The 137569-nt window shown below is 45.5% G+C and overlaps 12 protein-coding genes across 28 annotated transcripts; 4 read left to right on the top strand and 8 right to left on the bottom strand.

The window, feature by feature from the left end:
* The first annotated feature begins 7012 nt into the window (after window positions 1-7012).
* On the top strand, window positions 7013-20931 carry acanb (aggrecan b). Its single transcript, XM_086109374.1, has 18 exons — window positions 7013-7065; window positions 12003-12081; window positions 12819-13202; window positions 13861-14035; window positions 14243-14370; window positions 14484-14777; window positions 15130-15321; window positions 15441-15615; window positions 15699-15826; window positions 15930-16223; window positions 16319-16450; window positions 16582-16689; window positions 16833-18371; window positions 18466-18624; window positions 18716-18798; window positions 18908-19052; window positions 19955-20137; window positions 20381-20931. The coding sequence occupies exons 2-18, from the start codon at window positions 12009-12011 to the stop codon at window positions 20464-20466; spliced, it is 4278 nt and encodes a 1425-aa protein (XP_085965500.1). The 5' UTR covers window positions 7013-7065; window positions 12003-12008; the 3' UTR covers window positions 20467-20931.
* Window positions 20932-22886: 1955 nt separating this feature from the next.
* hapln3 (hyaluronan and proteoglycan link protein 3) lies at window positions 22887-27775 on the bottom strand. The gene is made up of 5 exons (XM_086109375.1): window positions 27617-27775; window positions 27203-27345; window positions 25793-26200; window positions 25218-25520; window positions 22887-24534 (listed from the first exon to the last, which is right to left on the bottom strand). The coding sequence occupies exons 1-5, from the start codon at window positions 27694-27696 to the stop codon at window positions 24257-24259; spliced, it is 1212 nt and encodes a 403-aa protein (XP_085965501.1). The 5' UTR covers window positions 27697-27775; the 3' UTR covers window positions 22887-24256.
* Window positions 27776-33972: 6197 nt separating this feature from the next.
* mfge8b (milk fat globule EGF and factor V/VIII domain containing b) lies at window positions 33973-52206 on the bottom strand. Of its 6 annotated transcripts, XR_015100704.1 has the most exons (12): window positions 51994-52206; window positions 43303-43425; window positions 43067-43198; window positions 42785-42817; window positions 38664-38777; window positions 37866-38047; window positions 37384-37539; window positions 37052-37196; window positions 36123-36325; window positions 35742-35897; window positions 34773-35396; window positions 33973-34643 (listed from the first exon to the last, which is right to left on the bottom strand). XR_015100704.1 is itself a non-coding variant. In XM_086109216.1 (11 exons), the coding sequence occupies exons 1-11, from the start codon at window positions 52061-52063 to the stop codon at window positions 35253-35255; spliced, it is 1458 nt and encodes a 485-aa protein (XP_085965342.1). In that variant the 5' UTR covers window positions 52064-52206; the 3' UTR covers window positions 33973-35252. The 6 variants fall into 6 exon arrangements, 5 of the variants coding, with proteins under 5 accessions (XP_085965342.1, XP_085965343.1, XP_085965346.1 ...); XM_086109216.1 differs by having other exon boundaries at window positions 33973-35396; XM_086109217.1 differs by having other exon boundaries at window positions 33973-35396; window positions 36123-36307.
* Window positions 52207-53982: 1776 nt separating this feature from the next.
* LOC147206912 (monoacylglycerol lipase ABHD2-like) lies at window positions 53983-62958 on the top strand. Its single transcript, XM_086108988.1, has 10 exons — window positions 53983-54323; window positions 55606-55834; window positions 57123-57298; window positions 57897-58064; window positions 58774-58957; window positions 59868-59960; window positions 60060-60158; window positions 60301-60370; window positions 60459-60543; window positions 62366-62958. The coding sequence occupies exons 2-10, from the start codon at window positions 55614-55616 to the stop codon at window positions 62611-62613; spliced, it is 1344 nt and encodes a 447-aa protein (XP_085965114.1). The 5' UTR covers window positions 53983-54323; window positions 55606-55613; the 3' UTR covers window positions 62614-62958.
* A 77-nt stretch (window positions 62959-63035) lies between these two features.
* Window positions 63036-68036, bottom strand: rlbp1b (retinaldehyde binding protein 1b). The gene is made up of 8 exons (XM_086108989.1): window positions 67996-68036; window positions 66453-66495; window positions 65558-65686; window positions 65249-65453; window positions 64791-64969; window positions 64551-64709; window positions 64206-64316; window positions 63036-64133 (listed from the first exon to the last, which is right to left on the bottom strand). Exons 2-8 carry the CDS (start codon window positions 66462-66464, stop codon window positions 64005-64007), a joined length of 924 nt encoding a protein of 307 aa, XP_085965115.1. The 5' UTR covers window positions 66465-66495; window positions 67996-68036; the 3' UTR covers window positions 63036-64004.
* Window positions 68037-69737: 1701 nt separating this feature from the next.
* Window positions 69738-72413, bottom strand: isg20 (interferon stimulated exonuclease gene). Its single transcript, XM_086108194.1, has 4 exons — window positions 72317-72413; window positions 71063-71628; window positions 70348-70548; window positions 69738-70279 (listed from the first exon to the last, which is right to left on the bottom strand). The coding sequence occupies exons 2-4, from the start codon at window positions 71510-71512 to the stop codon at window positions 70088-70090; spliced, it is 843 nt and encodes a 280-aa protein (XP_085964320.1). The 5' UTR covers window positions 71513-71628; window positions 72317-72413; the 3' UTR covers window positions 69738-70087.
* A 581-nt stretch (window positions 72414-72994) lies between these two features.
* adpgk (ADP-dependent glucokinase) lies at window positions 72995-80378 on the bottom strand. 2 transcript variants are annotated; one of them, XM_086109912.1, is made up of 8 exons: window positions 80161-80378; window positions 79254-79477; window positions 78072-78297; window positions 77928-77990; window positions 77557-77677; window positions 77024-77220; window positions 76653-76751; window positions 72995-76221 (listed from the first exon to the last, which is right to left on the bottom strand). In XM_086109912.1, the coding sequence occupies exons 2-8, from the start codon at window positions 79469-79471 to the stop codon at window positions 75658-75660; spliced, it is 1488 nt and encodes a 495-aa protein (XP_085966038.1). In that variant the 5' UTR covers window positions 79472-79477; window positions 80161-80378; the 3' UTR covers window positions 72995-75657. The 2 variants fall into 2 exon arrangements, with proteins under 2 accessions (XP_085966038.1, XP_085966039.1); XM_086109913.1 differs by having other exon boundaries at window positions 72995-76218.
* A 467-nt stretch (window positions 80379-80845) lies between these two features.
* snx22 (sorting nexin 22) lies at window positions 80846-84124 on the bottom strand. Its single transcript, XM_086109172.1, has 7 exons — window positions 83887-84124; window positions 83141-83224; window positions 82940-83044; window positions 82765-82859; window positions 82248-82280; window positions 81523-81590; window positions 80846-81316 (listed from the first exon to the last, which is right to left on the bottom strand). The coding sequence occupies exons 1-7, from the start codon at window positions 83953-83955 to the stop codon at window positions 81210-81212; spliced, it is 561 nt and encodes a 186-aa protein (XP_085965298.1). The 5' UTR covers window positions 83956-84124; the 3' UTR covers window positions 80846-81209.
* A 293-nt stretch (window positions 84125-84417) lies between these two features.
* dnai4 (dynein axonemal intermediate chain 4) lies at window positions 84418-91528 on the bottom strand. Of its 2 annotated transcripts, XM_086109272.1 has the most exons (17): window positions 91390-91528; window positions 91126-91285; window positions 90603-90760; window positions 90291-90391; window positions 90065-90218; window positions 89639-89778; window positions 89427-89576; window positions 88741-88920; window positions 88368-88663; window positions 87528-87608; window positions 87221-87375; window positions 86942-87102; window positions 86277-86398; window positions 86109-86207; window positions 85792-86018; window positions 85364-85517; window positions 84418-85226 (listed from the first exon to the last, which is right to left on the bottom strand). In XM_086109272.1, exons 1-17 carry the CDS (start codon window positions 91416-91418, stop codon window positions 85179-85181), a joined length of 2415 nt encoding a protein of 804 aa, XP_085965398.1. In that variant the 5' UTR covers window positions 91419-91528; the 3' UTR covers window positions 84418-85178. The 2 variants fall into 2 exon arrangements, with proteins under 2 accessions (XP_085965398.1, XP_085965397.1); XM_086109271.1 differs by having other exon boundaries at window positions 90065-90391.
* Window positions 91529-92212: 684 nt separating this feature from the next.
* Window positions 92213-115923, top strand: ap3b2 (adaptor related protein complex 3 subunit beta 2). Of its 9 annotated transcripts, none has more exons than XM_086108921.1 (28): window positions 92213-92489; window positions 99015-99090; window positions 99412-99486; window positions 99681-99776; window positions 100230-100390; window positions 100495-100561; window positions 100798-100980; window positions 101352-101546; window positions 102080-102177; window positions 102255-102309; window positions 102394-102465; window positions 102569-102631; window positions 102719-102851; window positions 102958-103244; window positions 104003-104189; window positions 104268-104386; window positions 107085-107132; window positions 108547-108661; window positions 108797-108968; window positions 109038-109188; window positions 109496-109574; window positions 109674-109783; window positions 110456-110684; window positions 111148-111232; window positions 111555-111652; window positions 111906-111926; window positions 112985-113123; window positions 114230-115923. In XM_086108921.1, the coding sequence occupies exons 1-28, from the start codon at window positions 92377-92379 to the stop codon at window positions 114378-114380; spliced, it is 3378 nt and encodes a 1125-aa protein (XP_085965047.1). In that variant the 5' UTR covers window positions 92213-92376; the 3' UTR covers window positions 114381-115923. The 9 variants fall into 9 exon arrangements, with proteins under 9 accessions (XP_085965047.1, XP_085965049.1, XP_085965048.1 ...); XM_086108917.1 differs by lacking the exon at window positions 92213-92489 and adding an exon at window positions 95225-95549; XM_086108923.1 differs by lacking the exon at window positions 107085-107132.
* Window positions 115919-123198, bottom strand: sv2 (synaptic vesicle glycoprotein 2). The gene is made up of 13 exons (XM_086108927.1): window positions 123002-123198; window positions 120666-120764; window positions 119460-119621; window positions 119194-119356; window positions 118896-119017; window positions 118649-118812; window positions 118429-118509; window positions 118055-118144; window positions 117854-117942; window positions 117506-117633; window positions 117136-117231; window positions 116906-117065; window positions 115919-116419 (listed from the first exon to the last, which is right to left on the bottom strand). The coding sequence occupies exons 1-13, from the start codon at window positions 123084-123086 to the stop codon at window positions 116236-116238; spliced, it is 1623 nt and encodes a 540-aa protein (XP_085965053.1). The 5' UTR covers window positions 123087-123198; the 3' UTR covers window positions 115919-116235.
* Window positions 123199-123451: 253 nt separating this feature from the next.
* On the top strand, window positions 123452-135850 carry snx1a (sorting nexin 1a). Of its 2 annotated transcripts, none has more exons than XM_086109086.1 (15): window positions 123452-123824; window positions 126621-127506; window positions 127665-127819; window positions 128866-128941; window positions 129026-129069; window positions 129154-129295; window positions 129361-129439; window positions 130034-130109; window positions 130271-130384; window positions 130504-130597; window positions 131526-131731; window positions 131918-132061; window positions 132145-132225; window positions 132312-132383; window positions 133232-135850. In XM_086109086.1, exons 1-15 carry the CDS (start codon window positions 123729-123731, stop codon window positions 133280-133282), a joined length of 2316 nt encoding a protein of 771 aa, XP_085965212.1. In that variant the 5' UTR covers window positions 123452-123728; the 3' UTR covers window positions 133283-135850. The 2 variants fall into 2 exon arrangements, with proteins under 2 accessions (XP_085965212.1, XP_085965211.1); XM_086109085.1 differs by having other exon boundaries at window positions 123453-123833.
* The last annotated feature ends 1719 nt before the right edge of the window (window positions 135851-137569 follow it).

Raw genomic sequence — 137569 nt, 5'->3', positions numbered from 1 at the left:
GAGTATCCGATACCACTTTTTACAAACCGATACCAGTGCGATGATTCACTCTCAACGATGCCTCAAAATTAAAAAAAATATTTAACACAGTGGCGAAAAAAAGGTGATTCACGGATGTGTCAAACTGCAGCAGTATAGCGCCAACTACAACTGAGGAAGATGTTTTTTCGCCTTAAGTATCATAAATAAACCAGTATCGGCCCGATACCCATACCTGGTATTGGTGCTCGCCGATCCTTACTCCGCAGCAGTCAATCACAGGGTATACATGGAGACAGACAACCATTCACGGTCACATTCGCACCATCACTGTGTGGGAACTGATGCCACGCTACCCAAAGAGTGAGGCAAATGTCTCATGACACCGTCGGTGATCTATTATTAATATTATTATCAATATTACATTTCTTAGTTTAAACCCTTTAGCCTTGCAGATACCGTAGCTAACTGTATGAAAGACATCACATTGACGTCCACAATTTCACTTTTTTGCTTCTCTCTGAGTGACATACCCGCACGCCAGCTAGGCGAGCTTGGTATGGCTGATCCCAGCCTGGCACGGCGTCTAGAAAGTGCGGTCCCATCATGCAACGGTACATGAGAAGCCAGTCTGTGCCGCCGCATAAGGAAGTGAGTGTTCTCAACAAGCCAGTAACGTAAATTCTCCCTCCTTCCTCTTGGTACTCTATCACCGCCTATGCTGCATCCAAATGTGTCCAGGGGAGAATTTTTTTTTTAAAATATTATGTAACACGTGTTAAAATAAAAAAAAGCAGTATTTCGAATGAAGGCCATAGTGTTTGCGGGCTCTCAATCATTGAAGGTCATCGCACCTTCAGACAATCAAATCTTTGTTGTGTTCCACTCGAGGAAACGAAGGGAAGTGGGCCCGTTTGAAATAACTTACTCAAATGAATGTGCGCCGACACGATGATCTTGATAGAAATTCCAATTGAGTCTTTGTCTGACGCCTCCAAAATGTTTACTCATACGCTTACTGTAAGTACAATGTGTCTGTCATCAAGCAGTCAAGGCCAAAATGTGTCTTATTTATTAGTTCATAAGCGACGGCACCGCAGAAGAGTGGTCAGCACATCCACCCCGATTTCAGATTTCATGGGTTCGAATTCCATCTGCGGCCTCCCTTTGCATGTTCTCTACACAGGACAAGTCGTCACTCAATCACAGTACGCAAGTACAATACAGTAGCGTTCAATATTTTAGAACGGCTTGTTTTGTCCGTTTACAAACACAACTTTTCACCCTCGAGTGGAATACATTTTAACCGAATCATAATCCATCCATCCATTTTCCGAACCGCTTGATCCTCACTAGGGTCGCGGGGGGTGCTGGAGCCTATCCCAGCCGTCTTCGGGCAGTAGGCGGGGGACACCCTGAATCAGTTGCCAGCCAATCGCAGGGCACACAGAGACGAACAACCATCCACGCCCACACTCACACCTAGGGACAATTTAGAGCGTCCAATCAGCCTGACATGCATGTTTTTGGAATGTGGGAGGAAACCGGAGCACCCGGAGAAAACCCACGCAGGCCCGGGGAGAACATGCAAACTCCACACAGGGAGGCCGGAGCTGGAATCGAACCCGGTACCTCTGCACTGTGAAGCCGACGTGCTAACCACTGGACTACCGGGCCGTCCGAATCATAATTTCAGTCCAATTTGGTTTCCTGCATTTAAGTGCAGGGTGAGAGGAAGTGGCCTCCTGTGCTGCTGTATTTTAGTCAAGATGGTGCGAACTGGATAGTCGAGCATTTTTTTTTTAGCTGGTAACCGCTTTAAAAAGTTCAAGATCCACAGCAGACGACCCTTCACACCCGAACCACGCCACCCGAAATTAATTATTCATTTAACGGCGCACAAAGAGTCTTATCAAATCGAGCATGGAGCGAGCATTCATAGATTTTTTTTTTCTTAGTCCTATAACGCCACTGCATATATTTGGTGGATCCAGACATTTTTTTGAGGGGTGGCAGCTCCTTCATTTAAATTCCTCAGCAGACACTGTCACCAGAGCTGCCAGCTTGTCTCGCACATCCACATGTACAGGTATGCATGCGGGTTTAAATTTAGGGAGCCGAGCGGCATCAGCCCACAGCCATAAAGCGGCCATTCACGTCCGCCGGAGGGGAAGGCTGCGGCCCTCCCACTCGACCGACTGCCGGAGGAGACTGTGTCAATACACGCACGGGCGCGACGACCAGATGCACAGTCAGCCAGCGTCGAGTGAAAGAAGTTCTTATGATTACCAGGGCCCCCGAGGGACATACAGTATGTCATGATTAGCTGGCGTACGTGCTACTGAAACGCAGATCTCGGTTTATTATATGAGCGCAGTTTAGAATGATATCAGAAAGGATTTCGGCAGTACGTATGATTTGGGGTTGATATAAGGCATTTTGAGTGGTGGCGGGTGTTTTTTTTGAAAATTATTTTCATTTGAGCTGTACACGTTGTAGGCCACAATAATAGTGGAGTTTTTTGTAGTTGTTTTTTTTTTTACTGCATATGCACAGTATTGTATAAAATACTGTATTCATTTGTGCATCCATCCATTTTCCGCTCCGGTTTATCCTCAGAAGGGTCGCGGGGGGTGCTGGAGCCTATCCCAGCCGTCTACGGGCAGTAGGCGGGGGACACCCTGAACCGGTTGCCAGCCAATCGCAGGGCACACACAGACAAACAACCATCCACGCTCACACTCGCACCTACGGACAATTTGGAGTGTTCAATCAGCCTACCATGCATGTTTTTGGAATGGGGGAGGAAACCGGAGTACCCGGAGAAAACCCATGCAGGCCTGGGAAGAACATGCAAACTCCACACAGGGAGGCCGGAGCTGAAATCGAACCCTGCAGCACTGCACTGCGAGTTCAACGTGCTAAGCACTGGACAACCAGGTCGCCCTATTCATTTGTTAATTGTAAAAATAAATTGAAAAATACCTGCACATTTAACAATACATTATTTCGTTTTTATCAGGTTGGCTTGTTAATTGTAGCTTGTCACAAACATTTAAAAACTGCAAATGAATTCCTTTTAATTAAAACACATTTTGCACACCCACTCACAATGAACCTTTTTTTTTTTTTAACTTCATCTCCGATTGACCCGGTCTATTGGTCCGTTTGAAAAGTCAAACGCACAAGTTTCCAGCAGAATATTTTCTGTACAAAAGTGTACGGGTGGGCTGTATCTTCCAAGTATGTGCCGGGTGTATACGGCACAGTTAGCATATTCAAGTCTATATCTGGGTGTGTAAATACGTACTGTGTGTCCTGCTAATATAAATTCTCTCATATTTATACAGCGTATATATAAGTCAGGGAAATCCTTATTGATGTGATCAATATTGCATCGGCGGCCCGGTAGTCCAGTGGTTAGCACATCGACTTCACAGTGCAGAGGTACCGGGTTCGATTCCAGCTCCGGCCTCCCTGTGTGGAGTTTGCATGTTCTCCCCGGGCCTGCGTGGGTTTTCTCCGGGTGCTCCGGTTTCCTCCCACATTCCAAAAACATGCATGGCATGGATTGAACACTCTAAATTGTCCCTAGGTGTGAGTGCGGGCGTGCATGGTTGTTTGTCTCTGTGTGCCCTGCGATTGGCTGGCAACCAATTCGGGGTGTCCCCCGCCTACTGCCCGAAGACAGCTGGGATAGGCTCCAGCACCCCCCGCGACCCTAATGTGGATGTAGCGGTTCGGAAGATGAATGAATGAATGAATATTGCATCATGTCGCCCCTGCGTCCCGAACAAGACCAGCGGCATACAAAACGGATGGATGGATGATGGATGAATGTGTCACGATGATGAGCTGTGATGGGGGGGGGGGGCATCAAACAGTCGCGGCTCATTCAGAACGTTCCTGCTCGAAAAGAAATGCTCACGGCGCAGGAGTTCGGTGGGGTTCGGGAGTCAGCAGACTGGTCAGTTTGTGGTGCTGAGATTTCAAAGCAAACATGGTGCATCAGCATTTGGATGTTGTGCTGCACGCGCATGGAAGAAGCTGCCAACAAAACTGAGGTGAACCCTAATTGCAAATGCTTTTCAATGTACGTTCTTTTAGCAATTTTGGTAAGCGACTTTCGTTTACTCTGCTTTGCTTCTGAACGTGGTCAGCCGAAAGGTACTTTTATTCCGGGGATGCAGCGGGCAGCTTCTGTGAGTCCCGGGCATCGACGGAAAGACGCAGAGTGCGGCAACCGAAAACGTCTGTCAGCTGAAAGGAGTCCGAAAGTGCAAGCACGTGCCCATGCGGACATGCTCACGTGCGCGCGTGCAGGTGTGTGAGTCCGCGGCCCAGTCCGCTTTGAGAAGAACTCTGTTCCGAGTGGCCGCGGCAGTTGCCGCTCGTGTTTGCGGATTGTAAAAGTGAACGTAAAAAAAAACATGACTCACGAGGGACGTCTGTTTGCGGAGAGTCACGTCAAAAGAAGAGTCATGGATAAAACGGCACATTTGGGCGTCTCGTGTCGATTTTGTGAGTCAGATCACCAACTTGGCGGCAGGCTTTTTTTAACAGGCCAACGGACAGGACTGCGTTCCGACCAAAACCTCGAGAGGGCATCAATATAAGGACAAACAAACACTCCGGCGAAGGAATACTCGCCATGTTGTCACTTCGCGTTTTAATGCGTGCAAGCATTTTCTTTTCACCAACTTCCTCACATGAATTGGCCGGCCTGCAAATAGTGACAATCGGCATATAATTGATGGCCATTATAAATGCAATGAGAAAAATCAATCAATCCGTCAATCGATAAAAACAAAGCGCTGACAAACCACCATAAGTGGTTGCCACGAAAAATTAGGGTTGACCCCCTGAAAAAAACAACAACAACCCTACAATAATTGGGTTGTCTCCCCTCTGCCCACCCACCCCCCCCCCCAAAAACAAATGACAAAAAAATTGAAAAAAAAAACGTGAATAGATGAAGCCACGGGTGCCAAAGAGCTAGCATGTGGCCTTCTCCTGCATTTATATTTGGGTCCATGACTTCAAACTCAATATGTTGCAAAAAATAAAAAATAAATCAAGTTTACACATTCTGTTCACATTCCAGCAAGGGGAAGTAAAAACAAACAAAAGAAAACTGGCATGATGTGGTTGCAAAAGTGTGCACACCCTCTTACCCGGACACGTGGCTGTGTTCACATTGAACCAACCGCATTGATACTCATATTAAGCGGGAGTTAGCATACATCTGCCATGCCGCTGATCAACCACAATTAAAGTTCAGATGTTCTCTGAAGCAATTTGGATAAGGCGTGTAAACTTTTCATGTCCGCTGTAATAATAAAATGCAAGTGCCTGTAATTAATGATGTGATGGCAAAGAAACATTTCTTCAAAGTCTGATTTTCAAAGTCATAATTGGCCACTGAGGGAAAATGATTTTGGCACCCTGTTCGAATCAAAGAGCAGGGTGTCAAAAGAGTTGAGCACGGACAAATGAAGCCGCATTTAGATTTAAAGACAGGAAAAGCAAACCGATTCCTCAAGGTTAAAAGAGTTTCAGGGCGTAATTGCATTTCCAAACGTCCCCGGTGTACAAACGCCAAGTGTGTCGCTCAAACGTGTCTGCAAACGAGGGTTTAAAAACGGCTCTTGAACATGTTTTGCTTTGAACGTTGCGGGTTACGTTGCGTACGCGTCGTCATGAGGGCGGCGAGCACAGGGCCCGCATTGATGCCCCTGAATGGAGTTTGGTGGGCTTTTTTTTTTTTTTAATGTTCGAGTACACTCAATGGCGCACGTGAAAGAGGTAAGCGCATGCTTGTACAAACACAAACAGCTGTTCCCCCCCCCCCCCAATCGTTTTTGAACATTCTAAGAATCTTGAGCAGTAGCTCGAAGGCTCCCAAAGGAAATCATTGAAATACATTCACAGTGGTTAGCCAATGGCTACACACCCGCTGCTCAAATGGTTTTTGCGATGGAGAAAAATGAGAAGATAAATTATTTCAAAACCTTGAAAGGGCAAGTATTAAAAACACACACACACACACACACACCAACTGAAACATTACAACTGGCAGAGGTTTGGAATAAAACCAATGAGATTCAAAATCATGTTCAATGGCAGTCAGCACAATTTAAAGTGCTTCTGATCAACCCCAAGTAATTTTCATTTGTTCTAGTCGGCTTTCTAGTAGAAAAAAAAGGCTTGGTGCAAATAATGACTGCTGTTTGGAAATCAATGTTAAAATCAATTTGCATTTATATACAGGAGTCAATATCTTTGAGACCTCTATATGTGTGTTCACACACACACTGTAGACAAGTACTAAATACGTGCACTTGCATAAAGGATGGACGTTTTGGCTTTTACGAGCACATGATGGACCTTCACTGTCCAGTACTGTTGAACAAATATAGTGTGAAAGGGTTTAATTTATATATATATATATATATATATATATATATATATATTATTTTTTTTTTAACATCAATCAATATTCCATGATGTCAATGTCGACATTTTAAGCTTGAAAACATCCAACCCCAATCATGGCTCAGCTTCAGAAAGCAGGTGAGCCGTGATTGGTTGTTCCCTGAGCAACCGTGATGTCATTTTCAGTGAACAGCAAGTGGCAAAATGGCCGCCCCCGAGATGGCAATTGGACCAAGTCGTGTAAAACAGTCGTGTTCTGCCTGTAATTCTTATCTTTGTCATTGTTCCTGTATTCATGATATATATCTTTTTTTAATTCATCAGTTACTGTAATTGCAATCGGCCAAATATCGGAACCAGCCTCAAGAAATCCAGATTGGTCATGTTGAGCAGTACGTGTTGATATCATTGATCTTTTCCAGGCTTGACCTCCCTCAGCCCCTAAGCAGGAAAGGAGCACATCTTCCACCTCACCCACCTTCCTCCTTTCCTTCCCCAAGCTCCCTCCCTTCTTCCCTCTCTCCCTCCTCCTCTTTTCCAACATCTAAATGTGCTCTCGCGTTTGAATAAAGCTTCTTTCTGCTCTCCTACTCAGGCAGGAGCCACAGGCCCCCGCAGTCACCGGCCAACCAGAGCTTCGGAGCATCAACGGTACGTACCCGGGAATACTGGCAAGACGGGCGCTTTGGATGTGAGGGAGGGTAGCGGGTGGGGGGGGGGGGGGAGTTTGGGCGAGTTGAACAGGTATTGATTGATGATTAACTTCAGAAAGCTTTAATGGTATTTCCTGGATGGACCCGGTGGAAGTCTTGTATGGTATCATTTGATTCTTGAGTCTGGGACCTTTTGCTCTTCAATTTCCTCTAAACGGGATTCCGAGTGACTGTAAAAGTAGTGAAATTGGAGAACTGCCCGAAAGTGATCAAGTGAATCTTTTCCCTACCTGGGGGCTTCGTTTCAGTCCACTACTTTGATGAGTGACACAATGATAAAATAACACCATGCATTTGTGAGCCTTGGTGCTTTTATTAGAGTTCCTCTGTGCTTTGAGTTTTTGCCCACCCTAAGGCGAGAAATTACTCAACCCACGTTCAATCGCGCTTTGTCACCATTACTCTTGTCCACGGAAAAAAATTCATTCCCAAACGTGTTTCTTGGGAGCCTGATGTGGTTACAACGGAAAATGACAGTGCCACCCAATTATACAAACTGGATTCAGACGGGCACTATTTTCTTGAAATGGAAAAAAAACAAAAACATTTTTATTACACATTTATTTACTTTTTTCTTAATTTGCCTGATGGGACAAAACAAAAGTCTCTATAATAACTCAGTGCCTTGATACAATTTGTAAATATTCTTTTGGGAAAAAAGAGAAAAAAAAGCCCTCCTTCAAGCTGTTTTATGCCTTTCTCACCCGAGATTACTCACAAACTAAGAGAATGACACATTGTGTATCTGAAACAACCAGATAACCTCCGCTAGCATACAATGGGAAACCCCAAAGGCACCCTGGCTAAAAATTAGCATCCATGCGGCGGTGTTGTTACCCTTTGAGCAACGGATTTCTGAAAACAAACAATCCAGCGGGTTACAGACAACGAAACAATTTTCTGAAGGCATTTATTCTTCATCCCCTGCAAAGAAGGTCTGATATTACCGCTGTATTGAGAAGGCAAGAGAGGAGCTAATTCTCTGAATTTCTATCTTATACTGCCCCCGTGTGGCCTATATGCGGCACTAGAATGAGTAGCACAATGTGCGCAAGTATAATATTCTAGGGTGGTCTTTTTCTGGTTCAACAAACAAACAAAAAACACGGCAAACATATTTTGTAATTTATTTAACGTATGCATTTTTATTTTTGCTTGGTCTGCTCGGAATGGTTGCTACCTCCTTATTATTGTGGCACGTGTTCATTGTTTACCTCCTAGCCAATAAATAAAACAAAGAACACCCCAAAAACTATTTTCGATCATGCTTTTTGACCATTGAAAAGAAATAGACGATTTTTTTTTTCAGATTGTGAGCGTCTCACTGCATCTCAAAGCCTGTTTTGTTTGGGGGGGGGGGGGGGGGGTTCAAAAATGTTTGGATCAGAGGCACCTTTAGCAGTCCAGTACCGAATTTTCCGTCGCCTTTCTCCTTGGAGGCGACGTCCCGTTACCATGGCGATGTGGGGCTCCCTGGGCTCCCATTGTGAATTCCAATTGACAGATGTTGCTTGAATGAGAGAAAGCGCCACATTTTGCACCACAAATCACCAACATGGGTGACGGACTGTCCTAAATTGTCAATTTTAAAACACGCCATCACAACAGTAGCCGAGTACTGTATATGAGGTGAGAATGTGGAATACGCTCTGTGCTACTAATTCACCTTGAACCACCTGTGATGTGTTTTTTCCCCCCTCACTGTACAAGAGTGTGTGTGTTCTCAAACATACGCCTTACAGTATACACACACACACGCACAAAAACTCATATTTCCTAGCAACAGACGCACGTTGCCACACGTTCCCTCTGAGTGTGTTGCACTGTGTGCGTTCATATCAATGTCCACTCTGTTCTGCCAATGTGTGACTCTGGAGGATTTGGGGGAGGGTGGGGGGGGGGGAGTTTGCCCGCCCCCCTTTATTTACCTTGGCAGGGCTGCACCCCTCCCAAAAAGCCCTGCCCCTGTCCAGAGCGGGAACAAACCAAGGCCTCATTGCCCATCACCTCGGCTGCAAGCGGAACATACCACAGTGACCCAAGTGGGGAGCGGCCTCACCACCAAGCCAGCCCCCCCCCCCCCGACATCCCCACCCCCATCGAATGAATGAACACACTGTGGAGAGTCACTTCATTTGGAGGCAATGATTCTTGATGAGCTTCAATGAGGAAAATCGTTTTTCATGGAGCCACCGACAACGAGTGGGGTCGCTTGTCATAATTGCAGGAGACTCGCTTTCAAGTGAAAAGAAATGTCGTGTCGTGTGTTTAAAAAAAAATACGTGTATCAAATGAGGCTTCAGAATAGGGAATATTCAAGCCGTTTTCTCCATTTGGAGATGATGTGGGCGTGTCTGCTGTTCAATTGTCAATCAAATACCGCTTCTCCAAATGGGTGTGAGCATCTTCAGTTTCAAAACGTATTTATATGTATTTTAGATATACAATATTCTTTTTGGGCTGGAAATAAGGAGGAAAAATCCCACAAAAATAAAATTGTAAATTTGAAAATATGTTGAAAAAAAATCTGCAAATATGTGAATCTGCGGTTGCGGATCTGGGAATATGCAGGGGTTGACGGTAGTCTTAAGTTGTACTATCACTGTTCACCACTAGATGGCAGACATGTCTTAGTTGCACTTACATTGGGTCTCATACTACAATGTGAGGTGGGCCAAATAATTTTTGGGTGGATTTGGAATAGTATGCAGTACAAAGATAGTACCTCAATATTGAACATTTTGTGTGAGATTTTTTTTGGGGGGGATAGCTCTTGCACTGTATGTTGATTTCTCGTTCTGAAGTTTTGTGCCATCCTCCCTTGTTATGCGAGAGCCTTTTGCATTGGACAAGAAAAGAGAGTATGTGATTATTTTGTTGTTTGATTCAAACCCTTTGTTGTTAGAATGCAGTCAGGTCTGGGGGATTTCTATGCTCGTGATGACTTTTTATTGATACTTGTTGAAGAGATAAATTGTGGTTTTCCTTAGATTATACAATTTGGATAAATATAATGATTTGAGTCTTGGCTATTCACCTTGGCTCATGCTTTAACTTTTCATCCACAACTAAAGGCGGTGTTCTGATTTTTAGTTTCGTAATTTGAACCCTGGTCAGCCTCACGGAGGTTACTTTAAAGCAGGGGTGTCCATTCTCTTCTTTTTGAAGGTCGCAGATTTATTCATGAGGTCGCACTTATATTTTCAACACTTTCAGTTCTCACTCTGCCCCCCCCCACGACCCCCCCAAAAAACGATTCTTGGCCAGGTCAAAAGTCATTTTAATATATGCCACGAGCCACTGAAAATTGTCTGACGGGCCACAAACGACCCCCCAGGTGGTAGTTTGAACACCACGGCCTTAAAGCAAGGAAACAAACTGAGATTTGAAAAACAGTTGAGGGCATCCAGATATCCGCCAAATGTATTGATATTTCACGAAGGATGATAAATGACTCACTTCTAGTAAGGTGCAGATGCACCTAAGCACTACTTACCTTCGGTGTCGTCTTTCAATGGCTGATCTTGACTTTGAGGGATGTTTTTGTTGCTGGAATTGAAATGTTTTCACGGGTGCGTCCATCTTGGAAATGGGAGTTGGCACACTGTGTTCCAACGACTGCCCCCTATATGTCAATGTAAGAACTACACCTTGATTTGACCAGTCTTCGTCTGCAAGGTGTGCCTTTTCTTGATTCACTTCACTTATGAGGGAAACAGTTCACAACTTTCAAAAAGATTTGTGATTTCGAATTGTTTTGAAAATCTTTTGCCATAAAACCTTCTAAATGTTTTTAGAATTGGGAATTTCTCCATTGCGAGACTAATAAAGGTTTTTCTTATCTTCTTATCTTAAATCGGAAAATTACAATGAAAAAATTGTTGAAATTTATGACAATCAATCTATTGACTTGTGTACTGTAAAAATATGTTTGTCAGAGTGAAAAAGTTGGCGATAAAAGTGTTTTTAAATTTAAATTAAATTATGAGAATAAATCTGCCTTATGTGTGACAAATTTTCAGTGGTCATTAAAACTCATAATTTGTAAGGAATAAATTGTTACATGAAGAAAACACATGTGTAACATGAGAAGAATTTGTAATTGATGTAAACTGCCTTTTTTTAAAAAAAAACATTTTATAAAGTTCCAGCTCGATTCTCGTAATGCGTCAAAACACTTTCCTGGAGTTTTCCATTATGGCCATGAACACTGCTATGACAATGAAATCCTCCACAATAGAAAAATAAGCGTCCTCCTTGTCCGGTAAGCCCAGTTCTGCTCAAATGCCAACCAAAACAGCAGCGCCTAAAAGGCACAGATTGATGAAAACTTGTTCCGTGGATAATCCTTTTTGTTTCGTTTTTTTTAACCAGTTGCACTTCACTTGAAATGAACTCCTGTGTTCCACCCACACTGTCGACTATTCGTCCAAAAACATGTTTGTCCGAAAGCAGTTGCTCCGCCCATCAGTTGAGTATACAGTCTCAACTATTTGCAGGAAATACGTGATTGCAGTGACTAAAATGGCAAAGCTGTCCTTTTTTTCCCCCTCCTTCCCCTAATGAGCCTTTTAGGCCAGTAGCACGAGGTGTTGACTTTGTGTTTGTTATTGGAGAGAACTCTTTACCTCGCTTGTGCACTCTGGCTCTGCGGAGAACGGGAACACACTGCGCCTTGTTGGAAATGTTCAAAATGTCCTTGATGGCCTCGCAGTGTTTTTTTTCAATTGGTGCCAAAATATTGGGGCAATGATTATACATCAGAAAGTACATAAGCATTCGAAAAGGGAGTTTTCGGAACAAAAATACAATCCATAGAGCAGAGAAATATTTGTTTAAAAAAGTGTCGGCAACTAAATGTTTTGTTTTCTTTAGGTGAGGATGACTTGCCTGCTTCTGCTGTGTGTCTCGTTGCCCTTCATTTCAGCAACTACATCATTTGCACACCAAGATGGTATGTTTGTTCCACTCAACTTTCCGTGACCTGAAATGCAATGCGGTTGAAATGTCACACATCAGACCTAAATATTTACTGTAATTACAACTTCACCGCTGAATTAACGTCGGTTAGTAATAGACTACAGACAAAGGAATGGAACTCTGCTGGCTTAGTGGCAGTACTGGAGCGATACTGCTACAATTCATTGCCGTGCCAATATTTGGTCCGGCAATTAGTCCATACTAGGGCTCGGACTCACACAGAAAACCTCCACTCGTCATTCGTGTTAATTCTCAGCGAGTGACGTCCGAATCGATTCGCACTTGCGCTTTTCAGGAAGTTGGATTAAAATGTCAAATTGAGTGCACGTATAGCACTGTGTCTGCATCATACGGTGGGTGCCCAAAGGGCTTTAAGACGCACAAAGTTACTCCATTCACCTGGAACGTACAGCAGCAGCTAGCCACCAGCGTTCAATAAGTTGGTCGGCGTCTGCCGCGGTTTTAACTTCTGTAACGTCAACAAGTTTTACTAACGGGTAACTTTAACCAAGATCCCGCTGTGCATTGTGGCCGAAGGTGGCGTTTAGGTCACTTGTTGTGTCTATTGGCGTCATACAAAATAAATCCTCCACACTGGCGAGAACAGCAACTAAGCTAATTAGCTGCGAGAGGTTCGTTTCTGGAGCGATCACCTTTCACTTTTTGGTCTATCCATTTGGCAAATCACCCACGGACCTGTCTCTCACGCAGGCTTGGACGGCACACTCCGTGTCAGCATCCCATCGGCGGTGCCTCTCCGCCCCCTTCTGGGGGGCAAGCTGGTGGTGCCGTGCTACTTCCAGGACAACACTGCCAGCGACCCAGGCGCACCGACCATCGCGCCTCTCTCCCACCGCATCAAATGGAGCTTCGTCACCAAGGAGAATGTCACAACCATCTTGGTGGCATCGGAGGGCAAAGTCCACGTTGAGAGGGAGTACTTGGACAGAGTAACAATGGTCAACTACCCGCTGGTGTCCTCAGACGCCAGCCTGGAGATCACAGAGCTGAGGTCCAAAGACTCAGGCACCTACCGCTGTGAAATCATGCACGGCATCGAGGACAACTATGACACCGTGGACATCCAGGTTCAGGGTATGACGTGCAGACACAATCTGATCTCGCTTTCAAATGAACTCGGGCTTGACTTGTTTCCATCTAGCAGCACAGCATCTGTAAATCTGAGACCACTTACTGGTTGATCTGCATTCCCACCCTTACCTTCGGTTATGAGTTTTCGGTAGGAGTGAAAAGAAGAAGATCACGAATACAAAGTTTCCTTCACAAAGCATTCGAGCTCACCCTTAGAGATAAGGTGAGACGCTCTGTATCCCGGAGGGACTGAGAGTAGCTTGACTATTTCAAAAAGAGCCAGTTGAGGTAGGTAGCACATATTTTCCGCATGCCTCCTTGGTGAGGTGTTTGCGGCATATCCAAGTGAGAGGAGACCTCGGGGCAGGCGTCGGACACACCGGGGAGGAAACTCTGACTCACGGCTGGTCTGGGAATGCCTTGGCGTACACCACGGACAGGGAGTTAGATGGCCTTCATTGTTTAATTTTGTTATGACATCATACCTGTGAGATTGGTCAAGGGTATTCGGTCTGGGTGGTGATCAGGTTCAGGATTGGGGTTCCAAGCTGTACCGTAAACGGTGCCGCATGGTGGAAACACAACTTGTCAGATTTAAACAGTGCATGTAAGATGTGATTAGGCTGCGTAAACCGTCTCCATCTTTATGTCTGACTCACAGGTATCGTGTTCCACTATCGAGCCATCACCACCCGGTACACCCTCACCTTTGAGAAGGCCAAGGCCGCTTGCATCCAAAACAGCGCCACCATTGCAAGCCCTGCCCAACTGCAGGCCGCCTACGATGATGGATACCACCAGTGTGATGCAGGATGGCTGTCTGATCAGACTGTTAGGTAGTATTCCTTCATCACTAATAAACGGAGAATGGATTTCTGTCCTTCTACTCCAACACAGCTCATGTGAATGTTGGTTTTCACCACATCAAAATAAAAGGATGCGGCTGTTTTACATCATAACAGGGAAGAATAAAATGTGTCCTAGACCTCCCTCTTCTAAACTCAGAGTCCAGGTACTGAATTCCCTTTACTGTCCTTTTTGAGGTACCCCATCCACGAGCCTCGGAAGGAATGCTACGGAGACAAGGAAAACTTTCCCGGCGTGAGAACCTACGGAGTGAGAGACGTCAACGAGACTTACGATGTGTACTGTTTTGCAGAGAAGATGGCTGGTACGATGCCAACTACACTCCCGAAACAATACCGTGGTCGAATTAAATACTGTATGGATACTGAATTACTAATATACGATGGGAAATTTCATTCACTCTGTTTCTCCTCCCAGGCAGAGTCTTCTACTCTATGTCAGTGGAGAAGTTCACTTTCCACGAAGCGAAGGATCAGTGCAATAAACTGGGTGCCCGACTTGCCACCACCGGAGAGCTTTATCTGGCCTGGAAGGGCGGCATGGACGTGTGCAATGCCGGCTGGTTGGGCGACAGGAGCGTACGCTACCCCATCAACATTGCCAGGCCTCAGTGTGGAGGCGGCCTCTTGGGAGTCAGAACGGTCTACCTGTTCCCTAACCAGACAGGATACCCCATCACGAGCTCTCGTTACGATGCTATCTGCTTCCAAGGTACTGTACTTGCTCAACCTTAGCAAGGACGTAAACGACTGTGTTGTAGGAATGTAGTCTAAGATGTACTGTAGGTTTAAAACCAGCTGAGAACTACATTCTGTATCTGCAGCACTTCTGAGGTGACTTTAAGTAAGGAACCCAGAACCCCAGCACAACACGCAAATGCTCTTCCGCTAGAGCATTTGTATCCACCTGTTGCCATTCACTAACAGAATCATAGCCTCACGTTCAACTAAACATGCCAAACAAGTACATTTGTGAGGGAATAAGATTGGCTCAATAAATGTTTGGAAACCTCGATCTGTAAAATAAAAACAGTACTGAAACGACAACATTGTCACATGAACAGGTAGCGATGACGAAGGTGCAGTTCCCGGCCGGATCACTCCTTTCCCGGACATCATGGGCATAACCCCAGCTCCTGGAGTTTATGCAGGACTCACAACCCCCCCAGGAGGTCAAGAGATCAAGCACGGTGGTGTGGACATTCTCACCAAGCCTATCTCACCTCCTTTTACAGATGCCGCCATGGGTCCCACCGGTAAACTTGCTGTTCTTCTTTGCTGGCACAGTAGCCAGTGCATTGCAAATGCTCAAGATACAAGATGACCAGAATGTTCTCAAATCAAATTTTTTGGTTTTCTCCCCAATCACCAATAGGCGTCGTGTTCCACTACCGACCTATTACCGGTCGCTACACGCTGACCTTTCTGGAGGCCCAACAGGCCTGCAAGAGTATTGGAGCAGTCATTGCCAGCCCCCTGCAGCTACAGGCAGCCTTTGAGAAAGGCCTGCACCAATGTGACGCTGGTTGGCTTGGTGACCAGAGTGTCAGGTGTGTTAGTGGTGGGATGAATGCACATGTTTTTGGAAGCAGCGTCTTAAAAACCAACTAAAAGAAATATCTCTCGTGCTTAGGTATCCGATTGTGTCACCCCGAGATAATTGTGCGGGCAATCTGCTGCACCTTCCGGGAGTCCGATCCTATGGCCTGAGGCCAGACACAGAGCGTTATGATGTATTTTGTTATGTCGAACGTCTGGAAGGTCAGGACCCGGTTACCCTTGAAATTCATAGGTGTTGTCAACACCGCATTCAGGTCTTCACGTCAGGCGTTTCAACTCCTCGATGCTTTCATTCCTCTTCAAGGTGAGGTCTTCTTCACCAGTGACTATGACAGCTTCTCCTTTGAGGAGGCCGTGCAGCACTGTGAGAAACTCAACACCACGCTGGCCACAACCGGGCAGATGTATGCCGCGTGGAACCAAGGCCTCGACAAGTGCCGCCCAGGTTGGCTGATGGACCGTAGTGTCCGATATCCCATCACAACCTCCAGATCCTACTGTGGGGGAGGCCGGGTGGGCGTGCACATCATCTATGCATTCCCCAACCAGACTGGATTTCCTGATGAGCACTCACGCTATGACGCCTATTGTTTCAAAGGTAGGAAACAGTGTGGCTGGAGTCATCTGTCGGGTTCAACTTCAATTCACTCCGACGGTCACTCACAATTCCCTGCCGGATTCTGTGTTTTACAGCTGAAATACGCACCATTGAAATTGACAGCAAAACCACCATTGACACTGTCAGCGAAACCATTTTTGACAAGTTACTGACAGTGGATGTTGTCACCAAGACAACGGTTGCAGCTGATCATGCCACTACTACTAGTAAGACTATATCTGTAAAATCAGATGTCTGTACTTCTATTTGTTTTACTTTAGTTCACCCTCAAAGGTACTTTCTGTTTTGGCCAATCCATTCTACTATTCTTACGCCGAATTTTCTTTTTTGATTTTAGTTGAACCTCCTGTGGGTTACACTGACACCGAAACAATGGCAAACATCACAGAAATTGAAGTGGTTATCCAAAAGACCAACATCACAACCCAGCTAACGATTCCTACTGGTAAGACTTCAGGCACATAAAATGTGCCTGAATGTGCCTACACATTGAACCTGTACTGATTCTGAAATCATGGCACAGTAGCTGCACATTGGAACAACAAAATTCAGTCGCTAATTTATTTTTATTCCAATTTTGAACTCTAGTTTCAGTTGATGGTTCTGCATCTGGATCTGGTGATCATTCAGCCAGTGGGGACCTTCAAATATCAGGCGATCATTCAGCCAGTGGGGATCTTCAAATCTCAGGCGATCATTCAGCCAGTGGGGATCTTCAAATCTCAGGCGACCATTCAGCCAGTGGGGATCTTCAAATCTCAGGCGAGTCCAGCACCACCAGCGGGAGCGGAGCTTCTGGTTCAGGACTTGACATCACCTTCAGTGGACACACTGACATCCTGTCAGGAGACCATTCTGCCTCTGGTGATCCGCAAGGAGCAGAGGGTGGCAGTGCAATCTTCACCTCAGGAGACTCCTATAGCGGATCAGGATCTGGGTCTGGATTTCTTGTGTCAGGATCAGGTTCTGCTAGTGGCAGTGAAGACATTAGTGGCAGCGGTGGTGAAATTCTGATCAATATACTGGATGGAAAGGAGAGAGAACTGTTGATCCCAACCCTCACTGAGCAGGAGTTAGGTAGTGGGGTGTTGTGGACTTCAGGTATGTCCGGGTCAGGAAGCATGTCTGGATCAGGAGTTATGTCTGGGTCAGGCAGTGGATTTTCTGGTATCACCTTTACAGACAACAGCGTCATTGACCTGACAGTTCAGCAATCAAGAGAGCAGGAGCTGTACGGATCTGCTGAAATGTCCGGATCAGGATCTATTTCCGGATCAGGTTTTTTGTCCGGGTCGGGCTTCGGTGAATTTTCTGGCATCACCTTTACAGACAACGGTGCCGTCGACCTCACAGTTCATCAATCAGGAGAGCAGGAGCTGTACGGATCTGCTGAAATGTCTGGATCAGGATCTATTTCCGGATCAGGTTTTTTGTCCGGGTCAGGCTCCGGTGAATTTTCTGGCATCACCTTTACAGACAACGGTGCCGTCGACCTCACGGTTCATCAATCAGGAGAGCAGGAGTTGTATGGATCTGCTGAAATGTCTGGATCAGGATCTACGTCTGGATCCAGCTCTATGTCAGGGTCGGGCATCGATGGATTTTCTGGCATCTCCTTTACCGACAACAGTGCCATTGACTTAACAATCCAGCCATCAGGAGATCAGGAGTTGTCTGGATTTCCACCCTATGCATCCGGCTTCCCCAGTGGCGCTCCAAGTGGTTTTCCATCTGGTGTTTCAGGCAGCGGTTCTGCCTCTGGCCAACCTTCCCAGACGGAAGGTGACATCATCTTTCTAACGGATGATGGGATAAAGGAAGTTATCGTTTCTCCCCAGGAGCATCATCCAGAAGAGGGCCGCGGGGTTGTAGAAATAAGTGGCCAGGAAAGTGGTTCAGGAACCCATCTTCAAATCTCAGGCAGTGACAAGCCGTCAACGACTGGGCTTTCTATAGCTTTTCCTCCTGGATCGACGATGACCTACCCAGACTATAATGGACCGTCTGGGCACGAGGAGGCCACAGTCATCGTCATGACTCCAGACCCTGCCTACGTCAGCCCAACCACTGCACCAACGATTTCACTAGCGACCGCTCCTGTTGTGGAGGAGCCAGAGGTAGAAGAGGGTAAGGCACTTGTCATAATGCCAAAAAAACCCCACCAAAAAACAAAACATAATGGAGCTTCAAAGTCACTCTTCTTTTTTTATATTGCCTGCAGCTGTTAATAGTTGTCCCGAGGGCTGGTTGGAGTTCATGGGAAGCTGTTACCTCCACTTTGCTGACAGACACACCTGGTCAGATGCTGAGCAGCGTTGCCGGGAGCTCAATGCCCACTTGGTCAGCGTCAGATCTGAAGAGGAGCAGCAGTTTCTCAACTGTAAGTGATACCGATTTTATGCAGCCCATTTCAGATGCAAACATATATTTGTAGAAGCGGTTTATGAAATATCTCTGTCTTGGCTTGACAGCCAAAGGTCAAGACTATGAGTGGATCGGTCTCAATGACAAAGAAGTCCAGAATGAATTCCGCTGGACAGACGGCAGCGCTCTTGTGAGTTGAGACAAACTGAAGTTGATCACGGGGAATGGATCTTGTGGTTTTGTGTCAGCGCACAAGAGTTCGCAGATAAGCACTTATTACAACATTTGTGACGTCCCAGACGTACGAGAACTGGAGACCTAACCAACCTGACAACTACTTCAACTCTGGGGAGGACTGCGTGGTCATGATCGGGCACGAAGGAGGCCAGTGGAATGACGTTCCTTGCAACTACTACCTTCCCTTCTCATGCAAGACTCAACCCGGTAGGAACTAATGCAGAGTGACTTCCTTGGTACTTTGTTTGATCCTTGGCAGGATTACTGTATACTGAACGACTTTGTGGAAGGGTGAATACATGGATCAGGGTAAAACACATGAAGTTAGGATGAACCTAAAATGCACCATTACCTTTTATTTTAGGCAGCTGGCTAAAGCCAAGCCTCTACTTTCTCAGGAGCACTTTGAAAGTTATTCATGCCTTTGTCACATCTCTGCTGGATTACTGTAATGCACTTCACTTTGGAGTCAGCTATTCCTCCATTAACCATCTCCAGTTGGTCCAAAATGCTGCTGCTTGCCTCTTGACTGATACTCGTAAGAGGGAGCAAACAACTCCTACTCTGGCATCCCTTCACTGGCTCCCTGTACATTTGAGAGTTCTTTTTAAGATTCTATTTTTTGTTTTCAAATCTTGAAGTGGCCTGGCCCCACCTGACCTCTCTGAGCTCCTCCACCGCGGCGCACCTGCCAGACACTATTAGAGGTACCAAGAATGAAGCAGAGGCTCAGAGGGCATCGAGTCTTTTCCATTGCCACTCCCTCTCTCTGGAATGAACCTCGTCTTAAAACTCATTTTTATTCTTTGGATTTTGACTCGGCATGAGACTCGATTTTTGGTTCCGCTGTTTTTGTGCTCTTTGTTATTAATTATTAATTATTTTTGCTCCGTGCACAGCACTTCGGATACAACGGTGGTTGTTTTAAAGTGCTCTAGAAATACTGTTGAGTCGAGTTGAACTCCATTTAACCTTCTCTATACTTTTGAATGCACGTGACCAAATCTTTGGCATTTAAATACATTTTGCACAAGACGACAAAGTCAAATAAATTGCGCCTGTCAAACGTCTCAGAGCATTTTACATTCTATCATTGTGCTCCCCGTCAGCGGGGTGCGGAGCGCCCCCGGAGTTGGCTCACGGCTCACCGATGGGCGTTACCAGAGATCGCTACGCCGTCAACTCCAAAGTGCGCTACCAGTGTCAAGCGGGCTACACGCAGCGCCACCTACCTGTCATACGTTGTATGGAAAATGGACAGTGGGAGAGTCCACAAGTGGAATGTACAGAAAGTGAGTTTCACAAGTATAGGGCAATTTTGTGCAAAAAATATTCCTTAGTTTAAAAACAGGCATATAATTTTGATTGTTTAAAAAAAAAATGTCTTTAGCATACCTTCCCTGCACCCGCCATCACTGCTTTTGATGCATCTAATCATACTAAAGCCTTTGCCGACTTTCATCGGAAGGGAAAAATGTTTGAATTGTTCTCGTTTTTGCCAATACGCGCACGTCTCTAAATTTTCTCTCCAACAGCTGCCGGCAACAGGCTACACAAACGATCGGTGAGGAGCAGAAGTCGAGGAGTCAGCAGCCGACGGGAGCAGAGCAAGACACTCTGAGCAGGTGGACTGAATGAAGTACAAGTGAGAATCACAAAAAAAGGACCCCTCTCGTGGACACCAACGCTAATGCCCGACCAAAAATAAAAGGCATTCCGCTCAGCTTCCAATGTAAATACAAGCACTAAAACACATTTAGACAGTAAAGATGCAACTGACTCACGTTCCCCCCTTCAGTGTCTTTAGTGAAGGCACTTACATTATTTATAGAGTCTATAATTTATAGCTGTAACTCATGTTGTCCATGCACAGGTACTCCTGGAGGAGTCAACAGAAGCCTTTGAAAGTGTTATTGATGGTAGCGTCTTGCTGTATTTTTGGCCCTTTTTTTTCTGGGTCTGTGTTTGTACTTTTTGTTCCCCGCTGGCTACTTTTTCAAAGATTTTATTCCAACACTGTGATTCTCAAGTGACGTCATCAATGATCAGACTCATGTAGTGCAGCGCAATGTTTTTTTTTTGGGGGGGGGGGGTGGGGGGGGGGCTTATTTGTGGCGGTTTATTTGTCCCCAAAAAACGGTTCACAGTTATGAACAAACTGCTCCCCAATAAATTGAGGACAGGAAAGGTTTGCCGATGACGGAATCATTTCTGGATTTTTAGGAAAACGCATTCGTGAGGTTCATTGAAGACTCAGAATTATGTTGAATTGGATTTGCAAAAAAGCCCCATCAAAGTACTTATTGAAGATGAATTGATTTTGATTTTTAAAAATAATAATAACTCCGCCTTTTTAATATTCGCAATAACACACGTCGAGTTCATTGAAGACTTTAAATTGAACACGTAGGACGATCCTCTCAAGGGTGTGTTTTATATTTGAACACTAAGTGCTTTTCAACGCAGTCCAGAGGTTTACGCAATCGTTTCGTTGCTCAGAAAATTGCTCGGTTTAATAGTTTGCACTTATCAAAATGTTGCGGTCTGATGTTTACAAAAACGTTGGTTACATTGAGGACTAAATGGCCTTTAGGCTACTTTACTTTGCGTTTGGCAAAATGTGTTTGTTTGGTTTAACTGAAGACTAGTCTAAATTGTTTTGATATTCACAAAAAATAAATAATGCTTTATTGAAGGTTACATTTTCCAACTCTTGGGTAGGGTTTGAAATAAACTCTTTTCAAAGTAGTTTACATTGACATGTGTGCTTCGAAAACTAAATTATCTTTGATGTAAAAAAAAGAACACAACATAAGTTAGTTTGACTTCAGACTAAATTGTCTTTGCTGCAGACGAAAACGCAATCAGTTGTGGTGAACGTTTGTGAAAATGCGTACATTCGATTGATTGCTGACCCGAAATAATTTTACTCTTTCGTATTTGTGGATATCGTTTTTTTTTTTTTTTTTTTTAATTTAACATGCAATCACAAGTCCGAAGTCAACGTGCTCGTCTGTGAATAAAAACTCACGTTTGAAGAGTGACTGAGCGGAGACCCATCGCTGGCTTCACGTATGGGACTCGATGTAAATATTCGACACTGCAACTGTGTGAACAGCAGGATCTGTCAACAACTTTGTCATTATTCGTCCTGTGTGCGGTTTTGTTGAAACAAGTGCTAGCATGACGTCATTAGTCATCGGTTACTTCCTCATGGAACCGGATCAATTTGATTGGTGAAGGTGGTGAGGGAAATTGAAAAATCGTTTGTGGCCGTGTTTGCATAACTCATTGTTACAGTTTTGTTTTGCTTTTTTTTTTTTTTTTTTGCTTAATTGTTCTCACAGTATAAAGTAGCGAAGTCAAAAGTATTTATTTTATTTGCAAAAGTGTTTTAAAGGGCAGAAACGGACTGTGACTTGTTTTTAATCAGATTTCAGTGACAGCAAAAACATAAAGCGGATAGTAGTCAATTCACACCGATATTCAAATAGGTTAAATACGTTCTTTTTTAAATGCCTCCATTTCAGTCTTCTTGTTCCACTGCGATCGCTGTGTCATTGTCGCCCTCCCTGACGTGAGCCGACAGTCTGCCGTGGTGTGCTGCGCCAAATAAAAAGGTGGAATAGAACCCTCGTACGGGTGTGTGTCTGGGAAATGATTCATCTAGAATAGCTGAAATTGATTTGGAGTTGATTAGGGACACTCTTACTCCTTTTCACCTACGCAAAAATTGGTGCTCGTCCGGCGCCAGGGCCAGTGCTGTGCTTAGTTGGTGCTTTAGAACAGCGTTTTTCAACCCATGTGCCGCGGCACACTGGACATTGTCAGGTGTGCTGCGGGAAAATATCCAATTTGTATGCCTGCGCGGTCTTTCGCCCAGAAAGTGATCATGTAGTACCCTCCCATACCGACCAGCAGTGATTTATTGTTTCACATAAAGTCACACAAACTTGCATGGATGTGTGTTGTTAATATGCCTAAAATGAAATAAAGGTTATCTCCCATTCCACACCGATACAAATGTACAACAAGCAAATTTCACCTTTTTAATGAAAAACCAACACTTAATGATAATGTTTGACCCACCAACACTTGAAAGATTTCAGTAGACAAGTGGGAGGAGCCCTTCGGATAAATGTACGTTAGGTGTGATATCAGACTGAGGGGGGGGGGGGGGGGGAAATAAAGAAAAAAAAACGTTTTTTCGCTTCACTCTTTTCAACAGACCGTGTCATCATGTTTGCAACGCATTGGCGCCTATGCCCCTTTTCCATTGCACAGTACCTACTCGTCTCAGTATGGCTCCACTTGCTACGGATGCTTTCTCTCCAACGGTGGCAAAGATTTTGACAAAAAACGTGCGTACGGTAGACAACTCACTCACTGGCAACTTTATTTGACGAGTGTACTTGTCGTGGCGTATGCCGATATCAGGCACCGATACTTACGCTTCGCCCAAAAATATTTGATATTGAGTTAAGTCGGTGACACTTTGACCCAATCGGCGAATCATCATCTGGATCAGAAAGAAAGATCCTTGCTCACAATGTTTTGTCATTGTGTGAAATGAACATTTATAAATCAATGCAACAGACGCATTGGTGAGTACTCAAACAGTAAATACTCATAGAGGTATCGATTTGAAAAAAATAAATTAAGCGGTATTGACCAAAAAACGAAACCTACAAAAAAATGTAGGTTTCGTTCAACACTATCGAGGCTTTAGTTTGTTCAGAAGAAACGCACGTTAGGTAAATTAAAGACTCTCAATCATCTTTGGCATTCATGAAAATGTGTGTTGAGGTTCATGAAAGACTCTAAATGGTATTTGATGTTCACAAAAACACGTACATCAAGTTCCAGACTGACTTTGTCTTGATGTTTATAAAAATGTGCATTTGGTTCATGAGTAAAGACTCGAAACTGTCTCCGATGTTCAAAAAGATGTACGTTTTTTTTTTTTATTGAGGACTCTAATTGATTTTTGTTGTTTACAAAAAGACTCCAAAGTGTCTGTGACGTTTACAAGAACTGGTTCGAGGATACGCCGGCTCCAAAACGAAACACGCTTATGCTAACGTTAGCTTACCGCGATGCGGCTTCCTAGCAGCGGACGCCGCAGGCTCCGCAGTCTCCGCCTTGCTGCGGCAGTCCGTTTTCTTGCGGCCCTCAGTCACGCCAACCACTGAAGAAGTTCTAGAATGAGGTGGAAAACCAACTGCCCCGAACCGCAGCGAGAAGAGCCAAGAGAGTACTTGTGGAGTGGGAAAGAGGCATTAATAAGATGTTGTCGCAGTCACTTGTGTTCTGATGGAGGTGAGCAATCAACTCAAATGGCCTCAATAATGCCCATGTTCTTGCAGGCTAAAGCTAAAGCTAACCTCGAAAAAAAAAAATAGCCCGGTGGTTTAGCGATAGCAGTAGACTCCAAACTTCTGGTGGCGCGGGGGAAAGCCGAAGCTGCGCACTCCCGGTTCCGGCGGCCCGCAGTTAACGCGGGCCTTGGTGATGGGATAGCGAACGCTACCGTCCGCCAGCCAGCCGGCGTCGCAGCGGTCCAATCCCGTGAGCCTCCACGCGGCGTACAGCTGGCCCACTTTGGCGATGTGACTGGAGTTCTCCGCACACGCCCGCAGCGCTTCGGTGAAGTTGAGCTTGGTTGGGCTCGCGAGGAAGTAGACGCTCCCTGCGGAAAGGAGAGCACCAGACGTCACTCGGCAAAAGGCACTGGCCTGTTTTAGCGATGGCGGAAAGGGCTTAAGTCGTTTTGATGCCGGAGGTTTTTCTCGAATTTGGAGGGCTCCTGTCAGCCATTTTTGACCATTTGGACTAATTTTTGAAGTTGTGCAGAAAATTGAGCTCGGTAGTTACATACGCATGGAACCGACCAAAAGAAAACTTTAACCCTCTGCTTTTATTTGGGGGGGGGGAAAAAAGTACATTTCTACCTTTTACCATTCTTTAGTAAGTACCAGTTGCTATTTTTTTCTGCATTTGTGACACCTCAAATATCGAAACAATGCTTTCCTACTAAATAACATAACACAAACAAAGGTTACTTTGATTGCAAAATGACAGTTTATTGCAAGAAAAACACTCACTGATGCATGAACTTTTCATGACCGTTTTCGTGTGCGTGCGTGCGTGTGCGTGTGCGTGCGCGCGTATCCTAAATCTGATCAAAGCCACTGCTGCCATCTAGTGGTAAGTTATCATACTGAAATCCGTCCCACAGCTCCTTTGTGTTTATTTTTTTAAAATAAAAATAAATAAATAAAACACCCAAAGAAAACGTCATTTTACATGTTGGCATGAAATGAGCTCGGTCGATTTTTCAAGTATCGAAATCGGCAGCTCGGTAGTACTGACCTTTGATGGATGCAGAGAAGCAGAAGGCGTCAAAGCGGTGGAGGAGGCGATGGCGTTGACCGTAGCTGCGCAGGCCCGGCGCCAAGTCCGAGCCCCCGCATCCGTCGCGGGGCGCCGTGATGGGGTACTGCACGGTGCCGTCGGCCAGCCAGCCGGCGTTGCACCAGTCCAGGCCTTCGTCCCACGCCGTGAAGAGTTGCTCAAACGTGGCCAGTGTGGCGTCCTGATCCCGGCACGCCTGCTGGGCCCCCAGGAAGTTCAAGCTGTAGCGTCCTTTGTCAGAGTCGTACGGAAACACCACACCTATCGCCGCAAATACATCATCGCCTCAACCACAAGCGGAAATGAAAACAAACACCTGAGGTATTGGAATTGCGCAACTCTGCACATCCTTCACATAACTGGGGATATGGCTGTTTAGAATCAACGAGTCAAATGCAAAGTGCCTCTGATTGTCCCCCATATCAAGTTAAGAAGTTCTAGTAGGCTTTTCCTGCCTTTTTTTTCTCATCACATCTCACAACACGAGCCTTACCCCCCCCCCCCCCCCCCAGAACCTCGATGAATCCACTCACCTCGCAGCTCCAGTTCCACCGTGACGCTCTCGTCCTCCAACCCGTCAATGACCTCGCACCGGTACCGCCCCGTGTCGTTGAGACGCAGCTCATTGATGACCAGCGACAAGTCGCCCGGTGCCGAGCGTCGCAGGCGGACCCGACCCCGGAATCCGCCGTAGCTGCGGTGACGGTTGCCCATGGCGACCATCACCTGCGTTTCCATGGCGTAGGCCGGCGCGGCCGGGGGGTACGCGGGCTCGCCGACGGCATTGGCGGGCAACCACGACCACTTGACCCGCGTGCGGCGCGGCGCGCTGAGTTCGGGCTCGTAATGGAAGTGGCAGGGAAGGGTGACGCTACTGCCCCTGGTGGCTGACACCGACGCCTGCGGCGACTCCACGAACAGACGGACCCCGTTGAAATAGACTGCAGGAAGACACAACTTGGTCACTGGAAGGCAGGGTCCCCCCCCCCCCCCCCCACGCACACATAAATTAACCAGGGTAAATTTTAAGCCAAAATGATTTCACGCCGCTGCAACATTATGCACAGTTTGAACTTTGACACTTTGCTAATAAATACTGGGGGGGGGGGGGGGGGCTGTGCTAAATAATGACTCAATTCCGATATACTTCACAAGAGTTACACATTTCACCAACATAAATGTTTGAATAGAGTTCTGAAATCAAATAAGATGTGTTGCACTTAAAGGTGAAACAACAGAATTGCACTTACAAATACATTATACTACAAAGTTCCACATGACGGTATCAATTTACATAAATATAAATATTGAAAGATTAGAGTACAGTAGAGCAAAAATTGCAAAACTTAATTAAAAACTTAAAAAGTATCGTAAATGAATTACAGTATTACTGGATTGAAATGCTGCATTGAAAAATATCTCACGTATAGCACTGCTAAGGTGTTAAAACGGTTTAAAATTCTGAATTATATTTATATAAAATAACTAAAGAAATTCAATAAAATTGAAAGAAAGGAAAAAGAATTATAAAATGAAACATACATTGAAAAAAATATCGATACAGTGGAAATTATATCGGCATTAAATATTTTTTCAAAATGTGAGGACACCATCAGATTTACATTATTTCAATGAAAAATTAGAAACTGTTGTGAAGTAAAAATTTAGGTAATAATTAAAATAAAGACTTAAAAGGGCGCATAACTAGATATTTTAAAATCAACATTAAAAAATAATGTTAAATACGGTATAAAAATATTTGACATTAAAATCGAGAAAGAAAACATTTTAAAGTCAAAGATATTGGGAACTAGAAATTACAATGGGACATAGAACATTCAAAATATCAATAAAAATACGAACCTGAAACATTAACATTTTAAAATGTGTATTTTGTACTGGAAATGTTTGGATAAGGAAAACACACACACACACCGACTCACTTTCTCCGTTGCCGTTGCCGTTGCTGACGTCATGATAGTAGAAGCCGTTGTTGTAGTTGAATTGGACGGCGGCGGCGGCGGCGGGCAGCAGCACTAGCCCACACGCGGCCAACAGAGGGCGCAAAAGACCACCGAGCATTACGCTGAAAGCAAAAAAAAAAAAAGTCCCTGGATTACCAATAGGGTGTTTGAATCACAGCCAAGCATAAACGTCTCTCAAAATGTCAAAACATGAATACATCAAATTTGATTTGAGCGCCAAATCTTGTCGTTTAAGGACCCTTCCTGCTCATCACCAACACTGAAGTTTCCAACGAAGAAATTTTCCAACCTCGTCAAATTGCTCTCCTTCACCAACTGCACTTTGAGAACAATCAAACAAATCTAAATGACGAGACAGTCGATCAAACTCACCGTCTGAGAGGAGAGAAGACTCGCTGATGTGCATGGACTGAATGGATGCGTGCCTGCGTGTGTGGATGTGTTGACTTCATAGTCTCCTCCTCTCCGTCGCCGTAGTAGAAAGACGTCACCACGACGGGCTCCAAAATGTGACCCTCAGGCGACGCAGAAATAGGTGGCAATTAGAAGCAAAAGCATTTTTAATAAGCAAAATATGTTGCATATATTAATAATAAAAAACATTTATGTATAGACAAAAAATTATGTTATTAGTTTGCTCTATTTTTTCTAAAAAAATAAAGTAAAATGTACATATATATATATATATATATATATATATATATATATATACAGTAATTCAATGATGCCATTTATGAAATAAAAATTACGTTTTTTTTTGTTTTGGACGTATATCCATCCATCCATTTTCCGAACTGCTTTATTCTCACAAAGGGTCGCGAGGTGTGCTGGAGCGGTTGCAAGCCAATCGCAGGGCACACACAGATGAACAACCGTTTGCGCTTGTTGACGTATAATCAATCCCTAAAAATGAAAAATGTCAACAAGTGCAAAGACGCACGTCATTATGTTGTCTGTCGAGATTTATAGCTACCCTAATATCGATGCTAGTTCTGTTAGTCCGTCTTTGGTGTTAGCATTAAGCTAGCAGAGTGTTTGCTGCATTTTAGCGCGTGTATCTAAATTTTTCCCTCACGAGTCAAAGCAAAAAAAAACTAACAAAAAACAGCTGCATATCTCCAAAAACACTCAAGTCAGATAAGCAGTGATTCGAGGTTCCAGGCTGTGGCTTTGCTGTCATCTTGGTGCGGGGGTGGGGGGGGTGCATTTCGTCAGGCCATAGCTTTATCTAATAGAAGAAAGGGCTTTGCCGCCATCTTGTGGCCTCTATAGGCAATTACGAACAGGTTTGGTGGGCATCAAGTCACATTCTTTTTTCGCAAATAAAAGTCCATATCCTGCAATACGTCCCGTTGAATGAAGGTCAGCTACAAAGAGAACAGAAGCAGAGCATGTGTCCAGCCGACTGGCGTCCATGTGGGGTAAAAGGTCACTTATCTTTTGCCAAGACCTCGAGTAGCACGTCCGTCAAGTCGCGTTACAGTGGTGGAAAACAAGTGCGCAGGCGGCCAGGGCCGGCCGGCACTGGGGAGGATTCCGCAGACAATGTGCTGCTGAGCAAACACGTTCACGGCTGAGTGAAGCGCAGATGTTGGCCGCCCTCCTGACACCAAGCCCCAACCTCAACCAACCCCTCGCCAGCGACGAAACTCCACAACATCTCCGAAATCTTCGTATGTCCTGCTTCCTTTGCACATTCTTCACTCGCATGCTGAAAGACGTCCTATTTTTTCAAATAATACCTTAAACATCATACACTGCATGGGGACCAGGGGCAAGTTTCATTTTTCAATCGTTGTATTCCGTTTGCGCTAATTTTGACTTTGCTATGCTTTTGCACAGGTTGCTACAAAGTCTCTTTCAGGTCCAATTTGACCTGTGTCTCATAAAATGGATTTGAAAGTTATTAGGGTGTTAAAGCGCTCGGAATTGACTCTTAAAAATAGAGTACGCATCCTACATGTTTGTATTTTTATGGCCCAGTGGGGACGGTGTTGTGGAGACTGTTCCGACAGATTCCCACAGAACCATTCCAACAGAGACATGCTGAGCATCTTCTAAAAAGTCTTCCCTGAAGGAAATTAAAAGGCACATTTTAAAATGACCATGTGTTTGAATACATGGTCCATTATAGGTATAGATTTAATACTGTATCACGATTCTTCACGTTGACACTCTAACACCCATCCAAAACAACACAGACGATTTTGAATGGAACTCCCCAGGGAAGCATTTTAGGCCCATTTATTTTCTATAGTCCGGTAATGTCACAAGTCTTCCCCGAAGTGTGGAGGCTATAAAGGCGGCGGAACAATTTTACTTCCTGTAGGAGGTAGAATGTGTTCTAATGTATTGGTCCATGCAGGTTATAATATAGCATAGTACGGACTTACCTTGCAAAGTGATATCCATTCAAACAAAAAAATCTGTTACAATTTTGGGTGGTGTTTTCCAGCAAAGTTATTTTGATCGACAGTTTTCATTTTCGATAATAATTGAATCCAGCTCATCTTTGTAGCAATGAAAAGTAAACACTGGCAAGCCTCTTTGTGACCTCTCAAATGTACAAAAATCCTCTCAGATGGACCAACATGTTGGAGAAAGACTTCCATAAAATTGGAAGCAGTTATCGCTGCAAAGCGGACGAACCACAGCATTTTCTTTGTTTCGCTTCCTGTCGATGGAATGTACTATAATCAGTATTGTTGTTCACTTTATGGTATAATCACATACTGGATTGTAAACAGTACCATTAAAACAGCCACCCCCCGGCTGAGTATAGTTCCTCAGGGAATTGTTTTAGGTCTGCTCATTTTTTATTTATTTATTTTTTTTTACAAAAGGTTTGAACCTCAATTGCCTTTGGAGTAAGAATGACAAAAAATTCACAAGTATTTTTCGTGTCATCGCAAATGGACAAAAACTGAATGGACCTAAAATATGTCCCAGAGGAATTTTGCTTAAAATTGCGTCTGTTACTTGGGATGCAAGGTGGTGTGTCACTGTGCAAAAAAAATAAATAAAACCAACCAAAATAAAAACCGCATAATCCACACAATGCTAAACCAAACTACAAGTCCAGTAAACAGACACGCATTGGGGTCACATTCCTCTTATGGGAAGTAACAAAAACACGGATAAGATGATGGACTCCACCCAAGTGCGTCTTGTCAGGTTAAATGAAATGCCGGCCTTTGATCTTTTCCTCAACAGTTGAACACGGGAGCATTGGAAGCGTGCCTTGCTGAAGCCAATGTGCATTTCTAAGCCGTTACCTCGAGCGCTGTTCCCAGGGTCGCACATGAAAGCTTCCCGCCCGAGGCAACAAATACCAGCACCCCCTCCCCTCCGCATTGTCACAGAGCGTTGGAGGGCTATCATTTGGCCGCGGGCCTGCAAAAAAAAAAAATCAAGGCCAGCCACTGCGCGTTTGTGTTTGTGTGGAGCCCAGGCGCCTATTGTGTTACTATGGCTGGACACACTGTCATTACACAACTTCTGAAGGTAGGTGTGTGTGTGTGTGTGTGTGTGTGTGTGTGTGTGTGTGTGTGTGTGTGTGTGTGTGTGTGTGTGTGTGTGTGTGTGTGTGTGTGTGTGTGCGTGTAGATGAAAGAGGAAGAGTGTCGTCTTGACTTCACGCTATGACAGTCAAACGAGCTGTAATACCAAATCATGATCATTTCCCCATTGTTGTTCGTTCTTCTGCATCCGCTTGAAGAAGATCCAAATATAGAAAGACGCACATTGGGTGGGAGGGACCATTTCAAATTCTCTTCATAACATGAGCATGACGTGAGCCAAAATAGTCCCGTTTCTCTCGGGGAATGCCGCAGTGTAAAACAGCAGCTGAGTATTCCAGGATGATCTCCTGATCAAAAAAACCTTCCTGCGGCAGGAAGTCGGGGGCTGGAGGGGGATCAGGGATGTATATCGCCGTCAACTGATTAACTCACTCACTGCCGTGGACGCTTATAGTTGTTAAATGGAACCCACCCGTTTACTGCCATGGATAAATATTCGTCGAGCTTGTTTTTAGTCATGGAAGAGGGTCTCGCTAATCCTGTGGATGAAATTCAACATCGTAAAACGAGGACCATCACTGTAGCCGTCGGTTTGGATTCAAGATCAGCGCAACTTTCGAGTATCTCAAAGATTATGAGCTCGTCACGTCGATAATGACGGAGGGCAACGTCAACAGGTTGGAAAGCCGATGAGTTCCGGCACCTGGCATTCGAACCGAGTAATGTATATGTCCGGTATCATCAGTATGTGTCGCGATCGTAAGAAAAGAGGACTGTACCGGCGGGTGCTAGTTAGCCCTCAAGGACAACTGTGTGGAGCTCGCATGTTCTCCCCATGCTTGTGCGGCTTTCCTCCGGGTACTCCGGTTTCCTCGCACATTTCAAAAACACGCTTGGTAAGTTAAAAGAAGGCTCAAAATTGTCCCTTGGTGGAACTCTGAGCGAAAATTGTTGCTTAGTTGCGTCTTGCGATTGGGTGGCAACCAGTTGAGGGTGCACCTCGCCTAACTGGCCCCAAGGCGGCTGGGACAGGCTCCAGCACGTCCGCGACCCTCGTGAGATAGAAGCGGATCAGATCATGCTTTTTTTTTCCCCCTCAACAAATAGTTCTGTTGTTTGTTTTGTATTTTTTAATAGTGATACTGCACTATTTTTGGCTCATGGCTATCATGCCATCAGAATCTAATATCAGCCCATGTCTGCACACAGAACCACGTTGGACTGCTTACTAAAGAACTGAAAAACCAAGAAGAACTTTCTCCTGGAACTAGTTTCGGTTCTGACATCGTCACACAACTCGACAAAATACCGCGTCTTCAAAAATCATCCAAAACGCTCCACCAAAGTATTGCAGGATGGGGGAACTCTTGCTATGAAAACAGCCGGCAGCGAAAGACTTCATATTCTAGCGTCAAATTTTTTTTTTTTTTTTTCGAAATCGCCACACGGACACCTCACATGCTGTCAACTCTAATTTGAATGTTTGCTCCCACCGATTTCTTTGAAGTAAGAGCTATTTAGGGAGAAAGCAGACGAGAGACACTCCTTCACGTCGCTCATTTCTTCAAACGAGTCACACGCGGCGACGTATTGAGAATAATAAAACGATAACGGGAGCACGGCGAAGCGGGCGGTTGGCATGTCTGCCTCGCAGTCGACACGTTCTGGCTTCCAATCTCCGGTCAGGATTGTTACTCCCCGGTGAGGATAAGCCGCTTCGAAACGGATGGAGGGAAGGGGGGTGTGGGGGGGGGGGGGGTGCTTATAAAGGCGAGCCAACTTTCAATCAATCAAACCGTTTGATTGAGTTTTACTCTCAAGGGTCCTTAAGAGCGAATCTGCCCCGAGGGCCCCTGGGTAATGGGGTCAATAAAGGTTGTCCAGAGGTCAAGAAGCTGATTTAAAGGGAGGAAAAAAAAAACTATCCATACTCACCCCCTCCCCAGCTAGTTTGTCATCAAAGAAAGCGTTCAGACTCTAAGAAACATGCTGCCTGTCTGCTTATCATCCTTCATGATCTCCGCAAGTATTAAAGTCTTGCTCGGCTCCACCTTGACATTTCAACTTTTTGTTACCAGTTCAGGTTTGACGGGACGTCTGCGTTCGTGCTCGTTATTTTGCGTCGGCATTGAGCAGAAATCCCAGCAGTCCAAATGCATCCATCCATCAATTTTCGGAACCGCTTTAGGCCGGAGCTGGGATTGAACCCACTTCTAACCACTAGACCACCGGGCCACCCACCAGTCCAAATTAAAAAAAATAAATAAAAAAAATATCCACCCACAAAACTGATACGATGGCTTTGTCCCCGCCTCGTCTGCAAATTTTTTTTTACATGATCAACCTAAACCAAAATTCCACTTCTTGCCTCACTCTCGAGGCGCCATGTGCGCTATTATGTCAGCTTTTGAGTTTGAAAGTCAGGATTTTTCTTTTTTTTTTTAACCTATAACCAGACCAAATAGTTAGCCGAGCTACATTTCTGTGAGCCTGCTTTGTTACAAATTCAGGAGCTGGTGACCGCAGATTGAATTCCCCTTTGTTAAAAGTGCCGAGTCAGATCATCGTTGCGTTCACTGTAACGCACACGAACGCACGCACACGTTGCTCCGAGACCCCTCAGAAAATGTTTGGGAAGATTTGTTCAGGATTAAAAGCTTGTTTTTGTCTAGTCAGGAAGTCAGCCTGACGGCAAACTTGATGGTTGGCGCAGGAGACATGTTTTACCAGATACTTCCCCCGCCGCCCCCCCTGCGGTGGCATATGATTGTATTATACCTTTGAGTTCAGACTTGGAACGACGCGGTCTTTGGTTAACTCAAGCAAGATGGCGTCTTCCTTTTTCCACTCGACAGTGACAATCAGCTCATTACATATAGATTTAAAAAAAAAAAAAAAAAGGGGGGGGGTGAACATTTACATATGGGAGCTTTCAACACTTACTTGAATGACCTTCCCAGCAGTCTAATGAGGCTGAGAAGAGGCGAACCTTGGGCAGGGCGGCGTGATGGTGGGAAGACAAGATTAGGCGTGCACGCCGCTCCCTGGGGGGGCCGTGGGGGGGGGGGGGGTTAAATGCGAAACAGCCAAAACGGCCCTCGGAGCTTCCTGCCTTTTGATCTTGCACCTTTTTAAATGGAAAACAGCTGCAATCAGTTTCAACATTTGAATTTAAAAAAAAAAAAAAAGCCTTTGGAAACAACTGGATGGAGTACATTTGAACATTTATTGTTGTCTGTTGTAACGATACAAAGGCCAAACATGGAATGAGTCTCAAACGCGGGAATTCAACGGATGCAGTCCAGTACAACAGGAAAGCATACCAAAAAAAAAAAAACACCATAAAAAAACACATCGACATCATATTTTAATCAACCATACAAAAACCATTACAGGGAAACGCGATATTTACACAAATGTTTGGGGTCAAACTGAAGCATCATTAGTCTGCCATGTTGTTCAGTAATGGCGACCTTCCCCCTCATGCATTTTTCACACCTCCCCATTAATACGCATCGTTATCGGAAACAGCACGAAAACAATAGCATTGCACGAGCCCATAATTCATAATTTATGGGGGGGGGGTGTCAGAAAAGATGGCATGTGTCACATGTACAGTGGAGGGGAAAAAAAAAAGAAGCTTTGATTTGCTCACAGGGAGTCTCTTGAATTTCTTTGTTCATCCCCGCATTGTTCTTGTCCACATTTTTTTCCCCTGACGTGCAAACACAAATATGAAAAGTGCCATAAATGTGAATGTGGTTCGCCCCAACAAGTAATTGTTAGTCATGAAATGTCAGTAGCATTTGATAGTGGTTTGTTCGTTTATGCTGCCAGCCTTTTAATCTTCCCCGTCAACATGGAGCAGTTGGGTGGTGCTTTAAAGAAAAAAAATGATCATAATGAAATGAGTGAAAAAGAGGCGGCACGGCAACCTGGTTAATTTCAATGACGCCATGTTGGCCATCGTGATGCAGATCGGCCACCAAAGTGACCATTTGACTCACGCATAGACTGCAAAGCAATTCTTTTGTATGTTGCGCTCCGTTTGGCCAGCGACTTGGGTGCCTTTGTGATTTACTCTGTCTCCCGCTTGATAAACCGCAGCCATACTCTGCCACCTCGAGAGAAAAACGAGACAGTCGTGATGCGCTTGAACAAACGAGTCGCCCGGGAAACCTTCAAGACCATCACTGGAGAGTTTAGAGGCATCCCCAGCTGGCAAGGGTCTCGGGAGGTTTTGCAGGCAGCACGACATTGATCCTGCAGCGGGACCCCCAGCACGGGTGGGGGGGCTGAAGTGGTTAAAATTCAGAGGGACCAGACACCCGCCATGTGGACGCCAGGCTTGACCTCTCTCGAACCAACGAGGGTGTTTGCTGCCCTCTAGAGTCAAGGACTGGGCAGCGCAGGCACGGCAAGGTTTGGGGAAAGGGAGGGAGGAGGAAGGAGGGAGGGGCAGAGGGTCCCGGATCACCGGATCGCCGCTACTCGTCACAGCCCAGGAGCTCCATCCGCAGGGTGATGCGCTCGTGCCACTCCCACGGCAAGATGCGCACGAAGCGGGCGAAGAGCGGCGGCTCAAACAGGTTCTTTTTGTGGACGTTGTTGTCGCTGTTGCCGGGGAAGATCTGAACAAGTCGGGAGGTGAGACAAAAATTGTAAAAAAAAGGGGGGGGGGGGCAATCTAGACCGGTGGCAGAATGGTAAAGGCACAGACAAAATGAGTACAACCCCGAGCAAATGAAATAATAACTTAGCTGTCGAACGGAAATGTGGACAAACAGCTTAATCATACACTGCCCTCTAGTGGCAGAGTAGTAACTTGTCAACGTTGTACAATAACTGCGTTGATGCCATTTCGAGACCAGTGACACAGAATCCCCCCCCCCCCCCCCCCAAAAAAAAAGTGGAAAAAATTAGATGAAGGCCTCCGAAGTGAAGTTCAGCAGACCACTTGGTGTTTTTGGACCAACCTTGTCGTTCTCGGTGCCCTCGTCCTTCACGATGCTCCAGGACTGTCCGTCATCACTGTGAGCCAGTTTGAAGGCCGAGACAAACTGGACGGCGCCGAAATCTTTGGCTCCCTGTGTGATGATTCCGGTGAGCTTTTTGGGAGATTGCAGGTCCACCTGAGCACACGAAAGTTTTCCCCTTTCAAAATGGGACAGCAAGAAAGGTGGCAAAATGACTTGCAAGACGTTCCTCAGTAAAAGTACGCATACCGCTAAAAGTTCAAAATTATGCAACGCGTGTGCTAGGGACACGTACAGACTGAAATGTACCGAAGAGATCATTTTTATTGTACTTGCCACCACTGAGAAGAGCACAGTTCATTTTGGAGCCTCCCCTCCTACCTGCAGCCACTCCGATTTGCTGTTGGTGGCGGCGGTCCAGGCGTTGGTCTTGCCCTGTTTGTCCAGCCGGGCGTAGTGAGGGTACCAGGTGAACGCCTCGATGCCCCACGTGCGGAAAGTGCTGGAAGCCGTGATCTGCTGGTCCGACACCAGGCGGGACTTCATGCCCATGGGCTCCGAGCAACCTAAAGCGTTTGAGTACACTGAAATTGAGGCCCGCGCGGAGAGTGGAATGACAAGAAAGAGAGAGAACAAAAACAGGATGATGGACGGGAGAAGCGACGCAGAGCACAAATGATGTTAAGCGGCAGCAAACGGGACGATGACGCGGAGAATGAATGAGAAGAACCGACGTGAAGTCTCCCCCTTTCAGCCTCCGTTTAATTCTCGGTATCTCTAATGTGGTCTGGTCTGCAGACCTGAGGCACCGGGCAGGTGCGGAGGACCTCAGAGAGGTAAGGCGGGGCGAGGCCATTTCAAGATTCGAAAACAAATAACAGAATCTGAAATGTAAAGAGTAGGAGTCGTGTGCTCCCTCTTACGAGTACCAGTCAAGAGGCGAGCGGCAGCATTTTGGACCAACTGGAGCCGCGTAATGGAGGACTGGCTGACTCAGAAGTCAAGTGCGTGGCAGTAATCCAGCCACGTGCTACAGAAGAGTGTCTCTCAAAGTGCGGTAGGGGAGGCTCACTCTTGCGGCAAGCGAAGGGAAAAAATAAATAAATAAATAAATAAAACGAAATTAAGATGTCAAAAAGTTTAGTTGCCCAACTGGAGTTTGATTAATGGTGTGAGGCGGACAGTCGAGGAACTCGGAAATGGCCAAGTGATGTCATCTTCTGGCCGACTCCGTAGGCACGGAACGGAGGAAAATAAAAGATGTCACTTGGAGGTTGGAAAGGCGAGCAAGCCGCCGCGGGTGCGTTTACCGTTGAGCTCGCAGCCCACCAGCTCCAGGCGCAGGGTGCAGGCCTTTCGACACACCACCGGGATGAGGCGCACGTACTGAGCAACCACCGGCGGGTCAAACACGTTGGTCTTTGTGCCGTCGTTGTCGAGGTTGACCGAAAAGATCTACGGGAAAGGAGATGGGACAAAATTCGTGGCGATATGATCAAATCATGTTTGACTTTTTAATCTAGACACCAAGTGACTCATTACGACAGCCCCCTCCCCCCCCCCCCCCCAACAACTGCCTAAATAGTCCCCATGCTAGCAACAAAGCGCCACGCGGCTCTGGCGCTGCCTTGCGTCGTCTTACTTGGTCCCTGCTCTGGTCCTCGGTCCTGTACACGGTGTACGTTTTGCCGTCCAGGCTGGAGGCCACTTTGAAGGCCTTGACGAACTCCGCCGTGCCGACGCGGCTGGCGCCCTGCGTCACGATGCCGGTGAGGCGCATCTTCCTCTGCAGATTCACCTGAAATTGCACGGACGGTTTTGGTCGCCAAATGGCCGAGAATTAAAAGCTCAAAATCGCCGCCGTCCTGCGAATTTGCAAATCACTGCATTTGAAATTTGGCTTATTTATACGCTTAAAATTTGTACCGAATGTCATACTGTCATTTCTTGAGATTGGGAATTGACGGTTTTGTTAACTCGTCATTCAACTTTAACAAATAAAATCATGAAACGCTTTGCCGTGTTGATTTCGTGTACTGAAATTAGATCTCGCCATGAATATACGAATGTGTCGAGACGCTCGAGTATTTCTAAAACCTCATTCGGAGGAGGCGGCGGTCTGACCTGCAGCCACGGATTCCTGTCGTGGGGGGCGGGGCTCCAGGCGTTGACCAGGCCTTTCATATTGAGGCGCGCCAGCTCGGGGCCCCAGCGCTGCAGGCCCAGGAAGGTGTAGCGGACGGACGAGGCGGAGATCTGGGACTCGGCCACGCCGCCGCCCTCCATGCCCAGCAGAGAAATGCAGCCTGTGGCACAGGTTGAAGTGAGACGTTTCATTTTTAGCCTTGGCGACCAATGTCAATCAGCATCAGAAAAAGTTCGTTGTTTTTTTTTTTTTTTAAATTTAATGAATATTTTTAACATTCGTGACTGCCATACGAGTTCGGCCCATTCTGAGAGTGTCAATCAATTCCGAGCACTTTTGATGGGACTATACTAATTGCAATAATTTAGAGTGTATTGTACAATTGGCTGGGTATGTTGAATTAAAAAAAAAAAGCATTACAATTATTTTTGATTTATTGTACATTTTTAATCCCTAATGGAGGCTTGAATTTCAGGGATTAGAATTTGTATAGTAACACCTTTCACATCAATATACTGTACAGGTACTATCTACAGTGATATCTACATGACTTCCGGGTTGAGTGAACGCTGGCGCATTTTGGCTGCCGCTGCTCAACCCGTATTGTTTTGTGTTTTTTGTTATTGTAAAGTGTCCTTGGGTGTCTTGAAAGGCGCTTATAAATAAAATGTATTATTATTATTATTATTACTGTATTACTGAGCAGACCGCATGGAAGAAGCCAAAGATGGCCGCTCGGCTTGACGCATCCCTCAGAATGGCACGCGCACACTTACGCAGCTGACAGTGTTTGCCCACGTAAGGGGAAGGGCAGTGGCATTTGAAATCCCCCTCCAGGTCGCGGCAGCTGCCTCCGTTCTGGCATGGCTGTCGGGCGCAGTCGTTGACGTCTGCGGAACCGTGACAAAAATCGGATCGGCGTCAGAACGGAAAGCATTGGACGCCGTCGGCTGATGAGACGCGTTAGGAGGAGGAGGTTAGTCGATGCCATGCTGACTAGACTGCAGGTGTCATAGAGAGAAAAATGCAGGGGTGACTTTTGGATTTAAAAACGGGACGGATGAGTCAGAACACGACAGTTTGGTGGAAAAAGTGTCAAATGGCTCTATGGGGATTGTGTGGTTTTGGGATTCATATCCAGCACACGCCCTGTGGAGAAAAACAACCCTCGAGTGCAGGCGCAGCACCGCGTTTTCATTGGAAAGGGAGTCAAACGGGACAACCGTGGCAGCAGAGGGCACGCCTGCAACCCCTTTGGAGACCACTGGATGGCGCCAACGCATAAACAAACGCGGATCTAACCGAATGCCTCCTCAGTGAACGGCCACAGTGACGAAAGGGCCTTTAAAAACAAATACAGTAAATATTCTCTAGTACGGACTCGTGTTTGCGCTGTCCAATTTGTCCTGATAACAGAAATTCCTCATTTGGGAAATGAGCAAGGCACATGTCCTTTATGAACCTGCAAGTATGTTGACAAAATGCACGTGTAACAACACAATCAATAAAATACAAAATTAGACTGTCCAAAAACTGTTTATATAACAAAAACTGCAATACAGGTGTATCCAAAAAAAAAAAATCACAACAGTAAAATACGTACAGTATTTTAATGTTTATTTTTTTCTGTCTTGGGGAAAAAAAATATGTCTTTTGGATTGTTTTGGCTGCATTCTTTGGTTTATGACAATGTTTGCCTGCATGTCATACAGTTTTCTTGCTAGTTGCAAGTAACTCTCCCGTTGATCACCGATGTCTGGTAATTCTTGTGCATACTGAAGGATTTTTGTTGCCATTTGCATTGCTTCCTTGCTGGATGGTGGCTTGTTGAATCGATGCCTTGTCGTTTAAAGTTTCGTAGATTTGCGTCTTTCCGACTCCAAGTATCTGCCGGGTCTTTTTAACTTTGTGTCCAGCCTCGCTCAAACAGATGCATTTAACTCGCTCCGCTCCAGTCGTTACAGTTCTTCTACGTTTCGATGCGATGATCTACACGACGTAAGTGAATCAAGTTAAAATCTTTCGCAATTACAGTAAAACGCAGGCCAATAAAAACTCGCTTGCACGTCGTCGTTTAGAATCTGATGATCGAAAAACGCGAAGTGAAAACTTGTTTCGGCGTCGTCTTTTCCGTCGCATCGGGTGGGCGTTGCGTGTATTTAAGCTCCCGCGGCATTACACCTCCATCCGGGTTACGGGTAGTGGAATTTCCGCTTACGCAACTTGCGGTAACACGTAATATCGCAGTCAAAATGTTAATGCATAGGTTTTTATTCCGGGTGAAGGATATTCCTTTCCGTAGAATTCCGGGGATGGGAATATTTACTGTATGTATGTCAACAACCTCAAGCTTGGGATTGCCACACATTCTCCATCACGCGTCACGCTGCATTTCTTGCGCGCAGACAAACGTGTCGGTAGCTCGACGACCACGTGACGCCTCGTCGAAAAGTCAAGACGCATTCAGCGGGGAAGCGGTCATTTTGGAAGCCGATTACAACCGGGCCTGCAGTTCGAATTCAATAAACGACCGTTTATATTAAGATGTATAGACGCAATATATCTAAACAATACCTAGAATTGGAATACGCTCAACTCCCGGAAAACACTTCAAAAAACTGGTCAGGTTGTGATGCTGATCATTTTACAATTTTTTTGGGCTGTCAACACAATTTCCGGAGGGGAAATGGAAACGGGGCATGTTGTGGGAAGCTAATTCGAATTTTTAATTGAATCAATTTTGGCTGCAAGAGGGGGGGGGGGGCGCGTATGGTCTATGAACCGACGTGAAGTCAAGTTTCCTTTGCAATAATTAGTTTTGAGCGCCCAACTCGGTCTAAAATCGGGATTGCGATTAATTTGTGGAATCTGAATTCAGACGAAAAATCCACCCACTTTCATCCACCTCAGGGGAGCTGACATTTCGCCCTGTGCCGCCGCCGACTGTTGACTGAAATTGACGTCGCAGTGCCCACAAGCTCCGCTTGCAAAAATCTCAGTTTGCCCGTTTTCTGGGTTTGGTCACGTACAATCCATTACATTAAAAAAAATAAAAGGCAATATTCAGCTAAGCGTGAAACAAATGCGTGATTTGCGGAGAATGCACAGTTCAAGCCGTAACAACTGTATAGCGGCACCCACGATTGGTTCTTCCTCCCACAAACAACAGAAAAATTATACATCTCCAATCAAAATGGCCACTGTTGCTATGGTAAAGCAACCAAGAGGGGGTGGTGGGAGCTCGAGGCAATGTGGAGGGGGGGAGGGGGGGGGAATTAAAAAGAAAGATCAAACCAAACCACGGTCATTGAATTGAAGCTTAAAACGCTTTCCAGATGTGATATGAAACGTGTTTGGAGTGCTCATCACGGCTATAAAAACAGCCACGGGCTAAAGCGTACTTTTTAAGAACCACGTGGGATATAAAATATAACGGCTGGAAGAATGATCAGAAGAGTCAAACGGCGTGTTTCCTTTTAAAAAAGCTGGCATGCTTAATACAACTGCAAAGCGAAGGCATGATTGCATCTCAAGGCGGCGGTCAATAAATTGCAACCTTTTGAAACTCCTTCGTCGTGAGTGCCATGAAGGCTTTTTCTACATTTGCCAGACATGCCGCCATGAACGCGAGTGTGACGTTGTCGAGGGGCAGACTTCATTTGCCGTTCCGCCTCCGCGCGGAATTTCTTTCGCCTGGCAACAGAAGAGCCGCTGATGTCCTTCGCTCGGAGTTCAAGGCGCCCAGATATTAATAGCACCTTTTTTTTTTTGTATCGGTTCTATCCCAAAATATGGCAGATTTTCTCTTTTCAGACGCACCCGCCTCCCCCCCCCCCCCCCACCAACTCGGAGGGATAACGAAAGGACATTAAACCACATCAGTATTTGCGCCTTTGTGTTAATTAAACAAGCTGCTGCGAGTCGTCATTGTGTAAATAGACTCTTCCCCACCACTACGCGTGGCCTTGTGAGGCATACAAAACAGGAGGTGGCTGCCATCGGCCCACGCGCCAACTAATTAGCTGGCACTTAAACCGTCACAACACAATGTGGAGCTGAAAGGAAAACGGCACCCCCCTCCCTTCCACGAGCAAGATAACGCTAGCAAGGTGCCAGACAACACCGCTGTGGCGTCACGCCCGAGCTACTATCTCTGTTTACAGAGATGTTAGACTGCCGATGTAATGCCAGTTTGCTGGTCTATGTAAGAAAAAAAAGTGCACTTTTTTTTTTTTAGCCCATGAACAATTTCTAGGGTTAGCGTATTTTTTGTAAAATTTCATTGGGGCGAGAAAAAAAAAAAAAAAAGAAGCTTTTCTTTGAATTCTTTTTTTTTTCTCTCGAGTTACGTGTGCTAAATGCCGGTAACCAACTTGACAATAAAACAGCAGTTTGGCAGATGGCGAATAGTTCTACAAACAAAGTTTTCCCAAATGGCACTGGCAGGTGAGGTTTACAGTAAAACTAAGCATCAAAGAAATCGAGTGCATATTTCACCAAACGCAATGGCGCGGACGAACTATCGAAAACACGCATTCCGCGTCGCCGCGTTACAACCTTTTCAGCCGCGCGGACGTGAACACAAACGGTGTGGCAACACAGCAGGCAAAGACTATGACGGAATCGACATTTCCGTTCATGGGCAAGTTTATGTGATGCCGTGTCGCAGTGTCCAAGTGGGACAAAGCGACGACAAATTTGCGCCCGGAAAAAAAAAAAGGAGCTCAGATATGGCGATTTTTTTCGGATCGCCGCGTGAAGGAGGCTTCTCTTCTACTGGAAGCAAAGAGAAATGCAGCATGCGCAAGCAGAGAGTCGCTCGAGAGGCGAAAAACTCACGAGCTCAGGCAACACACACATCTTACACGCTTCGCATCAGGTTCATTGCTCCCGTTACCTGTTCTTGAGCTCAAATCTGCCCGGTCGACACCTAAAAAGGATCAAAGGGCAAACATGATCAAACGCAACCGGTCCCCATTTGGCTGCACGCGTTCCTTCACCGTAACTCGGCAGGCTGTTGAGCAAGCCAACAGTCGCTATCGGCGAGACGTTCAAAGCGTCGTCGCTCACCAACTGATTTCCATCGGAACGGGGAACGCCAATCGTCTTCCTATTTCATCGGTTTGATGGCCCGCACCGAAACGATGCTACAAAAATCGAGCGGGGCACGCCAACTCACCCTTTTGACAGTGGACGCCCTCAAATCCCGGCTGACACTTGCAGACGTATTCGCTGAAGACGTCGCCGCGGCGGGAGTGGCCTGTCGGCGCGCATATGCCGTCGTTCTTGCACGGGTCGGGCTTACAAGGACCTGCCGGAAGAGAAGCCAAAGGGGGGGGAGCTCAACCAAAAGGAACCTCACACTCAAAATATGTTCAAACGCCGCTTCATAGGACATCATGACTTCGGGCTTACCCGTCTCGATCTCGTTGCACGTTTCTCCGGTGAAGCCGTCGGGGCAGATGCAAATGAACGGAGCTCCTCCGCTTGTCACGCAGGTTCCACCGTTCGAGCAAACATTTACCTCACACAGATCACCTGCGTAGATGAGACAGAGGGGTTCAATTCAAGGTCGCGCTTCAGAGAACTGAAAGCTAATCGCTCTGGAGAGTTTTGGTCCTAGAATCCAGTGTCTCCTCCTCTCATTGGGTCTTTATTATGAATGTCTAATTGATAACTTCAAGAAGAAATGCTCCAACACATTTTGGGGAGCAATAATTGAGAGGAAAATGCCTTTTGCGTACATGGAAGAAGTCTGGGATTTTTTTTTTTTTTAAAGTCCAGATTTTAAGGAAATAAAAACCAAAAGTGTTTTTGATCAACATAGTACGTAGGCAAACCTGTCATGGGCTATAGACACCATTCTTCTACTATGTGGCAGCGACCAGCAGAAGGCGCCATTCGTCAAGGCCCAACGTAGTTCAGTGACAAAAACAAGGGAGGAAGAAATAAAAAAAATTCCCAAGCAGGCCAAGTTAGCTCTTTCTTTGTATTTATTTAGCATCGTGCTAAATTCTTAGTCACCTTACACCAGTGGTTCTTAACCTGGGTTCGATGGAACCCCCCGGGGTTCTGTGAATCGGTCTCGGTGGTTCGACGGAGCCTCTGCCGTAGACGTTAACACACGCGCGACTCAACATGTCAATTGGTGACGTCACGCCCGCTTGGCCGTCGCTGGCTGCGGATGATCACATGACATTGCTTGTCCAATCAGTGCTGCGCAAAATTTAGTTCGCTCAGTAGTCAACGTGTGACTCTCATAAAAGTAAAAAATAAAAAAACTGATACTTATCTCTTGAATTTTTATTGATTTTTTTCTGTTTTTAATAAATGAGTTTTTTTATGTCTCGAATTTGTAAAAAGTCATATTTTTGTTTTTCACGAATGATGGGTTCGGTAAATGTGCATATGGACTGGTTGGGTTCGGTACCTCGAACAAGGTTAAGAACCGCTGCCTTACATGTTTCCCTTCATGACGGTTTGACAGAGCAGAGAGAGCAAACTGCTGCAATTTGAACACGATGGCTTGAACAGCTGAGTAAACATAATACAAAAGGACTGGAAGCTTCCACAGCGCCCGAACGTGACGACCTGGCAGCGCGAGCGGTGGAAAATTAACAACGATGGGGAAAATCTAGCAGCTTTCAACATGAATAGACGGGACAAAAGCTACAGACAGATGTGGAAATTCAGTACAGCGGACCATCCAATGTTGAAAAAAAAAAAAGGTTGATTTTAAGTCTGAAATAATCAGCATCATGAAAATCTACGGGTCATGTTTTAAGAAGACTTTCAATGATCAGTGATTTTTGATGGATTGGTGGATTTATGAGCCCGAGCTGCATGTCAGTATGACGTCAAGTGGGTTGCTGACATCATGTAATCATCATATTAACGGGGGGGGGGGACAAGGGACTTAACGGTTTCATACAGCTTTGTTTAACAAAGTCTACACAACTTCAAAAAGCAGAGGAGTTACTGGAGTTACACTCTCACAGCAACGCCGATTCTCAAACATGAACAAAAGAAAGAAATGCATCTTTTAAAACCATGGATGTGTCCGATACTGGCGGCACGGTGAGAGACTGGTTAGCATGTCCGCATCACAATGCGGAGGGTTTGTTTCCGGGTTCTGATCTTCCTGTGTGGCCTTTGCATGCTAAAGCTGCGTTGTGCCATTTACTTTAAATAAATCTTTACATATAAATTGTATTGTTCAAGTTGTTACCTTTGCTAGCTGACACTGGTGGCATTTTTATTTTAAAGAAATAAAGTTTTCCCCTTCATGTCTTCCCAGAAAACTTCGGTTGAACTCCAAACTATTACACAGCATTCCACTTCAGAAGTCCCACTCCATATGGAGGAAATCCAAAAATAGAGTATGGGAGCAACATGCTGTACATGAAAACAGGAAAAGCAAAGGCCAAGTTAACAATTACAATTGAGATAATTGTTATTGAGGTTGGTGCTCAAGTGTAAAATTGATGCTTTTAAGCTTCAGTGTCGCCAAAACATGCTAAAAATGTGCCACAGCCTTGTCCCCCCCCCCCCCCCCCCCCACAGCTTCTTGCCGCCTCACCTCCAAGAAAGGAGTTCGCTTTGAAAACCGCCAAATAAATTTGGGAACGTTGTCACTTTGAGTCGTTTACTCTTTACAAAAGCGCATAGCCAGATAATCTAATTACATGGGCTGTAATTAGAAGTGCTAAGTGCAGCCCGCTATTTTAATCTTACGCGTAAAATAAAGTGCAGTCAACAGCATGGGTTGATTTAATTGTAATCCATTTTGGCACATTTGAGCCAGACTTTAGGGTTAGCGTTAGTAACCGTGCGTCCAATTTGGTATTTGCGTTTATTGGCGCCATGACCAGAAAGCCGTTTCACATCTGTAAAGGAGTAATCGGGCGAGCGGCCTTCCTGTGCGTTTATTATGAAGACAGAAACAAACCTGCCTCCCTTCCCCCCTCCAGGAAATCAGGCTGCCAAATAGCGAGCGGCAAAATTCAGCAAATAAGTCGAATAAAAGCGATGATGGAGATTAGTGACACATCGGTCAAGTAGGTCGACCATCAGACGGCGGTCAAACCGCCAAAGTCTCCCGGAAAATCCCAATTATGATGCCAAAGTAAACACGATGCAGCAGATAGGAGGGGAAATACTTTTCCTATCTTGTCCTTGAACGGAGCGCTTCCAGGGCTGTGCTCATGAGGCGGAACAGAGAGTCAAAGTGCTGCGACCGAGTTGCGGTTGCCTCCCCGTCTTCGTCCATCGCTCAAATGGGAAGCTTTTCTGGCATGATCGGTGCTCGGACGAACGCTTTCACTGAAAACGAGCAGGAGTGAAGTCGAGCGCCCTCCGCGAGAATTTCTCCACTCGATACCAAATGGCTTCAAAAAAAGTTCAGAGAAATTCTCATAAGCCATTGAAAGGAATATTTAAACGTGAATTGACCATTCTCCCCATAGTTGATCAATAAAATGCAATCAAAACCCTGAAACCAACTCCCAAGCAAAACTTGTATTTCATTAGCCTCAACGCATAATTTAACTTCGGGTCCTCGAGAGAGAATTAGTTCAACTTTCATGTTTCGAAAGGCACTCCTTTGGCAGTTTAAAACACACGCACACACACACACACACACACACACCACACACACACACATCTTCGGGTGTCATCAGTTTGGCCTGAAGCATTACGTATTGTGGTCGGAACAACCTCAGCAAAGTGCCACGGTGGAGTCGACAGATTGGGAAGTCGTGAGCGGTTGAGCTTGGCAGAACAATTCATTCCCACAGGGCAGCGTGCCGTCCTCGCTCCCGGTGAGTCACGGCCTACGCCTCGGCCCGTCTCGGGAGGGTTCGACGTGATTTCGCAAAAATTAATCCGGAAGGAATGAGGGCGGCGGTCATGCGATGGCGTGGAAGAAGACCACAAAGGACAAGGTTGTTGGCCAGGTCAAGCCAACATGATCGGGAAAAAAAAAAAAAAAAATGGGGGTTGGGGGGGGGGGGGGGAGGCGCCCTGGATCTGGATCTGGAGTTGGTCTTATGTCTTATGTTATAACAGCGTTCACTCTTTGGAGAACAAAAGTTAACAGTGACCGACTCTATACTGCAGGCTTAAACTGCCGCCATCATCAATCCATTCATCCACACGGGAGGGCGGCTATGCTAACTCTGCTAAGTTGGTCAGCAAAAAGCAAATTTGGACACAAAAATATAGAAATGAATACTTTCAAAAGCATATCTGCACCGTTTGTAACCATTAAAAAGAAACTCACGCATCCGACCATCGTTGAACATTCCGTGGTGTTCATAGACAACTCTTTTTGCTCATGGCGCTGTGTGCGAGTGCTATCGTTTGACGCCTTTCACCAAGTGCAGCTCGCCGTACAGTACTTAAAAAAAATAAATAAAAATAGGAGTGAACCATGAGAAGTCTTGTCACAGTGCACTGGAACATCTTCAACTAAATCGCCACGCTGGATTAACCTTATCGACTGCGAGTTGAAGCTACTTAAAGCTAGCTTAGCTTGCGCCCTGCGATTGGCTGGCAATCGGTTCAGGGTGTCCCCCCGCCTATCGCCTGAAGACGGCGGGATAGGCTTGCGCGGATAAAGCCGATCAGAAAACGGATGGACGGATTTGGTGAAACAAAGAGCTGATGAAAATGTGACAGGACGCCCGTGACCGCGGATACTCGGGGAAGCTGAAGTCTCACAGGAGTCGGCGGCGTTGCTATTTGACCTCCGAGTTTGGCGTGTTTGACAAGCGCAGCACCAGACAAACTTTGAACACGACGGTTTGCACCCAGACTGATTGTTCATGCGCACACTTGCACGTGTGCGAAAGAGCCTGGCAGGGACTGTGGGAACGCTACCTTCACTCAGGGAAAAAAAAAAAAAAGGGGTGGGGGGGAACTTGGCCCACGCGATCACATCAAATGATCCTGTTGCGGGTGCGGCCCCCCCCGCCTCTGCCGAACTGCACGTCCGGAAAAGCGTGAGTGAACGCGGATGCGACAGAAAGCCTCATGTAACCCCCCCCCCCCCCCGACCCCCACCCCGCCCCGTCTATTAGCAGGCTCAGCGGGACTCCAGCTGCAGGTGAGCTTTGCGTAATCTGTAAGTGCTCCTCCAGAGCCGCGCCGCCATCTGCTGCAGTGCTCAAATAAAGAAATAAAATCAAACGCGAGTGCCAGCTGCTAAAAATACACGCGGGCGTCACGCATCGTCAACCGGCGCAAACCCGTCAAGCACACACGCCAAATGTAACCGAGCCTGTCAACAATTGTACACAGGATGAATACTGCCCCGCTTTAAATGTCGTCTTTTTCAAGGAAGGATGATTCTTGCGACGGGAGAGCCGTGTAAAATATTCAACATGGCGGATTGGAAAAAGGGGTTGACAGACATTCGGAGGCCGAAATTAGATCATGTTCATTTTCTTGTGAATCACTCGACTAAGGAAGCTCTTTTAAATTTCAAAGTGCTGGTGCGCAGATCTATTACGGCTTGGTGTGACAACCCCCCCCCCCCAAAAAAGTGAAATATACTGTATATATATATTTTTTTCAAATATCATCTCTTCATGTCATCCAATGACGACGAACAGTGGAACCTCAAAATTTCCCTTCAAACACACGAAGGCATGAATTGTGCCTTATAGTTCTGTTTTACTGTATTCATGTTTTTCGTGATCATACATCCTTTGTATTCATGCGTTTAATTCCCCACATGTTCTTATATTAACGATGATTGTTTTTGCCGAGCATTGTGCAAAGAAAAAACCGCTTCCTGTTCAGAAACACTTCCGCCACAGCAGGGAAAGAGAAGTCAGGTTCACACAGACTTGTCCAAAATGCTGATTGATGACCGGTACGCGACCTCAACTGTTAAAGATAACCGTTGGATGACCTCACGTGCTGAGGTCATTTCATACATCCTGTAAACCTTTCGCCTTTATGGAACGCAGACTTGACCCGCTAAAGCCGGTTTCACGTGTACCCAGATGATTCATATATTGAAATATCTTTGCGTTTCCAAACACAGCGCCACCCCCGATCCCTATGTTGGAAACACCCATGTAACGAGGGGCTCCTGAAGCAATTAAAGGGATTTCAAATTGTTTCTCAGCATGTTACGATTATTCATCATGAATATATTTTGAGTGTCTGGAACAAATTGTTTGGATTTACGTTACTTCCGATGAGAAATCTTGCTTCAGTTTTCGTACGATAAAGTTCCAGGACTTTTGCATGAGCTCGGGGTAGCTCAGTATTACACGATCCCATAGTGCAGGGGTGGGCAATTATTTTTTGCATAGGGCCACATGAGAACCAGAAAATATTATGGAGGGCCGGATCAAAAGGGTGAACTAAATTCGACATAATATTAATTGGATTTCTTTATTTAAAAAGCAGTATTTTGCATTTTTTGGCACGTTTTTCAGACTTTAAGAGTACATTATTCCGTCGTATCGAACGGGGTTTGCCTGACTTGGCGCTACTGCGGGCTTCCGTATCGTCTCCCCCTTCCTCCCTATGCTCTGCAACTTCAAGTAACTGCGCCACCTGGCGTTGAAATGCCAGTCATTACAAGTCCAAATGAAATGAATGCAGTCGTTGACATCGAACCTTAATTGTGTACCAACCTTCGGCGGGCCGGATTAAAAAGACCAACGGGCCGGATTTGGCCCGTGGGCCGTAGTTTGCGCACCACTGCCATAGTGTCTTAAAAATAGTGACGCTGTCACTTTCAACACAGCCATAAAAAAAGGACCCATTATGATATCCATCCATTTTCCGAACCGCTTGATCCTCACTAGGGTCGCGGGGGGTGCTGGAGCCTATCCCAGCCGTCTTCGGGCAGTAGGCGGGGGACACCCTGAATCAGTTGCCAGCCAATCGCAGGGCACACAGAGACGAACAACCATCCACGCCCACACTCACATCTAGGGACAATTTAGAGCGGCCAATCAACCTGCCATGCATGTTTTTGGAATGTGGGAGGAAACCGGAGCACCCGGAGAAAACCCACGCAGGCCCGGGGAGAACATGCAAACTCCACACAGGGAGGCCGGAGCTGGAATCGAACCCGGTACCTCTGCACTGTGAAGCCGACGCGCTAACCACTGGACTACCGGGCCGCCCCCATTATGATATGAAATCAAATTTATTGATTGCACATAAATTAACTTCAGCCATAAGAGAGCGAGTCTTCACTCTGAGCAGTTACCTTGAGGACGTGACACAGGCGGCTCGTATCATAGCTGGATAGGTGATGTTTGAAGAGTTTTTGTAGCACTCTTAAGCGATGTCAATAATGCAGAGAATATTTGGAAATGCTCATGGCGTCTGCGCCCGCCATTTGCACGCATCCGGTAGAAGATGCGAGGGTGCCCCATTCGCCAGCCGGGCGACTATATTTAGCCTCAGTTCACTCGACTGCCTGATGAGGTCTTGTTGAGGGGGGAAAAAAAAAAAACCTAACAAGAAGGCCGTCCTCCGCCTCGGCGGTTAGATAACCCGCCAGGTGAAGTTCAGCTCCAGTCGCTTACGACTCGTACACACTCAACATTTCGCAGCTGGCAGAGGCCACAACAACGTTCTCTAAAGGAGTCTGTTGGACTCGTTCCAGTGAGTGTGAGAGGTTCGTTGACATGTCTGTGTTGACTGCGGCCCGAAAAGTGACTCAGAGGTCGGCTCGCGGGGCCAAACACGTTTGGATTGGCGCACTCGAAGCCCGTCGCTAAGCGCTCAATTCCGTTTCCCCGAAGGAAATAACGTCAAGTCTAGTCATCTGGTCCAGGGCTAAAAGTTGCGCCAGCTAAAACCTTCGGGCAATGTTTTCATTTTAACATTCTGAACTGAGAGAAGAGAGGGAAAAAAAATTGACAGCCAGCCACTCCCACAATCTGAAAATTGTGCCAGATCAGTAACAAACGCCATTTTGCACCATGTAAGGAAGATCATGTGTTCACCGGAAGACTTTAACATACACAAACAGCAATTCATCTATTTGAACGAGTTGTTTTGTTTTAATTGAATTTAATCACCAAAGGAAAAACAACTCAACACAGGGGAAAGCCTGATAGAAGATTCTGATCTGGAAACTCTCTACTGTGAAACAGACTGCAGTCGTTTGTTTACATTCAAACTTCATTTTGCAGTCATCGCAAGTAAACCAGAGTTGAGTTGAGACTAGCGACCCACCAGCCATCTGTTACTTCCTTAGTCTCATTTTCTTGAAACCTTCCAGTCAACCAAAGACAAGCAATTTTTGTTTTACCCGATGCACCTTAAACCTTCCAAACTGTGATAATTTTCTAGTTTAACGGTTGTCATTACACTTTGCCCATCACTGGTACGCCTACGGGAAGAAAAGGAACACAGTTGATGCTTACTGAGCTCAAATAATAGTACGATGAAAAATATACTGTATATATTGTGAAAGTAGTAAATCATCCTGTGTTCAATCTCATGTCATAACATGTTAAGGCAATCTTTGAGTGCAATTGCAATGGCAATTGCGGTTCAAAAGAGTCCAAAAATTGAATCGCTGGTATGTCCCCATTTTCTTCACTTTGTGTGTGAGGAGGAAAAGAAACAGGCCATTTTATTCCATCGGCCTACATGTGTTTGATGCATTCAGAAGCAAACAAAGCCAGACGCCAGCGGCGTGACGTCAACGCTGAACAAGTATAATGGCTAATCATGTGACTCAAAGGGGTCAGAACGCACGACCGCAGCCTTTGGCCTGAAATTCGAACACCAAAAACCCAAAAGATAGCCGAAGCCTGTGACTATTACCGCCCCCGCTCCCCGCCACCCAAAATTGGCAGCTGATCATTTAAAAAAAAAAAACGCCTCGTAAAGTGAATTCAATCACCAACGACTTGAATGAACCGGGTCACTTGAATTAAAAAAAGTAATTTCACTAATGCCTCCGTGTCAACATTCTTTAATGCAAGACGAAATGAGAGACCACGACACAACAAAAGTATCTTGACGAGTCAGCGACCAATCGACCCTCGTTGGCGGCTTAAATCTCATCTTTTCACAGTAAAAACAAAACGAGGTGGAAAAAACGCAGGGGGTTGTACTTACCGTTCACCCCGGGCAAGAATCGAGCCGCAAAAAGTTGCAGCAAGAGGAAGAAAATGGCCTGCTCCTTCATTTCGGCCAGTAATTCAGCCTGCTGAGATAAACCGAGCTGTCGTGTTGGTTCGCCAACTTGCACACTGGAGGAGAAAAGACACCCGTGACCGCTCGTGACTGTCCTTGTTTTCGCACACGAAGCTCGCGCCGGCGAATTCCTAGGCACCCGGTTTATATAGAGCGGCACACGTGCCTACCGGCGCTCAGCCAATCACGAGCCACCCTTTACATTGTAGCCACACCCCCAAAGTGGCTCTCCGATGTTGCTGGGAAAAGGCTATGGTCATTTATGATCACGTGTCTAGCCTATTTTCGCGGTTCACGAAAGTCCATCCAAGCAAAATTTTAGAGCTACACTAAGCCCACCTCTTTGGCTCAATAGATTGATTCACCTCACCCATCTCGGCTTGATTTGCGTTGAGCTGTTATTTCCCTGTCACACAGAGTGAAAAGTAGAAGTGTACCTTGTTCCAAGTAGGATAGATGGCACATTTCTAAGCACCTCCAACTCAATAACAACACGTTTAATATTACCAAGTCGCTTTTCTGACACATTTCCTGTTCATGAGCAATTTGGATGGCGGTATAATTTTCTTTTTGTCATGGCTCATTCTTTCAGTAACCTTAATCAGATTTGGAAAAAAAGTCACCGCAGTGTCAGAGCTTCATTATTAGGACCCCCGCCCCAAAAGAAAAAAAAGATGATGCATTGCAAAATCAAAGAGACAGAACCCTGTTTGATGCTAATCCTTGATGAGGAGCATAATCCTATCAACCCAAAACCTTGTGACATTGCTGGTGCGCTTTGAAGGAATACTGCGGCTTTTCCCACACGGTGCAGACTTAACGTCTCCCGTTTTCATTTTGACATTCTGCATGCATTTATTTGATTTACTTTGGTACTTTGATTTACGAGTGAGCCCGACTGACTTTTTCCAAGCTATGAGACGTTGCTCACACGACTTTTTTTTTCTTGTCTTGATTTGCGGGTAAAGGTTTTGGCTACGAGCAACAGATGGCGGCAGCGAACGTCACACCAAGAAACCGTTTGGCCGCGAGTGAACAATTGTCTTGGGGGGGGGGGGGGGGGGGTAAATGCTTGTTTCAAGTTGTTTATTGCCACCCCCGGTTGGAGTTTGCTAGAAAACTCAACGTGATGTGAATGTAGTGTTGTCCTTTAGCAGAATGAGAATATAATTATAATTTGCGGTACAGAGCGAAGAGCACTGTTAGTCCCCCCCCCCCCCCCCATTGGAAAACATAACGTAATGTTTGTAAAAACCACAAATAAACGTTCGTGAAAAATAACTGTGCCATTTTTATGTTTGACGGGTCGGCTATGCTGCACACTTTGCTTTAAAAATTCCCTTCGTAACCCGACCCCTGCGAAATGTAATTAAATACCCCCGATGTAGTCAGACGTTCTATCCATATTCATCATGGATCGATGGCATCATAATAAGAGTAACACAGCCGTTGAACAAGAAGATGGCTCCCCCAAGTGGTAACGTGACTTCCAACAACTCCAAGACTTGAACAGGGCGAAAGTGGACGTCACAGTGCTCAACTCAGCTACTATCAGGCCATACAAAAGTACTGTTACACACTTTCCTTTTAATTACTTGTCATTATTTCATACATGCTGAATTTGTGTCAGTAATACATATAGTTTACGTGACGATGTAATTGAAAAACAGCAATAAACCGGACTTTTATAAAGAAAAAAAAAAAGAATGAATTAAACCCCAAATAGTCAACAAGATGTCAAGTCGCAACTGTTTGTGTTGCATTCAAGTGCAGGAGGATATTCTGCGATAGTGGTAAAAGTGAAACTTTTTTCGGATGGACTGCATGAATGAAAAAGAGTAAGCATGATTCCGAGTGGGCGGGGTGTGATGGCGAATGAGCGTCGTCGTTTGGCATAGTTTACCGTTTAGCTGGAAGCGTGGGCGGGGAAAAGCCCGAGGTCGCAGTTTTTTTTCTTCGTCTTTCTTCTTTTGCGTGGGCTTGAACGCATCCGGACCTGGTCACTGTTCTCGAAACACAAGCAACAAGGGTGGAACCGAGCTGAATCGGGACACACGCTGACGAAAGCCACGGAAAAACGTCCTTTAAAATGCGCCTTCTTCGCTAAAGTCAAGTGTTGTGTTGAAGGCCCGTGACGTTGACATTAGTCACGGAATAAAGAAAGACGACGGAGAAGCCGAGACCGGAGCGCTTCTCATGTAATTGATCTGCCTGCTGAACGATCAACAAGCCATCTGGGGCACCAGCAACAGGTAGGATGCCACTTTTTTTTTTAGCCAGTTTCAGAGCGGTACGCGCGAAATACCGATGTTAAGATTTTCCTCTGTTGTACTCGAGCTTTAAGATCACCCAAAAGTGAGCGGACAACCCCAGAAACAACAAAGCTCATAATGTCTGGGTTCATTTCCTCCTGCTAACTCTCCATGATGTCACTGATCATGAGTTGTTGAACTACTCGCAGTTCCAGGCACAGGGAGCCTCGAAGTCGTTTTTGTTGACTTCCGAATTGTTTCCTCCTAAAAGGAAAGAGCGGAAAGTAGAAATAATCCATACCTGGGTCAACAGCTTCAATCCTAAAATCTCTGAAAAGTGAAAGCAAACGTCTTCTGAATTTGACACACCGCAGAGTGTTGACGATCCCAAATTTTAACAAAAGAAAAAAAATGGCCACATAAAATGAGGCTTCAAATTTGTGAAAAATCGAGCCCTTTTGTCTGCTGTCATGCGGGCAGTGAAACCGCACCCTCAAAATCAAATTTGTAAACTTTTTACACATTGACTTCCTTCCAATTGGCAATTTGAAATAATCCATACCTGCCACTATCCTAAAACTTGGAGGCAACATTTGGACAGTCTTATCTGCAATGCAAGTGTACAAAATAAACAAATAAATAAAAGTAAAATAAAGCAAAATTACTTATACTTTCCAAATATCACGTAACAGAGCTAATGATGGTTTGCTTATTTTATACCAAGCAGCCCCCCCCCCCACACACACTCAAAAATCAATCCTGAGTTTATAATTCTGCGTGTTTGTGACATTTACGCCACGAGTTGCACGAGGTTCTCTTTGTGTTGAGTCTGGAGACTCGAACAAGATCAACTCCAAAGTCATGTGGGCAGCTGATTTAATCAAGAGAAAAATCCCTCGGCTCCAGCACTGGACATGACAAATTTGCTTGTAGGAGCAGCACAATGTTGACGGGCCATTCCGCCGACTCGGAAAACTGATGACATGCATGCTGAATGACTCACAAAATTGTGTTGAAATGGAGTGCTGCAGAAAAAGAAAAATCTCATTCAAAGGTGGCACAAAACTGACGAGCAGCAACATGAAGTGCAACAACTCGTTTTGCGCATTTTTTTCCAAAAATAAAACTCGCTTTGAGATTTTGCTTCCTCATGGTTGTCCCGCACCTCATCCAAAATCCCCAAAAAGAATTAGCCAACTCACTCGGGTGAAACGGGAGAAATGGCATCGGATAACTTTTCCGTCTTTGGAGGTCATGGTCTAACCTCACGTGTTGTCTCCAGCGTCTACGATGGCCTCGCCGGCGGATGGCGGCGGCAAAGGCATAACCGCCCTGGGCTCGGAGCTGCCGGCCATGTTTGACGGCGTGAAGATGGCGGCGCTTGCCACCGTCCTCTACGTCATCATGCGCTGTCTCAACCTCAAGAGTCCGCCGTCGCCACCTGAGGTCAGCCGCCAGGACACGCCGCTTACCCGCTACCTGCTCAAATGCTGCCCCCTGTTGACCAAAAAGTGAGTGGAAGACATTTTCGGATTTTGTCACGTGCAGGTCAAAAGACACGGAAGAGTTTTGGGGGGTTTTTTTCCTTTGGAATACTTTCACTCTTGTCACCCACGACACTGTTTGACGTCACAGTGAAAAAGGTCGATTGACACATGACACGCTGGTGCGCGACGACCAGATTTATACATAAATGAAAAAAAGGCCTGCTAAAGATTTCCGGTAGCTTTTCAGCAGATTCTGTCTTGCGTAGCAAAAAGCCTGCGAAAAGCGGTTCGCAAATCAGGCTTTTATGTTATCTCGCAACAAAACTAATCAAAAATCAAGAATGCCTACTTTTTTTTTAATCCACATGTGCTCCAAAATGAAACCCCTCAACAAAATGAGGTGGAAATCAGTGAAGTAATGCAAAAAAAAAAATATATATTTTTTTTAAAGTGAGACAAACTGAAAATCTTGCGGCGCTAAAATGAAGTAAAAAGTTTAGATCCAAACTTTTATCCGGATCTCCACCAAAACGTAATTCCTTAGCCCTTACGACTCGCTCTTAAAATGTTTTGTGGAAATTATTTTTCTTTCCATTATTCCGCAAAGAAACACACTGAAAATCCTGCATCCGCAGCAACGGGGGCTAAAACGGAGTCCAAATTCTGAAGAGGAACCTCAATCCAGATCTGCGCCAAAATACAGTATACATTTGCAACCGGTGCACCTTAACATCAAAAACAAAACAATTTAAGTAAGCAGCTACAAAACCCCTGGACAAAATTTGGGATCTGTACTTTTTCCACCAAAATTCCTTCACAAGTTTTTTTTCTTCACAGAGAAACAAACAGAAAATTCCAGATTGCAACAACGCCGCAAAAAAATCAAGTCAACATTTTAGGTGCGCACTTTAATCTGGATCGACGCTCAAATAGTGAAGGCTTCCTTCGAAGCCCAAAATCTCTCTTCCCCACGGTCCCTCCGCAAGTTGTTTTTGTGTAATCCAGCTCGGCAAACAAACGCCGCTAAACTGGATCCGCACCATTCTTTGGATCCGCACCAAAAATTCCCGAGCCCAAGCCCCTTCCCTCCTCCAAAGTTTAGATCGGTTCCGTTAGTTTGACGTCATCCCGCTGAAACGGATCCAACCGCAAAAGGTCACAACCCCACTCGAAAGTAATTGCTCGTTCTCGCGTCTCACGCTATTTGCGGGCCACTCCTTTGAAGCCGAGGGGCCAAAAGTGCCGAGTCAGCATCCCGTCGGACCTCGAAAGATGTGGGGTGTAATCCGACGCCTGTGCCGCTCCTCCGCAGATACATTCCACCCCTGCTGTGGGGGAAGAGCGGCCACATCCAGACGGCGCTCTACGGCAAGGTGGGCCGCGTGGGTACCCCGACGCCGCGAGGGGTCCGCAAGCTCCTCCCCATGCATGACGGAGCCACGGCCAGTTTTGACCTCTTTCAGGCGCTGGTTGAACACCGCACAGGAGGTCAGATTTTGGGGGGAGGGGGAATTATTTTTTAGGGGGGGTAGAGGGAAATGTTCTATGGTAATGATAAATATCTTTTAACAAACTATATAGAAAGACCCCGTGAGTCTTAGCAGGATAAGCCTCATGAAAAAGATCTACCGACGTTATGCACACACAAAAGTTGTCAATATAAAACTAATAATAATGATTGTGAACAACTATTATCACCAACTAAAAATATATTTGAGTTTGCAAACAATCTGGATTTTTTTTTGTAGTATTTTCAGTGTAGTTTTCTAAAATATAGTAATAAAATAATATGATGAATGAATGAATATGAATAAGTCAATTCCTATTGTACATATATTAAAAAACTTGATTATAAGCTGTCATTCAAGAAAAACTCTTTTTTATATTTATAATAACTTTATAATAGTTTACACCATGATGAAATGTTACAACTAAATAATGACATTGGCTTGATTTTTATCTTTTGTTCATAATCCTTTTGAATGTATTTACGGCAGATATCTATATTTTTTATTTCTACCAATGCCAAAAAAAAAAAAATAACCCAAACCAACAACAATTTACCGTGCGAAACGCGTGTTCTCAGATGACATCACCATGGTCATCTGCCCCGGCTTCGCCAACCATAGCGGGAACGTCTACATTCGCACCTTTGTGGATCACTCCCAGCGGCAAGGCTACCGATGCGCCGTCCTCAACCACTTGGGGGCCTTGCCTGACATGGAGTTGACGGCGCCGCGCATGTTCACCTACGGTAAGGACAAAGCCAAATCATCAAGGGCAGACGGCGGACGGCTTCGAATAGGAAGGAGGATGCGAGTGGTCGCCGAGACGATTACAAAAAAAAAAAGTATATGTAGTTAACTTTGTTCTACGAAGTTAGCTTGATGCTAGTTAGGCACAAACAAAACGAGCACCGATGTTGCTGTGTTTGAACCCTTTAACACCGATATGAAATGGTTAGCAACACAATGGAGAGCAGCGGTGTCCAAACTACGGCACGGGGACCAAATTGTGGCCCACTATCCATTTTTTCCAGCGGACCGTGACATGATCCCCAAAATAAACAAATAATGAAAAGTGACATTTGACATGGGCCACAAGATTAGTTCAAAAAAGTGAAGTTGGGTAGAGTGAGAAGGGAGGGTGCGCTGTAGAACTCTTCTTGATATTCGAAGATACAAATAAACTATGATTCAAAGAATAACACAATTATGGTCACCGAAGGACAGTTTGGGTTTTTTTTTGCATCCGAATGTGGAGATGGGATTTGGCTACTAAGTGCAGAGCTGGTTCTACCCTGTCAGATAGATATCTGGTGGCTCCCCGCCACTTGAGACAATTTCACAGTCTGTATTTGTTTACGTTTATTGAAGTATAGGAGTTGTATCATTTTGACCCAAATGTTGGACTTTCAGTCCATTTGCGTGAGTACCTTTGCCACCTGCGATGCGCACGACCAGGTTGCACGTGGGAGTTTGCCGCCATGGTGAGCTACGTGAAGCAAGCGTTCCCCGGCACGCTGCTGGTGGCGGTGGGCTTCAGTCTGGGCGGCAACATCGTGTGCAAATTCCTGGGCGAGGACCCCGCCAATCAGGAGCGAGTGCTGTGCTGCGTCAGCGTCTGTCAGGGCTACAGCGCCCTCAGGTGGGCACCAACCACAACACGCATCAACTTTCATGACAAGTTCATAACAATGGTCTTATATATATCTTTTTTTTTCAAGAATAATGTCTTTTTAGACAGTACCATATGAGATTTTGACCAAAATAATGGATTACGTTTTTCATTCAATGTTGTAAGAAGCAGATCCCTTTTCCGTTGCTGGTCCCTCTCTTTGGAATGACCTCCTACTGAACATTCGATGTCCATCTTCAAAACTCGTCTATTCTTTGGCTTTCGGCTCACCATGAGACATGATATTTTTAGTCTGTTTTTGTGGTTTCTATTTTTTTAAATTTATTGTTTTATTGTGGCGGCCCGGTAGTCCAGTGGTTAGCACGTCGGCTTCACAGTGCAGAGGTACCGGGTTCGATTCCAGCTGCGGCCTCCCTGTGTGGAGTTTGCATGTTCTCCCCGGGCCTGCGTGGGTTTTCTCCGGGTGTTCCGGTTTCCTCCCACATTCCAAAAACATGCATGGCAGGTTGATTGGACGCTCTAAATTGTCCCTAGGTGTGAGTGTGGGCGTGGATGGTTGTTCGTCTCTGTGTGCCCTGCGATTGGCTGGCAACTGATTCAGGGTGTCCCCCGCCTACTGCCCGAAGACGGCTGGGATAGGCTCCAGCACCCCCCGCGACCCTAGTGAGGATCAAGCGGTTCGGAAAATGGATGGATGGATGTTTTATTGTATGAATCACTTTTACTCCATGTACAGCAATTTGTCTACAGTGGTGGTTGTTTTAAAGTGCTCGAGATAGCTCAAATTGTGTCTCACTTTCGAAAGGGAGTCTCCCACGTCCTTTTCACAGTAGCTCTTTCGCGAAAAGATTTGTTGCATTTCTTTAAGATCTTGAGAGTACATTCAAGTACAACTCGATGTGTGTCCTCGTGTTTTTAGAGCCCAGGAGACATTCCTTCAGTGGGACCAGTGCCGACGGCTGTATAACTTCGTCCTAACCGAAAAGCTGAAGAAGCTCATCTTGTCGCACAGGTGGGCTCATCGAGCACATCTTGCGTTTTTGCCATCCCGACCCGTTACGTCTCGAACGGACGTTAGTACGCGTCTTTCTTATGTGACGCCGTCCCGCAGGGAGAGCTTGCTTGGCCTGACCTCCAACATCAGCGACGGCGACCTGAGTCGACTCTGCGCCGCCACGTCGATCACACAGATCGACGACAGCATCATGAGGTGAATTCTCTAATTCTTAACACAATGTTTCATGCTCATTCTGGGAATACAATTATTCCATAAAATAAACATTAAATGTTTGACGATTTGTTGATATTTGTAAAACTCAAAAAGGGTTCTTGTAATGTTTTGCTGTGTGCAGGAAGTTCCATGGGTACAGCTCCTTGGATGAGTACTACAAGCAGGAGAGCTGCGTTCGCTACATGCACAAGGTGAGCGGCGGCACTGTCATCTGTGACTTTTTTTTTCCACCCCCCCATATCCGAGATTATTTGCTCATGCCACCGAAACCTCACGCAGGTCTCCGTGCCGCTTCTCCTGATGAACTCGTCTGATGACCCGCTCGTGCATCGCTCCCTGCTCGCCATCCCACGCGCGCTCTCAGGTTTGGATTGAATTTGGGATATGGCGACAACGCAACCTAAGCGTGGCAGCTTGTTTCTGCAACCCTGTCATGCTGATATTTTTTTTTAATAGTCATGTAATCAATCCACCATTGGTTCGAAATGTACTACAATGGTATGGCATTATCAACATATCCTGTTTTCAACGTTTCCACTTGTACAATGTCCACATTTCAAAATCCCGATTTCACCTCATTCATTTTCCATTTGTCGAATATGGTTACAACGAACACATTTATCACAAACGTCATTATAACCACCAGATTTTCCCCACAAAATAGTGAAAAGGCCTTCATTACAATGAACCGTGGGCAGCTAACTGCCGAAAATACCAGGAAATGTCCTCCCGTCAAATAGAGTGATACAGCGTGCCCCAACACAAATTATATGGCACAGCAATGTATTAAAATACTTGAAGTTGTAAATAAAAAACGTTTTTTTCAGCTCGAAAAATGCTTACCTTCCCATGGACATCGAGAAAAAGGGAAGAGTCAAAGGCGGGAATTGTCCTCAAAAGGGCCAGTACCACTTTCATTAATGAAGTAGGGGAACACCTAAAATGGTTTGGTCCACCCTTTGAGAATGGAGGATATGATAAACGAATACGTCAGTTATTTATCATATCATAGATTTTGTGTAATGATAATACAGTACATTATTTTTTTTTACCGGCCCTGTTTCACAAATTTTCTAAGGTTTAATGTATCGTCTACAAAACTGACATGCACACTGATATCGAGGTTAGATTTCGGAAGGCGCCATGATTGTTGCTATTGCTAACGCGTGTATCTTTGGGCCTTTTCATTAGGTCACAACATATTATATAAAGCACTACATTTATAAAGAGGCATTGTCTAAATTAGGCCGCACTGTGAGTGTTAGTTTTACACGGCATGCGCGTATTGTTGTACCGTTTGAAAAGTGTGCAAGGACAACTTCGGCATGAAGCAACATCGCTCTGCAGTCGACGTCACGCGGGCGCAGGAGACGTTTGTTTGCATGAAAGATGAAGCTCGAAGATCACCTTTCAAAACACAAAGCAGGTCTTCGTGTCTTGGTTTCCGTGCGGGGATAAACACGCGGGGGGTGGGGCTGGGGTCGCAGTTGGGATCGCATCGCTGTCCCTGCGACGATTCTGTGCGTTAATTGTTCATCACAAACTGTCCTCGTGCGGTTTTGTCATTTGGAGGAGTCACTATTTGTCTTCTCGCGTGTCAGGAAACCGAAAACCAAGCGGGTGAGACTCTGCGCTTCCCGTACGTGTACAAACGTGACGTTGGGCTGCTCACGCCCCCCCCCCCAAAAAAAACAGAACGGGCACAAGTGTGGCTTGTTAAAATATTGGAAGATATCAGCTAATACAAGGCAATGTAATAATAAGTACAAAAGTGAAAGTGAGCTTCACTATAATAGGTGTGACCTGTTGCATGTAGAATTATTTTAAAAAAGTACTTTGAAAAAATACAGCGAACGGTATTCTTATTTAAAATTTTGTCATGCAATGTATAACTTAAAATGTTATTTTGAAAAATACAATTAAAAGAAGAACCCCAAAATGTATATCCTAATTTTATTTAATTTTTAAATCAGTCTGAATCCTAAACAGGAGGACACCGCTGCATGTTTGGTCAATCAAAATTGGGTGCATTCAAGAAAATAATTGCTTTGATAAAATAAATATAATAAATACAATGTTCATTGATTCAAATTTTTAAGTTTGACCCGAGATATAAGGTGACAAGGTATAAGCTTATAATAAGGGGATCCAAATTCACTACATTTTTTTTTTTCTCGTCTGGACAGAGAAGATGCCCAACGTGATCTTCGCCCTCACCCAACACGGCGGCCACCTGGGCTTCTTCGAGGGGGCCATGCTGTTCCCTCAGCCCCTTACGTGGATGGACAAAGTCATCGTGGAGTTCGCCGACGCCATTTGTCATTGGGAGAACAACCGGCTGCCCCGCCACGCCGCAACCTGCCCCGATTTGAGCCTGAGGTGCGCTGAGAGAGCGGAGGGAACGCCCGCCACCTGGCCCTTGATTTCGGCATGATGATGGTTGGAGGTTGGAACATTTCTTTGTCTTTTTCCGGATCGTAAGACCTCAGGTGGTTCCGCTGTAAAGTCTACTGAAAGGGAGGAGTATTTTTTTATTATTCTGCTGCAATTTCCTTATGTTGAAATGTGTGACATTCATTGCATTTTTCACAAAATGACGTTGATACTGTTAAGTGGCTTGCAACCGCTTTGGAATACTCTTGAAACTGGATCGGGGCTGAGGGGATTTATTGCAGGACGACATTTTCACTATGCACTTTAGACTCTTGGCGCGACTGTTTTGACTTTTTTCCCCCCCCAATTGTTAATGATCTGAATAAAGAAACTTCTTCATCTCTAATGCCTGGTGGTTGTTTTTTTTTTTTCTTCAACTGTTAGAAAAAGTTAAAAAAATAAAAATAAAAAACAGACTACAAGTCCACGTTTATATACACTTTACTGTACAATCGATTGACAGTGTTGGTACAACAGGTAGGTAGCACAGTGAGTAACACTTCATCGTCGTAAACGACGGCGAACAGCAGGCACTATGGGGCAAGGATGGATGGGGGACACACTCGCTGCTTTAAAATAAACAGTTTGGAGGCTCAACGGGGGTCCAAACAAAGCCCAAGAACAAGTTTCAAGGAGCTATGACACCACAGATGGGGATGACATCCGCGGATGCCTTCCTCATCTGCAATTGAGTAGTTAAACACACTCTCCCAACAAATAATCACTTTTTTTGGGGGGGGGGGGCATCCACTCAATAGCACTCTGTAACCTTTTTTGGGGTGGGGGGGGGGGGACCTGACCTGACACCAGTCTCTCCAATCGACACAAAATTTGGTGGACTCGTCTGTCATGATGGGGCGCACAAAGTTTGAAGGACCACATAGCTGGAAATGGAACAGGAAGTTGTCCATTTTGGCTGGAAGAAGCCATTTTGGGAGCAAATTCCATGAAAATGAGGCTGGAATGGAAAAAAAAATGTAGCCCCTGAAACCAGTTTCATCAATCAGCACAATATTGCTATGGACATGTCAATCAGGACTGGATGCACAAAAAAAGGCTCAAGAACTCGTGCCTGAAATTGAAGAGGAAGTCAGCCGTTTTGGTTAGAAGCAGACATTTTTGGGGATAAATTGAATGACAAAGAGACCTGGCAAGTTCGAAAAAAATATATATTGCTTCATCAATCGATATGAAATTGGGGGAAAGGTTAATCAGGACAAAATAGCCTCAAGGACCCATGCCCAACTTTGAACAGGAAGTTGATTTGAAGCAACCATTTTGTGGGTGATTTATGGGCTTGGCCTGGACACTCTACCCCCCCCCAAAAAAAAAAAACGACAACAAGGAAACATCCTCTCAGCAGTCTATGGAATGTAAACGCGGCTCGGGCTTTTAGTCAAACAACTTGGCTGCCGTGGCTTTGCCGTCGTAGTTGTCTGCTTTTCCGTCAAACTCGGCGGGGAGGATGTCGGCGTCAAACTCCTTGTAGTAGTTTTCCAGCTCATCTCCGTGCACAAAGACCTGAGGGGGGAGACGACAGGCGGACAGTTGGCGCGGGCAAAGAGCGGACGGCACGGGCCTTTCGAAGGTTACCCTCTCCAGAAGCTTGCTCTTCATGAGGGGCTTGACCACGTTGTAGGTGGTTGTGAAGTACCACGGCTGGTGGATGAAGTGCACGGCCTTGAAGCGAGCTGGGAACGAGTCCTGGATGAGCGCAAGGAGAAACGGGGCACTTCATCAATGCTGACCACATTCGGTGGACGTCATCCCTCTGGGCAACTTTAAAATGCGCAGCAACCCCACAAATTCCGCATGTGGATGGGAAAATGTCATTGAGCAGCAAAGATCTTTTATTTTGATGGAGTGGGGGGGGGGGGGTGGGACAGCTCATCGAATAAATGTCTGTGGTAAAATGACCTAAGATTGAAGGTATTCCACCTGCAACATGTCCACCATCTTCTTGAGCTCGGTGGGTTTGATGCCCGACGCCTGCTGCATAGTGAAGCCTTTAAAGTTCTCGATGATGCAGAAGCCGTTGATCTGAGTCTCCTCGTTCTCCAGAAGCTTCTCCAAGATCACGCAGTAGGCCCGCAGAATCTGGGAAAAAAAAGGGTGTCCCACCTGGTCAGAGGGCGGAATCGGTGTATTAGGGGGTGACAACGTGCGCACGGCGAGCACCTCGTCGAAGGTGATCTCTTCATAGTCCCAGTTCTCGATGTTGAAGAGCAGAACCACGCGGCCGTATTTGTCTCGGCTCTGGAGGATGCCCGGGTAGCCCGCCTCGATGGTGCTGCGCACGGCCTCGGGCGTCAGGTTCTCAAACAGCTCGGGGTACTCCTTCCTGAAGCGCACGTAACCTTGGAAAGGGAAGTCCCGGCCGGGGAGAACCTTGACGTCACCTCAGAAGGCGGTCAGGCTCTGCCTGGCTTCGAAAAAGTTCTGGCCTTGAAAATCGGGCCTTTTGAGTGGAGGGGAAGCGTTCTGGCTGCGCATTTGAGGCTCTAAATGGGCTTTCGTTCTTCGGAAACGCGTACGAGTACGTGTCTCAAAATTGTCAAAAGACACCGTCGGTTAATTGAAGACGTTCAAATCAATCTCGCTTCTTGCCACCCACCGCATTTCGGAAGGACTCTAACCTTTCATGAGCTCGAAGGATCTGGGAACGTCGTACTTCCTGGCCCGGATGAAGCGGACCAGCAGACTGTCCGGTTTCTCCCCGAAAGTGTCCCGCACCCCCTTGGCCAGCTCGTCTCCCGCATCGGCCTTCTCCTTGATCATCCCCCGCAGCTCCTTGACCGCAGACGCGCGCTTCTCGTCCGTCTCGTTCAGCTCGTCTTTGGCCTGCCGCGTTTGGGATCGTATGGCAAGATGACGTTGCGGGTTTTGTTTGTTTTTTTTCTTCTTTTCTCCCCCCTTGAAGTCGGCCGCAATGATGCGTTGTCTACCTTCTGCCGGGTGTGGTCCGGCAGGCTGGGACTGGGTCCGAACACCGGCCCGTGGTCCTTGACGGTGAGGCGTTCCAGCTTGGCCCGCAGGGCCTGCTCCTCCTCGGACACCATGCGGTAACTTCCAGTCTGAGGATGGCAAGCTCCGTTCAAGACACAAATGCTCTTTCAAAACCATTTTTTGGGGTATATAGACCAGGGGTCCCCAACCCCTGGGCACAGGACCGGTACCGGTCCGCGGGTCATTTGGTGCCGGGACGCACAGAAAGACTCAATAACTTAACATTACCGGAATCTGAAAGATGTTTTATTTTGAAAAATGACCGGATTCTCCGTTATATCCGACAGTGTACTGCGTACTGCGAAACCCAACCTTTTTTGGGGCAAAGAAGTGGACTATTACGCAATGGCCGAATGCAACACCCGACCTGAATTCGATTGGGCGTGTATTTCACTTCCTGAGGACAAAACTGAAGGCAAAACCTCACGAGAACAAGCGGGAACCGAAGGCCGTCGGAGTGGAGGCCTGGCAGAGCACCGCGAATGAAATCCGGAATCTGGTGGTGTCGATGACCTCCACCAAGCCCGCTTTCAATGACATCTCGGAACATTCACTGATGTCGCGGTAGTACATATTTCCTGCATGCCCCTGCACAATGCATATGTTTTTTTTTTTTTTTAAAGAAACCTAATCCACATGAGAGCAAGCGTTAATTAATATGGCCTCAGTGTTGCTGTAATCTGCCTCACATGAGGGCCGTAAAACCCCCAAAGGCAGCGTGATGCCGATCAAGAGCTGCATCCCAACAATGAGCTTAAGTTTTTCTTCCCCCACCCCCACCGCCCTCTCACCAGGGGCCGTTTTGTTGCCAGGTTCGTGCTTGCCCATACTCACAACAACAGCCATGTCCTGAGTGCCACACCGGGTTCGCTGCAGTCTGAAAGACAAAACCAACAAAAGCAATCAGTAAATAGAGCGCGCCATGTCGAAAGTGGCGACAAATAACCCAGAGCGGCAAGGATTCGGGTACAAATATATCGTTACTGGACTGAAGCAGATTTTTATGTATCTTGTGCATCTTTCTCACATCTTTTTTTTTTTTTTTTACATTGTCCTCTCGGGGTGGTTGACAAATGTAACAAGTTTATTTGGGCAAAGGAAGAAGTCGAAAGTCCAGATCTCTTGGCAAATGTAGGCAGTAAAAAGTGGTCAAACAAAATGATTTCTAAGTAAGTAAATAAAAAAAGTTTTTTGTGTGCCGAGTAGTGTTTTTTTTCTTTGTGCCAAGTTATCCCCAGAAAAATGCTTTTTATATAAATGACCGTAAAACTTCATTTTTACTTTTGCTTTGGAGTACATTTCAGAGTCTGCACTTTTACTTAAACCCTGCGTGTGGGTACGAGATGATCCAACACCGTCGTGAGCTGCTATTTGGACTCCGTAGGTCCGATTTTGTTTGCCCGTTGCCCGTGCTTCTTTTCTGAACCTTTCAAACTCAACGGAATGAATCCGGCTTCATCCCGCCGCTATCTTGATGAATGATGCTAAATTTAGGCCTTGCATTATTTATCAGGCAGATTTAAGCTCAACTCTTACATCAGCACGCCGATTTGGAGTGCGCACAATCAGGCCGGAGAACAATCAGAGAGCAACTGCAATTAATTAAGCTCCCCCCTCCTCCCTAAAAATGTTGCATACATCAACTAAAACAAAAAAAAAACAAGGTGTACTTTTTTTGGGGGGGAGGGGGGTCATATTTTAAAGAAATTGAACCAAATCGATCTCACGGAACAATTTCATCCCAGAAATAACACCAAATTACTGTATTGATTCGTCAAGGAATTTCATGAAACGGGTTAAGAACGATGAAGTAAAACGAACCCAACTAAAATAATCCAACGTTTTTGAAACTGATTGTTGGAATAGAATAAAATGTACGTTTTAGTGTTTTATTTTCAATTAACATATCTTTTTATTGGAACCCAGAGGGAAAATAAAACTACACTTCAATGTTGTTCTGCTTCTATTGAATTAAAATGTGATTTGTGTTCATTATTTTTGTCGTACATTCAACGAGAAATTAACATTCAAAACCAATCACTTCAAAATGCTCAGTTTTGTTTTCAACGTATCCCCCCAAAAAAATCATCAAAAGGGGTGCTATCTTCTGCCATCTAGTGGAAGTGCATGAAATTATTCCGCCGGTCACTACACGTCGCTGGCATAGATAGATGAATAGCGATACATTCTTTGCGGCAAGTAATATTATCTGAGCAACGATGTGAAATTGAACAAATTTTCGGTGTCAAAGTAAACAAACACATCAAAATAATACTCAACAAGTCGACGAACGTAAACCCCAGCTGGCTAAAAATGCCGATCTTACTATAGTACTGTACACGAATGCATGAGCAGCGCGCACTGGGAGGAGGCCTACCTGTTTTGAGGCGAATGAGAAGCGTCAGACGTGTGGGGGACGGGGGCGTCGAGCTGTGATTTTTGTAGCGTGGGGATTAGTGGCGTCACTGCAGATTACTCCCCCCCCCCCCCCCGCCCCCCACATTCAATCTGCATTGTGGTAGAGTGTGATGTAATGTTGGGGATACAGGTTTGGAGTGGTGAGGGTGTGTGTGTGTGTGGGGGGGGGGGGAGGTCGGGGGGATTTGATTGCATTCCTTCAAGACTTGTGAAAAGTGACCATTGTGACTGTGAGCCTCCTGCAACGTGTTCTCGGCTGGTGATGGGTTCGTAAAGCAAGAAGATTGATGTTTAAACTTTCAAATGTCTCCGGCTGGCGACACGGCGCTCGACTGGTTAGCTCGATTTGGGCTTCGGCCGATGGGAGTTTGCATGTTCTCTCCGTGCCCGGGTGGGTTTTCTCCGGGTACTCTGGTTGCCTCCCGTACAAGGCAGGTGAAGGGAACACTCCAAATTGTCCCGAGGTGTGACTGTCGGTGTGCGCCCTGCGATTGGCCGGCAACCGCTTCAGGGTGTCCGACGACAGCTGGGAGAGCCTCCAGCACGCCCGCTACCCTCGTGAGGATAAAGCAGATTAAGAAATGGATGGATGGATGGATGTGTCTCCGGCTAATAGGCCGTTTCATAATGTTTGCAAAACAAAATGGGCGCCGAGGTACATCCGGGTGGCAGAAAGTGACTGAAAATCAGAATCGACGTTTGGGGCTGTCAATAGGATGATGCAAACGGTTGTACGGTTAAAGATCGTCAGACTTCTTTGAGGCGTCGTGTCCATTTGGAAAGGGAAAAGCCTGGAAAGCAAACCTGCAGCATCGGGTTCATGGGAGACATTTTCAATTTCCAAACAGTCTCGCTTGCAGTTCTGTTTGCTTTGGAAGTACCCCGACGCTGCCCCCCCCTCATGCCCTCAACCCTCCCTCCTTCTGCCCCGCACACGTTTTTCTCCCCGCCGCATGGTGATCGGTAATCGGATAAATCTGCTCAAGAAAGAAAGCGATTTGAGGAGCAAAGTTATGCGGATTGGCCCAACAATGCGGCCTCTGTGCTTTGGCTCAACCATCCTGCCTCAGGGCCTCACACACACACACACACACACACGCACGCAGTGGCCGCAACATTCGGCACAGCTGCACAATCGGACTGCATTCTTATGAAGCCGCCGCGAATGGAAGAGGTCTACATGCAACAGTTTGAATGCCAAGTTTTTGTTTTTACAAAACAACACAGGCTGGCAACCGGTTCAAGGTGTCCCCCGCCTACTGCCCGAAGATAAAGTGGATCGATAAAATGGTAATTGTCACTTGTCAGAGAAAAATAGAGGATTACCAGAGGTTATTTTTGTCAGAGAAAGTCAAAATACTGACTGGAAAGAAAAAAAAGTTGTCTTATGAAAATGGCCCAAAAATTGTTAAAGGAAAATGTTACGCACTGTATCATTTTAAATGGTTTTGATTTGTAACGTCTTAAATTACTAGTCGTGTGAGGGCAGCACAGTATTCAGTTTTTTATATAATAATAACTATATTAACTATATTTGAGCAGTGGCTTATACGAAGCTTGCTCATATTCGACCCTCCCCAACTATATTTGAATTCCCCATAAACAGCCAGCCTTCGATTTAGTCGGTTCCCGGTTTCGTCCCAGAAATTCCCATTGGCGGTTTCCAGCTTTGAAAATTCCCACAAAAGCGATCAGCCAGTGTACATTCACAACAAAAAATTTGTCGCGCAACTCTTTATTTTTAAATAGTACAAACAACTTGTAACCAAATCGCCAAAGAGAAGCAGCAGAATAAGCCGAGTCAAACGCAAACGGGAAGGTAACGGCAACTTCCCGTTTGTGGTGACGGGAACACTTTTGTCGTCTTCGCCACGTTACGTCTGGGTGTCATCAAAAATCCTCATCCGAGCCGTTTTCAACCGTTTTCCCAGTCGCTCCGGCTTGCTCAAGTGACACGGAAGGCTTTGTGTGCAATCGGCGTACTTGCCATCTGGAAGTAGCGCATGGGCGACACCCTGGCGTAAGGAACCGAGGAACGTCTCGAGAATAAATTAGGAAGCATTCGCCTGGTCGTCGTCGTCGTCGTCATCAGCTGGCCAGTACTCGTCCTGCATGTATTTCGTTGCCGGGTGCTGGTCCGTCAGTGGGCTCTGCAGCTCCCACTCCCACTCGCACGCCACCAGCTTGTAGAGGTCCAACGCTGCCAGGGCGTCCTCCACCGAGCAGTGGCCCCTCGTCCCCGCCTGCCAAGTACTCCTTTATTTGGCACCTCAAAGAGAAGCTCCGCCCACAAGAAGAAGCGCAATCTTACCTGGATGTGTCTGTTGAGGAGCTTGCCGGCAAGGATCTTCAGAGACACGCAGCGCCGGCGGGGAAAGCCGGCCAGGCGTGCCAGGAGGCGCGTGGCCCCCGTGTCGCGGATCATGTGACGCGGGAAGCGAAAGCGCAGCACGCGGAAGTCGTTGCAGACGGAGTGTCCCACCACCACCTTGCCCTCAAGGATGTCAAAGATCTACAGGGGATGAGCGAAGAACAGAGTTGGCATTGAAGGTTGTCTTTCATCACAGTCAGCCCGCTACAGCCTCAAGTTGTGGGCAAAGCACTACTTTTGTAGAAACGAAGCTCCTCAATTCGCTCCAACATAATCCCTCCGCACTCGGCCTGGTGGTAAAACTTCTGTCAACTAAAACCCTCCCACTCACTTCGCCTTAGTTCCCTGGCACCAATATGCCACTAGACGGTGGCGAAGGCTCGACTTAAATGAACCCCCCGCCCCCCTCAATTCACTTCAAGATAGTTCCTTGAGACCAAAATGGCAGCAAAGCACTACTTTGGTCTCAATTAACCTCCTCAACACACATCAATATAGTTTCTTGGCACCAAGCTTGAACAAAATGCCCACAAAGTAGTACGTGTGTCGAAATAAAACTCGTCAGATCACTTCAACAGAGTCCCTGGCGACCAAGTAGCTATTTGGCGAGTTCTCTATGTGAAAGTTTGATTGCGTAGATCTCCGCCGGCCTCACCTCCTTTCTGGCCTGCTCAAAGGGCGTGGCGCCGAGCAAGTGATGCGGCCGGATGCCGCTCCATCGCGTCCTGTAGTCGGTGACGGGATGACACGGCTGGATGTACTTGTCATAGAGGATGTGGCCGTGGTAATCAAGGATGCTGCAGCGGGCTAGCTCATTGCAGCGTGCTCCTGGTCCGGTGCCCACCATCTCGCAGTCCAGCGCCACCACGACAACGGCAGAGGCGGAAGAGCTCGGGGACGGAGAACTCCTGCCGCTGGTCGGGGGGGTGCCCTCCGAGAAGCCGCTGTCCACCTCCCAGGGGTCCCTCAGGGTCAAATCTTTGTTTTGAACGTCTCGACTGCTTTTGGACTCTTTCACCAGTTCATCACTGTGGCTGTCAATCCTTTTCCTCTTCGCCTGCCGCCTGCGTTTCTTGCTCACACACTCCATGGCACGTAACAACATTGCCTTTTTGCACGGTAATCAGTAATTGCTCAGAAGCCCACGTGATGAGGCCTTATTCCTTTGCTGCAACCCCACCATCATCCACTGACCAAAGTATCTGCGCCGTCATGCTTTTGCTGTGAGAAACACATTAAAAAAGGTCATTTTCACTTTGAATTAACAAGGAATAAAGCTAAAATGTAATACATTGAAGGATGGCTGTTCATAGAGAACTACACAGTGCAACCTTGCATAATCTTGACCTAAACAACCACATTTCATGCCTATACGACTGTGCCTTTACTTCCTACCTTTAAGTCTTTCAAGTTGAGGTTGTTGTTTTTTTTGCTTCATGGTGGTTCAACAGCATTGTAACAAAACGAACGTCTTACGTCATTGTGACCTGTTCTGTTGATTCAAATACGTGGCGTGACGTGTTCCAGCTCGATTGCTTGCGTCACCCAAGAAACCTGCTTGATATTTTGAGCGTCATTTTACATTGTCGTTCAGACATACAGTACATACTTGCTTGGATGGATCCATCCACCCATCGATACACGCATTGAAGTGGCTCGGCGAAATTGCGATTTTATTCTTACATTCCTGGCTAACAAGAGAAATTATTTACGTGACGTCCGGCCACCGGCTTTTAAGCTAGCCCGAGAGCACGAGCCGCTCCAGACAGCAGACACATAGACACATTTTCTCGTGAGGAAACGATTATAACACCCTAGCCAACTCGTTACTTGCGATCAGGCGATGACAAAAACAACGACGCATGGAAACAATTATAATGTTAAACAAGCTTAGTTTGGTGAAACGTACCTCCTGCTGTAGCACGTGGAAGGATGAGCTCGAGCCTGGACAATTTTGTGGTAAGGTTCCACCTGATTGGCTAGCGGACTTCCTTAGTCGTTGCTGAAGAGGAAGTGCTCACAACTGAAGCAGCGCCATCTATTGGTCTGGAGTAGTGACGTCAGGTGCTGAATTATGAATTTGTCACCCCAAAAAATATATTGGAATACATCGGTCATTTTCACGGAGAACAGGGCTTTTCTTCTTCTGCCATCCTTAAACGCACTACCTTTGAGTAAAAACGTATACATACAAACCAACTGCTTTTAACATCACTTATCAATTTGTATTTTATGGTTGAATTGACTTCAACCCTGATCGAAATTGAGATGTTTTTCAGGATTCTATAACCGTTTAAATACCAGGTTATTTTTTTTAAAACACAAAACAATTACATTCTATTTAGTAAATGCCAGGGGAAGTGCTTTCACGATTATTTGCCTTGGATACTGTTGGTCAAGAATTAGCACTAAAAACTTTGATGAATGGCGATTTAACCATGTTTTGTGCATGTATATTTTTGACTGAAGTGTCCGCGGCAGGAGTCACCATGCTGAAGGTGCACGACAGGTAGTCCCATCGTGAGCCAGACGTGCTATCCACGAGTTGGCCGTTGCTGCTGCCTCCAACAATTCAAACGACAAGTGCTTGTATATAACGATAAGCATTTATTTGATCATTGCATTCTATATATTTAGTATGGCCCTCAGAAAACTAAAATGTTCCCCACCTCGATTTAAAAAAAGAAAAAAATGTGTACATAGGAATAATTGTTTCTTCACATCCTTGTGAAGTCGTCTCATCCTCATTTCATTTCTTTCCATCACAGTTAGGGTAGCACAAAAAAACATTTCAGGCAGTTTAATGACATGTTAAGGACACAGGAGACACATAACTGACTAGATTGTACTTGCTAGGGAGGAAGGGCGGAGTTACATTCACCTTTGTGGGCCGCCTGCTTTTCTACTAGTGCAAAGAGTCCTATGTGAACAACTAAAATTTCCGCGTCGGCTTTGCATTATGACGTCACAGGCTCAGTGCCTTCACTGGCCAGTTGAGGTAATTGGAGCACAAGAATCAAGTTGAACATTTTTCTTTTTTTTTTTCCTTCAGTCAAGCAAAATTACAGCGGCACTTCCAAAGTCGAACAGTTTGGACCTCAACCAAAATATGTTTTAAAAGTCAGACAAAACTCAAAGGATCATGTCCGCGAAAAAAACAAACAAAAAAACGGATGAAGTCCTTGTTTCGATTTTTCTTTTGCCGGCGATGGCAAAAATGAAATGTGTGATAACCACCAGAACCACAAATGGACCCTTACTGCTTCACATTATATTCAGTCTTTACACATCACTAGGTGACGGTGCTGCATGTGAGTAGTTTTCCTTTTAGTTTAATTAAACAGTTAAGTTCATGACCACATTAAGTGACTTCCTCTGGAAGAGGAAAAGAAAAAAAAAGATTGAACAATGGATGCTCAATACCACTTCTTCTCCCCGGACCACGACCAGTACAAGTTTTCACTCTTGAGTATCCACCGAAACAGAGTACAGATACCTCTAGTACTTTTGATATTATATGATTTCATATCGGTGGCTGGTACTGTCTTGGCAGCCTCCTCAAGTACCCAATACCTTCAAATACGACCCGATGCCTGGTATCGGTATTTGCCCAGCTCTAGTTTTAAAACAAGAACAACCTGCAAGTCAACCAGGAACAGATTATGTTCCACGTTGGACGGTCACACCAATATTTTTTTGTGCTTTGCATCTTCAAAGTAGAAGCAACTGTTTGTGGGTGGGCGGGGGTAACCTTGAAGGACCTTTTATCTTCTCGCCCAGTCATTTTTTTCTACACAAATGCAACAACTCGGAAAAACATGACGTGAAATCACTTTCCATTGAAGTGTGAAGTTTTCCTCAGAAGGCTGTGTCCCCATACACATCGCTATTATTGTATTTCCAAATATGTACATTACATCCACATTTGCGCATCGCCATATGCATGACAAAGCACCAGGTGGCACGACGGCCTTGAAATGGTTGGCCAATCGGAAACATTTTGCATTAAATAGAACCCAGCAACTTTGGTTAGGCGAGCCAAGGGGGGGGGGGGGGGGGCACCACATGTAGAGTGACAAGATTAAAATGTTGGGATTTCCCTTTTGATCGGAGCCATTTATTAACATTTTTGGGACATGGGAGGTCACATAATGTGTGACGTCATGACAGCGAATGGAGGAGACGAATAAGGCGGGGGGGGGGGGGGCACGAAGGCGAAGAACATCCGCCGAAAGTTCTCGGCCTAATTTGCAGCAGAACAACTCTGGCAGTGACCACTTACAGACATCTAATGAGAGTTTGTAGCCTGGGCAGGGGAACGATGATAACGGTTACTGCTATTTGTTCCCCTTTCTTGTCAGGACATATTTTACACACAAAGAAAAATATTTGAGTATGTGGGGACAGAGTCTTGGGCACTTTGCTCATTTGTGCCAGAAATATGAATATGTGCGACTCATCTCAAGGCAACGCCAATGGTTGCAAAAGTTTTGGAATTTTCAACATTGGAAACTTTCCATGGGAATGAACCAGAAACTGATGACAATGAAGGTTGCCCCGTTATAGAAAACTTAAAACATAGTTGAAGGAAAACATTTTAGCATTAAAAAAATAATAAAACAACCAGATTTCATGCAACTATCTTGACTTACAAATTCAAGTTATAATTGATTCTTGTTTTGTGCTGCAAGCCAAACTTTCAGTTACGAACACGCTGCGGATACACAGTGCAAAAAAAATAAAAAATAAAATAAAAAAAATCAACGCCCTTGCTTGTAGCAAAGGAGAGCTTTGCATGGATAAAAATGGCACCGGAAGGTAAAAGCAATACGGTTATTTCTGACGCGGCCACAAACAGCGAGGGTTCCAATCCCGGCCAGTGCCCCGATACTCAGCCAGTGAGTAAGGGAGGGGTCGGGGAGGGAATGGTCTCTGGCGCCAAATCAATCATTATAAAAGACAAATTCACAAAGGCAGAACCGCAAATATGAGGGATGTTCCCCGTTTCCAAAACCAGCTCACCTTCAGTTAGTGGAAATTTCCCAAACCTTTGCAACCCAAGGCACACCATGCTGAGAGATATTGGAGTTGAATTCTGCGAGTCCCTTCAAATTAAAAGAGGACAGGGTGCCCCCCGCCCCCCGTTCCCCGTGCATAGAATCCGACCACGGACGACGGGAGAGGCAGGTGACGTGTCCACGGGCAGGATTTTCAAAGTGTCGAGAGGAAGACGCCGCAGCACCCGCGCGCTCAGAAGCCCGGCTGGCTCTTGAACTCCGAGTAAACCAGCCCCTCTGCCGAGATGGCATCGCCGAGCCCGACCGTCCGAAGCGGCTGCTTGCACACCAGCACCGGCGTCATGTGGAAAGTGACGTTTCCCCGGCGCCACGCCGTCAACGGAGCCGCCGGGTCGAGGGTGAGCGCCACCCGCGGCTCAGAGTCCGAACTGTGAAAGCGGAGCGGCACCTTCAGCTCCACCTTGGTAGGGTCGACGGCGCGGGTGCCGCACGCCTGGCTGCTGGCCACGCGGGCCCCCGCCATCACCGCCGCCGCCTGGTTGGCCCAGTGGCCGTCCACCGTGGCCAGCACGTGGTAGGCCAGCGTGTGGAAGTGGACGCGGGTCAGGTCGGCCTCCGACGAGGGGTCGCTGCGGCCGTGGTGCTCCAGGATCCACAGGAGGATGTCGCTGACCTGCCCCACGTCGGGGACGCCCTTCCACGCGGCCAGGTGAGCGTGGGGTCCGCCGCCCGCCTGCGAGAGGAACAGCAGTTCCTGCTCGTTCAGCCCGATGGAGCTTACGATGGGCATGACCTGCTAACAGGAAGACACAAAAGAAAAAACACGGAACACAGTCAATATAAGTCATCCGAAGCCAGTGGTTTCATTCTAGAAAATCAGTGAATTCCACATTTCAAAATAAAAAAAATTATGCGCCGAGTGAAATGAGCACTCCTTGCAATTTAAAGGGCCATCGCATGCGAAGCCGATCAATCCCTCCCAAAGAAAAAACACCCACTGACAAATTTGGCACTGAATGTTTTGCTTATAATAGATGACCTAAGTCGTTCTCGGGGATTAATGAATTAAAACAGATCTGACCTCTGCTATTTGTAGACAGGCCGTGAAACGTGTTAGCGTTCATGAATTAACTTCCTTTTAACAATTCCAAAACGTTGTGCGAGACACATCTGTGACTGCCCGTCCACTCAAAGTTTTTCTGACTGAAAGTCGTTTCCAACATGTACCTCCTGCATGATGCTGTTCATGTAGTCTCTGTCCGTCATGCTCGCCAGCTCCAAGTGGATGGGGATGTCCTTACGAATATCGGAGATGGCTGCCACCGCCTGCCATGAGGGGACACGGTAGTAGAAAGAAGTAGAAAACTTAACTTGTTCTCTACAGATTGTAACTCATGGTATGTTAAAACACCAATAGGTTATCCATACATATTAAAACAAAACCAGACTCCAAATGCGCAGATAATTTGTGGTACTTAACACGAGCAGTGAAAAATAAATATAAAAAAATACTGAAGAACAGAAGAAATGATTTTTTTTCCCCGTACTTGGTTACTTCCCACCCCTGAAACGAGTCACCTGTGTTCTCCGATACGCACCTCTTTGAGCCGCTCCTCCCAGAGCTGCCGGCCTTGGCCCTCCATCATGTGCAGCCCAGACAGGACCACCAAGTCGGGCTGGAACTCGTCCAGGCTGGCCACGAACGTCTCCAGCGAACTCATCACCCCGTTGGACACGTCGTGCGAAAAGATGAAGCGGTTGGCTTGAGGCGCCCGCGTTGAACCCCACTGCTCGCCTGGCGACAGAAATTCCGTCGTTGCATTAAACGAAAAAGCGCTCGAAACCAGTCCAAGGTGTACCCCGCCTCTTCACTTGGAATCGACTCCAACTCACCCGTGAACCTAAGCTATTTTAGTCTTATCACATTACATATTTGTTTTTTGTTTTTTTGCCTTTTCAGCATCAAGTCTGATTCATCTTGGGCTCATTTTTATATATCGCAAAAACCTGGCATTTCAACCAGTGTGTGTGGACGTTTTTAAATCCACTGTACTGCAAGTACAAACAAGAAACTTTCAACAGAGAGAAAAATATCAATTTCAGAAAGAATTTGTCCAATGAGTTTAGAAACCTGCTTTGTACTCCAGGATGAGGTGGTATTCGTCCATCTCCTGCAAGGAGCCTGGCGGAACAACGATTTGCTCTTCTAGCATCTCATGGAGTTTAGGTCCCACTGGGCCACATAACAAAACCTGCAGTGTATTACAAAAAAATGCCACTCAGCGAAATGTATTTTCATGGTTCGGGGGATTAAAAGCTAAATAAATAAACAAATAAATAAATAAATAAATCACCGACAAACATTCAGTGTTTTCCATTAAAAATTTGAAAAATAATCTGTGAAGATGTGATTCCACTAGTACCGAACCATGTGTATGTGGGGGGGGTCCACTGTACTACATTAATGAACAAATGACCCCCCAATTGCTGCTTCCTTCTTACCATGAGCTCAGGATATGTGGCGAGCTTCTGACCAATGAGGGCTGCGTTGCCTCCCACATACAACTGCAGGACAGAAAGAGTTCACCTTTCAGGTGTGAGCGACGGGCCACGGAGAAGAACGCCGGCGGGCGGGGGGGGCGTCACCTTGGCACCGGGATACTCGGCGGCGGCCCGGGCAATCCTCTGGAAGACCTCCTTGTCGCTGAAGAAGCGCTCAGCGGCCGCCCCGCGCTCCATGTAGTGGACGAAAGTCTCCCTCAGGTCCTCTTTGGAGCGCAGCACCTCGTGATCCCGGCCGCTCCCGGGGTCCAGGGCCAGTGCCTGCAGCAGACCCACCCCCGACACCACCACGTCCACGCAGGCGTTCACCCTGAACCGGGACAGGGAACGTTACATCGGGTGGGTTCAAACTGCCGCTCGGGAGCCATTTGCTGCCCGTCGTCTATTTTGCGTGGCAGTCAAGAGAACTCAATTCAGCTGGCTTCACAACGAGCTGCAATTTGACATATTATAAAGAACAATTCTTTGAAAAAGGTGCTTTAAGCTTTCTGTACACGAGACTTAATTATGTCATTAACTATGATGTATTATTGAGTGCTATTTTTATTTTCTAAAATTTTCGACTGGGTTGTTTTGGTAGGCTGGAATGGATTTGAGGCATTTCTACTAAAGATAAGTGTTTTGTGTTAAAAAAATATATATGAATGACAAAAACAATCAAATATTTAGCACATCTTTACCTGCACTGATGAATTGGTGTGAACATTAAAAAATATGAATAAAGGGGAGAAATGCCAGTGGCCTCTGCATCCCTCCATTTATTTATATCGCCAGCATTTACGGAAAAAAAAAATCAGCACCTGGAGTTTTATTTGATGTATTTGCAAAGCAGTTAGGCTCTTTACACTTGCATGGCGGCTAAGAATGTCAAAAAAGGTGTATGGTGTCAACTTCTTTTGCAAGGCTCCACCTTGGTGAAGACCTTGCCTCAATGCATAAGTACAGTTATTTTAGTTTTCTTAAACAACTTATTTTTACACTGTATATCCCACAGACAAAATTGATTGTAAAGGGCAGCAAATCAGCGAAACCCCACCCAGAAACACATTATGATGTTGCACTGAAATTTGAGCCCCACATTTCAAGTTCTCGCAGAGGACACTTTGGGGGGCGGGGGTGTACGGGTCAACCAGATCTCTGGTGCTCAAGACGCATTCCTCGTTTTAGGAAGTGCTTACGTCAAGCCCCGACATGCCTGAGTGGACAGAGGAGCCTCCGGGAGGCGAGCGCGGTCGCAATCAACCAGCAAGCGGAGGTCAAACGTACCCAACGGCCACTCTGCTCCACTGCCGTGTGGGCAAAGTGATCAGCGAGTCCCAAGCGTTGGAAATGACCTGCTCCAGGTGGCGCTGGCTCTGCGGGGACGACCGGAGGCCATCCGGGCTGATGTACTGGAGGAGCTGCTCGGGTAGCTCGGGGCAGCCGTGGTAAAGGTAGCCGACCGCCAGGGCCAGGAGGGCTGCCACCGACGCCTTCCTCCACATGATGCACTGAAAAGAAATCAAGTCAATTCAATTACAGTACATTGGAATTCAGACAATTTTAAGTTTAACAATGGCTCTAAACGATTATTAAAATAGGTGGCCATCAATTTGATAATTGATGAGATGACGAATAATCAATTAATGGTGACACCTCTACTTGGAGCTTCCTTTTTTTAAGCCAGCCAAACTCCTGCTTGTTGTTGTGAATTGAGCACACTGCCGCCACATAGTGCTTTTTAAATGAATGCTCGCAAGTCAGAGCAGAATTTTGTCCAAACCACAGCTCGTATTTCGAAAAACTCACTTCAGGTCAGCTCAGGGCATCACTGACGTCATGTGTGAACATGGTTTGAACCCAGGCTTCCCCACAACCTTTTGTTGTTTGAATTACAAATTGCGCGCCCTTTGGGTTGTTCGACTAAACAAACTTTGCCATTTGAATCGAGTCGTTCTGGCAATATGGTGCGATGCTTCTGCTAATGCTAGCTCGTCCACCGCGTTCGCTTTTTGAGTGAAGTTCGCCCGAAACTGGCGTGACAACAGTCAGAAGCGCTAAAGCCGCTCAGAGGAGCGAGTAATCTCATTAAGACACCGAGTTGCAATTTATATTCCTCCACTACAAGTTTTAACGACTGAAACCGCGGGAGCTAAAAAGGCTTAATGGCTGACAGAGCGGTCGTCGAACCTACCACTGGTCCGAGTGCAGCCTTCAAACGTGTTGCCGAGGAACGTGCTGTCGTTTCCCGGAGAACCGCATCAACGGCGCTAAGCTCGTTCGACGATGCCCGTGGAAAGGGAGGCGAAGCTCGGCGTCATTGAACGAACGAGAGGCGACGAGGAAGGCAAGCAACAGGAGGTGGAAGAGGTTACCGCCGACCGCCAGCGTCAGCACACAGCCGCAAGCAAATCACACTTCCGCCTTCCCGCCTGACGCATGCGCAAACGTTGCCTGTTTAAAATTATATTTTAATTTGAAAACAAACATCAGCATTTAACATGCAAAACAACCCCAATACACGCACACACACAAATGAGAAGGAGTGTGGTTTAACAATTTGATTGTGATCAATTCTTTACATAGCCACACCCCAATTAAAAGGGTGTCATAATGTGTCATAGTTCACCCAGACTGTCATTATTTGAAATTACCACAAGATGGAATGAATTCATGAATTAATTTATTAGTGGGATGGTATCGGTAAAAATAACCAGACTAAAATCATTTTATCTATATGGACCCTTGGCCCCCTTGCAGGAAACTAGTACATACAGTATATCTAAGTTGATATTGTTTATATTCGTTTTTGCTTGTATGCTAGTACTGTAGCTCACCTTAACATTGGCACAATTATAAATTCAAGACTTTGAAAGAGGTCAAAACACAATCTGTTTCTTTATTACCACAACTATTTGACAAAAGGCGCTCAAGAAAATGTGAGCACTCAGACAAAAACAAAAATCATTCTCGGAGAATGTCCAATAAATAATCGAAACCAAAAGAATCCTGTGTGTTATAGTTACACCATTTATGATGCACTACAGCAAATCGAGAAGCCATGCCGAACGAGGCACAGGGAGGCTGCAACGCTTTACCAAGATAGGATGTGTTTGGCCCCGGTGAGGGGGTTTTTAAAAAAAATTGAATAGTACTCTCTAAAAAGCTTACTTCTGAGGTAAAACTCCTGAAATCTCACTTCAATGCATTTCGACTCTTCGAGGGCTTTTCATTTCATTCCACTCATTTGAGGATTTTTGTGTCAGACTTGTTGGGAGCTGTGAAGCTGACGCGGACGTCCCGCCGGTAGAAGCCCTGAAGGACTCCCCCAAGGACAACATTAGGCAGACCTGCAACACAGAGCGAAAGGACCAGGTGACACTAGAGGACGTAGTGGTGCACCAACACAGTTCTCCTATAGATTGTTTCACAACCCCAAGTTTTTTTTTTTTGTCATCGCTTTCAGTTCAAGTTAGAGGTTGTCACTCACTTTCTACCTCTCGAAGTACTGTGCCTTGCAAACGACTGTATACAAACATGAAGAAATGATCTCTACCTGATATGCAGTCGGACACATATGGATCCCGGGAGAACCCCATCACTTGCTGATGTGGCAGCTGAAAACTGAAGGACACATGCACATTCTTCATTTGGCTTTTGCGAGCTTTTTCAATTTAGAAATAAATGCGGTGGATAGAAAAAACATCTATATATCTCTTTTCAAATGCCCCGAAAAAGAAAAATATAATATATTTTTAGAAATTTTACCATTGTCACCTAACATACTGTATAGGAAAATCCTACGAGAACACCTGAACTTTATTTCTTTATATTTGGGGTTTATCAGTATCAGACGTACTTGCGTTTTGTTTGTAGTGATGATTTAAAGAAAGCTCTTCACCAAAGAAAAAAGATAAGCAGACTTTCCTATGAGTGCCACGATCATGACGAAGGCTGATGACATGATGGTTTGAACCCGAACTAAAATATTTTCCTTCTCAACAAAAGTTAAACAGGTAGCCCACGTCATTCATTTCTAAATATATCTATCTATCTATCTATATATAGATATAGATATATATATGATTCATACAAACAGAGGCTAAATGTAGCTTTTTTACATCCGACGTAGATGTCGCTCATCACACCTTAGTTAGATTTTAAGACCTTTCAAGAGCCAACCAAAGAGCCAATTGGACGACAACGAAATGACATTTTCGCAACATGAAGGCCTCTTCATGTTGCGAAAATGTCATTTCGTTTCATTTCGATCGTCTTTACCTGCAATCCGGATTGTCCAGGTCATCGAGTGATCTGAAAGCAAAGCGATTCATTCATCATCAATAAGCAAAACATATCACTCGGTTACGACAGCCAAGTTGCACCAAGCATCATTCGCATGCAATTGGATTGCTGCCATAATTATGTTATGCGAAGCCAGTTACATAAGTATTTATGAAAGACAAGAAACTTTGCATTATATTGTCCATTAGTTCAAACAGTAAATGTGATTATTTCATGACAGATCAATCATTTTGCATTTTAATGGAATTTCTATTAATGCTTCGATTTTACATTGTTAAATATAACACACACACACACACACGTTTTACTACTTCACAACCGTTGCATGTACAGTATTTAGCAGCATTTTCATAATTTACATTGTATTTATCGAACTGCCTTTTATTTGCCGAATGTGGAAAAAAAGCTGGTGGCAAATGGTGAACGACGATTAATGATGGAAATGGAGCAAGTCGCCCAACTGTACTGTCGTAAGTGTCAAAAGTGTTCTCACTCCATGCTGCTGATCTTGTTGCCTGTGTGGTAATGTTTGACATGGAGGAAGTCCAGCAGCTCCTGTGGCACATCCTCATTGAGACAGACGATCTCCTGGTCAGGACACCACAAATAACATACTGTAACATCAACTCAATACAAACCTCGCATGCAATCAATAATTTCTGCATTACCTGCATGTAATCCTCCAGCTCCTGCCTCCTCTGCTCCAGAGGTTTGGTCCTCAGATGAGGATTCCTTTTACTCGGGAAATCTGGGATCTGGATGATCTTCCTGAGCTGGAATTACAGATACAACTAGACTTCTTGGACAACAGCATGTCCAAGGACTAATGAAGAGTAAGTGTGTGTGACAGGACGGTCACATGAACTCACTTTTCTGTGCAGCGTCTGGAATTCGCTGCTCCTCCTCAGCACAAAATGTTTCCTCTCGTTGAACAGCACTTCAACTCGAAAGAGCTGCGTGAAAAGACACACAGCGTTTGCAGTTGAAAAAAAACATCTTTGAGAATCAATGAGGAATGACGAATATTTTAACATGCAAGAAGGGGAAACGAATACCATCTCATGATTAAGCTGGTTGCTTAAATATTGACATTATGTGTCCACTAGGAGGCATTGTAGACTGTTGAGTGGTACTTATTGAGCTCATCAACCTTTTTAGAATTCCAAGTTACTTTTTGGGTACTGAGTACTGTAATGCAAAAGTCTCTCAGTTTGATACACACTTCAAGTAACAAATGTGTTCAAATCAAAATACCTTAAATTATTTGTTATACTTAACCATTAATATTCGTACAAAATTCTTCATTATTAGTGGTAGTGAAGACCTGCGTCTGAAAGGCAGAGATTTGTTACACACGCGTTTAAAAACGTATATTTTGGTCCGAGAACACCGTTTTTATTGTTCAGAGTGCGTTTTTCGGAGGTTCTATGAACGTATCACAACATGAGACAACCTGCTCGCCAAGCCCAGCAACCAGGTGCCTACTCACCTTTCGTTTCCGTCTTTATTCCAGCACGCAAACACATGCGAAATGGGCGACAAAACACACAGTGATGCCCCCAAAAATGCGACAAAAGCAAAAAAAAAACGATAAAAAGGGGTTGAAAGTACTCACCTTTTTCGACTTCCCCACCTCATCCACTTCCCTCACCGTGGATGGAATGGTCACGTGTATCAATGGCATTCCCGTTGTCCCACCCGAAGCATTAGGAGCGACTGTGGGGGCACTTTTTCTGTCCGGTCCGAATTGTTCCGGCAAGTCTTTTTCGGAGGATGTGCCCGGATGTGTCCGGGTTGCCAGCGCTCAACTCCAGCGTGAACAACAGTCGTCCCACCTCTCGGAGCTCCACCTCCACGCTAATTGGACAGTGTGGCACATCCGGGAGATTCAAAGTGCAGTCGACCGCACAGGAAATTAGCGAGCAACCTAACTAACTTACAAACGCTTCATTTCTAAAGTAGTTAATCGGGGTTCAGCAGTTGTTTTCCTAGTTATTCAATGAAGGTATCGAAGAAAAAAAGACAAGTTTTAAAAATACCAAAAAGTCTAAATTTTTCCGTGTTGTTTTTTGTTTTCGTCTCATTCTTTTTCGAACTTGCTTTCATTCAAGGTCTTTATTTGTAAGAAAAAAATAACCATGCAAATATCTCATGATAAAATACAATTTAAGTGACAATGATTTCAGAAAGGAAAAATAATATTTAGGTTAAAAAACAAAAGATAATGCAAGTAAGGCTCGTGTATATATCAAAGATATACAAACTCTACATATAGTATTTTATACTATATGCATGACAGGCACAAAGGAGTATATAATGTAGGCGGGTCAGCCTGGTATAACAATTGTATTGAAGTATGCAACAACGTAAAGTGATGTAGTCCAATGTGGAGGGTTTCACTTCTCTGTGAATCAACCATGTTTCGTTCTGAAATGGGATGTAAACCCAGAAACACTTCAAACCGTTCAAACACTATTTGAAAGCTGCTGTCCAGCATCTCCTATAAACGAGCGCTAGTGAAGTGCACTGGCACGGCGGCCTTTGAAACGTGTCGTGATGAGACTTAGGTGGCCGCGAAGGACAAGTACAAGTGCGAGCAGCTAGCATGAGCAGGTGTGTCTATTTTGGCTTTTGACATGTGTCTGGTTATGAAATGGAGGAATGTGAGGGCCCACGCGCATTCACATGCTGCCAGTCGGCGATGAGTGGACAGAGCAGCTGCATGGCCGCTCGGTCTGAGTGAAAAGAAACGCTGTCATCCATGAATAACCACGTTAGCCGACGCATTCCTGGACTGTGCGCCTGACAAGTGGTTCACAAATAGTGCTAATAATAATCAGCGAAGCGGACACTGATCGAAACCTGAACACTTTTATGAACATCTCAGTCACACTTTGTTGGTGAAAACTACGAAGTACTGGAAGGAAAGTGAATGAGTTCCTCCAAACTTGGCACCTGGAAGAAAGACAAAAAACAAAAACTGAGTTAGTGTCACGGGGATTTCTGTAATAGACAAATCCAATCCACGAAAGCATCTATGATAAGAGTGGGGTGTGAGACAAACGCTACGCTAAGGGTGACGTCGGCGCTACCGTCTTGTCCGGCCCCACACTGAGGTTCTGGATCCTGTAGAATTTCACTTGTCCACTCGAATCCCCGACCAGGATGCAATTTGAGTCCCTGGCGAACAGCATGGATGTCAAGTTGAGGCCCCGTGCGGCGGGCTCCACGATGACGGGGTCCAGCCTGAGGGAGTTGCAATCAGTAACAATTTTGACATTCACAACTAGCATACCTGTAGATGTGTGAAGAGGAGTTATCCAATGTAGAAAAAAAACTGAAATAAGGTAAAACTACTCACTCACTGAGAGAAAAATGGAGAGAGAACAGTAAGATAGAAACAAAACATGAATCCGGTAGAAACCTAACACACGATTCAACCAGGCCCGTGAAACGCACTCAAGTAGTAACGCGGCTCAAGTGGACACAAAACTATCGATAGTAACCAACGGAGACTCACAAGGAAGCGTTCAAGTCCCAGATCTCCAGCTGTTCGCTTTTGATGGCGGCAAACACCGAGGGCCAGAGCGGGGACCACTTGGCGGACAGCACGGGACTCTGGATGGAGGTGAAGCCCATCACCGGCGTCAGGCAGCCCTCCTTCCACAGCTGGACGGTCCAGTCGGCGGAGCCACTCAGGAACACGTCGTGGCTGAACGGGGACCATTGGACTTGGTTGACGGGGCACTGCGGAGGCAAGGGGGAAGGAAGGGAGATGTCACGGAAGCATTTGCAATCTGCATCTGCAACGGAGTGTTGAGTAAGGGCCAGTCTTACGAGGTGTTTCTGATAAAGGGCCAGGTAATGATGGTGGTTGGACACGGAGCACTTGTGGATAACACCCTCTGAAGTGCCGGCCAAGTAGATAGTGGGATCCTACGGGCGGGACCGATGAAATCTTGTCATCGGATCACACAACATTACTGCATTAAAACTTCAACTTACGCTAGGGTGAAAATCCAAGCAAAGACCAGGCGTTGCAGTGGAAACCAGAATACCCTCTCTCTTGGTTTTGTTACCTTCCGCCTTCTTGATGCCGTCTTGGATTCTCCTCAGCTCGAGCATGCCTGATGATCGATGTGAAAAAAAAAAACTGTCCTTGAAGGCTGACAAATAGAGATGATGCCTGCAAATCATTTTTTGTCTGTCCGCTGCGCCAAGCTAATTATTGCCACACGGTTACGATCAAACTAAACATAAAACAAAGAGAATTAAACATTGTGTATGTTGAAACAACCACCTACATTTTCCTCATGACCCACTTGCCTAACGCTAACACTCAATGCAAACCACCGCAAACGGGATCACTTATAGCATCCCTGTCGTAGTGTTATGTACAGAACCCAACTGATACTTGAACACAACTCAGACATATATTCTTGATCCTCTGCCAAGAACAAACCAATATGACTGCAGCTTACTGAGTGAGTCGTGAAACTTCTTGAAAAGCGTGTTAATCCATCTATAATGTGGGAGGGGTGAAGTTTTTCTTTTTTAATGTATTTGGTCACATGATGTTGAACATGCGAACAGCAATATCCATATCACCTGAGATGAAGAGAGATTCACTGTATCACAACAATCGGGAGGAATTCAGCTTTGTCTCCTACCGACGCCCTCCAGGCCGTGGCTGCACAGGAGCCACTTGAGGACATGTCCGTCCTCCGACACGGACATGACTGATTCGACCACATCCTCCTCGGAAATCGACATCTCCTGCCTGACCCAGGTGACGTGCCACACGGGATGAACGTGCCTCCTTCTGCAATCTCTTCACGAGACCAAAGAACACGCCATCAGGAATTTAATTCGGGTGATCTATTTTTATACGAAAAGGCCACCCGTGAGGTAGAAGCTGGACGCAGGCGAAAGGCTCGTCGCAACCTCACATGCTGCTGGCGAGGAACGTGCGGCTTTCTCGATCGGACACGCTGAAGATGGCGACCGTGCCGTCGTGCATCCCCACCGCCAACTTGTCGGGGTTGTTGGAGGAGAAATCCAGCGCCGTGATGCCACTGTGACAGTGGTATAGACGCTCTGGCCACTGCACACAGCAGAACGCCTTGGAATCCGTCAACGTGCGCTGAGTGCAATCTTGACAATGTCAATGTCGAAGTTCAAGTAGAAACATGACTCAAGTGGACACGTGATCCTGGAAATGAGTCAGCATTACACACTGGAATATAATCTACATACGCTCAGGTTCTTGATGGACCAGCAGCAGATCAGGCCTTTTCTCCCAGGGCTGAAGTTACCGTAGCCGACGGCCAGCAGATCCTGACAGGGAAAAAAAAAAAAAGCACACACACACACACACACACATATACATGATTACTGTAACTCATAAAAATATTGATCTGAGAAAATCTGCGCCGTAGCTGGCGTATGAACGATGAACCGCAATATCAAGAGTCCAGTGTCACTGTGTTCATATTTTACACTTCATAATGGGCCACATCTTTTCAACGGGAGGCAGGTCTGGACTGCAGCCAGGCCAGTATTTACTACGCAGTCACACAGTTATAACGTGCAGAATGTGGCTTGGAATTGCCTTGCTGGAATAAGCGGGGGGCGCCCTTGTAAATGACATTGCTGGGATTTCAGGACAAACACAACCCACACCCTCACAGATTCTGGGGTTTGAACTTGACGCTGATAACAAGCGGGATAGTCAAGTTTCCATTTTGATTTCCCAAAGCATTCGAAATGTGGACTCATAAGACCATAGCGCACTTTTCCGAATTGCATCACATCCATCTCAGTTGAGCTCTGGCCAAGAGAAGAGAGCCGTGCGTCTGGGTGAAGTCGTTGCATGGCTTTGTTTCTGCATGGTAGAGTTTCAACTGGCTTTTGTAGGTGTAGCAATGAACTCTCTGAACTGACAATGTTTTTCTGACCGACAGACCGTCGAAGACAAAATCCCCCATTTCGTTGCTATAAAACATTGCTCTCAAACCGTTACGCAATTTGCTCAGACGGTAGTTGAACGTTGAAATTGGCGTTTGTACATAAAAGGGTTCCAGATGTCTTTCTTACCGTGTTCTGCTTGTTCCAAGCCATGCAGGTGATGCTCCATCCTTTGGTGAGCTCGCAACTGAAGGTCCAGAGTAGTTCCAGAGAAGGATCTGTCTCTTCCTCCTCCTCCTCCTCCTCCTCTTTTTCCTCTTCCTCCTTTTCCACTTGCTCCTTCTCCTCATCCTTTTTCACCTGCTCCTCCTCTTTTAGCTCCGGGTCCTCATTCCCCATCTCACCCACTTCCTCCTCCTCATCGTCTTCCTCCTCGTCCTCCTTGGTGAGCTTCTCAGAGTCAGGCTTCGTTTCGGCGGGGAGTTCTTAAAACACAGTGGGCTCGTGACTACACTCAAAACAAACATCTCCATTCGTCGGGCCGCTGGAAAACCTGCGCTACCTTTTATCTCGGGGAGGTTTCTATAAGCGGCCAGCCTGGGTTGAAAGATGTTGGCGACGAGGCAACGTTCCATGATCAGCAAGTTGCGCTGGAACATTTCCAACTTGAAGATCACCTGCAGCTCGGGCTCGTCGCTCATATCGCCCCCTTGCATCTTGAACAGGGAGCTACCGGTGCTGGCTGGGCACATGGGAGACAAAGTCAACCGAAGCCTCTTTCACATGAAAAGCAACACGGCACAAAGGCAAACCGCAATTCCGATGAATTTGAGGCGCTGTGTAAAACGTAATCAAACGCAGAATTAACTCATTCACTCCCAAAGACGTTTTTAAACGTCTTTTCAGACTTGGTTCAGAATTGGCTGGTATTGAATGAGTTAAATATTTGCAAACTATTTTCAAACTATATTCAATTGAAGACACTGCAGAGGCAAAATATTTCATGTTCAAAGTGATGAATGTTAGTCTGGGTTGTTTACAAATATTCTCTCATTTTGAATGACTGCAACACATTCCATCCAATCAATTATTTCATCTTTAATTCGTCCCATTGTAGGTTAAGGAAGATCAATGAAGGAAACAAACACTAAATGACAAAATTTTAAAGAAATTCATTTTGTGGGTCACCGACAATGAAAACAAACCAGCGGGAAGCTGTTTTTTTGGGGGGAGGGTTTTGGTAATTACCGGTGCCGACTGTGCTGATACTGCTGAAGCTTCCCAACCGCTTTGGATCTTTGCTAATGTCCACCATGCTTTCCACAGCGTTGGCCTTCTCCGCTTTCGGAGCTTCATTTTGGAACGAGTCGTATATTTCCCAGATGGTGGCGATGGTGCCTGTGTCAAAGGATTCCAACTTGAGCAAGCTGAACAAACAGCGGATCTGTTGTCGATCTTACCTTGATCGTGCATGACAATCTTTTCGCTCTGGACTTTTTTGTGTTTAGCCGCGCCGACGAAGGTCTGCATGGCTCGCTCTACGTATTTGTCGTTGCCCAATCTGTTGTTGCACAGCTCAATATAGAGGATGTTGCTCTCCCTAAAGATACACACATGACGATATAAGCAGTGTTTTGGGACATTTGCTCAGGGCTTCTATTTATTTATCAAGGAGTCGAAGAACATTGCATCCATGTGAAAATGGCAGAAAAATCCCAGGGATCAAAATCTTTCCCTCGATGTGGGGCTGGCCAGAGAGCGACAAGGGGTGGTATCATATTCACGATACTGCTGTCAAACAAAACCTCAAGTAATGTTCGACAGGTGTCCGTCTGAAGTTATTTTTTTTTCCATGTAAGATATAAAATAAAAAGGTCTTTACTGACTTAGTGGCCTGAGCGTTTTCAGCCTCCTCTGACATACAAATGCTGGGCAGATCCAGAAGTATGATGGTGTCTGTCTCAGTCATGTAGATGCTCAACACCTCATCTAAAGGAATCTCCTCCGGAGTCTGTTGACTCACAACTTGTCTCGCTGTCTCTGGGAAGGGAGGAAAGCACGTAACAATATTGGTCCGTTTGCCATCCCATCTAATTGTGAGGAAATAACAACCGAGTGGTTGGCTGGTGTCCAACTTGCTGAAGCCCACGCCACTTTGAGAGGCCAATGAGGCTCTGGTCGAAATGCCGGGCAGGCTGCTGTTCCACCTTGACCTAGAAAGCAAGAAAATACGTTGCACATGGTTAGTGGTTGTAGATTTTTCGTGACACAAATAATTTGTCAATTTCTTTACTACTTTGTGGAATAATGTGATACGTAGTGTTGTTTTTATTTTCTCTCCTGATATAAAGACAACTTACTTCACATAGCACATATCACAACAGCTGCAGCTGTAACAAAGCACTTTACATAGAAGATTGTTACCCGGAAGAGGGCACAATAGAAAACGAGGACGATTTGGAAGTGTCCCATCTGGAGTAGTAATCGTCAAAGAAGGATCGCTGGGGTTTGGCGTGTGGGTCCTTGGGCTCGGGTTCATACAGGGGCCGAGGTGTGGCATCATTGCCATCCTCATCCAGCACCTGCGAAGAGAAAGACACAAGGCACAAAATACACCGCTAGCTGGAGAGAAATGTGCTCCTGTGTGGGTCTCACACACATCGTGACATGTTAGCAACGTTACACTTGGATCTCGTATTATTTTACTTTTTGTCAACTTCTTTTTACACTTGTTTAACAATTGAGAATGTTGATAAAACAAGATGTTCGTTTCAAAAATATATATATTTTTTATTTTCCCAAATAAAATGTGATGTGCATTGTATTTGTTTTGATAATGTATCATCAATAATACATCATTCCCTCAAATAATGTGAGAGCAATTTTTCTGGACCTTGATAGTGAAAGTGTACCTAATGAAGACTAAAGGAGAGAACAATGACGTTACCCTAATGGCTTTCCTCTGAGCTAAGCTTCGACCCATTTTGCTGTCCGAAAGCATCCTGGAGCCTTTTCGGCTATGGAAACCCGTGAAGCTCCCTGTGTATCTCGAACTGTGGAGGACTCGCTGCATCCCCGAAGTGGATCTTTTCATCGCCCGAGAGGAGCTGCAAGTCACAAAGGAACAAAAACGGTAAGGTTGGCATTAGTATTAGCAGCAAGTTTGATTAAGAGTTCAACAGATGGTCAACACTATCATCCATGTACATACGCGGTTAGTGTTGAGCTATTGCGCTTCATCTTTTCGTTTTCTGTTTTTACAATGTAGACCTTCAACCTGGATTTGAGATGTCACGTAAATTTACCCTGAGTGTTTTTATTGCGTTTTTGAAAACGCTTGTTAATCTTGTTACCAAGACAACGAAAGGAGCAGCATTGCGCATGCGTATTAAATGCATTGATAATACGTGTGGGTTCTTTTTTTCTATTGTATTCTATGGAACAAAAAACACTATACTATGATTTTATTCTATTTCGTAAATAAACTAATTCATATAAAACGATAAAATAAAACTTATTGAATATAGTCCAGAACATTCTTTTTTTCCAGCGAGAAACAGTGGACGAGTCACATACCAAAACTGAAATAAAAAAATGACTATTATACGAATGGAATATTTGTCAAATATGTTGTCTTGAGTCCATAGTATATATTAAAGTATCTATACAATTGAATATAATTAAATTGTTTCCTAATGAGGAGACAAAGGTGTATGGTTGATCACCCTGAGTGGTGGAAATGGTATTAGCCTCTCGATTACATTTAATGCATTGGCAGTGTTAATTGTATGCGCCTTAAAAAATGAACTCTTAAATCATCTGGATATGTACATATTATTAAACACATCATTAACCTCTATTTGTGTAATCACATTGTCTTTTATTTTGGGATAAGATTACAAAATTACATCATTAATTTATATATGGGGGGACCGGGTGGTCCAGTGGTTAAAATGGTTTGACCTAAAATTTACGAGGCAATCTAGGGCAAGCACTTCCGGGTTCCTCGCCTCCTTCTGTCACGTGATCTGCGCATCAGAGCCCGCCTCCCCCCCTTTCTCCTCTTGCAATTATCCTCCTCCTCCAAGGGATTACACGGTGCCTGTGCGCCTGTAAGGACCGTGGAACAGCTTCTATACTCGCAACAAAAATCTCGGTCGCTTCGGCGGGAAGTCGGAGACACTGTAACGCCAGCACCATGTCCGCCAGCTCGGCCTTCAACGACGAGAAAGGGGGCTCCTCCAGCGTCGGGGAGCCCGAATATGGCCACGATCCGGCGAGTGGCGGGATTTTCTCCTCGGACTATAAAAGGTACACCTGCGCTCGCTTCGGAGCCAAATGTTCACATTCACGTCCATTTTGAGCGTTATATCCATTTCAACATCTGGCCTGAATCGAGCTAGCTCCAATCGAATGCCCTCCACCATCTCCGTATTAGCTGTATGCGATTGGTTGGTGGTCGTGGTTTGGTTCGCTCGAACGTTCTCCCTGCGGTAATGTGAGCTGATTCAAAATTCAAGCTAAAAAATATAACAACAAGAAGAAAGTAGCTTGAATTCGTTTACCATTAAATGGACATTGTAAATGGTGATATGAAACGTAATAAAAGTCCGTTTTAAAAGGATCCCCGCCAGGCCTCAACTCCATTTTATTCAGCACCATCGCTACTGGACAGCAACCCCCTCGCCCCCTCCCCCCCTTTTCCGAAACACTCATTCAGTGAACCCGCGCATATTCACGGATTGCCATTCGCGATCTTTTTAGGGCAACGCATCCTTCATTGGACGCATCCACAACCGGCGCGTTAGAGGTCGACGCATTGTTTTGATTTGTTCCAGTACATATCGGGTTTTTGAACAAATAATTTAAATAAAAAGTGTCGAAACATGGTGAATTACGAAGGTATTTGGCTGCAGTGGTGGAGGTAAACTTTTATCCTAATGGGGGTAGGGTGGGGGCATGGAGTGGCCAAGGCTATCTCATGGAGTCCACAATGCAATAACTTATCAAGTAAGGAAAAAAAACGAAACAAAACCAAAACAAAACCGTTACCGAGTTGCATTTTACACATGTAGCTGTACTAAATAAATAGTGATGAAATACCGGGAATTGTAATGACACTGCTCATCCCAGCTTCGTGTTGGATGGTTGCATGGTGGATTAGTGTTTAGCAAGGTTGGGGTTGCAGGTTCAAGGCGCTGGTCTTCCTTTTTAAAGTTAGTGTTGTTTTTGTCCTTGCTTGTGTGACCTTTTAGCGGTGGTTTCATCCCAAGTTCCAAAAACATGCATGTCGTGTCCAGTGAATGTTCGTAATCGTCCACGTGTGGGTGTGTGAGTGCAAATTGGATGGATGGATGAAGCCGTGTCACTTTTCATTCCTACCAGTAGAGGAAGCACATTCCTTGTTGAGGTCAGAACTTGGGTTTGTGAAATCTGACCTTTGTCTGTTTGAGTACCGGTTGCTATTATTTTTATCTGTGGTTGCAGTTGTCCTGTCGATTTGTGGTACAATCCCCAATTCAAGTGAAGTTGGGACCTCATTTTAAAAAAACCCTATTGCAACTATTCACTCATTTGGCATTGAGTGGCTGCAGCACATTCCCAAAGGAGTGGGACAGGTGCAGGTTTACCACTGCGTTGCCTCACTTTTCCATTCAAAAAGTGTTGTTTTGATTCTCCACCTTTTTGTACTGGTTTTCCATACAGATTCATGACAACTTTGGAAATTTATGTGCTGTTGACCAAGCTTTCGGGTATTTGGGAGTGTTTCCCAATACAGTCAAAGACAATTTGTTAGGCATTCACTGGTCCATCTCATTGTGTGATCTGTAGGAAGGTATTGTATTTATGGGTTTTGTTCAACCCTTTCGTTTAACATTGACAGCGGTACATTGACAGCGGTGTATTTTGGTTGTGCAGACGTGAGAAGCTTGTCCCTCTGCTGTTTTCACCCGAAGATGATGCTCTATAGAACACCAAGCATAACGTTTGTTATCAGTTGATTTCTGAAAATGTGTCTGTGAGTGAGCTGTTGTGAATTTCGGTGAATTGTGACATCAGCAAGTTTCTATTGTCCAGGACTTGGCAGCGACTCTGGGCAAAGATCTGCCGCTTTCAAGCACTCAAAGTCACGTGTGGCGTGTTACGTGAAGATGCCGACCCCACTGCCTCTCGCATGCACCTTTTGTTGTTGAATAACGCGGTCAGTTGCTATTCACTTTCCTTGATTTATCAACGGGATCATCGCTAAGGTGATTCAGTGTGCTAGTATATATTCAAGAGGTGCAGACCTAATTAAAATGCCTGAAAAATGAATCGTGTCTCCTTTGAAAATTAAGCTTGCAGCTGAAGCCGACTGAGCTTTGGCACATCATCACAGCAGGACTCCTTTAAACCCTGTTTGCGGGGGGCGGGGGGGGGGGGGGGGGAGACTGCCGAGAACGCTGCTGAGTCATGTTAGATGAAGAAAACACCAGGTTTAAAAAAAGCTGCCATGGTTATAATGAGTGAGGGGATTCGCGATCAAAAAAAGCTGTTGCGGGAGGCAGACCTGAAGGTAGCGACGTGTTATCATGAGCGCGCTTCTGCATTTGGGGCGCGTGTGCGCTTGTGTGTGCAATGACTGAGCGACAGGGAGAGGCCGGCTCTGCAACAGTGAGCACGTGAACAGCGGGGAGGGGTCGCCGTGAACTCCACGCCCCTCTGTGACGAGCATCCTTTTTACAGAACGGCTGATGGCAGCTTGGCCAGACGCAGCGGCAACAGCGGCAGGAGTAGGCGCAGGAGCAGGAATGAAAAAGATCCCCTGGCAATCAGATTCGGATTACCGTGTCCCCGTCGCCACGGAGATGTCTTTTTTGCTTTGCAGGAAGTGGAGCACTTCTGGAGAATCTTGTTGCATCATCCCCGCGTGAGATGTCCACATTGGACTAGAAAATTGTACTTGTGACATTTAAGCTGTTTTGGAAACAACACAAGAGGAGCTACCGGCCTTTCTTGCTTCAGCGCTTTAACGGGGGGCGGGGGGGTTGCCAAGTTTTTGTGGGAAAAATAAATAAAAAAACAGAAGATGACCGCCATGCAGAAGCTACTGCAGCTGCCCGTAAGCGCGGTAAACATGGTGAAGACGGTGCAGAGTCAGGTGCAGGGCCATGAGGAGGACAAGAGCCCCGTGCTCACCCCCGATGGCGGGCAGCAGACCTGGTACAGCGCCCTGAGGTCCGACGAGTTGCGCCACCTCCGCTCAGGGAGCAGCAGCGGAGGAGGAGGAGGAGGAGGAGGTGGTGGCGATGGAGGAAGAGATCAGGAGGAACGAGCAGCACTGGAGGAAGGTGGCGGCGGTAACGGGAGTTCACAAAGTCAACCTTTGCGGTAGGGTGGTCGCCACAATCTCAAATGTGCTGGACTATCAATGAGCTTCAAACCTAGGAAGTGGGATAGACCTGTGGATAAATTTGGTCATCAATTAGATCTCGATTAATCGATTGTTAGGCTGCTTAAATTAGAGAATGACTACAAGGCTCTCAATATTTTTTTTCTTTGCGGACCAATCTTGCAAATCGATGGCTTCTTTTGAGGAGCAACTTACTAATTTGATAGTGTTTTTTTTTAGGGGGGGTTGCGGAGGGGGAGGGTGTTGCCAGCTATTTTGCTGTCGCAATTTGCATGTTCTCAGTCAGACTTCTGGGAAAAGTGGACTCCATCATCCAAGCACTTAATTGTGGTGTTAAATACACTAGCTGTGCCAGTTTTAGGTTAGCTTAGCATTTAGCATGTCGTTTCAATCTTTTCTCGTCATCCCTTCCTGATTCTGATACTCAGAAATGCAGCTCATTCGCCGCCATACAGGCAATAAACACACTCCCTTCGGAGCGACTCCTTAGTGTGTTTAGGCGCATTTTATTTAGTTATTTTTAGATGCTTCTGCTCACAAGTTATGATATTTTGGGCAGACAGGAGCTGCTCGGTTCATTAACAACGCGCCCAACTGATCTGTTAGCTTGTTCGTCCCGCATAATAGCCATAACACAATAAGCAAAACAATGCAAGCGAGGTGTCTCAAGCCTAATTTGAGTATTTTGTAAATTTAGAAACTTTGAATGTTTCATCTGGGTCATGCAAATACATATTTGCAGTTTTTCTGTGGGGAAAAAAGAGTCACAATGTTGTCCTACTGTCGTGCAAACGTTCCAGGTGGAGAGTGCCTTTTTCAGGTAACCAGAGACCCAGCATGCTGCCTTGGTTAAATAATTCAGACCTGTTGGTAGATCCAGAATTCAAGAGGCAAGAAGTTGGTGTCAAATTATTTCCAGCGCTTTGGGAAGAAGAAGCCCAACCTCAGTGTAATTTTCTTTCCTATAGTGAGATTGATATGAGCATAACATGTTCTGTAACGATGGCCCCAAAAATTCAACAGTTTTCTTAAATACTGCTGTGGGATGGCAGTCCACTCGTCAAACAGGAGTTCATGCAAGAGAGCCATCGCGGCTGCGCAGATACCTCCAAATCAAACGGAACACCTGAGCCGATTTCAGTCTTTCGACTTCTAAGTTTCTAACAGAACTCAATTTCCTCATTTTGAAATGTGGATTTTCATCCCAGACTGTGAATGGAGATTTTCAGTTACCACTGGTTGCAGAATCCCTTGTCAGAATCTCGCCGCATTACCTTTCATGGCCACTTGGAGTCGGACTGATTTAGACCCATTGACTTTACTACTCTGCATTGATTTCTCAAGGTGGGTGTTGACAAAGCATGGTCTGATGACCGGTAATGAGCTGAGGGGATAGAGCAGAATATGTTTGGCTGCATGCGGAGTTGAGTAAGCAAGCCCCTTCTTTGAAGTTAATTGGGGCGAGTTCTTTTTGTACTGAGCAGAGAGGGGAGGGGTGAGCGTTTGAGCAGTTACGCACAGGAGGAGGAGGGAGGGAGCACGACCAGAGTCAATGCAAAAATATTTGTAACGGATCTGTTCTAAAAATAGCTTACCTGTGATGGAACACTATGATTTAGTATGAACTGAAACAGAAGAAGAATGTTAACATTTATTTACGCATTTCTTAATGTGTTCGATCCCTGTGGAGTTCTCATCTTTCCAACGATGTCCTGTCAGGATCTCTGGAAATTCCTTTCTTTCATCCAATGTAGGAGATGCCGCCCCACACCAACCTGGTCACGCATTGCTGTGAGATGGCATGGCCACCCCTTGTGTAGTTTGGCACCACGCTCTGCCAGATGACCCCTGGTTACACAATTTCATGTCCATATGAGTCTACGCGGTTTCCTTCAATGATGACAAGCCTCATTTTTCCAGTGATGGAAATGTCGCACTACAACATCACCGGGCCTCCACTGCAACGTGATGCTCAATTGATGCAATAATCAGCAATGCAATCGCCCCGTCCTCTCCAGCCGGTCTTTTTGGGTGTGAAAATTCGTATGTGAGCCAGCAGCTTTCCTTTGAATAAGAACCTGTTCATCCGTACCAGTCAACAACTATACAAATCCCAATCATGGTTGTAAGTTAATTAGTAGGCGCCATTATACAAATGAGCTTTCGCTGTTTGGGCGGTTGTGATGGTCATATTTTCCATCCCCGGATGCCTGCATTTGAAATTCATTTTGCTGCGCATATGGTTACCGTGGAAACTGCTCTGCTATGAATGAGCCTTGTACAGATTTTTGTACAATTTGCACCTGAACACCGTAATTAATGTCTGAATTTTCTTGACATGTCTATCGTGATATGATCGAGTGTCCGGGAAAGTCACTGGAAAGAACCTGTAGCCCAAAATACTCGAGGAAATCTGCCATTTTGGTTTCAAGTGGCCATTTTCAGGGTTCCTTCAAAGATGGACTAGTCTGAGAGATTTGGTCTGATTGCGATCAATTTCAAATCAATTACCGTGGTGCCTTGATGTACGAGACACCTGACTCGTGAGTTTTGGATTTACGCGCCATCGTTGAAAAAGAAGCTTCAAGTCGTTTGATGCCACTCTCAGACACTTGATCTTTACTGTCAACCTAAAAATCAAACAAAGAGAACGTTACGTGTCTTTTAATACAACCAAACATTGTCTTCAGAATGGCTAGCTTAATGCTAACATATAATTGAAAATGCCACTTGCATGCTAACAGTTAGCATAGCATCAATAGTTGTCGTTTTAGAACCCTTCAAGCTATTAAAGGATATTTCAACACAAACAAGTAGACAGTATAATAAAGTTCACAGGCAGATATTTATCGTTTGCAAAAAAAAAAAAGAATACAAAAGCTTCCTTAGTTGTGAAACTCTTCTTTATGGGTGCTATATCAATATTATTGGAACATTATGCAGTTTGGGTATTAACACTGGCGTTAAATAAAGGAAATTAACGCAACTTCATGATTTGAATAAAAGGTATTGCATTTTAAATGAAATCAAAATGGTATCAATAATAAGATTACATGCAAATAATAATGATAACATAATAATAATGCATCCAATTTATATGTATTTGTTTTTCAATTTAAAAAATACGTTTCAGCACAGTTGGGGCATTGAATTACTTCTTTCAGTCGCAAACGTTGAGAATCACCACCACCAGACAAATAAGCGACACTAAATTGTGAGCAATTAGATTTTCTGTCATCGCGTGTGGCGACGAAGCTTGATGGCTCGCCATAAAACACAAAACGTTCATAATTCAGCGCTAGAAAGTCAGAGCTTGGGCAAACGCCTCGCGTGCGACCGAGGTGCCGCTCTCAAGAGATTCATCGCTTTGTGGCAAGAGGTAATAACGCTTTGCACTCAGGCTGAGTCTTCCATCCAAACTGCGCGGTTTTCTTCCCTCGCAGACATGACGACCTGAAGGAGATGCTGGACAGCAACAAAGACTCTCTGAAGCTGGAGGCCATGAAACGCATCGTGGCAGTGAGTAATCATTTCTCTTTGTGGGATTTCACGAAAAACAAAGCTTGCTCTTTCAACGGGCACGGGAAAACGAGCTGTTTGCTTTGCCGCAGTTAATGTCCCGAAACTTTTAAGACACTCACTGGAAGCGTTTTAGAGCATAAACTGCGGCGGCAAAGATACGGTCGGCTGTTAAATATTCATCACGCTGCCGCGATCTGCTCGGTCCGTATCCCCGCTGGAGAGAGTTTGTGCAAAGCTTGAGAGTGAAGCGATACGCCGTCAAAGTCCACATTCCCTGCGTGTGAAATCCTGACTCGGTGCTTTTGTGTTGCCCCACAGATGATCGCTCGAGGTAAAAACGCATCAGACCTCTTCCCTGCAGTGGTGAAAAATGTGGCTTGTAAAAATATCGAGGTATGCATCATCCGCTCCTCCTCCTCTGTGGAATTCTTTGCACCAGCTTTGTGCATTAGCATATTTTGCACAGCCTCTTGGTTGGAAATTGCACTTTTCTTCACCTCGCCGTGCCTTTCATCAGCGTGTTGCTTTTGGCCTGGCTTTGCAATGAAAATAATTGCATTTTCTTTTGTCTCCCTTTCTGCTCGCAGGTGAAGAAGCTGGTCTACGTTTACCTCGTGCGCTACGCTGAAGAGCAGCAAGACCTCGCCCTGCTCTCCATCTCCACCTTCCAGCGAGGCTTGAAGGTACAAAACAGGAGGTGGTGCTATTGTTTGTCCATTTATTTGTTTGTAGACCAGTTTCTGTTTTTTTTAAGGATGGCAGGTAGTGCCAATATGATTTTTTGTGTGGATTGTCAAAGTTGTTCTAAACAAAAACTAAATGTGACCAAAATGAAGATTTTAATTCCTGTATTGTCACTCTAATGGTAAAAGAAATACATGAGGGATTTGTCAATGGGAGCTTCGACGAAGGCTGAAGTGACAGCTGAAACTGTTAGCTCAGTAAGGGATTTTCTTTTCACCCAAAAAGAAAAAAAAAAAAAGGATTTTAGCTAATAAGAAGACAAGATGAACATCATAATGCTTGCCTATTTGGTGTTGCTGTCCCCTACCAGATGGCCGCCAGACAATGACTCGATGACCCTCGGGGACGCTACGCTTGCGCACCATCACCCACATGACTCTGTGCTTTCGTAGGATCCCAACCAACTGATCAGAGCCAGCGCGCTGCGAGTTCTGTCCAGCATCCGAGTCACCATCATCGTTCCCATCATGATGTTGGCCATTAAAGAGGCTGCTTCGGACATGTCTCCGTACGTCCGGAAAACTGCTGCCCACGCCATTCCTAAGCTCTACAGGTGCGCTTCCTCGTGATGGGCCTATTTTAGTTTCCTGCTCTGGCAGGAAAATCCGTACGCTTGAGTCCAAATTGTGTCTGCCATTGATCCTTGTGAATCCTCAGTCTGGATCCAGAACAGAAGGACCAGCTGATTGAAGTCATCGAGAAGCTCCTCGCTGACAAAACCACTGTGAGTGTTTGTGGTTTCTTTTTTCTTCCCCACTTCATATTTTCTACTCACAAATTGACCCAGCAAAACAAAACGAACACCAATTAGCGACTGAGCAGCTTCCCTTAGCCATCCCCTTTCACTTAGAGATCATGGCAATTTGTTGCAACTAAAAATTATTCGCAGTTTCACTATCCTACTCCCAGCAAATAGTCGGCTTTCACCGTACCCTGTTTCACTGTACCCCGGCTTCACAGCTGGTGGCAGGCAGCGTGGTCATGGCCTTCGAGGAGGTGTGCCCGGAGCGGATCGACTTGATCCACAAGAACTACAGGAAACTTTGCAACCTCCTGATCGACGTGGAGGAGTGGGGCCAAGTGGTCATCATCAACATGCTGACGCGCTACGCCAGGACACAGTTCCTCAACCCCAACATCAATGTGAGTTCAGTCAATCACAATTCGCGCTGCTGCTGTAACTGAACTCTCTTTATTTATTGGCGTGTGATGAGTAGGAGTCGTGTAACTATTTTACTTGGAGATGCTTTCTTTGCATTTTTACAAATCTAGAGAAGCTTTATGTACAACCAGTGTAGTCACGCTACACAAGCTCGGTCAAATTTTAATTTTAGAATATGCCGCAGGTTGCAAAATACCCAGAATGCAGTCGTCCCAGATGAATATACGAAACTGTAATTGTGTGTGTGTGTGGGGGAGGGGGGGTCATGAAAAGAATTTAATTTTAATTTAAATTGTCCCCGGCTGAAACCAACCTTCATCAGTTTTCTCTCTTCCATTTTTCTTCCACATAGGAGTCCCTACTGGAGGAGGGCGGGAGCGGCGACAAGGCCTTCTACGGCTCCGATGGCAACGACGAAGACGAGGAGGACAAGGAGAAGAAGGCCGAGGCCGCCGCCCTGGCCAAGCGGAAACCTTACGTGATGGATCCCGACCACCGGCTGCTGCTGAGGAACACTAAGCCACTCCTGCAGAGTCGCAACGCAGCTGTTAGTAAAGAGATCTTATGTCAAATTTTTAGCTCGCAACATGTTTGGTGGCCATTCTTTGTGGCATATTTCCACTTTTTCTTTTTTTCTTCTAACATTTTACATTAAATATTGCTGACCTTCTAACAAGAAAACAGCTCGCACAAATCCATCCATCAAATCATCCATCCATTTTCGAATCCGCTTACCCTCACGAGGGCCGCGGGAATGCCGAAGCCTAACGAGCAGTCTTCGATCAGTAGGCGGGGGACACCCTGAACTGGTTGCCAGCCAATCGCAGGTGCCCAAATTCAATGGAAATAAATTGACCACCTTCTCCAACTGTTCCAGCAACTCAAAAAAAAAGTAATGAGTTCAATTCCGGAATAGTTTTCACATTGTGTTGAGTAAGACAAGAAAGGAGCCCAATTGTGGTAACAATTTATTGATTTTTATTTCTCTGATTAAATCATGACCGGCAGACCACAATAGTTTTTTTTTTTTTTTTTTTTTTTAAGATGCTCGAGTGTTCCATTTGCATTTCTCTACTACAGGTGGTGATGGCCGTGGCTCAGCTCTACTTCCATCTCGCTCCCAAAGCGGAGGTCGGCGTGATCGCCAAGGCTCTGGTGCGTCTTCTGCGGAGTCACAGGTGAGCTCGAACACGTTTGACACCAGCACGATTTCTCTTTTTCTCCACCTTTCAACCCGTGTTGGCTTTTATTCCAGTGAAGTCCAGTATGTTGTTCTTCAAAACGTGGCCACTATGACCATTAAAAGAAGGGTGAGTCACGCACAGACAATTTGTATGTCTGCTTATGAATGAATGTGAAAATTGCAATCTCTCTCCCTGTGTTCTTTCTCGAAGGGGATGTTTGAACCTTACCTGAAGAGTTTCTACATCCGCTCCACAGACCCGACGCAGATAAAAATCCTGAAGGTAATTTTTTGCATTCATATATTTTTTTTAACCTTCAAAAGTTGCTCATGTATGCGAGCATTTGCCACGCAACTGCTATATTCTTTTTTTTTTTTTTTTGCAGCTGGAGGTTCTCACCAATCTTGCCAATGAGACAAACATCTCCACGATTCTTCGAGAGTTTCAGGTACAAACTTTTTAACCCATTTGAAAAGCTCAACATCAACAACAACAAAAAAGCGCGAGTGTTTTTCTTGCCCTCGGCCCCTGGCAGACATACATCAAAAGCGTGGATAAAGACTTTGTGGCCGCCACCATCCAAGCCATCGGCCGCTGCGCCACCAACATCGGAGAAGTGCGGGACACGTGTCTGAACGGCCTGGTGCAGCTGCTCTCCAACAGAGACGGTGAGTACAGTACGTTGAACCCCGACGTGCACGTAAACGCTAAAGTGCCCGAGTTGCCACGGCAACAGCGAGTAGCGCCTTATCGACGTGTGTCTCGCCTCGGCAGAGTTGGTGGTGGCTGAGTCGGTGGTGGTGATCAAGAAGCTGCTGCAGATGCAGCCCGAGAAGCACAGCGACATCATCAAACACATGGCCAAACTGACGGACAACATCCAGGTGCCGATGGCGCGGGCCAGCATCCTGTGGCTGATCGGGGAATACTGCGAGCACGTGCCTAAGATTGCCCCGGATGTCCTGAGGAAGATGGCCAAGTCCTTCACCAACGAGGAGGACATTGTCAAGCTGCAGATACTCAACCTGGCCGCCAAGCTCTACCTCACCAACTCCAAACAGGTACAGTAACTACCACAGGGATTAAAAGGTGAATACACTGGAATGTCCCTGAGGTTACGTGGTTTGAATCTTAGTGTCGTTTAAATATGAATTGTGGCCGGTGGGTCCCAACCAGTGTGCCGTGGCACATTAAAACATCGTCAGGTGTGCCACGCATTTCACTTCATTGGTCCCAAAATTAGAAGGGATGCTGGATACTGTGTCTGCACTCGTAGAAAAGCAATCGAGACCACACACATTTTTAGAAAACGTGATATTCTCTCGACACGATCATGAATTTCTTTTTACTAACTTTGTTTTGGAACGAGCCCACACATCAATATTTCTATGGCTTGTTTTCGATCCACCAGGCGCACTTCTTCATCTCTTATCTTTTTACTTCTTACAAATAGTGCCCCCTGGTGTTCAGACTGGGACACCAAATATTACAACAGACAACATTTCGGTAAAAGGATCGTGGGCAGAATATGCAGTTGGATGTTAAAGTGGGTCATAAGTTGCTACTCTAAAAAAGTGTTAAGTTTGAGTCAAAGTCTATATTTTTCTATATTTATCAACAATATTTGGTTGCAAGATGATCAAGTATCGGTACGCAGAAGGCACATAATTAACCTGTGTATCCACATTTCATGACACGTTTTTGGTTGTTTTGCCTTTTTTTTTTCTCATGTGAAATATGTGTCTTGGCTCCATAACACTGATATAGACAATTACAGTCTAGACATTTAGCCTCTTCACCTCATGCCTGCCTGCCACAGACCAAACTGTTGACGCAGTATGTCCTCAACCTGGCCAAGTACGACCAGAACTACGACATCCGCGATCGGGCGCGCTTCATCCGCCAGCTCATCGTGCCCACCGAGAAGAGCGGAGCCCTCAGCAAATACGCCAAGAAACTCTTCCTGGCCCTCAAGCCTGCGCCTGTCCTGGAATCTCCGTTTAAAGGTACAGGGGCAGGTCAAGAGCAGCAAGGGTGAAGACGCTTTCTATTTGGACCTCATCCGCTTTCGCCCCCTTGTGTAGACCGAGACCACTTCCAGCTGGGCTCGCTGTCCCACCTGCTGAACGCCAAAGCCGGCGGCTACCAGGAGTTGCCCGACTGGCCGGAAGCCGCCCCAGATCCCTCCGTGCGCAACGTGGAGGTGAAGGAGTCTGTGCGTGCAGTGGCATTCAGTAACACACAGAGTCACACACAGTCAGGATGGGCGCGAGTGTGGCTCCTGCTTTGGAGCGAACGACATAACATAATAATGGTGGCGCTCATCCGTTCACTCCCTCGTCACCTCGTAGGTTGCCGGTTATGGACTTGATTGGCTCTCTGCAGCAGCTCACTCGCTCCCCCGCCTGCTTTCTTGTCACCCATTTTTGAGCCAATAGTACATGGCCTACTTCTTTCAAGTAAACACCATTTGACGTGCGACATATTTTCATGTACATTGGATCCTCCAAAGTTGGGCATATTGTTCAAATCCTCCCCCACCACCACCAAAAAAAATACCCTCAACAGTTTTGACAACAAAATAGCATTGAGCAGAATTCCTTGATCCCTCATGATTTCTTATTTCACTCCCCATTGACATTGCTGCTATCGCTGGTGTGCATGACAGCCACTAGGTGGCAGTATAATGTCCACCTGTGTGGAAAGCATACTCAGGTCCTGCAGGGCCGCTGTCCTGCATGTTTTCCAAGTCTCCCTGTTGCAACACACCTGATTCGAATGAACAGGTTCAATGTCAGGCTTCCGCAGAGCTTGCTGATGATCTGATCTTTAGAAGCAGGTGTGTTGCAACAGAGGGACTGGGAAAACATGCAGGACGGCGGCCCCCCAGGACCTGAGTTTGACACCCCTGGTGTAAAGTTTTCCCATCTCGATCTGTCCATGTGCCATTGGTTCCTCATAAACGCTGACTTGTCCGAAAATCCAAACTTGAGCGCCACTTCTTGATGTCAAAATCACGAGGCAATCCACAGAACGCCACGGCCCCTCTTGATTTTGATTTGAAGGGGGGTGATCAAGTTTTGGTTCATTTTATGTTTGCTGTTAACCAATTTTATAAATTTCTACTGCCATGACCCGCTGTTGACCTGTCGTCGACTTGTGATGCAGATCTCAAGATGAGGGAGGGCGGCGCTGTGCCATGATTGGTTGCGGGGAATCCATCGAAAAGCATTCCCCACTTTTGGTTCAAGATTTTCTTAAAACGGCAGTCGTCTGCTCTTCTTTAAATTCTGAAAAGGGGGCAGGGTGGGGGGCTCACATTCTCCAAAAGCGAGGACCCTTCCTAAAAGGTTCTCTCACCTCATCCGCAGATAGAGGAAGTCATAACTACTGGCGAGGGGAGAATCGGCCTGCTGGGAGACTGGCGAGAGGTTGGCTGGCTGTGGGCGTGCGTTGATTGTTTTGCCGTCTTTTTTTCCCCCCTTTGACAGCTTTGTTCCTTTTAGTCGCTTTTCACTCATGATGGACTTTCAATTGCGGAATTACGAACTGGCAAAAGACACAAAGGAGCACGCCGAGCCCCATAGGCGATCCAGCCAAGGTCTAATTTGGCTTGGAAGTTTCTCAATGCGTTTTTGCAAACGAACTATTGTATTAAATAACCTTTTCACCACTTTCAAATGTATTCACGTGCACCTGTAATTAATATTAGACAAAAGTCAAGAAGTGCAGATCACACAAGAGTCCCGGTTGAATCTAAACGCAGGGTTAGGAAGTCGACAGACCACCTTCAATATTTCCTCCTCTGCATCCTATGTCGTTTTGCATGACATTTGTGAGGTGACTTTGGAGTTTCGTCCGAGTGGAGTGATGTGAGTTTTCTGTCCCAGCTTGTGACGTCTTTCCCCCCTTGTCTCCTTTCCAAACATCGTTGGTCTTATTGTCATGTGAGACGCACACAGCGCATTCACGTGAATGAATCAAGCGCTCTGCAGGTCCCCGTCTTGATATTGGACAATTTGATCCGAGGTGGTTCATGGCTCATTTCTCAACCTAATTTGTCAATTGCTTAATTTAATTTACATTTTGTTGGTGTGTGTGTGTGTGGATTTTTTTTTTTTTTTTGGGCTCCATTGAAACCTCTTCGATCCGTGGCCGTTTAATACCCCAGCCACACGTAGGAAATGATTAACATGCAGTCAAAAGTAACTATTGAACAAGTACAAAATAAGCTGTCTTTTTTTTTTCATTAAAACAAAATTACAAATGCAGTTTGAAAAAATGATTTAGAGATATATTTCATTTATTTATTTTACGTTAATTAAAATGCGTTCCCGCAAATAAATTAAACTTTGATTTCATTGTTATTTTGGATCAAATGAAATTGTGCCCCGTCTTTCAACATTTTAACTTTTCTTTGCAAGTTTTGGGCACGGGCCAGAGTCAATATCTTTAGAATATAAATGTGCGGCAGCAGTACGGTCTAAATCGCCTGAAATAAAAGAAACAAATGGATACTGGAAGAAAAAAATGTTGAGTGCAATCTTGGTCCAATTCCATCTGTCAAATCTAGCGACGTGTCACCAAAGACGATCATTGATTTCGGGCGGACCGTGGACAACCCTGCCGATATCTCATCTCGTGTGTGTTTTCCCAACTTTCGAGGTTCCAATGTCTGCTTTTATTGTAAGGTGGGCCCACGAGCGTGACATTTGTGCTTCATTTTTGTCTCCGTATTTAACTGTTGTCAAGGTTTCCCCCCTCTAGATCCAGAAACGTTCCTGTGCTTTACGTCCTGATGTTTTTTTTTTTAATTATTATTTTAATTTTGTTCTCTCAAATCTCCCCCCATCTCACTTCCATCCCCCATCTTTCTTTTCTCCTTTTCCCTTGACCCTCAGTCCTGCCAGGTATTTTCGCTGCTTGAGCGAGTCACAACGTTGACCAGCGTGAGTCAGTTAGCGCCCTCTCGAAGCATTGTAGCGGCTTCTCGATGCCCCTCCACCATCCTTCCCTCGCTTCCCCTGCGCCTTCGCCTGATGTGGTCGCTGTTCTGTGCTTCTAGCTCTCAGCCCACCTCAAAACAAAACACAGCCCACCCTCGCCCCCCTCCTCCCATCCTCTTTCCTCAGTGTCTACCATTAGAGAAGTGATTCTTTTGGAGAGGCACTCTTTGGAAGAAGCTTCAAGTGTGTTTAGCTGGCTGTTAGCGGTTAGCAAATTGACTCAAATATCAATGATGGCAATGCCAACGTTGGTATTGATATTGATTGAATGGAATGAGGAAAGGTATATCCCTTCCTGTTACTTAAAGATTCGTTTGCATCCTGTTGTCAGAACCATCACTAATGAAATGAAAGCCTAAAGGCCATCAGGACAAAAGTTGCTTCGTAATGTAAATCTAACCTCTGTCAGTCACCGTTCAAGTTACTGAGATAATATACTCTGAATGGGCGATGCAAAGAGCAAGCTTCTTTCTTTGAGATGCTCACGTGCCCCTCCCAGCATAAAACATGCACAGTTGGCAGTGGCAACGTAAGATGGCTGCCCTCTGGCTTCAGTCAGAGGAGCTCATTCCATTCGCGGAGTTTTATGCTGAGGAATCAGGAAATGAGCCAAGTGCAGGCAATGCTGCCTTCTTTATGTCAAATTTGGAACTAAATCCTGGTTTCCACCAGCCTCAAAATTAGGTCTTTTCGCTATTCATTCCTGCATTTAACTTGGAAACTAAAGAAACTGTGTGAGCCCACTCGATTTCTCAGTGAACCAATTGATGTTTAGTGAGTTGAACGTATTTTAGTAATTGTTTCTTTTTCTTTTTTTTTTCCAAAGCCAGCAAATGAAAACGTTCTTGGAGGGGAGACATTTTGTATATTTTCATGTTTCCTGAACACACATTCTAGTTTTAAATATTGTAGACCATGATTTTGTAAGAAAAAGTGACAACAAGTGAGAATTGTTTTTGTTTGTTTGTTTTTTAACCTTTGAAAATTTAACATTAATTCTGATTGCTCACACTCACGGTAGTTTTCTCATACGATGTGAGTCCCTCCCCAAATATATCACTTCTCTAAATGGAACTGCTACTTGGGTTTAAAAAAAAGAAAAGAAATGAAAGCCATGAAGCCATCATCTGGTGCTTGCATCCATCTTGACAAACACTCCGAGTTGACCTTTGTCGCCCGACTTGACAGGCGGGGCAGGCTGGCTTCATCTGTCTGCATCGCGCCCCAGGCCGAGGCTTCCATGGCCGTGCCGCTGTTGCCGTTGTCAGCCCGCGTCGCTCGCTGCTTCCGTCTTGGTGGGGGTGGAGGGCTTCTGTTGCGCCAGCCTGACGCTTATTCCCACTCTTGGGCTCCGCAGGTGCCCGAATGGACCAAGTGCAGCAGCCGAGAGAAGAGGAAGGAGAAAAAAGTCGAAAAGCCCTTCTACTCCGATTCTGAGGGCGAGTCTGGGCCAACCGAGTCTGCTGACAGCGGTGAGCTCAGGCGGACGCCAACACGATCACCTCAAATCGATGTCGCCTGTACATTCTCAATCGGCAGATCCGTTCGTTTGCCTGTCGTATCCGCGAGGTGATGCACTGGACTGACTTTGACTGCCTGCCCCCTAGAGTCCTACTCCTCCAGCGGCTCCGACAGCGCGAGTGCGAGCGCCGAAAGCGGCTCGGGATCCCAGAGCGAAGAAAGCGAAGACGCTTCCGACTCGGAGGATGAGCAGGACAAAAAAAAGAAGAAGAAGAAGAAGAAGAAAGAATTCAAGAAGCTGGCGCAAGGAAGCGAAAGGTGAGATTGCACTTTTGCTTTTGTGTCTTGATACCTGAAATCCGATTTTCTGCCTTGAATTTGCACCAGTGAGCAGAGCAGCGAGGGCGACGAGAGGAAGAGCAAACAACAGAAGAGCGAATCAGAGTCGGAGACGGACGAAGACGAGGAGAGCGATTCCGAAAGCAGCCAATCTGAATCTGAAGACTCTGAGTCGGAGGTGGATGTCAAAAACAAGAAGGTAACCGACACATCTTGGATCATTGGGATCATCAAAGGAAATATTCCAATGTGCATCGGTTCATCAAATTTGAATTGAAATTGCTTCTTATTAGTGACCTAGCATGCCTCCCGATGGCTCTCTTAAAATTCCTTAATTCTACGCGCCGTAACTCGGCATTCTGATTCATCGTCTGTTTGTGGAATAGGAGTTAAGCAGCAAAGTTCACCTGATTTTTGTCATGTCAGTGGGCGGCCATTTTTTGACAGCAAGTGGCAATATGGTACAACTTTGGTCTAGTAACCTCAAAATCTTTGCTTTCTTGCAGGCAGTACAATCAAAAGCTCCCTCCAAGCCCGTCATAAAAGAGACCAAGAAAGAAATGTCCTTGCTGGACCTTGACGACTGTGAGTTTTTGGTTTGTTTGTTTGGAACGGGGTTCCCCAGCTACGTGCGAGTAACCGCATGTGACTTTTACAGACATTTCTTTGTTTCTCACTCCTCAGTCGAACCCGCCCCTTCGCCTCAAGTCACGCCCGTCAACTCCTTCCTGTCCAGCAGTCTCGTGACCGACCTGGAGGGCTTGTCATTGTCCGACTCGGTTCTCTCACCCGCGGTAAGGGCACACTTTCATCCTGGCTAGTATGCCATCTGTTCTCAATGAAAGTGTAGTTGAGATAAAACAGTGGTTGGGAATCACTGGTTTGGGATCAATAGTTCTGATTAGGGCTCATTTGGCCAAGTCCACGAGTAGCTGCCCATCAAAGTCATGGAAAGTCACTCAAAATTTAAACCAACTTCCGGTGGACAAGTGGTTAGCGCGTCGACCTCACAGTGCTGAGATACCGGGTTCGATTCCAGCTCCGGCCTTCCTCTGTGGAGTTTGCACGTTCCCCCTGTGCCCTGCGTGGGTTTTCTTCGGGTGCTCTGGTTTCCTCCCACATTCCCAAAACATGCACGGCAGGCTGATTGAACAAATTGTCCCGAGGTGTTGGTGTGAGCGCGGATGGTTGTTCTTCTCTATGTGCCCTGCGATTGGCTGGCAACCGGTTAGGGTGTCCCCCGCTTACTGCCCGAAGACGGCTGGGATAGGCTCCAGCGCCCCCTGCGATTCTTGTGAGGATAAAGCCGATCAGAAAATGGATGCATGGATGGCCAACTTCCTGTTTAATTTCAAGTCCTGGTCCTTGAGACAGTCCGCCGTCAACGACAGTAGATTTTTTTTTCTTTTGGTACCAAGTCCGACAACGTTCCAGTGGCTCATGTCTGATCATTCTTTTGCCGACAGGCCATCTCGCCGTCGGGCACGCAGAAGTGCTACGAGCTGCTGCACCGCATCTCTGGCGAGGGCCTGTCGGTGGAGTACTGCTTCAGCCGCCAGCCCTTCGGCCCCGACGCCAACATGGTGGCGGTGCAGATGCATTTTGCCAACAGCGCCGCCACGGATGCCAAGAACCTGCACATGGAGGACGTCAAGCTGCAGTCTGGCATGAGGGTCACGGACTTCCCGGAAATCGGTGAGTGAAGACACAAAATTTGAGCGAGGTAGCGGGGAAGATGAGACAAAAAAAAATTACTTGAGTAAGAGCACTACTCCTTTAGAAAAATATGACTCGAGTAAAAGTTAAAAGTAATGACTTGAGTAAGTATTCAGAGACAAAAAGGACTCCAATACAGTAGGTGGTAACTGGTGAGTAATTTCTGATGTTGTTTTGTTTTTTGTTTTTTTTTAATGAGAGCATGAACGTCAAAGAGACAAAAATATTAAATAGTTCAAATGAAATAGAAGTATAAAATTGTCATTTACTTCCCAACGCTGCGATTGGGTGGCAACCAGTTCAGGGTGTCCGAAGACAGCCGGGATAGGCTCCAGCGTGCCCGCGACCCTCGTGAGGAGAAGCCGATTAGAAAACGAATGGATGGATGGATACTTCCCAACGCTGCTGTCTACTGACTCGTTTTCCCACTTCCTGTCCGCAGAGCTGCTGCCTGCGGGTGAGACGACCACCGCTGTGATGGGCATCGACTTCTGCGACTCCACACAAGCGGCAAACTTCCAGCTGTGGTAAGACGAATTGGGCCTGATTTACTTTCAAGGAGTGCACATGCAAAACAATGAGCAGGTCATTCTGGGAGGAGTAAATGGTAACAAACATTCACTCACATTCACCGAATCGTGTAATTGCCCAAGTATAAATTACCATTCTGTACAGTGCTATTCTTCCTTTTAAAAAAAAAAGAAAAAAATGTTGGTGTTTCACTGATACTGAAACATATTAATAGCATTTCCATTTATTCCAATGGGCAAAATTGATTTGCGATAAGAGTGATGATCTAAGTTACGAGCGCGGTGTCTGTTTTTTTTTTTTGTTTGTTTTTTTTTCCAGTACTCACAGCAGGAAGTTTTTCGTGTCCATCCAGCCGCCGGTCGGAGAGCTGATGAAACCGGTTTTCATGACCGAGAACGAGTTTAAAAAGGAACAAGGTGAATAATGACATGATGACTGTTGGCATTAAATGAACCAGAAAATGTCTGGCGTCCAACCTCCAAAGTCGAAACGTCCCTTTAGTGACACACTTTGGACAACAACCAATCTGGCTAGACATGAACAAAGGTTGGAGGCGTTTAAGTTTTAAGAAAGATTTTGAGCCCGCAGCGAATTAATTGACCTTTAGCGTGACGCTGCACTAACGTGTCGCTCAACATGCTCCTCAATTCCGTGTGCCGTTCCCAAAAGAGGCGCTCTCGCAGCGTCTAGGTGAGTTGCCTTCCACGTCCTCCCCTTGCTGCACCCCCCACCCAAAGCCCCTGAAAATTCCTCCACCCAAGACCACTCACACCCTTCACCGTTTCTACTGTGTGTATCTTCCGCCCCTCATCAGCGGCAAGTTGCGGGGGCTTGTCATCAGAGTGGACCCAGACTTTTTTTTTTTTGCGCTTAACATCATTAGTTACTCACATAAAGTTAATCACATAAGATTCCTTTCGTAGTGTCTGATTTGGCTATTGATAAGTTGGTTAGTGAGGATTTTAATAACATTTTGAGTGAGTTAGTCAATTTCATGTCAATGCCAAATAGTGAGCATCATATGTCATGAGTGAAAACGGACCACTTTTGTCATGACGATTTTGTCTTTACAAATCTACTTCTGACATTAAATTGTGACAGGAGTTTATTTTTTTCTCTTTATTAAAAAAATACATAAATGTAACCAATTCCGTATGAAATGATGCAAAACGAGTAAACATTTTGGACTTTTGGGGGGGGGGGGCTTTTTGGGTTTAAGAATCAATTTCAATTACTGCTCATTTCATTTGAAATGAATGATAAACTGACGCGGAATTTGAGTAAAGACAGAAAAATTGGACAAATGACGTTGCGTGTCGGTTCCAGCAGATGTTGAAAAGTCGCTTCCTCACAGACTATCTTGGTCCAGCCGACTTCTTCTTCTTCTTCTGATGAGGGGCTGAAGCGAACACTTTGTGGGTGCTCATCACAGGACCCCCAACCTGCCGCCCCCAGCACCAACTCGAAGGAAATGACATCAGCCACTTTGTGTCCCCCCTCACTTCCCCCGCCCCACCTTTGTCTGCTCATTAGATTGGAAAGACCCCTTTGGCAATGTTTGCAAACCGTAAGTGCCAGAGGCTACTTCCGGAGGCAGAGCACCAATCCTCGACCATTGACTTGAAATTAAAACACGAACAAAAACTGGCTCTACCGCCGGAAGTACCCCAAAAGATCGTTAGTTCGCACTGCGCGGACGTCTGGTGTTAGACGTATAAAGCCGGCACGGCGCTCCTGTGCCGAAACAGGTCAGCTCATGGGCATGAATGAGATCACAGAGAAGCTGACGCTGGATGTGAAGTGCCGGAACGAGCACGCCATCGTCCAGAGGGTGTCGGCCGCCGCCAACCTCAGCAGAGTGCCCTGCGGCTCAGACAAGGAGTGCAGGTAAGGGAGGGCAAGAAGAACACCATACAATGGTACCTCTACTTACGAAATTAATTGTTTCTGGAAGAAATTTCTTAACGAGAAATTTTTGTAAGTAGAGATGCGTTTTCCATGTAAATGCCCTAATCCGTTCCAAACCCGCCAAATTCAGACATACATGTTTTCTAAAGCACCAAAATATGTAACAAATACATGTTACAAATTAGATTATTGTCCAATAAGTGAGAGTTGTGCATAATGTAAAAAAAACTGAATAAAGAATAAAATTGATGGTCATTTAACTTTGAACTGCATCCTCATCGTTTTTTTTTGCCTCTTAAGTTCATCTTCTCTCTCAGAAGTGGCTTTTGACTGACGTTTTGTAAAGAACTGAGCAAGGGACGTCTGCTTTTGTCGACTTTTAAAATGTCCGATGCAAACGTCAGCAAAGTGAGCGATAGCCTGACTGGTGAACACTTTTTCTGGCGATTCACATTAATGGCGAGGACGCTGCATAAACACACTTCTATCTAACGACACACAGACACGTAAGATAGAGGTCCTTCTCAGCCAATGGCAGCGTAGCTGTAAGTGCGTTGCGTTCGGGAAAATTCGGAGGTGCGACTCGCAACCCATTCTGTATTTTTACCTTTCGTACTAAAGGCAATATTTTCCTCTTGAGGCGTTTCGCAATTTGAACATTTCGTATGAAGAGACTTTCGTGAGTTTAGGTACCACTGGAAAGCGGAATCGCAATTTTGTTTGATTAACTGCCAATTAGTATCGGCTCTAAATATCGGTTATCGGCCTCCTTGAAGACCAATATGTGGAACCTAGTTTCAAACTACCCATTTTACAAAGAACCGCCGTTATAGCGTACAGATTCATTATGTCCCTTGAGGGACATTGGAACGAGGTTCGACTGTCATTGGTATTTCGCTTTTCATTTTATGACCTCCTTATTTAGTTCACTCTTGAAGTGAACAGACTTTTTTTTGTGTGTGAGCGCTCAATAAATATCGCCGCTCAATTCCTTGACTCTGCTGCCTTTGACACTTTTGACTTGTGCGGCGCTTTGACTTGAGTCCTCCGCCGGGTCTTTGCACTCTTGCGCTTCCCGCCCGCAGGTTTGCCGGCCGGACGGTGAGCGGCGGCAGCCTGGTGCTCGTCACCGTGGCCACCGAGGAGGACGGCAGCGCCCGGCTGACTCTCAACTGCGAGAAGATGGTGATCGGCACCATGCTGGTCAAGGACGTGCTGCTGGCTCTCACGCAGTGAATCTTTGTGGGATTTCCTTTGTTTTTTTCTTTGTGACAATCGCATCTGCTCACGAGAACAACACGACAGCAAAAAAAAAAAAAAATCCGCTTGTCCTGCCGGTTTATTTGGCGTATTATTCTTTTTCAAACTATTTCGACCAAATTTCATATTGAGGGAATTTTTTTTGACTAATGTTTGCATTTTTCTTTCAGTTTCTACCAAATTCCAGATTCAATAGCATTGGAGATTTTTTTTTTTTACTGTAACATCAACAAAATTTGGTTACCAGATGTTGTTTGTCAATGTTTGCCGGGTTTTTTTTCATTTGGAATTTAAAATGATTTCTCCTAAATTAAATATTTCAGGGTTTTGTTAATGCAGTTTGAGTGGATTTATTTAATTAATTTGTATTTATTTATTTATACCAAATTCCATAAGCACTTGCCTCATCAACAAAATGAGGGGAACACCATGCCAGTTTCTTAAAATTATACTTTTATTTTTTAACACAAATGTTATTTATTATGAAATCCTAGATGATGAAATAAGATCTAGGTGTCTTTGTTTCAATGTGGCATAACCGTTTGAATCATTGTCTTGCAGTCGAAGCAGAACATATACCAGGAATAAACATTTGAAAGCTCGCCGTGCATGCGGCACTGCTACGGTATGTACAGGATGTGTGTGTTAAATATACAGTATACAGTACGCAGGAAACAAAAAGCTCATCTTGTCATTTTTACTTTTTTTTTAAATTTATTACTGTCTTTACATGATCATTTGATTGTATATTTGTTGTTTTCCCTTTGGGCCTCAAAGTGTAGTTAGACTGCTGGACATGTCACTTTCCCCCTGACAATTTTGGCTTGAGATTATTGAGTAGTTCTGATATGTGTGAAAGTGAAACTAAGTAAAATAGTTCTTTAAAAACATCAAAATAATCGAGTAGCGATCGTATGCTGTAATGAGTAGGAAAAAAATGCCATACTTTCTGACAGTTTTGACTCAAAAGGCTCAAGTTCAATTCATGTTAGTCTTTTTTTTTTTTAAAGAAATGATAACTTTTGATGTACTTAAGAGTATGTACTAAAAATGAAAGATTTTCTACGACTCAGAGTGGACCTCCGCTCTTTGCGAGGTAATCGGGACCATGCCTGACCATGAATAATGAAAATCACAAATAACACTAACTATAATTACCATGTAAAAATAAAATAATAATAATCCTCCTGTCCTTAAAACAAAGCAAAACACAAATGCATGGGTGACAAAAATGCGAATAAGTGGAGAAGCTGAATGTTTACATCCAATTGTTACTTTCCTGCTTTGGATCATATTTCAACACTTGTCTTCTATGTTCTTGATTTTCTTGACTGCTGGTGAATGTGAAAGATATTTAACCAAAGCAGATAGAAATTCTGCTGAATCCTTTCCCAAGCAATGTTTGTTTTCAAATGAAATGATGTGTGCGAGTGTTTACTTTTCATCACAACCTCTGTGTGTGCTGCTTGGCTATTGGGAAGTTTATTTATGAATAAATAAATGAAGGAAAAAAAAACGATGCAGGTAAAGTTTTATTTTCCAATGTGCATTGAAAAATAGTCACAAATACAATAAAAATGGGAATAAGAATAAAAAAAATAGAAATGAAAAGGTTCTTTGACTGTACTGACACGATTGAGCAATCTAAAAACAAGCAGAGTATCTCACAGGATGCTCTCTGCACACCATTCACACTTTTGTAAATATTTGATTATATTTTTCAATGGGACAACATTGAAGAAGTGCCACTTTGCTACAACGCGCAGTAGTTTTATAACACACACCGTAGTTTTAGTCCCGGTTTTATAACACACACGCACACACACACAGGTTAGGCAAGTTCCATCTGTTTGGTGTGCGGAAGGAAGAGCGCCGACACACCACCGGACATCAGCATGACCGACACAAGCAGGATGGGGACGGCGCAGTCCGAGTCCAGCATGTTGCCGAAGACCACGTTCCCCATGATGGCCCCTACTCGGCCCGCACCCGTGAAGAAGCCCAGCGCCGACGAACTGCACCCGTGAGAACGACCATCCACATGACAACAAAAAAATAATAATTTAATAAATACATCTCCTTTAAGGTAACGCTGCGACCCAATTAGTAATTAGCCACATGGTTCATTTGAGAACACTGAAAGCCGCCCTCAAATAGACGCTACATCCTTATTGGTTGGTGGGTGCGTCATACACTCCAGACAACTAAATGACTCCCTCAAACAAAGGCCTCATCTCAGTTTGTCACCAAATGTATCCTCCACTTAAGAGAAATAAACACCCTGCAGTAACAGATACCAGACCCCAATTAGCCTTCGGGTGCATCCTGCGCTGAAGACAACCGAATACCTCCCTCAAATAGGCGCTCGGTCCCAATTAGCCATCCGGTGCGTCGTCTACTTGAGACAACCAAACGTCTTCCTCAAATAGAAGTGGCGCGCCTCATTTCGTCGCGGATCGAGACGTCCGCTCAAGTGAAAACGGCGGCCTCCCTCAAAGTACCGTAGCTGCGTGGGGTAGAGCTCCGTGCCCACCACATCCAGAGTGTTCCAGGCGATGACGGACACGCCGCTGAACAAGCAGGACAGCAGCAGACTTTGGCTTTTGCTCTGCACCACATAGATGAGGAACACGCTCAGGCTGGACACCAGCAGGCTGACCGCTGAGAACACACACGATGAATGTCAAATCAGGACATATGAGGACCCGCTGTGGCGCGTCGCCTTCCTCACAGAGCAGCGGCTTCGCCCCAATGTTGTCCACCACCAGGATGGTGAAGATGTTGCCGGGAAGGTTGGCTGCGGCGATCAAGAAGCTCTCCTCGTAGACTGAGGATGAAAACACGTGCCGGATTGAATACTTCTCAATTTGGAAAAATTAAACATTATTTTTGGACCAACCAGCTTTTTTTTTTTTTTTTTTTTTAAATTCACTTAATTTTAATTTGACTTTAGAGCTGATTTGTTAATTTTGCTTTTAGTTAAATTTTTATTTGTCTTACATTTCTCGTATTTGGCATATATAAATAAATACATTTAAAATGAGCCCTGAAAGCTCAGGTATGAAATGTGCTTTGCGGTCAAACACAGGACAATTACGCACCCACGGTCTTGACGGGGGAGCAGCTGTTGGTGTGCTGTTGGGACGGGGCGGACATGTTGGCACACGGTGAGCTGCCGGCCTCCGCTCGGGAAAAAAGCTCGGGGAACCACATCCACAGCCCGTAGTAGCTGCGCACAGCGGTCAAGTCACGTCATCAATGTCTTTTTAAAATAATACCCTCCATACTTGGACTTACTAGTCGAGAGTATTTGCTCCACTGGAGTCGGGGCCTTTTTGGAATGACCCCTGACCCAGCGTTTAGGCTCCACGGGTGTATTAAAAGATTTCTGAACCAGAGCTTGACTCCCAGTTCAACGGCAATGCCGACCAACCATCCGGACGTCTTACCCAAAGGAAATGCAGTAGAAAATGATGAGCAGCACGACGCTTCTGGATTTGAGGTTCCCATCAAACATCTGCCGGAGCGGCATCAGAGCCTATTTGGGTGGTGATGACAGCAAAACGCCGATTATACACCCTAACAGGCGTCAACAACGTTTGAGTGGTTTTATTTGATTGACTTTGTGTCGAGTCTTGTTTCTCGGTCACCTTTTTCAGAATAGCAGCGAGTTGTCCAGACGGCTGTCGAGTCTCGGTCTCGTGCGCTCTTTGTTTGATGTTCACGTGCAAGGAAAACTCCTTGAAAATCAAACGTAGAAACGCAGGATTCCAACTGTAAGGTATTAAACTTAACGGATGGTAGTTTCATTTATTGTACAATATTTATTGACATGATTTCTTTTTGTCTTGCAATTGACAGTCTATATATTGAAAAAAACTAATACTAAAACCAAATGAAACAAAAAAAAAACCCCCGAATTCAAACGAACTCAATTTTTTAAAAAAACAAAGTCAAAACGAACACTACCGAAAAATCGGAAGTGCAGCCGCTTTTGCCTTTTTGCACAGAGCCGTCGACTTACAGGGAGAGATGCTCCTTTCCCAAGCATGTTCAGTCGGAACATCTGGCGGAAGACGTGGACGGCCTCTCGCTCTCGGCCGGCCTGCAAAAACACAAAAGGACAGATTTTTTTTGGGCCGCAAATCCGTGCAAGACTGGCGAATCGGTTCACTTCATTTTGAGGATCGATGTCCTTGAGTGATATTTCATTTTTTTTTTTTTTGGGTTATTAACTTTTTAACCTCCATGAGGAACTTGGGGCTCTCGGGCATGAGGAGCCTGAAGATGGCCGCTGACGTGACGCTCGGGACGGAGCAGAGCACCACGAACACTCGCCAGCTCTGGAAGTTCAGTCGGCCCACAGACAAATGCATCCAGGTTCTGGGGATCACCAACCAGGCCAGGCCTTTGCGCACGCACGCACACAAGCGTCAACATCACATGATGGTCGCAAAAAATGTCAGTGGTCGTTGTGCGGTGTCTTGGCACCTGCAGCCAGAATGTTGCCCGCCATCCAGAAGGTGGCCAGAGCGCTGATCATCGTGCCTCGCCTCAGTCGCGGCATAAATTCGGAGAAGTAGGAGAAGATGACGGGAATGGAGCCGCCAACCCTGGAGAAAGGGTTCAATTGCATCTAAAACTCGCGTCCATTTGAATGACTCAAAATTTGACATAAAACAAGCCTTCGTGAGCAACATGCTTGCCAGTCAACGAAACAACCACGAGTGAAAAACATCTCGCGTGTTTTGAATAAACAATGACGCGGTCGTGCCTCCAACGTCCTCACCCGACGCCGCTGATGAACCTGAGCAGCAGGAAGAGCCAGAACCACGGCGCCGCGCTGGCCAGAGCCCCGAAGAGGCCGTTGACCGACAGGGAGACCACCAAGATGTTGCGGCGCCCCCTACGGTCGGCCAAATATCCCCACACGTAGCCGCCCACCATCATGCCTGGCGGGGACGACGCAGGCGTGTGACTCATCGCCTCGCGTCATCGAATTCCAAAACCGAGACGTTTGACAAAAGAACGTCCGACCGAGGGAGCTTGACCGACCGAGGAAAATGGAGGCGGTGAGCAGGCCCATGTCGGAGGAGCTGAGCAGGAGGTCGCAGCGGGCCGAGGGCAGCAGGAAGGACACGCAGACGATCTCCACCGCGTCGCTGGCGTTGGCCCAACCGCAAACTAGCAGCAGCAGCCAGTGGAACCAGCCGAAGCCTGGCAACAGGAAGCACAACACACACGCACACAACACACAAAAAAAAGCTTCAGCCGCCATTTTGACATGGCGGTGAAAATGTGCCTGGACAAAATGGCTGCCACTTCTCGGGACGCATTACGCAACTTTTTAAATGAAACAACGTGACAAAAGGCAAAGATTTGTTTGCGTTATTGTTGTCATCTGATTTATGTTCACGGCAGACTTATTTGGCGGAATTTTGTGGCGTTGTCGTCATGAACGCTTCAAGGACTGCAAGTGTTGTTTTTTTTTTAGTACATTAACAATGCTAAGATTAAGAAATATACTGTCTTTCATTCATTGCCCATTTATTTTCGTGTACGCCAAACCTGTGGGACCAACACATTTATGAATAAGAAATCTGATATGGGAATACAGCTGAATTTATTGCTTGCTTTGCTGAAAAAAAAATGACAAAAATGGGAAAAAAAAATGTTTGCATATTAAATCGGCATCGCAATACTGAGGAGAAAAAAAAAATGCAATTTGACTATTTTTTAGAATTGTTCAGCCCAAGTGGATTAGCGGAGGTTCGGGGGTTTGGGACCGAGGCACTATCATAACGAAACACCTCCCCCCCGCCCCCGCTATCACGTCCAAGTCAGCGCACAGCTTTGGCCCGCTTGATAACCGGCCCACGCTTGACAGTTTGGTGAAAGCCGCAGACACGGCAGACAGACATATTTGTGTCCTTGCGGGGCGCCTGAAGGCAGTGAAGTCTAATGAAGTTCTGTCATCTTGAGTGAAAATGCTTTGATAGTTTGCAGTTGAAGCTGCCTACTTCAACTAGTTGAAATGCTAAAGACAAGGCTTTTTTTTGGTGAACGTTTTCACAGCCATTCATGTCAACAAAATAAATCAAGCCGCGTATATTAAAACAGCGATTGGCTTGGCGTGCTCCCCGTACATTGTGATGAAATAAGTGCGACGTGGGCGTGGCGGTCAAGAAAAGGGCGGTGACATTTGACTCGGACCTCCGCTGCGAAGCAGTCTTTCTGAGATGGCGTCCCATTTTGAATTACCTGCTGCCTCGACTGCTTCCTCGTATGACAACCTGGCGCGCGCGCCCTCGTCGGCATCTTGCGGTACGATTAAAGTCCTCCTCTCAAATAAGGTTTCACCTAAAAGAGAGGAAGAAAGAATTGGAAGTCATCTAATTTTCCTTGCCGAATGTATCAACTTTTTTTCTCCGGTGCATCGTATGACAAAAGTTGATGAGAACATTGTCGTCGTCCCCCCCATACTTCTTGGCAGCAGTCGCTGCCAACAATGCAAACGATTTTTTGGATTGGAGTTCCATCTCCCGTCAACCATCTTGCGGGGCCGGTCCAAAAAGCCGAAGGGTTACTGCAGTGAGATCAGTCCAGCAGGACCTCAAACAAACACCAACTCCAAAAGGTGTTGCGCGCAAGAGTTCCAATCGACCTGGCACGCCTCTGACACCGATCCGTTATATCCCTTCTCAATTTACTCAGTTACGCGATGTCAAAAATGCCGTGAGGCACATACGACGTTGGATCGCTCTCCTTTTGTGCTGAACTCGGTCATCTTGTTGCATTTCAAACCGCTAAAGTTGAGGCAATGTTAGCATTATCCACCAGTGGTGAATTTATCAATAATTTTGTACTTTGCCCAACTTGTATGTGCAATGGTTGCCAAAACATCAAATGAAGCCGATATTATTGAGTTGTTGGTTTTTGTTTTGGTCATTATTTTGACAAATGCCATGAACAGTCATGCGGTTCAATCAATAATCTTTTTTTTTTTAAAATTAAATACACAACATTAAGAGAATAAAGTTGTATTTTTTTCAAGATAGCAGTTGCAGTATCACGAGAACGACGTTTTTCAAGACTAAAAGTTGCATATTTTCCACATTAAAGAGATTACTGTCCTACTTTTGTACGAGGGGAAGTGAAGGAAGGATATTGGAGGAACTGTTTGCCGCTTGCGTAAGGAAGAGCACTCTGGAGGATCTTGTCAAATTATACACAACTGGAAACAGTGAGAATAAGCGTCAGTGTTTGGGATTCTGACGGAGCGTTGAGGTCATAACCGCAGTGGCTCATGTCGAAGGCTGTCCGCAGTGACGCCCAAATCTCTGGAACACTGTAAATGTTTACGCACCCACTTTTAATTCCAAAATACTCAGTATAACATTTTATCCTCAGAATATCTTGACAATGACCTTTATAAAAAAAAATTGACTTTGTATCTCAAAAACAACTGTATATTTTGTAAAATGCAGACCTGAATCTTACAAATACTGTACATTAATTTTAATTTTCAAACTACAATGGCTTTTTAAAATTGAAAATATCCAACTTTTTATCCCTAAAATATACTATCCATCCATCCATTTTCCGAACCGCTTGATCCTCACTAGGGTCGCGGGGGGTGCTGGAGCCTATCCCAGCCATCTCCGGGCAGTAGGCGGGGGACACCCTGAATCAGTCGCCAGCCAATCGCAGGGCACACAGAGACGAACAACCATCCACGCCCACACTCACACCTAGGGACAATTTAGAGCGTCCAATCAGCCTGACATGCATGTTTTTGGAATGTGGGAGGAAACCGGAGCACCCGGAGAAAACCCACGCAGGCCCGGGGAGAACATGCAAACTCCACACAGGGAGGCCGGAGCTGGAATCGAACCCGGTACCTCTGCACTGTGAAGTCGACGTGCTAACCACTGGACTACCGGGCCGCCCTAAAATATACTATATCACCCTAAACTATAGCACAAGTTATGATATTTCTGCATTATGTACTCCCTTCGTAAATTAAGGGAGAGGCGGGGCGATGAGATTCAATATAATGTGATTATTACCATTTTGCATTTGGACCGCCGAAGCACTTGAAATGACTTTGTCAACACAGTCTAATGTGATTATTACTATTTTGCATTTGTAACTCCGAAGCATTTTAGACTCCATCATCAACACAATTCATGAACCAATAGATGCAATTTTGCTAATACAAATATTTAAGAAATGCAAAAAAACATTTCACTTGCAAATGGTAAAAAAAACGTTCTGAAGAATACTGGGTTAGGCGACTGTTTTAAGGCACACGCCACTGCAAAGTACTAAGCCAAAAATACAAATAATACTACATCAACAACTGAGCTTTGTCATTTTATGTAGACAATAAAATACAATGCATCGGGTACCTAAATAATCCTTGCTGATCAAATCTGTTGCGTGTGAAATAAGAAAAGAAAAGGACATTGAAATGACTTGCTTCGGCTCCAAAAAGTGGATAATTTTTAGTTTGGGAAAACAAGCATTTAAATGGCATAGTTTTTTTGAACAGCTCTCCTGCTTCATAAAGGAGAGGCGCAACGTTTTTTAAATACCTTCATCCGAATCCGACTCGTCAGTCAACCGACGTTTTGAAGTGAGAAGAGTCTCTTGATCACCGGTGGAAGTGTTACCAGGCATCGCCGAACTCGGTAAACTTCCGCGGTCAGAAGTGCTGTTGCGCGGCGTTTTCCTTGCCCCGAGTCATTTTTTTTCCAGTCCGCTGACTGAGTGAGAAGCTCTATTAGCTTTGCTGACGAGACCAGCGGGTAAGTGATGAATCCCACTGCTGTTGTAGGCAGTGCAAGCCTTGCTGCAATATCATTGGCGGTAGGACACGCGCTGCTGCAATTTGATTGGCTGCTTAAGGGCGGTCTTGTCTTTCATATCGTTCATGTTCAGACATTACCCAATCACTTTGTAGCAGGGCGTGTCCTGCCCAGAACGCGGAGGAATGTATCATAACGAGGAAGTGAGGTAGTTGTCGATGCGGACGTGCTAGCTCGCTAGGCTAACCAGGAAGTGAAAAGTGACAGCGGCGGTTCATTGACGTCGCGCCCCCGTCTCCCCTCCTCCTCCGCCCTCACTCCACTACCGACTTCTCTGACACTTTGGAGCACTTCCACCGTCCCCCAGGCGTCACTTTCCACAGGCGTGTTGCGTGTGCTCGCATGGGCAGCGGAGGAGTAAAGCTTATCCGCCGAAAAGCACACACGGTCCCCGACGTCTGTCGTGTCTCGTCTCTCCGCTCGGGTGTGAAGTTTGTAAATTAGCGAATTGAAGATGGCGACCAGCTCGGAGCGCAGTCCTCCTCCGTTCCCCGACGCCGGAGACCCCGCGGGCCGAGGCAGCGATGAAGACGACGGAGACGACCTCTTCGTGAGTATGGTACGGTTCCAACTTTCCCCACGACCGCTTCTTCCGTCTCCATACTCTGCTAACTCTCACTGTCAATTAGCCATAGCTATGCGCTAGTGGAAAAAATATATATATATTTCTGTTCGTCGCCACTTTTTCGTTGTTGTTTCTGCAAAAGTTTTCACTCCCATCCACGTGGTTGCATAAAAGTGACAAATGCTGTTTAATGTTACTCGAGCTTTACTTTCACGCGGAGTGCAATGTGATTATTCCGTCACCAAAACTAACATAGGCATTTAATTGCCTGTGATCTTTGCGCCACTGCGAGCAGACTTAACTACTAACACTTTGTGCGTTATACGTTTTTTTAATGAGGGGGGGGATGATATATTTGTCGATGTTCGCTTTGTGATTCGACTGCATAAGTTATGTTCCGAATAAATGGCTGTGATTTTAATTTGAATGGAGATGAAAAAGTGGCCCGTGCACAGGGAGGGCAACCTCTTGTCATGTGAGCGGGTGGCGATCACGTGGTTAGAACCCGGATGTTTTCGCCTCTGTCAAAGTTCAAAAGGAAAAAAAGAGCAATTTGGGAAAAGGCCAACTCAGCAACTTTACGCAGAACACACGGCAAATCTGCCAGCTTGCTTTTTTTTTCTTTTCTTGGAGAGCCCTTGATATGTTCAGGCTATCACATGACCAATCACTTAAAGTTTCATTTAAAGTTAAACTCCATAAAGAAGTGAAGCCATAATGAACGGATTAGAAGATTATAGATTTCTTCTACTTTCTTGAGCGGTGCGCTCAAGAAAGTAGAAGAAATTAAGCTTAGTTTTACGGAAATGATGATGATGGCGGTGAGGTGGTTCTCTTCGGTGACGCCCTAAAATGAGGATCAACAAGAGCCAGATGGAAACGCATTTGAATCTCATTTGAAAGTGAAAGAAGCAGATAAATAGAACATCCTTAACAGGAACATTTGGAGAAGGCTCATACAAAACGGTGAGCCAAATAGAGGAAAGCTGTGACGTGAAAGAGAAAGGCCGAGGTTGGCGCTGTTGCAAGGAGCGGAGGTGGAGAGGGTGCAGGACTTCGAGTACCTGGGACAAACTGTTTAAAAGTAACAAGCAGTGGAAGTGAGGTGAAGAAGAGTATTTCTCTAAATTGGCAATTTCTCCATTGTCAGACAAATAAAGGATGTTCTTATCTTTTCTCATCTTAAGAAAGTACAGGCGGGAAGGGTCAAGTGGAGGAATGTCTCGGGAGAGATTTGTGGCATAGGAGCAAAGGAAAGGTTTACGGAACAGTAGTGAGGCCAATCCAATTTTTTCATGAAGCACATTTTAAAAAAACGGATTCAAGTTCTGTACATCAATGACTCAATAGTAGCAATACGGCTTAAATCATGGTAAGTGGGACAAAGAAGACTGCTCAAAAGAAGGCAATATAACCACAAAATCAAATCGCAAACTGCCATGCGGATTTAAGCTCAAGCACGGTTGGGGGTGCTCCGTTTTGGGGCGGTGGTGGCCTCTGTTTTTGAGTGTTTTTGATCTTCAGGGAGCCTTCTGGAATCCGTGGGTGTCGAAGGTCAGAAAGGTAGTCTGGAGCCGGTCCATTTGAAGCGATTTTGGCAAACAAAATATTTTCAAGTGAACACCAAAATCTACTGGGTGCCAAGTGAGGGGGGAAAAAAAACCTGATGCTGCCGGCAAGCTTCTGTTTGAAGTGGCGCAGCAGCGTTCGAGATTTGAACAAAGAAGCCTCGTTCTGATGTGGAGATATCCAACATTTTTATTTCTCTTGATGCCATCATGACACAAAGCGCATTTGTGCCACTCGAGAGGAACAAATCCGAATTGTGTCACTTGAACCATGAGGTGTCAACCCGGCCGCGGTATTTGCATCGCACACAAAATTTTAGCGCAACAGGAAATTTGATCAATATGGAAATGAAGCCGCCTTCTGGAACGGGTTCCGTGTCATTGAAGACTGCAAATGTTTTCTTCTTTACTTGCGTGGCAGTTAGAACCCCCCTTTCATTTAGCATCGCTGCCACCTACAGGGCAGTAGCGGTACAATACATCATTGATTGCATCTGAAGCTCGCCACCGGCAAAGGCTTGGAAAAAAAAAAAAGGTCCATTTCGCTTGGTCTGTAGGCTTTCTTTTGAGATATGTATATGCGTTTTATGTATTTAGTTATTCTCTAGATATGCCTCAGAAGTGCAATTCACGTGTTTCCATAGCATTTTTTTTTCTTCATGAAACTTAAAAAGTTGAGGCGATAAAGCCACGGATTTGTTTGCATTCTTGTTGGAATGTGACTGACCGACTTGAGTTTATGGCACACTTTTGCAGTATAAATTTGTGATGCTGAAAAGATTGCACTGGAAATGTTGAGCAGGTTTGAGTAAGTTGATAATCCTACTTAGCAGATGAAACATCTGTCTTTCGTATTCGTGGTTCATTTGCCTTTTATGTTGGCGTTAGCTTAACCTATAAGATCAAAACATTTACGTATAATGAATCAGATCTTATTTCCTGTAATATGAATAAATTAATATATCGCTTGTGTTTGATAAACACATTGGGAAGAGGACCTTTGAGAAAAAAAAAATCACAAAGTGCAATTGCAATTTTTTTGGGGGGGGGATCTCAAATGACTTCATCAAAACCATTCAGCTCAAATTTGCATCTTAAAAAAAAAATCACAATTCCAGTTTATGAAAGATTTACCAGTGAATAAATCAAATGCACTAATATATGTCCGCTGCACATTCTGAGCACTTGGAGCTGCTTTCTTCTTTGCTTCCAGAGCAACTCCTCCCTGAGTGAGGTGACGGTCAGTCAGCACAGTGACGAATTGGTGACTCCGCCCAGCGACGCCACGGCAGACCCGTCGAGTGAGCCCATCAGTAGCGGCTTGGGATCCAAAACGCCCAGCGACAATTTGATGTCGCCTCCCAGCGACGCCATGAGCGACCCCATCAGCAGCGGGTCCGAGTCCAAAACGCCCAGCGAGCCCTCAGACGACTTTGACGATCTGGCGGGCAACTGGATGACTCCGACCGCCTCCGTCGAGTCCGGAGGTGGAAAGGGAGCAAGTGAAAACCAGCTCAAGGACGAGTTTGTTGACATACTGGGAAACGAAACTGAAGCGCAGACCCAGGACGTGGCGGTTGAGAGCGCGGGAGAAAGTGGGCTCGATGAGGTCGGTGACGCAAAAGAGGAAGTCAAAGAAACCGCTCTGCTTTTAGATATCAGTTCATCAGCAGATCTCGCACCACGCCCGCCGAGTAAAATAGTTGACCCTCTGGCGGACCTCTTTGACGATCCTCCGCCAGCTGCGGCCCAGAAGCAAAGCGCCGCCGCGGACCTGTTTGAAGACCAAGGTGGCGACTTGTTTGCCGACCCGCGACTGATCAAAACCGCCAAGCCGCCTCAGAAGAGCCTCTTCGGCGAGCCCGACGAGGATCTGTTCGGCGAGCCGCTGGGCGCCAAGAAGAAGCCCGCTGGCGGCGAGCTACACGACGAGCCCCTGGCAGACAAATCGGCGAGCCGTCACGGCGGCAAAGTGGGCGAAGCGCCCCCGCCGCAGCCCAACCGCGCCGACATCTTCGCCGAAGAAGCCCTCGCCCCCGGCCACTCCGCTCAAAGGACAAACGGAGTCCACGGAGAAGTCGGCACTGATATCTTTGCAGGTGAGTCGCCGAGTTTTCCTTGGCTGTCTTCCAAAAGCGAATCCGATGCAATAGTGAGAAGAAACGGTACCAAACGATGCGGCCTGGAAACGTCCGCATCGAAGCAACTGTAGCGAGACGATCACTGGCAGAAAAGGTGACTTCAAGTCTTCCCACAGAAGCCACAGTGGAGCTCTCCCTAGACAGTCCGCAAAGCGAAAGGAAGAAGGCGGCGGCCACTCCCGCCGCCGGCGCCGCCGCCGGCAGCAAACCTTCCACGTCGGCTCCGGCCGCGGCGAGCGCCGCCAAGCAACCGACGGCTGCGCTGGAGGAAGTGAGTGACTGCCGCTTCTAAAGTGGTTCGGTGCTTCCTGGTTGAGCTTCAAGGCATACAGCCGTACCTTGACTTACGAGGTCAATTTGTCCTTGACCAACATGAATTCATTTCACTGTACAGTGGCAGCTGCGCTTACGAACGTCTCTTCGTATCAAATTTTCAAGTTACAAAACGCCTCAGCAAGAAATATTGCCTCTTGTTACGAAAGAAATTGCAAGATACGAAAGGTAAAAAGACAGGATGGGCTGAAAGTCGGAGCTCCGAGTTTCCTGAAGTCAACATAGTTTTAACTGCTCTGCCGTAGGCTTTTACCAAGCATCTTCCTGGCATCCCATTGGCGAAGAGAGACCGCGGGCGTTCCGATAGTTTGACGTAAATGTGAATCGCCCAGTAAAAGTGTTCCATCGGTCGGGCGACCGCTCGCTATGCTGACGTTTTGCCTTGGACATTTTTGAAGGATTGTTAAAAGCCGACAAAAGCAAATGTCCTTGGATCGGTTCTTCACAAAAGGCGAAAAGCACTTCTCAGAGAGGACAAAACCATGAGGACGCAGTTTCATCATCCATTTTTATTCTTTATTTTTTTACGTCATGCACAACTCATTTATTGTGCGATAATCTTAATTGTAACATGTATTTGTTACAAATTCTGATGCTTTAGAAAATTTTGGGGGGGGGCTTGGAATGGATTAGGGCATTTACATGGAAAACGCGTCTCTACTTACAAAAGTTTCTAGTTAAGAAATTTCTCCTAGAACATATTAGTTTCGTAAGAGCTGCCACTGTACTTCAAATACATTTTTACCATTGAAAGGATGTGCCCCAAGCCCCCCCCCCCTTTTTTTTTTTCATTCTTCACTCGGTTGGTGATGTTTCCAAAGCTTGCTCTACCTCAAATTAGGCTCGCGACCAAAAAAAACAAAAAGCAGCAGCTGGGACCAACTTGTACGTTGGGGGCGCTTGTAAGTCAAGGTATCGCGGTACCAGTAAAAAAATCTAAAAATCATCAGTGCCAATTTGCCTTGTCCTCCTCGTTCATTGGAGCTGGAAGAAGAGGAGGAGTCCGAGCTGGAAGACAAATTTGACATCACCGTCTCCATTACCGACCCAGAAAAAATAGGTGAGATTTCTGTCCGAAGCCCGCATTCTCCCCGAAATCCACTTCCCGCGTATGATGACTATTGCTCCTTGATTTGGTGTGCAGGGGACGGCATGACCGCCTACATGGCCTACAAAGTGTCCACTCAGGTAAAGCAACGTTTATGAAATGATACAATCAACCCAATGCAAGGGTTTTAATTACGTTTAAAAAAACAAAAAAAATGGTTTCAGACCACACTCGGCATGTTCCGCAACAAGACGTTCACGGTGCGCCGACGCTTCAGCGACTTCTTGGGCCTGTACGAGAAGCTCTCGGAGAAGCACGGCCCCAACGGCTTCATCGTGCCCCCGCCGCCGGAGAAGAGCATCCTCGGTAGGCGCCGACCTCGGCGCCGCCGCCGGGCGCTCGTCTGACGCGCTGTGTTCGTCGTCCCGCAGGTATGACCAAGGTGAAGGTGGGGAAAGAGGACTCGTCGTCGGCGGACTTTGTCGAGAGGAGGAGAGGCGCCCTGGAGAGGTGAGAGCTCCAGCGTCCTTCCTGCTGGGGCGGCGCTCTGCTTTCCAAGCCCAATTTCCCACATGACGACTTTGATGCTTGGAGATTTTTCATTCGCGTTTAGTTTGGATTCGTTTTAGTATTTGTTTTTTTCCCAATGCGGCGTTCATGTGAAAGAAACGATGTGCATCAACCTTTTTCTCCACTCGGTGTGCGCTCGAACGGTGTCGTCGGAACTCGACAAAGTAACTTAGTTACTTCACTGGTGTCTTTGTGATCAATTGAAAATAAAATAAAGACAACTTTTTTTTTTTTTAAAGCGCTGTGGATTTCACCAAATATTAATAAACTACTTACCTCAATTCGCTGAACATAAATGGTTAAAAAAAATTTTTTTTTTAAGTAAATCGATTATTAGACTAGTCGAAGAATCGACTTTTGTACTCCGCATCGACATGTCATGCTTATAGTGCCGAGCTTATGCAAGAATAGTTGGTCCCATTGTATAATTGTCCTTTTTTTTTTAATGTCGTGTGTTCTATCATATGATGATTTTCGGTTCAATGTTCCAAAAGCGCCTTTGGTGGGCAAATGTTGACCTCCTGGTTTGAACAGGTACCTTCAGAGGGTGGTCACTCACCCCTCGCTTCTCCAAGACCCCGACGTGCGAGAGTTCCTGGAGCGAGACGAGGTAAGACCAACTTTTACCCTTCTGCCTTATCGGAGCTCCTCCCCTCTGTGACCCGAGTCGTCCAATCAAACGGCTTCATCCAAAGCAACTTTTTTTTTTCCCAACTTGGGTGCCGTGAGCGTTTTCCCGCTACAAGCGCCTTCCCATTTGTGTGCGTTTAGTTGCCCCGCGCGGTGAGCACGCAGGCCCTGAGCGGCGCCGGCTTCCTGAAAATGATCAACAAGGCGACCGACGCCGTCAGCAAAATGACCATCAAGATGAACGAGTCGGACGTGGTGAGTTGGGACGCCTCGCAATCCCGCGCATCGTCGCCCGGCGTGTCGATGGCTCAGAACAGAGAGCCGAGCGTATGCCCCCGTTGGCTTAACGCCACCAACCAATTTTTCTGCCGCAGTGGTTTGAGGAAAAGCTGCAGGAGGTGGAGTCTGCGGACCAACAGTTCAGGAAGCTCCACGCGCTGGTGGAGTCGCTGGTCCTTCACAGGAAAGGTAACCAACCCGAGGAGAGCGCTTCCGACCGCCATTTTCTTCGATTGAAGCCAGGGTGGCAGAGAAGACCCCGACCGGCGCCGACCCGAACGGGAAGAATTTACGCTGCAGCTTGTAGTCTGGGTTTGAAATCGGATCGGTTGTGACGCCGGTCTTGGTACTTTTCTGACGCACGTTGTTGAAGGTTTGTTTACTCACCAGACGCAACGTCATTAGAGTTGGCCAAAATTAACAACAAAAAAAAGAAAACGAACTGAAACCACATTTTCTCGTCGATAGAAGTACCGAAAAGTAACGACAGTCAACAGCAAATTTTAATCAGGGATGCCTTTGTGACGCTCGGTGAATTCTTTAAAATTCTTTTTCTAACGCATCAGGTTTTTGAGTTCGCTTTTAAGTTTGACCTAAAACAAAAAAAGGCTCAAAAGGCTTTATGATGTTTCAGAAAAAAATTTCCACCTGTTACTGAACCAACCTTTCATTCATAAATATTATTGCACATTTTTAGGAAAAACGAGGGCAGATTCTGGATCACCGCTAAAAAAAAACCCAAACGGGCGTAATTACTTCATTTTCATCTTTGTCAGTTGATATGATGGCAAAGCTTTCAGTGTTTTTTAAATGTATTGATTTTCATATTACGTGCACATCCGTACAGAAGAAGGAAAGTCAGAGTCCTTTGAGAATTGTAGCTAAGTATTGTAGTTGACTTTGCACATGATATCGTAGAACTCGACAAGCTGCCGATATGTGAAAAAATTCGTAAACCAAAAAAAAATGTTTTCCAAAAATAAAAATGAACAGCATAACTTGCTCTTAGAACTACTTAAAACCAATTGGGGAAAAAAACATTTAAAAAACTAACTCACAAAAAACGCCAACCCCCCCAAACCTGCTCTAACCACGCCCCCTCACCCGCCTTCGCCAGAGCTTTCCACGAACACGGCGAGCTTCGCCAAGAGCGCCGCCATGCTCGGCAGCGCCGAGGACAACACGGCGCTGTCCCGGGCCCTCTCGCAGTTGGCCGAGGTCGAGGACAAGATGGAGCAGCTGCACCAGCAGCAGGCGGCCAACGACACTTTCGGCTTCGCCGAGCTCATCGCCGATTTCATCCGACTCCTCGGTGCCGTCAGGGTATGTCCTCGTTTACTCGAGCGGCCTTTCAAGCCCAAGCGCGCAGAAAACGGTTGATGAACCCAGCGGGGGCTCGTCTGCACTCTTTTGTAAAAAAATAAATAAATAAAATCGAAATACAGCCGTCCCTCACTTGTTCCTTGTACGCTCTCCCTACGCGTGGACCGAAACCCGTTGCCTGCGCAGGGCTCATTCGACCATCGCATGAAGTCGTGGCAGCGCTGGCAGGACGCGCAGAGCACGCTGCAGAAGAAGCGCGAGGCCGAGGCCAAGCTCCAGTGGGCCAACAAGCCCGACAAGCTGCAGCTGGCCAAAGAGGAGATCGCCGAGGTACGGCGGCGCCCCTCCGGAAAGCCAGCAGGCTGAAAGCGCCGGCCGCGCCGCTTCAACGTGTCTCTGTTGTGCTTTGCCAGTGGGAGGCCAAAGTGACGCAGTTTGAGCGAGACTTTGACCGAGTGTCGGCCACCGTGCGCAGGGAAGTGCTGCGATTTGAGGTGCGCACCTTTTGACTCGGGTCGCGCTGGCCAAGTGAAGCGACGCATTCCTGACTGCCCACCCCGACCCTCGTTTCTCTTCACAGAAAGAAAAAGCCAGGAACTTCAAAAGGCAGATCATCAAATATCTGGAGAATCTGCTCAAGTCTCAGCAGCAGGTGCGTTGAGTTCAAAGTCGGGGTGTGCGGCTCTCCGGTAACGGATTCGATACGTGCCCGCGATACCGTTCGAAGGGCGGCTTGCTTTTAAAGTGGAACGTTCAATTCGATCCATTGGAATGACGTTCGGCTTTGATCCGGCTCACTTTGAGCCCGTCGGATGCGCAAGAAGCTTTCAGGTTGCCATTTTCTGTCCATTGGAATCAGCTCGCCGGTTTTCTCATGATTATTTTTTTCTGACACCTCTACTTCAAATAGTTTGCCATGTTTTGCTTTCCAGGTACGAGAATACCATAATAATAATAAATTGTCCTGTTGCGCTCCCTAGTTCTGCTCCATTAAAAAAAAATTGAATAACAAAACAAATTTGAAAAGTAAAGTCACCATTTTTTAATTATATTTTTTCAATCAACGATAAAAATATATATATTAAAAAAAACGTTTCAATTTTTCCAAGACGACTTACTGTTCATGTGACTCTCTATGGCATCCACGGGCCTGGCTGCGCTCTTTATATCTGCTTCAAAGGGGTTAAAAAAAAGACAACCGTTCCGCTGATTTGCTCCGTATGCGTGTCTGGCCTCTGCGTGGCCGTGTGCACTGCCCAATTTGGGCTCCTCTCAACCAAGATAACTCGCAAATGTGGCCCCCGTATGCGTGTGCGGACCGTGTGAACTCCTTATATGCTTTTGTTATTTTTGAAATATCCTTCTGCTTCATCGTCGTCCTAATGCGGCTGAACAAAGCGTCCGCATGCCTGCCTGCCAGCCGCTGTCGGACACTTTCCTTGTCGGAGTGCAGTTAGCGAAATCATGTGACGTCTCCTCCGTCTGTGTGTGTCTGTCCAGATGATCAAGTACTGGGAGGCCTTCTTACCCGAGGCCAAAGCCATCGCCTGAGTTGGGGGCGCCGCTCACCTTCTGCCTTTTCTCTTTTCTCTTTCTTACTTTCTTTTCTTTTTCTTTTGGCTCAAACTCGACGTCCCGCCTTTCAAACCAACGAAGGGCGCGTGGCGTCGTCAAAGAGAGTTTACAATCAACTCGCTTCTCGCTTTCCGATCGACCCTCTTTCGAACAGTCTCGTCCGCCGTTACGTAACCCCTCCCAGCGCACGTATTTTTTTGGAGAGTGGCACTTTTCTCCACCTTTTGTTGTTTACGGTGCGTCGGGGTGAAAGTGGCTAAATGACTCAAAAAGGGATTCAAGACAACATGTCGTCTGGATTCAAAATCCAGATCTGTTTTGCTTCAGTTATTGATGCTGCGATGGGGGAAGGGGGGCATTAGAACGCGCCGGATGCATCTTGCGTCATGTACAAAAAAAATCGATCCAAATGACTTGACATTTTTGTGCCTTCTGCCGAGGAGCGACGGGATGAGATACCGGCGTCCATCAATGACGAAACTTGTTTGGTTTAGCGCATGTCTATTCTTCTCATTGACCGTACGAAGGAGTATTTGGAGTACGCCACAAATCGGATGGTGCAAAATTGACGATCGTTCCCGGTTAATAATCACATAACCCGACCGGCAAAAAAATTGAAATGACAATCGATCGTAACGTTTACGTTGATTCATTATTTTTATTTGCTTTGCTTTGCTAGCAGCTAACTTTCCAAAATAAAAATAAAAAACCGCACACGCTTTATCTGCATTTGTTTGATTATTCAGATGACACTAAAAAGTCCAAAAAAAATCGCCACTAATATCAAACCGGTTTATGATGAAATTTTTACTTGTTAAAAAAAAAAAAAAAAAAGTAAAATTTTTGTTTTGAATTTAAAAAAAAAATCCAGTAAATTTTACCTTCTTTACTAGCGGCAAACCTTCCGAACAAAAAATGTGTACAATGTATTTTGTTCTATTATTCGTATGACACACACACACAAAAAAAAAAACGGATAACTTGTCAGACTCATAAAGGGTTGACCCAACAAAAGTCCTTGCTATTCGTTTGTTCTCTTAATGAGGTTGCACTAACACAAAAAAGTTGATAAGTCGTTAGTTGCCCCCTCCCTCCCCCAAAAAATGCACATTCCTGGTTGACGATGACAAAAACCCGTCAAAAGTAACAATTTCACACGCAAATATTTGACTCATTGATCGTAAAGCGTGTGTGTATGTGTGTGCGTGTGCGTATGCGCGCAAATTTCACCTGCTTTCTTAACAATCAAAAACGCCATGTGGAAAAAAGTTCTGTTTTTCTGTTGACACGAAAAGCCAAATTTTGCAACGAATTGTTCCGAACAATGATGGATGATGACAGAATGAATGCAACAAAAGTCACAAGATAACGTGCAAGAAAATAGAAATGGCACAATTAAAAAAAAAAAAAGTTCATAATCTTTACTTGCGGAATTACCAGAATGTCCTGTCAGCAAACGTTACAAAAGTTTTTTGTGGGTTTTTTTTTTTTTTTTTTTTTTGGAATGTATGAAGTGGAAAACAGATTCAAAGTTACTGACTGGACAACACAACAGAGCAACACAATTTCACTGAGTCAAATGTACGTCTTTTTTTGTTGTTGTTTTCTTGATGCATTTACAACAAATGTTTTTTCTTTGGTTTGTTTTTGCGGTATTTCCTTTGTCGACTGTATTTTGGTTGTACACAAAAAAATCTGATAAAAAAGTCATACCAAAATTTACAATGTAATTGTTCCAAACGTTCTATATATCACGCTCCGCTCATCAATAGCAATTACAAATTAACCCATTTAGCATAAATGTAAAAAAAATACTTGTAAAGTACATTATTTTGTATAATTTTTCTTGTCAGATGCAGTCTTTATTTTACTGTATTTTATATACTTGGTCTTTTTGCGTTTTTCTTTTTTCTCCTCTTGTAAAATGAGAATATGACTGTTATCACTTGTAATTAAAAAAAAATATTTTTTTTTTTTTTTACATATAGCGCATGACTGCCCAATGATTTTGATAAGGCTCATCGTGGCCCAAATATTCCTTCGTACTTTTTACTGTTGGACAATAGAACAAGCACGACTTAATTGTCAAATAAGCATTTTATTTCCACCCCCATTTAAAAGCAAGATAAGTGACGTGACAAAATATTATAGGAAACATGCTGCACAATGAAGTGGGTGTCCTGGCTAATTTCTATCAACAGCCTGACACTAAAAATATCTCAAGAAATGCGTGCGTGCGTCGAAATGCATCTCTCAATGTTCCTTGACAAGTCTCACGAATGGTAAATTGAGTCGCGTGCCAGGGCGTGAAGTCGAGCGAAGAAAGTGTTTTCGTAGCTTAAATTTTTTCACATGCGGTGAGGAAAACGATGCTGCGATTTATGTTGGATTAAATCGCGGTCATTTTTCGCAGAGGCCGTCGCTGAATGCAATGTGAGATTGTTTTTTCTCAATACATTGATCCAAAGTCACCAATGTGCACCCGTGTCACGGAAATTTTCTTGGAGACGAAATCAAATAAACGTTGCACTGTTTACACTTGGATTTCTCGTCAACTGTTTTTTTCTTCTTCTTGCTATCGCGCTGGCAATTGTCAGTTGTTAGTGCATTGTCGCCATACCCAAACTCACAAACATGAGTATGAGAGGAATGAGGAGTAGAACCAGTCCATCTGCTATTACATTCAAATAGAGATGGTGATCTGTCATATCCTCCTGAGTACCAGTAGTTCAAATTTGAGAAATTTTCCGAGGCCAAGGACCAAGGACTTGCCTCCGAGGCCGAGGCCAAGGACCAAGGACTGATTTTGAAGCTGAGGCCTAATCGAGGACTTGTATAAAACAATGCTATCATACCACTTGGCAGGTCTTCATGATTTGCAACACCCCTCCATCATAACCCCTTGCACTCCCTAACGCTTGAATGAAGTGTTTTTATTCAAAGAGTAGCACAGTCAGGGTACGTGTTATTTATACTGAGAAAAACAAAAATAAAAGCATATGATATACATTTATGAATTAATGTTTCAATGCAGCAGTTTCTTAATATGAAGTAAATCAACACTCAACAGGCATGACATGGCACGGAACACAGGTTGAGAAATGACCAGGATTAATAAAAAACACAACTCCACTGTTTGATGTGGTGCTTTGGCTCAGTGGTAGAGTGATGGAGTGCCACACCAGAGGTTGAGTGTTCAATCCTTGGTTGTTGCAACAAAGTCTACTCTTTAACCACCATATACAACTTATTTGAGGAAAAACACAAAACAACCCGAAGGTTCATTGTGGTGGGTTAGCTCAGTGGTAGAAAGCTGAAGTCCCAAATCCAGCGGTTGGGTGTTCGATTCCCATTTACAACAAGGTCACATCTTTCTTTAACCACCATTTGCAGTTTTATTGAAGAAAACACAAAACAAACTAGAAGTTATGTGGTGGTGTGGCTCAGGGTAGAGAAACTCTATCCCAAACTAGCGATTGGGTGTTCAATCCCGAGAGGTTGCAACCATATCCCTTCTTTCTTTGACCAACATGATAAGTAAGGCTTATTGAAGTCAATTTTTGTATCGTAAGGCATTTTTCGCCAAAAAAAACGACCAACCACAGTTAGGCATTTTTAGTCGAAAAAAATGACGATGTATAATAAGGCCTTTTTGGACGAAAAAAGCGACCATGCATAGTAAGGCGTTTTTAGCCGAAAAAAAAAACGACCATGTGTAATAAGGCGTTTTTAGCTGAAAAAAATGACAATGTATAAAAAGGCGTTTTTTACCGAAAAAAACGACCATGTATAGTAAGGCATTTTTGGCCGAAAAAAATTACCTTGTATAGTAAGGCGTTTTTAGCCCAAAAAAATGACATTGTATAGTAAGGCCTTTTTTTGCCGAAAAAAACGACCATGTATAGTAAGGCCTTTTTGGACGAAAAAAACGACCATGTATAATAAGGTGTTTTGAGCCGGAAAAAAACAACCATGTATAGTCAGGAGTTTTGAGCCGAAAACAAAATGACCGAAAAAAACGACCATGTATAGTAAGGCATTTTTGGACGAAATGTTTTATTCGAAATAAAACGACCATGTATAGTAAGGCATTTTTCGCCGAAAAAAAGGACCATGTATAGTAAGGCGTTTTTAGCCCAAAAAAAAAAAACGACCATATATAGTAAGGCGTTTTTGGACGAAATTTTTAGCCGAAAAAAACGACCATGTATAGTAAGGCCTTTTTGGACGAAAAAGACGACCACGTATAGTAAGGTGTTTTTA

This window comes from Hippocampus guttulatus, chromosome 4, assembly GCF_054856545.1.
Source record: "Hippocampus guttulatus isolate MCC_2025c chromosome 4, RoL_Hgut_1.0, whole genome shotgun sequence".
Classification (NCBI taxonomy): domain Eukaryota; kingdom Metazoa; phylum Chordata; class Actinopteri; order Syngnathiformes; family Syngnathidae; genus Hippocampus; species Hippocampus guttulatus.
The sequence above is the reverse complement of the archived record's forward strand: the minus strand, read 5'-3'. Positions and strand labels throughout refer to the sequence as shown.

Bases quoted from the DNA above. Each gene is read 5' to 3' on its own strand.
- acanb (XM_086109374.1), top strand. From the start codon at position 12,009: ATGACTTGCCTGCTTCTGCTGTGTGTCTCGTTGCCCTTCATTTCAGCA. The intron at 13,203-13,860 runs GTATGACGTGCA...TCTGACTCACAG, and splicing joins CGTGGACATCCAGGTTCAGG to GTATCGTGTTCCACTATCGA. The intron at 18,372-18,465 runs GTAAGGCACTTG...TATTGCCTGCAG, and splicing joins GGAGCCAGAGGTAGAAGAGG to CTGTTAATAGTTGTCCCGAG.
- hapln3 (XM_086109375.1), bottom strand. From the start codon at position 27,696: ATGAAGTCAACACATCCACACACGCAGGCACGCATCCATTCAGTCCAT. The intron at 25,521-25,792 runs GTGAGTGGATTC...TTGCGGCGATAG, and splicing joins GGTGGAACTGGAGCTGCGAG to GTGTGGTGTTTCCGTACGAC. The intron at 24,535-25,217 runs GTCAGTACTACC...TCCTTTCCGCAG, and splicing joins CTTCTCTGCATCCATCAAAG to GGAGCGTCTACTTCCTCGCG.
- mfge8b (XM_086109216.1), bottom strand. From the start codon at position 52,063: ATGAAGGAGCAGGCCATTTTCTTCCTCTTGCTGCAACTTTTTGCGGCT. The intron at 43,199-43,302 runs GTAAGCCCGAAG...CTCTTCCGGCAG, and splicing joins GTGCAACGAGATCGAGACGG to GTCCTTGTAAGCCCGACCCG. The intron at 38,778-42,784 runs GTAACGGGAGCA...ACGGTTCCGCAG, and splicing joins AGATTTGAGCTCAAGAACAG to ACGTCAACGACTGCGCCCGA.
- LOC147206912 (XM_086108988.1), top strand. From the start codon at position 55,614: ATGGCCTCGCCGGCGGATGGCGGCGGCAAAGGCATAACCGCCCTGGGC. The intron at 57,299-57,896 runs GTCAGATTTTGG...GCGTGTTCTCAG, and splicing joins GGTTGAACACCGCACAGGAG to ATGACATCACCATGGTCATC. The intron at 60,159-60,300 runs GTGAATTCTCTA...TGCTGTGTGCAG, and splicing joins ATCGACGACAGCATCATGAG to GAAGTTCCATGGGTACAGCT.
- rlbp1b (XM_086108989.1), bottom strand. The intron at 65,454-65,557 runs GTAGACAACGCA...CAAACGCGGCAG, and splicing joins CGGACCACACCCGGCAGAAG to GCCAAAGACGAGCTGAACGA. The intron at 64,970-65,248 runs GTTAGAGTCCTT...TCCCTTTCCAAG, and splicing joins ATCCTTCGAGCTCATGAAAG to GTTACGTGCGCTTCAGGAAG.
- isg20 (XM_086108194.1), bottom strand. From the start codon at position 71,512: ATGTTGTTACGTGCCATGGAGTGTGTGAGCAAGAAACGCAGGCGGCAG. The intron at 70,549-71,062 runs GTGAGGCCGGCG...CATCCCCTGTAG, and splicing joins TTGAGCAGGCCAGAAAGGAG to ATCTTTGACATCCTTGAGGG. The intron at 70,280-70,347 runs GTAAGATTGCGC...AGTACTTGGCAG, and splicing joins TCCTCAACAGACACATCCAG to GCGGGGACGAGGGGCCACTG.
- adpgk (XM_086109912.1), bottom strand. From the start codon at position 79,471: ATGTGGAGGAAGGCGTCGGTGGCAGCCCTCCTGGCCCTGGCGGTCGGC. The intron at 77,991-78,071 runs GTGACGCCCCCC...TCTGTCCTGCAG, and splicing joins CCGAGTATCCCGGTGCCAAG to TTGTATGTGGGAGGCAACGC. The intron at 76,752-77,023 runs GTGCGTATCGGA...CCCTCATGGCAG, and splicing joins GGGAGGAGCGGCTCAAAGAG to GCGGTGGCAGCCATCTCCGA.
- snx22 (XM_086109172.1), bottom strand. From the start codon at position 83,955: ATGCCATTGATACACGTGACCATTCCATCCACGGTGAGGGAAGTGGAT. The intron at 83,225-83,886 runs GTGAGTACTTTC...CTTTTCACGCAG, and splicing joins AGGTGGGGAAGTCGAAAAAG to CTCTTTCGAGTTGAAGTGCT. The intron at 83,045-83,140 runs GTGAGTTCATGT...CTGTAATTCCAG, and splicing joins TCCAGACGCTGCACAGAAAA to CTCAGGAAGATCATCCAGAT.
- dnai4 (XM_086109271.1), bottom strand. From the start codon at position 91,418: ATGAAGCGCAATAGCTCAACACTAACCGC. The intron at 90,761-91,125 runs GTAACGTCATTG...TTCTCTTCGCAG, and splicing joins CTCAGAGGAAAGCCATTAGG to GTGCTGGATGAGGATGGCAA. The intron at 88,921-89,426 runs GTAATTACCAAA...CCATGTGCCCAG, and splicing joins TATCAGCACAGTCGGCACCG to CCAGCACCGGTAGCTCCCTG.
- ap3b2 (XM_086108917.1), top strand. From the start codon at position 95,248: ATGACCGCCATGCAGAAGCTACTGCAGCTGCCCGTAAGCGCGGTAAAC. The intron at 102,466-102,568 runs GTAATTTTTTGC...TTTTTTTTGCAG, and splicing joins CGCAGATAAAAATCCTGAAG to CTGGAGGTTCTCACCAATCT. The intron at 111,653-111,905 runs GTGAATAATGAC...CGTTCCCAAAAG, and splicing joins CGAGTTTAAAAAGGAACAAG to AGGCGCTCTCGCAGCGTCTA.
- sv2 (XM_086108927.1), bottom strand. From the start codon at position 123,086: ATGCCTGGTAACACTTCCACCGGTGATCAAGAGACTCTTCTCACTTCA. The intron at 118,813-118,895 runs GTGCCAAGACAC...GCGTGCGCAAAG, and splicing joins GGGCAACATTCTGGCTGCAG to GCCTGGCCTGGTTGGTGATC. The intron at 118,510-118,648 runs GTTAAAAAGTTA...GTGTTTTTGCAG, and splicing joins GCCCCAAGTTCCTCATGGAG to GCCGGCCGAGAGCGAGAGGC.
- snx1a (XM_086109085.1), top strand. From the start codon at position 123,729: ATGGCGACCAGCTCGGAGCGCAGTCCTCCTCCGTTCCCCGACGCCGGA. The intron at 129,296-129,360 runs GTAGGCGCCGAC...GTCGTCCCGCAG, and splicing joins GCCGGAGAAGAGCATCCTCG to GTATGACCAAGGTGAAGGTG. The intron at 130,385-130,503 runs GTGAGTTGGGAC...TTTCTGCCGCAG, and splicing joins AGATGAACGAGTCGGACGTG to TGGTTTGAGGAAAAGCTGCA.